Genomic DNA, 129,782 nt, shown 5'->3' on the forward strand with positions numbered 1-129,782 from the left:
ATTCAAATATAAACTAGTACAGACTACCACACAAGCTAATAATATAATACTAATAGAAAAGCACTTATGGTACCACTACTAGCAGCTTGCTAAATAACAAAAGAATGCTACTATACTCAACTACCAGGAGGTCAGGAGCTCTGTTCAGTTCAGATGTTGGTTACACTCAGCTGACCTACCCAGCAGGGCTGTGTGTAGGCTCCTGATCACAAACACTTCCTCTACTGTCTCTTTCTCCCCCCTCTGCAGTAGGATGTCTGTGGCCCCCAACACGTCCAGTGGGGCACCACCTGGACCCAGCAGGGATTTAGTTGCTTTGTGTAGGGAGGGTTTGTTACTGGTGTACACTGCATTGAACACATAGTCTGGAATGACAGTCACATCCGCACCTGTGTCAATTTTGAATTGAACCTTTTTATTTTTCAATAATAAATTAATTTCCCTGCTGTCACTGACCCTAGAAATAGGCTATCATCCTCAGTCTTCCTCAACCTCATTGACTGTTTTGGATGACAGGCACACACTGTTGGGTTTTTGCACTGAAAAACTGTAATACCTCTATTATATTTGTTTGATATTTGTGATGCGAGAGTGACCTCTAGCGGTTAGTGCGGGGCGCTCGCTAAACCCATTGTGCGCATGCGTTACTGTTCTGTTTTGTAGAGCCGAGAGTCAGTCGGAACCAAAACATTGTCGCGTGTAGATGTCTACTGGTAAGAGCTGGCGTCTATTGTGCATAAAAAAGTGTTTATATTGTATAATAAGCCCTGGCGGTTTATTTATGTATATCTCTTATTATATAGCAACGTTTTGTGTTATTGATGGTGTATTTGTGTTCTGTTTTCTTTATTACAGTTAAATTACCTACTGCTGCTACTGCTACTGCTGCTGCTAGCTCTGCGGAGCTCATGCTAACTTAAGCTACCTTAGCTCTTAAAGCCTACGGGACCTAACGGTTGTAGTGATCGCGGGCTGGCTATGTGAAGACCAATACTGTACTAAGTGTTAGTGTATTTAGCTCATGTGTGTTTATGTGTGAATGTGTGTGTGATAAATAAATTGACCTAAAAGTCAGTAACGGTGTGGCCTGCGTTAAGTGTGTCGCCTGCAGTCGAGTAGTTACACTGTAATCTACACGACGACTACCCTTGCAGAGGGAATTATTAGTGAATTGCTGAGTAATTTATTAATATCTGTACAGTAATTTAACACTGGCCAGCCCGTGCAGCGAGGGAAGCACGGCAGAACGGTGTTATCTTAGACCAAAACACGACGCCATTAGCTCCACAACAAAAGACGGTGGTTGGATCGTCTCGCTCGAGGACGACGCCACCAGCCCCGCATCGTGAAGCAAGGCAACGTCGTGTTTGTTTACTCGACGCCAAACCAACCCGCTGCAGGACGTGAGGGAGGTCGGTGTTGAAAGTACGGAGAAGCGACGCCACGGGAGGTGCGCCGCTGCCGTTAACGAGCTAACGTCGCAGCCCCATCCGAGCGGAGGACGAGCTCGGTTGGTCGACGGCGCTCGGGAGGAACCAAGCATTCATCAACAATAAATGTGCGGTTGTGTGATTTTGTTTGGAACCGTTTATCAGCGTTGGACACTATAGATGAGCCACGCTGTTGACTTTGACATTGTTATCAGCTAAAAAGACTATGCATAGACTTTGTTGACAAGCTAAGCTATCTTTGCTAAGAAGCTAATCCTAGCTACAGAACTGTTTGTTGTTGCTACAAGCTAACTTGCCCACGCTGTTTATAACAATTGCTACCAAGCTAAATGCTAAGCTAATGTGCTAAAACTACAACGGTGAACCGGAACCGGAAGACGCTCAGCCGCCATTTCCGGGTCAACACAGGTAAACCGGAAGTACAACCGCTAAATCAGTCCGACGGACAAAACCGGAAGTAGATCCGCAAAATCAGTCCGGTGGATAAAACCGGAAGTACGTCCGCTAAATCGTCGGTGGAAACGAAAATTGACTTTTTAGTTCCTAGTTCCGTTTCACTCCCTGTGTGTGTTAAAGCCAAACGTCATCATGTCTGGTGAGGCATTAGAGGACACTAAAAAGATGCATGAAACAGCACTTGCTGTGTTTTCCAAGCGGGTCAGAGCTGTTTCACACAAGTTGAAGATCCTAAGAGTGAGTGACTTACAGGCTGAACATGTCGCACTGAGGCTTGAGTATGATGAGGTTATGGACACCAGTTTTGCGTACTGTGCCATGATGGAAGATTCGGATCCTACTAATTTGGCAGAGGACATAAAAGAAGTGAGGGGGAAGTTGGATGACAGTACTTCGGAGTATGTTGACATTTGCAGCAGGATCAGTACCGCTTTGTGGGACAAATGGGTCGCTATTGACTTCTATGCTACCAGAGACGATGTAAAAAAGCTAATTGAACAACTCGAGAGCGAGAGTACCCAAGAGGAACGACAAGAGGAAGAAGTGCCGCTGAATGAGTACACAGTGATTCGTGATGCTTTGGATCGCAAGGTAGTAAGCCTGGGGGAGTGTATGCAAGAGTGGAAACCCTTTGTTAACGATGAGCACATGGCTGAAATGAAGAAATGTTTCAGGGAATATAAAGAGAGAAAAGACTTAACTTTGAAATTCTTAGCTACACGAGTGAGCGTCGCGCCCACCACACGACACTGGGGTGGTGGTGAAGAGGACGACGGGCTGGGCGGCGGCGACGAAGAGGAGAGAACCATCAACGTTACCGCACTCAGCACGCCCAGCAGAGTGAGCTCAACACGTGTTGTCAGTGAGCAACCTGACCCAGCCGGGGCAGCGACTGGAGGCGGTCCAGGTGGGGGTGAAAGCCTACCTGCAGCAACTGATGGAGTGAACGCATCGGTTCAGTCTTCCTTAGCGCCGTTGCAGGGTTTGTTTCCACGGTTAGCACCAGACTCTAGTACACCGCTGCAACCAAGATCGGTTGGCCTGCCACTGGGCTTCGGCGTTACACGTTCGCAGTCGCAGCGAGGAGCTTCGTCTTCGTCACAGGGCTATGGTGGCACGCGACCGAAGCAGCCGCATGGAGCGTTTGTTCTACCACCAGACAGTAACCTTTGCGGGTCGGGCGCTGCGTATGCGACGCCATCAGGAGGTGGTGGCGCGTGGCAGTCAAATGCTGCACCCATGAACATTTCGAACACTTCTGCCTATTCAATGGGGGCTGTAGCGCCGACATTAAAGCTCGCGCCCCTACGTCTACCGAAATTCAAGGGAGATAAAAGGAATTATTACCGGTGGAAGGAAAATTGGATTACTCTGCAGAACCTGGCTGAACCCTCTGGCTCACGTGAGTTGAGGTTGTTTCACTTGCTGGACAGCGTAGACGATGCAGTGAAAAACGAACTCAGACTTTTCTATTGCCGTGATGCAAACGAGGTTTTTCGAGCTCTGGAAGATCGTTATGGGGACGTGTCGCAGATCGCAGACGAAATCGTAATGGAATTACAGGAATTGCCAGTAGTGCGCAACAACCAGCCGAGGGAGGCATTACAGTTGATCCAAACGGTGGAAAGGGCACTGTATGACCTAACAGACTTGCGGTGCGAAGACGCAATAAGCAATCAGTTGGTGGTCCGGGCTCTCGAGGGAAAGCTACCGCACAGCATGCAGGAGAGGTGGCTTTTGTACCGGTGTGATGCAATGAACAATGTCAACCCACGTAACCGTTTTGATAAGCTGTGGCAGTTTCTGCGTGATCAGAAAACAGTCCTGACACAACAGGAGCAATTGCAGTCCAAAAGGCCTACCTCCGCCAGGGCGGGTGACCTGCCTTCCCGCAACAAGCCGAACGAGAGACCGGTGGACAGGGCGCAGGAGAAGCGTTCGTCTACCAGGGCTACGGTGAGCGAGTTTAAGGGCGACTCTCCGCGTGGTCCCTGCAGCGTGTGCGGCGAGGACGGGCATACTGGATTTCTGTACCGCTGTAAGACTTTCAGAAAGGCCAACGCATCGGAGCGGAGGGTCCAGGCTAAGAAGATGAAAGTTTGCCTGAAATGCCTGGATCTCCATGATGGACAATGCAAAAGGAACTTTTTGTGCCGTAACGAGGAGTGTAAAAGGGGGGAGACTCCCCCGGACCATCATTATTTCTTGTGCCTTAAAGCTCAATCCAGGAAGGACACTGACTCAAAAGACACTGCAAGAGGGGACACTGTGAGGGGAGGGGCCAAGGGGGACAGGAGAAGAGAACCCCGTGGTCCAACTGAGCAACAGGAAGCTGTGTTTGCCGGTCTAGGCCTATCTGAAGAGCAGCTGGCCGCTGTTCGCAAGGCCTGCACAAACAAAGTGTCTGCGACAGTGTGTACTGAGGCGGGTCTGTTGGACAATGCTGGGCAGAGGGAGGACCCGGTACTCATGATGTTGGTCGACGTCACGACCACAAGGGGGGACTGGGTCGGAGCTTTGATAGATTTAGCCTCAGACACCAACTACATCACTCACCGGGCAGCAGAGAGGCTGGGACTATTGGGTGAGCCCATCACACTGGTCGTGCATGGTGTGGGTGGGATGGAGGCTAAAGTCGACACAATGAGGTACCTAGTGAACATTAAAGTGGCAACATTGAAGGGGACTTTACGTGGCCATGAGATGATCTGCTATGGTCTGGAGGAGATTGCCAGGATAGACCAGGTAGTGGACTCAGAGCGCCTGGAAAAGTTCTTCCCGGGTTTTGTCAAGCCAGGGGAACTGTTCCGCCCGGAAGAAGTGGAGCTACTCATTAGTGCCCGGGAGGGCCGCCTCGTCCCTCAACGGATGATGAGGTGCGGCGACCTGGTCCTGTGGGACGGCCCGTTGGGCAAGACAGTCAGCGGAGTGCACCCAGAACTGTTCGAGGGAGTTGAAGTAACGGCACGTAACTCTTTAACCCATTTTGCATGCTCTATGAGAGCGGAGGCCGTGAAAGTCAGGGCTCTCCAAAGTCACCCAGAGCAGCGAAGCAGAGTGGAAGTTAAAGCCACGGCTGCGTGCAATGCAGAGGTCGTCAAGTGGCTGCAGTGGGACAGTATTGGTGCTGCCTGCGATCCCTTATGCGGTGGTTGTCGGTGCGGGAAGTGCGCACCTGGAAGGAAAGAAATGTCTCTTGCTGACGAGAGGGAGCTCGAGATTGTCAGAGGAGGACTGACCTTCAAAACAAGTGACACTCACAGCGACAGGTCTCACTGGGACGCCAGGTACCCCTGGAAGGAGGACCCTGCTACTCTGCCCAACAACCGCAAAGCAGTTATGGCAGCGTTCCTGAAGTCGGAGAAGCGCCTCGAAAGGGATCCGGCCTGGAAGGAGGCCTATACGAGGCAAATACATGACATGCTCAGCAGAGGGGCTGCGGTCAAACTATCACAGACTGTGCTGGACAATTGGAACGGAGCTGTGTGGTGGGTTAACCACTTAACAGCACCCAACCCGCACTCTGTTTCCACCCCGGTAAGAATAGTCTGGGACAGCAGCCAGGAGTTTAGGGGTGTGAGCCTAAACGGAATTCTACTGAAGGGACCGGATGTCTTGAACCCCATACGGGCGGTGCTGCTACGTTTCAGAGAGGGGGAGCATGCTGCCATTGGAGACGTCTCCAAAATGTACAATTCGGTATGGCTGGAGGACCGTGAGGTGCACGTCCACCGTTTCCTGTGGAGAGACTGCCCAACCGATGACATTGAGGATTACGCTGTGGTGCGTGTGAACATGGGCGATAAACCAGCCGGGTGCATCGCTCAGGTGGCCATGCGTGAGACCGCCAACCTGCCACAGTTCGTCGACAAGGTGGAAGAGAGGAGCGTCATTGTGGACAATGCCTACGTAGATGACATTTTGGTGTCCCACAACGACCCCCAGAGACTGGGTGAAATTCTAGAAGGGGTCGATGCTATACTCGCAACCGGAGGGTTTTACCTCAAACCTTGGGTGCGGTCTGGCCAGAGTGGGAGGGAAGGCATTGCGTCAACCAAGCCAGAGACCATAGTGTTGCCCAACCAACTGCGGGAGGAGGACAACAAGGCCCTGGGGGTTGGCTACCGTGTGAGAGAAGACAGTCTCTTCCTCATGGTGGCCATAAACTTTTCCATGAGGAAGAAGAAGATGCGCATGGAGCTGGATCTCACTGAAGGGGACATCGAGGAGAAGATGCCAAATCCCCTGACCCGCCGGCAGTTACTGAGTCAGGTAGCTGGTCTGTATGACCCCATTGGTCTGGTGACGCCCCTAAAGCAAAAGGGCGTCATTCTTGTCAGGAGGGCCTTTCAGGAGGTTGGGACATTGACGAAGGATACATGGGACAGGCCGTTATCTACCGAGCTACGTGGGAAGGCAGTTGAGCTCTTCAAAGAGTATGCACGGCTGAAGACTGTCACTTTCCCTAGGAGTGTTACCCCGCCTGGCTGGGTGGGCAAACCCTGGGGGGTCACTTTTTCCGACGGGAGCTCTGACTCCTATGGAGCGGTGCTCTACCTGCGCTGGGTGACTATGAGTGGGGTTGTGATCCGGCTGGTGGAGTCAAAAGCTAAGTTGACTCCTCTCGACCAGAAGGGTGACGCCGTCAAAGCGGAGATCTGCGGGGCCGTCTTCGCCACCCGGCTAAAGGGCTATATGCTGAAGCATGGGCGGTTGGAGGTGGAGAGGTGGTATCACTTCGTTGACAGCCAGACGGTGTTGGGAGCCATCCAGAGGGAGAGTTACGGGTTCCAGACCTTCTTCGCAAATCGTGTTGGCGAGATCCAGAAGGCTGGGCCTGTGACCGACTGGTGGTGGGTTCCTGGGGACGTAAACGTGGCCGATCTGGTCACGAGAGGGTGTTCTCCCGAACAGCTGGACGGAGATTCCCGGTGGCAGAAAGGTCCGGAATTCCTGTCTCTACCAGTGGAGGAGTGGCCCATGAAGTCCGCTGCTGAGGTGGCGTCCGGGTCCAGGGAAACCGTGAGCGCATTGCAAAGGAAGGCTTTCTCTGCCGCGGTAACGAGAGCCCAAGCGAGGAAGTTGGCTGCTCCAGATGGGTCGCCACCAGTCAGTGTCCCAAAGTCTCTGCCAGGTACAACTGCAGGGTCTTCTTCAACGACCACTAACGTCGACAGTGTGAAGAGGCTGTGGGGGTCGGCTCTCGTGGACCAAGTGGACCTTTCGAGGTTCAGCAGCTTGACCAAACTCTGTGGGGCTGTGGGTTACATCCGCAGAGCGGTGCTCTCCTGGTTGTCCGGCGGGACCGGCAAGCGGGAACAGTGGGAGGCGGTGCTCACAGTCAGGGAGCGCGAGACTGCATTCCAGGACTTATGCCTCGCTGCTCAGTCAGGTGTGTCCTTCCCCACGACTACTCTGAACCGACTCGTCGTGAACAAGGACAATGCAACAGGCCTTTTGCTATGCTACGGCCGCTTTCAGTCTGTAGAGGAAGAGAGGTCTGGGGTTCCGTTGATCCCCTACGACAATCGGATCAGCACCCTTCTTGCCGAAGAGGCTCACCGTGTCAACCACGAAGGTGTCGCTGGTACCCTCCTTCGGGTGAGGACTAGAGCCTGGGTGGTGCAAGGTCCTAGAGTCGCTCGAAGAGTGATTGACTTGTGTATACATTGTCGGAAGGGCAGAGCCAAGTTAAACACCCAAGTGATGAGCGATCTTCCCCCTGTGCGCACCAGCCCAGCAGCTCCTTTTGAGTACACGACGCTGGACTTGTTCGGACCATACATGGTCAGAGACGTGGTGAAGCGGAGGACGAAGAAGAAGGTCTGGGGTGTAGTATTTAGTTGTATGGCCTCGAGAGCAATCCATGCAGACTTGGTGGAAGACTTGTCGACTGAAGGTTTTCTCAAAACATATCAACGGTTCACTGCACTAAGGGGCCATCCGAGGAGGCTTTGGTCAGACCAGGGAACTAATTTTGTGGGGGCCAGGCCCGCGTTGGAGGACCTCTACAGCTTCCTGACGGACATCAACAAGGAGGATGTCCAGAGAAAGGCAGCTGTGGCTGGAACTAACTGGGCGTGGGAATTCAGTCCTGCAGACTCACCACATAGAAATGGGGCAGCAGAAGCGGCTGTCCGAGTTCTGAAGAAAGCGTTGAGTAGCGTTGGAGAGGAGGGGAACTTAACTACTCTGGAGTTCCAGACCCTCCTCTATCTGGCTGCTAACCTGACCAATGAGAGACCAATCGGTGCGAGGGCTCAAGTCCAAGAGGAGTCTGTGGACGTCATTACGCCCAACTCACTACTGTTGGGGCGGGCTGGGCCCAGGGGTGACACCCAAGGCTTTGAATTCCCCGCTTACCCATTTAGTCGTCTGCGGGCAGTCCAAATCGAGGTGGACAGGTTCTGGAGGCGATGGAGCCAGTTGGCGGGTCCTCATCTATTTGTCCGGCAGAAGTGGCATGCTCCGGCCAGGAATGCTGCTGTCGGGGACCTGGTGTGGGTGGCGGACCAGAATGCTCTACGAGGTCGATTCCGGCTGGGTCGAGTCATCGAGGCGTTTCCAGATGGCAAGGGCGTTGTCCGTGACGTCAAGGTGCGGACTTGCCAGAGTCCTCCCATCTGCTGGTCCCGGGTGAAAAAGGACGAGGTGCCATGCTCATCTACCGTCCTTCACAGAGACGTAAGGAGGCTGGTGGTCTTACTTCCGGTGGAAGATCAACAGTAAAGCCCTTACCATGGGTACCCAAACACTTTAATGACTTTGTTTTTTCCATTTGATTTTGTAGTCTTAGCGGGTACTCTGGGAGGCGGCTGAGTGATCGTGGGTTTACCTACACTCAGTATGGAGGAAGGCGGTGGTGCCGACCTCCATAGCTAGTTAAAGATTAATGTGCCATCGTCACTTTGAAGGACTGTTTCTTATGTATCCTCCGTTCATAATTTTTTGAATGCCTACCTCAATTGAACTATTAACAATAGACTGAAGTGTTTTGTGTGTGACCTACTTGGATCTTTTGATCAGTAGCTCCCAAGTGGGAGGTGTTGGGTTTTTGCACTGAAAAACTGTAATACCTCTATTATATTTGTTTGATATTTGTGATGCGAGAGTGACCTCTAGCGGTTAGTGCGGGGCGCTCGCTAAACCCATTGTGCGCATGCGTTACTGTTCTGTTTTGTAGAGCCGAGAGTCAGTCGGAACCAAAACATTGTCGCGTGTAGATGTCTACTGGTAAGAGCTGGCGTCTATTGTGCATAAAAAAGTGTTTATATTGTATAATAAGCCCTGGCGGTTTATTTATGTATATCTCTTATTATATAGCAACGTTTTGTGTTATTGATGGTGTATTTGTGTTCTGTTTTCTTTATTACAGTTAAATTACCTACTGCTGCTACTGCTACTGCTGCTGCTAGCTCTGCGGAGCTCATGCTAACTTAAGCTACCTTAGCTCTTAAAGCCTACGGGACCTAACGGTTGTAGTGATCGCGGGCTGGCTATGTGAAGACCAATACTGTACTAAGTGTTAGTGTATTTAGCTCATGTGTGTTTATGTGTGAATGTGTGTGTGATAAATAAATTGACCTAAAAGTCAGTAACGGTGTGGCCTGCGTTAAGTGTGTCGCCTGCAGTCGAGTAGTTACACTGTAATCTACACGACGACTACCCTTGCAGAGGGAATTATTAGTGAATTGCTGAGTAATTTATTAATATCTGTACACACACGTTGGTAGTGTCCTTTCTTTCCACAGCCAAGACATGTGACTTCATTGGCAGGGCACTGGCTTGGAGGGTGTGATGGGCTTTTCCCACATTTGCGGCACTGTTTAAATTTGTCATATTTCTCTGCATTAGCATGACTGCCCCACTCTTTCTGGGCATTTGGCTTTTTCTGATACTGCTGCTTGCATTTGAACGCAACTCTATCCAAAGAGCGTGCTTCTTTAGCACATGTATCACCACGAAGACTTATTTGCTGCCGCTTTATCTCTTCACTCTGCCTTGCCATGCTGATTGCTTTGTCTAACTTGAGGTCTTTGTCAAGCTGCATACGTTCAGACAGTTTTAAGTCAGCTAGTCGTACCACTAGTCTGTCTCTAATCAATTCGTTGTGCAGAGCACCATAGTCACAATGTTCTGACAATGTGTACAAAGCAGTCACAAAAGAATCCACACTTTCACTTTCCTCTTGTTTTCTCATGTTAAAGCGTGCTCTCTCGTATATCACATTCTTTGAAACAATGAAAAACGCATGAAATGAATGATTTACCGCGTCATACTCCTGCTGACGTGCGTAAGACAGGTTCAGTCCTTTCAAGACATCATCCGCTTCGTCGCCCATACAGTACATCAGAGTGTTTACTTGATTTTGCTGGGTAGATGAGTGAAGATTGCTGGCTTGCCGAAACCGTTCGAACCTCCTAATCCATCTCTCCCAGTCCTGGGGTTTGCTGAAGTCAAACTGATCCGGAGGCTGAATGGTGAACGTCGCACCTGGTACCGGTACAGCCGCTTGTGTCCCCGACGTTGAACCGCTCTGGTTGCTCCGCAGACTGGGCTCCACTCGCGCACCGTCTCCGCCTTCTTCCATCGCGTTCACACGTCTTTTACTTTTATTTTTTAACTCGGTAAACTTAACTCAAAACACTCGCACGCAGTTTTCTGACACCATGTTGTGTTAGGTAATTATATGGTTGAAGGATGAGTTCTGCTACGACGAGGTGTAGTACTGTAGCTTTATTAACAGGTAGGAATCTGCCGGGAATGTTTGCCACACCGGCTCTCATAGGAATGTCATTCATTGAATAGCACGTTACATCCGTACACGCCACTTCCGGTGTCCCGGGCGATACCAACTCAAGGGGTGTCTAGGCTAAACCATTACACAGTGTATCTAATAGATTACACCACAGGAACCTGGCGGTCATCCAGAAGCTCCGCGACAAGGCCGATCACGGTAAGGACAATGACCTTTGACCTTAAAGCGGCACTATGTATCTTTATTTTAATTAATACATTTGTCCAATCTGTATGGTATGCTAATACAATATTACTTATATAATTGGGGTGGTTGTATTTTGTCTCCCCGCTCTTCTATTGAGACATTTAGATCGTGTCAAAGGTCATGTCTCACCTAGACACAGGATCTGACACGAATTGTTGTAAGGATAAGGATAATTCCTTTTAACAGGTCGTTCATGAAAGTCCTTGCTGTGCTGTGTTGTGTTGTGTTGTGTTGTGTTGTGTTGTGTTGTGTTGTGTTGTGTTGTGTTGTGCTGTGCTGTGCTGTGCTGTGCTGTGCTGTGCTGTGCTGTGCTGTGCTGTGCTGTGCTGTGCTGTGCTGTGCTGTGCTGTGTTGTGTTGTGTTGTGTTGTGTTGTGTTGTTGACATTGTGTTGAACAGAGGAGCTGGACCTGGAGGACGGTCAGTGGGAGGACGTTCACGTCGTCACTGGAGCTCTGAAGCTGTTCTTCAGAGAGCTGCCTGAGCCTCTGTTCCCGTACAACCACTTCAACCACTTCATCACAGCTATCAGTGAGTGATGTCGAGACCACCACACTCATGGATTAAAGGAGTAGACTTATTTTCTATCTATTACACAACCCATGAAGCCTTGAATTCATAGAGATATTTTATATATTCCCGCCAATAATTTGATTGATTGGATTGTCTCCGGTAGTAGACTCAGTAGGAGACTCTGCCGGTCATCAAATTATTGGCTTCGGAATGCGACAAAAAAATAAAAATCTGCATGAATTCAAGGCTTCATGGGGTTAGTGTGGGGTGTATTTGTAGGGTGTATTTGTAGGGTGTATTTGTAGGGTGTATTTGATAGAAAATAAGTGATGTTTTGGGTGAAGGATTCCGTAGAAGCCAGCATATCTCCTATGGAAGGATTGTTGCAGGCGCCGAAAAAAGCCAATCTATAAGCTCATTGCGACGTGTTGTGAGCTTATATTTTCGGCTATTTCGTTATTTTAAAATTAAAGAGTGTTTGAAGTCGTCTAACTACCAATAGTAATAATAATACATGTTTAGAAGCGTCTTCCATAAACATGTAGTTAAAGTCTCAATCTGTGATTACTTCAAGTGGTCGACTGTATGTAGAACAGCAAGAACGTAGGTTTATAATGATAACATACCTAAATATCACCATTAAGAACGTAGGTTTATAATGATAACATACCTAAACATCACCATTACATTTAGGTTATATATAATATAGGTTATATGTATAGGTTTATAATGATAACATACCTAAACATCACCATTACATTTTTCTGTCATGAGATTTAATTTTTGCTTTATTCAATGCATACTCCATAGTACAACAGACATGAAAAAAGGAAAGGGGGCTTAGTACTGTATATAGACCCCTGGGGGACTCCATTCAAATAAGTTTTATATAGACTGACTTTTAACCCATTAAGACCTGAGGCCGATTCTAAAATGGTCTTCTTAATCCTAACAGTTTTCTGAAAAACGTATATGTTGCTATATCATGGTGCTCAAACATTTTCATCTCAAGGACCCCCAAATTCATAATGTATTTTGGACCCCCATCTCAAAAATATTGTGTGGCCGGGACCTCCTCCAGAAGCAAAGATTTGAGTTAAAAAAAATTGCTTTAAAAATATATACATTCAGTGATTTGCACACATTTTCAAGATTTATCCAAAATAGCAGATCTACAAGCTCATAGTGCGGCATCTTTGAATGGCTAAGGTTTGCTGGGGACCCCCTGGTACCTCCCCAAGGATTCCTGGGGCTCCCCGGACCCCACTTTGAGAAACAATGGTATATAGACCCTTGGGGGACTTCGCCAAATGAAGTATATTGAAGTATACGATGTATAAGAAGTATAAGAAGTATAAGAAGTATAAGTATAAGATGATCAATAGAATGATCATCTCTAGCAATACATTTTAAAATAATAGTAGGCTAAAGCTACTGGCCAGTGAGAATTCTGGTAATAATGAAACAGAAGCTTTTTTTTGTATTATTACTATTATTCATTTGGGGGTCCTTGACATGAAAACGTTTGAGAACCACTAAGTTGTGTATACAGCCAACTACACAACTCTTATAGTGTAGAATCTGCTATAAGAGTTGTGTAGTTGAATTGAATTTACACTGTAGATTCAATTCCAGAGCCATATAGAGAAAAACATGTCATTACCACCCAGTCACTGGATTGTGACAACAATACAACACAATATGAAAGTTGTGTGTCAGTGAATATAATGTATTATTCATTTATATTGTATATTTACTATATTATTTGACAGCCAGTTAATATGAAGATGGATGCATATTATTTGTATACACGTGTGTCAACAAACAAACAAACAAAAAACTAACTAACTAACTAAATTAAAACAGAACATATTCATTAATTAATAAAAGTTCTAATATAGAACAACTAGTTTATTCACATCCATTCATAAAGTCACTTTCCACCACCGGTACATTGATTTATCCACTGTCGTATGACGGCGTCGCACGACTAAAACAGCAGATCTACAAGCCCACAACATGTGGCAGTGTGGTTCATCATTACATCATGTGGTTCATCATTACCTCCACACTCTGTGCTTTGAGTTGCGTTGTGATGCAAAATGCAATAAAAAGTGGATGATGGCGCCCTCTGGCGGTTGATTTACCAAGTCTATATAATATAAAGCGTTGGCTTTATTTATTGTTAGTGTTATTTTAGCTTCATAATAACTTGGGTTTTTATTCTTGTAGTACAAGATTGGCGATTATTTAACACAACTGTTGGATTTATTTAAATAAAGAACAGTTTTATAACAAATGCAGAACGTTTTTACTTCATTTTTGAAGCTAGCAGGCTAACAGGCTACCGGATGTAAACACAATGAGTCAAATGTTCTGTCAAAAGCGAGCAGTCCTCTAGCCACTTCCGGTGGAGGGTTTTCAAAATAAAAGATTGACGCGCAGAGCATAATTTTATTTTGAAAACCTTCCACCGGAAATGCCCAGAGGACTGCTTGCTTTTCACAGAACATTTGACTTGACTCATTGTGTTTACATCTGGTAGCCTGTTAGCCTGATAGCTTCTAAAATGAAGTAAACCGTCCTGCATTTATTATAAAACTGTTCTTTATTTCAATCGACAGTTGTGTTAAATAACCTTCTGTCCTTTAGTGCAACAATAAAACGCATAACACCTGCTAATAGATATGAAGATAAAATAAAGCTAACTGTAGCTAAAGCTAACGCATACTGCGCAAAAGCGGAAATGCTTGCGTGACGTTACACTTTGGACTCTTAACTTGACGCGCAGAGCATGTTTTTATTTTGAAAACCCTCCACCGGAAGTGACCGAAAGACTGCTCGCTTTTGACAGAACATTTGACTCATTGTGTTTACATCCGGTAGCCTGTTAGCCTGCTAGCTTCTAAAATGAAGTAAAAACGTCCTGGATTTGTTATAAAACTGTTCTTTATTTCAATAAATCCAATAGTTGTGTTAAATAATCGCCAATCTTGTACTATAAGAATAAAAACCCAAGTTATTATGAAGCTAAAATAACACTAACAATAAATAAAGCCAACGCTTTATATTATATAGACTTGGTAGATCAACCGCCAGAGGGCGCTATCATCCACATTTTAATGCATTTTGCATCACAACGCAATGAGTGTGGAGGTAATGATGAACCACATGATGTAATGATGATGTAATGATGATGTAATGATGATGTAATGATGAGGGTAATGATGAACCACAGGAGAGCAGCCGTCTTTTGTAGATCTGCTATTTTTTGGCGCGCGACACCATCATACTACAGTGGATAAATCAATGTACTGGTGGTGGAAAGTGACTTTATGAATGGATGTGAATAAACTAGTTGTTCTATATTAGAACTTCTATTAATGAATAGCATTAGAATAGATTATTTTTAATGAATATGTTCTGTGTTTTCATTTAGTTAGTTAGTTAGTTAGTTAGTTAGTTAGTTAGTTGACACAAGTGTATAAAAATAATATGCATCCATCTTCATATTAACTGGCTGTCACCAGTTAATATATTAATTAATATAGTAAATATACAGTATGAATGCACAATACATTATATTCACTGACACACAACTTTCAATTATAACATAAAAAAGCCCAGGGGACTTGTTTCCATTGTGGTCCTATTATATGTATTCAATTCATCAATATAATAGAAAATAGCGTGCGTGCGTGCATGCGTGCGTGCGTGTGTATGGGGGAGGGGTGTATTCAATGATCACACACTATGCAGGTTGTCTGAGGCCCAGGGGATCTGACCCTAGAATGCGACCCCCTCATCCAATGAGAACAAAGCAAAATTGACTAAATTACTAAAGCAGGATCATCAATGTGTCTGTTCTGTACACTGATAAATGTGTCCTTGACAAATCTTTGATTAAAACATGATAACTTAAATATGAAAACCCAGTTTCCATTACAATGTTCTTATATTTTGTTCATATAATGAAAGCACTGACTGTACTGATACCATGATACCTGGGGCGGCCATAGCTGAGTGGTTAGTGAGCCCGCCTAGGGAGCCAGAGGCCCGGGTTGCCCCATGTACGATTCCAGGCCAGGCCAGCGAATGGACCATGTTGCATTGATGCATGTATACAGTCAGTATACAGTGAATAGAATGGACCATGTTGTATTGATGCATGTATACAGTTAGTATACAGTGAATAGAATGGACCATGTTGCATTGATGTATGTATACAGTTAGTATACAGTGAATAGAATGGACCATGTTGCATTGATGTATGTATACAGTTAGTATACAATGAATAGAATGGACCATGTTGCATTGATGCATGTATACAGTTAGTATACAATGAATAGAATGGACCATGTTGCATTGATGTATGTATACAGTTAGTATACAGTGAATAGAATGGACCATGTTGTATTGATGTATGTATACAGTCAGTATACAGTGAATAGAATGGACCATGTTGTATTGATGTATGTATACAGTCAGTATACAGTAAATAGAATGGACCATGTTGCATTGATACATGTATACAGTCAGTATACAGTAAATAGAATGGACCATGTTGCATTGATGTATGTATACAGTCAGTATACAGTGAATAGAATGGACCATGTTGCATTGATGTATGTATACAGTCAGTATACAGTGAATAGAATGGACCATGTTGTATTGATGTATGTATACAGTCAGTATACAGTGAATAGAATGGACCATGTTGCATTGATGTATGTATACAGTCAGTATACAGTAAATAGAATGGACCATGTTGCATTGATGTATGTATACAGTCAGTATACAGTGAATAGAATGGACCATGTTGTATTGATGTATATATACAGTCAGTATACAGTAAATAGAATGGACCATGTTGTATTGATGTATGTATACAGTCAGTATACAGTGAATAGAATGGACCATGTTGTATTGATGTATGTATACAGTTAGTATACAGTGAATAGAATGGACCATGTTGCATTGATGTATGTATACAGTCAGTATACAGTGAATAGAATGGACCATGTTGTATTGATGCATGTATACAGTCAGTATACAGTAAATAGAATGGACCATGTTGCATTGATGTATGTATACAGTCAGTATACAGTGAATAGAATGGACCATGTTGTATTGATGTATGTATACAGTCAGTATACAGTGAATAGAATGGACCATGTTGTATTGATGTATGTATACAGTCAGTATACAGTGAATAGAATGGACCATGTTGTATTGATGTATGTATACAGTCAGTATACAGTGAATAGAATGGACCATGTTGCATTGATGTATGTATACAGTCAGTATACAGTGAATAGAATGGACCATGTTGTATTGATGCATGTATACAGTCAGTATACAGTAAATAGAATGGACCATGTTGCATTGATGTATGTATACAGTCAGTATACAGTGAATAGAATGGACCATGTTGTATTGATGTATGTATACAGTCAGTATACAGTGAATAGAATGGACCATGTTGCATTGATACATGTATACAGTCAGTATACAGTGAATAGAATGGACCATGTTGCATTGATGCATGTCAGTCAGTATACAGTAAATAGAATGGACCATGTTGCATTGATACATGTATACAGTCAGTATACAGTGAATAGAATGGACCATGTTGCATTGATGTATGTATACAGTCAGTATACAGTGAATAGAATGGACCATGTTGCATTGATGTATGTATACAGTCAGTATACAGTGAATAGAATGGACCATGTTGCATTGATGCATGTATACAGTCAGTATACAGTGAATAGAATGGACCATGTTGCATTGATGCATGTATACAGTCAGTATACAGTGAATAGAATGGACCATGTTGCATTGATGTATGTATACAGTCAGTATACAGTAAATAGAATGGACCATGCTGCATTGATGTATGTATACAGTCAGTATACAGTGAATAGAATGGACCATGTTGCATTGATGTATGTATACAGTCAGTATACAGTAAATAGAATGGACCATGCTGCATTGATGTATGTATACAGTCAGTATACAGTAAATAGAATGGACCATGCTGCATTGATGTATGTATACAGTCAGTATACAGTGAATAGAATGGACCATGTTGTATTGATGTATGTATACAGTCAGTATACAGTAAATAGAATGGACCATGTTGCATTGATGTATGTATACAGTCAGTATACAGTGAATAGAATGGACCATGTTGTATTGATGTATGTATACAGTCAGTATACAGTGAATAGAATGGACCATGTTGTATTGATGTATGTATACAGTCAGTATACAGTGAATAGAATGGACCATGTTGTATTGATGTATGTATACAGTCAGTATACAGTGAATAGAATGGACCATGTTGTATTGATGTATGTATACAGTCAGTATACAGTGAATAGAATGGACCATGTTGTATTGATGTATGTATACAGTCAGTATACAGTGAATAGAATGGACCATGCTGCATTGATACATGTCAGTCAGTATACAGTAAATAGAATGGACCATGTTGCATTGATGCATGTATACAGTCAGTATACAGTGAATAGAATGGACCATGTTGCATTGATGTATGTATACAGTCAGTATACAGTGAATAGAATGGACCATGCTGCATTGATACATGTCAGTCAGTATACAGTAAATAGAATGGACCATGTTGCATTGATGTATGTATACAGTCAGTATACAGTGAATAGAATGGACCATGTTGTATTGATGTATGTATACAGTTAGTATACAGTGAATAGAATGGACCATGTTGCATTGATGTATGTATACAGTCAGTATACAGTGAATAGAATGGACCATGTTGTATTGATGCATGTATACAGTCAGTATACAGTAAATAGAATGGACCATGTTGCATTGATGTATGTATACAGTCAGTATACAGTGAATAGAATGGACCATGTTGTATTGATGTATGTATACAGTCAGTATACAGTGAATAGAATGGACCATGTTGTATTGATGTATGTATACAGTCAGTATACAGTGAATAGAATGGACCATGTTGTATTGATGTATGTATACAGTCAGTATACAGTGAATAGAATGGACCATGTTGCATTGATGTATGTATACAGTCAGTATACAGTGAATAGAATGGACCATGTTGTATTGATGTATGTATACAGTCAGTATACAGTGAATAGAATGGACCATGTTGCATTGATACATGTATACAGTCAGTATACAGTGAATAGAATGGACCATGTTGCATTGATGTATGTATACAGTCAGTATACAGTGAATAGAATGGACCATGTTGCATTGATGCATGTCAGTCAGTATACAGTAAATAGAATGGACCATGTTGCATTGATACATGTATACAGTCAGTATACAGTGAATAGAATGGACCATGTTGCATTGATGTATGTATACAGTCAGTATACAGTGAATAGAATGGACCATGTTGCATTGATGTATGTATACAGTCAGTATACAGTGAATAGAATGGACCATGTTGCATTGATGCATGTATACAGTCAGTATACAGTGAATAGAATGGACCATGTTGCATTGATGCATGTATACAGTCAGTATACAGTGAATAGAATGGACCATGTTGCATTGATGTATGTATACAGTCAGTATACAGTAAATAGAATGGACCATGCTGCATTGATGTATGTATACAGTCAGTATACAGTGAATAGAATGGACCATGTTGCATTGATGTATGTATACAGTCAGTATACAGTAAATAGAATGGACCATGCTGCATTGATGTATGTATACAGTCAGTATACAGTAAATAGAATGGACCATGCTGCATTGATGTATGTATACAGTCAGTATACAGTGAATAGAATGGACCATGTTGCATTGATGTATGTATACAGTCAGTATACAGTGAATAGAATGGACCATGTTGCATTGATGTATGTATACAGTCAGTATACAGTAAATAGAATGGACCATGCTGCATTGATGTATGTATACAGTCAGTATACAGTAAATAGAATGGACCATGTTGCATTGATGCATGTATACAGTCAGTATACAGTGAATAGAATGGACCATGTTGCATTGATGTATGTATACAGTCAGTATACAGTGAATAGAATGGACCATGTTGCATTGATGTATGTATACAGTCAGTATACAGTAAATAGAATGGACCATGCTGCATTGATGTATGTATACAGTCAGTATACAGTGAATAGAATGGACCATGTTGTATTGATGTATGTATACAGTCAGTATACAGTGAATAGAATGGACCATGTTGTATTGATGTATGTATACAGTCAGTATACAGTAAATAGAATGGACCATGTTGCATTGATGTATGTATACAGTCAGTATACAGTGAATAGAATGGACCATGTTGTATTGATGTATGTATACAGTCAGTATACAGTGAATAGAATGGACCATGTTGTATTGATGTATGTATACAGTCAGTATACAGTGAATAGAATGGACCATGTTGTATTGATGTATGTATACAGTCAGTATACAGTGAATAGAATGGACCATGTTGTATTGATGTATGTATACAGTCAGTATACAGTGAATAGAATGGACCATGTTGTATTGATGTATGTATACAGTCAGTATACAGTGAATAGAATGGACCATGCTGCATTGATACATGTCAGTCAGTATACAGTAAATAGAATGGACCATGTTGCATTGATGCATGTATACAGTCAGTATACAGTGAATAGAATGGACCATGTTGCATTGATGTATGTATACAGTCAGTATACAGTGAATAGAATGGACCATGCTGCATTGATACATGTCAGTCAGTATACAGTAAATAGAATGGACCATGTTGCATTGATGTATGTATACAGTCAGTATACAGTGAATAGAATGGACCATGTTGTATTGATGTATGTATACAGTCAGTATACAGTGAATAGAATGGACCATGCTGCATTGATACATGTATACAGTCAGTATACAGTGAATAGAATGGACCATGTTGCATTGATGCATGTATACAGTCAGTATACAGTGAATAGAATGGACCATGCTGCATTGATGCATGTATACAGTCAGTATACAGTGAATAGAATGGACCATGCTGCATTGATACATGTCAGTCAGTATACAGTAAATAGAATGGACCATGTTGCATTGATGTATGTATACAGTCAGTATACAGTGAATAGAATGGACCATGTTGCATTGATGTATGTATACAGTCAGTATACAGTGAATAGAATGGACCATGTTGTATTGATGTATGTATACAGTCAGTATACAGTGAATAGAATGGACCATGTTGCATTGATGTATGTATACAGTCAGTATACAGTAAATAGAATGGACCATGTTGCATAGCTGAATCTGGCCAGCAATCTGCTGGGTGAAGCTGAAAACTGAATTTCCCCCACGGCATCATATAGGTCAAATTTTTAGGTTGTTCAGACTAACAGTATCTTTACTGGTGATTTTTAACAAAAGAATGACCCTGATTGGCTGCTGAGTGAATGAGGATGTGACATTAAAGTTTGGGAATGGAAACCTGAACCTCAACTTACCACTGCAACTTCTTACTGGAAACTCGCTCGTGCACACACACACACACACACACACACACACACACACACACACACACACACACACACACACACACACACACACACACACACACACACACACACACACACACACACACACACACACACACACACACACACACACATCTCTGAGGTTTCACAGCATTGTTGACACTGATACTGCTGACTGTTGTTGAACTGAATATGTGACGATAAATCTGATGATTCGTGCATTTGTCATGCTGACTGCTTATTCAATTAAGTCGTCCAAAAATATATACAATACAATTTATATACAAGTCCATATAATTCAGTTAAGCTTAGACATGAGGAGTGTATAGTGAATATTGGAATTATCGCCTACTCTACAATGCGATAGCCTATATAAGCCAAGCATGCAATGTAGAGATTACATGGAATCCATCTATTTATATATCTGCAGTGCCGTCCACGGGGGTCCCGGTGGAGATAACGGGGGCGGCGGTATAACGATAACGAATTGAATAAGTGTGGGGAAACTCATTGGTTTGTGATCAGATTTACTGCTTAAAGGGCAAGACCACTTTGGTAGAGGTTTGGGGTGTGTAGTTACCTTGCCATCATGATGCAACTCCAAAGGTGGACAAGAAATCTGTACGTCAGACATATTTTATAAGATAAAAAAGAAATCCGTAATATATTATCAAACATCTAACAACAATATGAACTATAGTGTTAACAGAGTGACAATGACATATCACATGAGCCATTGTGGAACAATTATGATTCATGGTCACACACTATTTCAGTAATATAATTAAACTGATTATATCTTATTGTATTTATTTCATTTTATTTGAATGCAGGGTCATTAAAATGAGTCCATATACAAACACATGTGTTGAATTAACTGTGGAAAAACTTGAAGAACAAGGCACTGGATTAAATAAGCTTGGCTGTTAGCCTTCTCCTGACCAGCTAACTTCACAGCTAAATTGCCATGGTAACTAAGGTAGGATTGCTTCAATTCTCTTTCGTGAAATCTAGTCACGGATAAACTTAGCCAGGGTGAACTGGCTAAACTAATCTGGCAAGATAATTCAGCTTTCATGAAACCGATTCATCCCTAATCCTGGCTAAATTAAGCCAGGGGCCTGTTCCTCAAAAGGTGAATTAGAGCTAAAGCCTGGCTTTACCACCTATCCTGGCTTAATTTAGCCAGGATTAGAGCTGAATCGGTTCCACAAAAGCTGAATTATCTTGAAGATTAGTTTAGCCAGTTCACCCTGGCTAAGTGTAGCCTTATCCGATTCCACAAAAGAGAATTGAAGCAAGCCTACCTTAGTTACCATGGCAATTTAGCTGTGAAGTTAGCCTGGTCAGGAGCAGGCTAACAGCCAAGCTTACTTAATCCAGTGTCTTTGTTCTTCAAGTTTTTCCACAGTTAATTCAACACATGTGTTTGTATATGGACTCATTTGAATGACCCTGCATTCAAATAAAATAAAATCAATACAATAAGATATAATCAATGTAATTATATTACTGAAATAGTGTGTGACCATGAATCATAATTGTTTCAAAATGACTCATGTGATATGTCATTGTCACTCTGTTAACACTATACTTCATATTGTTGTTAGATGTTTGATAATATATTACCAATTTTTTTTATATTATAAAAAAATGTCTAACACATACATATACATATATACATACATACATACATACATACATATATATATATATATATATATATATATACATACATATATATACATACATATATATATATATATATATATATATATATATATATATATATATATATATATATGTATGTGTTAGACATTTTTTATAATATTAAAAAAAAAAATATATATATATATATATATATATATATATATATATATATATATATAAATATAATTAAATATATATATAAATTATTAGTTACGGGTTTAAAGGAGCCTCTTTGTAAGTCAATAGAGAACGGGCAAAAGGCGTGGCCAAGCTTAGGCGGAAGTAGTTCCGGTGGCCATATAAGGTGAGCTCCATAACAACAGCTCGTATCAACAACACTGACAGTTACTCACGAGTCACGACCGTGTCCTGAACTACAGCGAATTTATTGGTAAAGGACAGAAGATGGACCGGGCAATGCGTGACAGAGAGATACCATATAGAGAGAAGCTGAAAGCAGACGCAAAGGCACGCTACCTGGAAAAAAGTCATTACATCTGTGCCCTAGATCAGATGTAATGACAGTGCCCAGTCAGTCATTCATTTTACCTGAAAAGAACAACGTTTTGTTGCTTAGTTGTGTAACCGAAATAAAATATAGTCATCTTGAGTACTGATTATTTATATATATATTTATAATATTATTATAGCGAAGTATTATTATTCATTTTATATTGTTCATTGATCATTGAGAAAGTGCACAACGGACCTGTTGCGATCAGTGTTGCCATATTTTGCGAGAGAAATAAGCAACCAGGGGCCTGTTCCTCAAAAGGTGAATTAAAAAAGCCTGGCCTTAAGCCAAATCTAGGCTTGACAAAGTCGGGTCCGAAAAGCCTCGTTTATTCCGTTCCTCAGACGCCAAGCCAGGCTGAAAAGGAGCAACTTTGTCGAGCTAGACTATGTCAAGCCAGGCTGTGTCCAGCCAGGATAATGAAGCCAGGCTAAATGGGCGGCGATTCGCCGACGACGTATTTCTATAAAAAACCATGAACTCGAGCGCAGATTCCTTGAACTTGACCAATCATGGCAGCGGGGAACAAAACTCGTGCGGCGTTTTTCTCTGTGGCCGAACAGCAGCATCTCATGCAAGCTTATGAGGAAGTGAGACATATTATCAACAGAAAAGGAAACACGGCCGCTGTTAACAAAACCAGGGAGAAAGCATGGCAAAGTATTGCCGACAAATTAAATGCGTAAGTCGTCAAAATAAAATACAATTTCAAGTCCCTAAATATATAATTCAGTTGCCATGCAATGTTTACATTACATGGAATCCATCTATCTAGGAATCCATCTATCTATCTATCTATATACTGTACTGTTCAGCTTAATATGGTTGTAAGGTAGGCCTATTCTAGTTCAGGGGTCTTCAACAGGGGCTCCGGGACCCCTAAGGGGTCCTAAGAGTTACTACAGCAGGGCCGCCAAATCTGTGTGTGATGTTTTTTTTTGTTTTACCTTAACCACTTGAACCCATAGCATCCCCATTCTGAGGAGAACTTCGGCCAAAAAATAGCAGATCTACAGGCCCCCAATGCATTGTATAATTGTATAATTAATTATCTTAACTTATTAATGTCCATGAAGCTCAAACAGGACTGGCACAGTGAGGACATGGGGCCAAATTAAAATAAAATACAAGAACATCTTGCAGAGTGGTAAGTGCGTTAATACATTGAATACAATATACAAATGAAGGTGGATAAATTACGTATGTGCCTGCTGACATGTTTTATTTGCTTGCTGGTTTTAGCTATAAAAAAAAAGAACTATGTCTGTGGCACTGGTGGTGGTCCTCCCACTGAGGACTACACACCAGCCGAAGACTTAGCCCTGGCGTTGAACAAGGGAAGGCCTGTTGTGGAGGGGATCCCGGGGGGGACATCGACAGAGTCGGTGTCCAGCCAAATGTCTGCCCCCTTCATTACGGGTCGGTCTACATTAATTTAATTTGTTCAATAGCCTATACTGCACATAGAACACAATCAACCATTCATGGTTGTTGGAGCCAAAATGCCTTTATGTTTATTTTGTTTTTTGTTTTCTTTAATTGAATGGTGTGGCCTTGGTAATGACTGACGTCATGTCAATCAGTCAGTGATTGACACGAGTGGTTGCTATGGGAACCATGATATACCCGTCAGTGGGTGATTGTGGGCAGGTGTGCAACAGGGGAAGCCACACAGTTTTCGACCGTGCTATGTCAAGCCGTACCAGGACGGCGTTCGTGTCTGTGTATGAGTTTGTGTGTCATGCTATGGATAATTTGTGTAAATAAATGGATTGACATATCCAAAGATAAAGGCACTCTCTGGACATTGAATGATTTTGCACGCGTCAAACTAAACGTCAACCAGTTGCCCCTCGCAGGAGTACCTAAAGGTAAAGGGCTCTACATTGTCGAAAACTACGTCTTCATTTGAAATGGACATTTTAAGTTTGAAATGTGGTCTAAAGGAGGAAGAGGATCAGCGTGCTTAAGAGCCAACGGCTGAATTGTTTGGACAGGAGTCAGGACAGCGTTGGATCTCTGTGCTGAAAGACATTATTCATTTTCACTATTTATTGGGCACTGTTCACTGTTTCGCTGGGCATTGTGGAACGTGGGCAAGTGGACCAGGACACGCCGGTGTTTGTAACACGGCGTTTGGACAATCACCCGATCGGGCGGCCTCGCGCGGCTCGCAGCGCATGGACCAGGACAGACGACATGACACGGTGCTGCTCATGGCATTAGGACAGCTTCGCTGCCGGCGACTCGCACCGTTTGGACAGACAAGGAGCTACACCGTTGGAGTTGATCGAGCAGACGGACAAGGAGCTGCTCAGCCTGCATCGTTGGGAGGTGGTCGAGCAGCGCTCGGACGAGCGGCCTGCACCGAAGGAGTTGATCGCGGAGACCCCGTTCGTATGGACGGACAAAGAGCTGCTCTGCACGCAAGGAGTTGATCGAGCAGCGCTCGGACGAGCGGCCTGCACCGAAGGAGTTGATCGCGGCGAGCCGCACCGTTCGTTGGGACGGGGAAAGAGCGGCCCTGCACGCAAGGAGTTGATTGAATAGCGCTCGGACAAGGAGCGCTGTTTGAAGACTTTTCGAAGTTTGAACAAAGACAGATTGGACCCGCAGTGCATGGACTACAAGGTATGTAGCGCGCTACCAGGTGTTACCATATATGGCCATATAACAAACAATTGTGTGCACACAGGGGTCATTTGAGGGAGAGAAAAAAAAAAGACAAAAAATCCAATGCATTGGTTCATGAATCATGATTGCAACCCGTTCGTGGGTGTGTTCTATTGAGTGTGTTCTATTAAGGTTTTGTGATGAATAACTGTGGGTTTTGGTGTTTACTGTGATTCAACCGAAGGTACTGTTTTATATTTGATCCATTGGTATTGTATTGTTGATGATGGCTTCAGATAAAGGTGTTCTGAGTCAAACTGAATCAAGCGTATTGGTTGAACAGCCCCCCGTGGTTGAAACGCACTCAAATGGTGATGACGCAATGCATCCAATGGTTGAACCTGAACCTGAACCTTCACTGACTGAAAAGCAGTCACAGCCCACAGCGGCTGAAAGTGAAAAACAGTCCGAGGTGGACACAGGTCAAATCACTGACAAGGTTGGAAACGAAACACAGGTTGTCAAAAAACGCACAGTCAAATTAACACCAAAAGCCCTAATGGAAAAACTGGACACACTACAAAAAGAAAGAAAATCGAAACTAAACAGGGCATCCAACTTGCAGAAAACTATGCTGGAGTTGATGCAAGTAGAAGGATGCAAACAGGAGGTGCAATATGCCTTTATGAACTATCTGCATATAATCAGGGAAGCAACAGCAGCACACAAATCCCTTATGCCAATACTACCTCCTGAGGAACAAGGGAAACATGACACCTGGTTCAAAGCAAAAATGATCAATGTAAATGAATTTATTGAGCAAGTCAATGTTTGGTCAAAGGGTACAAATGTGGAAAATGTTGATGATGATTATTTGGAAATTGAAATAACTCCAAATGACAGCATTTCCAATGTTGAAAGTAAAAAATCAACCCGTGAAAGTTACACAAGGTCTGGAACCAGCAGGTCCAGCAGGTCCTCCACCTCATCAGCTCGCAGGCAGGCAGAGGCAGAAAGAGCTGCACTTGCTGTTCGCTCCAAAGCATTACAGGAGAAGCATGCACTGGAGGAGGAGGAAGAAATTCTGCGAAAGAAAAAGGAAACGATGGAGCTGAACACAGAGCTGGCAGCTGCTGATGCAAAAATAGCAGTTTTAAAATCCCCCAGTCACCAAGCTCCTTCACATACACAATCTGATGGAATGGACTCGTACTTCAGAAAAGGAACAAGGTTAAAGGAACCCTCAGTCACATTCAATCCTCATGCCAAAGAATTTAAACCACTACCACAGCAACAATCACCACTACCACAGCAGCTGTCTGCACAACAACCATTGCTACAGCAACTACCACCACTATGGCAACCACAGTCCATACAACGACCACCCTTTTTGCAACAAACACCCATTCCACAACCACCACACTGGCAAGTACAACAACCAATGCACCTGGTGCAACCACCACCCATTCAACAAACCCCATTTTGGCAAGAACAACAATCCATGCTGTTACAACCACAACTCATTCAAACACAACCACCACCTTGGCAAGAACGACAACAACCACCATCTGTACAACGACAACAGGTATCTTGGAATGCAGCACAGGACAATAGAACTCACTTGGACCCTCCTGTGCAGCCAACAAGAAAACCTGACATTTCTCCTCAAAGCAGTAATGAAACCTCAACTGTACACAACCTGTTAAAAAGACAAAATGAGATAACCGCATTGTTAATGGAAATGCAAACCTCTCACTTACTGCCTCCAAGAGAGATTCCCTGTTTTGATGGGGATCCTCTACAATACAGAACCTTTGTCAGGGCCTTTGTACACTGTGTAGAAAAGAACACAAGCAACAGAGGGGACTGCTTGTACTTCTTGGAAAGGTACACCAAGGGTCAGCCCAAAGAGCTTGTGCGCAGCTGTCAACACATGGCTCCAGACAGAGGCTATGATATGGCAATATATTTACTTGAGCAACACTTCGGAGATGAGTTCAAGATCACTGCAGCATACATGGACAAGGTGCTCAGCTGGCCGCAGCTGAAGTCAGAAGATGTAAAGTCTCTTCAAGCATATTCACTTTTCCTGCGTGAGTGTTGTAATGCAATGGAAAATGTACAGTATATGAGTGAACTGAATATGTCAGCAAACATGAAAACCGTGATTTTGAAGCTTCCTTACAAGCTAAGAGAAAGATGGAGAGGCTCTGCTTTGGACATAATGGAAAGACACCGTCGCAGGCCACAATTCATGGACATTGTCACATTCATCGAGCGTCAGGTCAAAATCATCTCAGATCCAGTCTTTGGAGACATTCAAGATACACCACTGACTGCAGGAAATAGAACTTTGAACAGGATGAAATCACAAATCCAACCCAGATTCAAAGGAGACAGTTTTGCAACCACTGTCATTGACACCCCTACTTTGGAAGACGAAACAAGTAGTGCATTCACTCACACCATTTGTGTATGTTGCTCTCAATCCCACACACTGGATCAATGTTCTCAGTTTGAGAAGAAGACACACAGGGACAAGATTGATTTCATAAGAAGGAAAGGAATCTGTTTTGGCTGCCTTTGCATAGGGCATCTGAGCAAGGACTGCGAGAAGCGCTTGACCTGCTCAGTGTGCAACCAAAACCACCCCAGTGTTATTCACATTGACCGCGAGGACGGGGTAAGCAACACAGACCAGCAAAGGAAACCATCAGTGAGCAATGCACGTGTCTCTTTACAAACATGTGGACAAACAGGGGCCGGTAGCAGCAATGGGATTCTGTCAATCTTGCCGGTACAGGTTAAGTCCAGCAAAGGAGACCAAATCGTACAAACATATGCATTTTTGGATCCAGGCAGCACCGACACATTCTGTTCAGAAACCCTCATGAGAAAGCTGAACCTTACAGGGAGGAGAGCACAAATCAGTTTACTAACCATGGGCCCAAAGACATCAGTGTCCAGCTACATGCTGACAGACTTAAAGATTTCAAGCCTCACTGGGAAACGGTTTTATGACCTACCCAAAGTCTACACACAGAAGAGGATGCCTGTAAGCACAAGCAACCTCATCACAGAAAAGGAGCTGGCTAAGTGGCCATACTTGGATGGTGTAGCCGTTCCTCGCATTCAGGCTGAGGTGGAGTTGTTAATAGGTACCAACGCCACCAACTTGCTTGAACCGTGGCATGTTGTAAACAGTCATGGCAATGGGCCATATGCCATTAAGACCCTATTGGGGTGGGTTATTAATGGTCCCCTTCCAGAATACAGTGAGGAGCGGAGTGAGAGTGGCTGCCCCGCTGCCACTGTAAATAATAATCGGATCTCCATAACAAAGTTGGAGTTGCCAAACAAACATCGTGTTGATAGGCAACACAGTGTTAAATTGAAAAGGAAGTTTGAAAGAAACGAGACCTTCCACAGAGAAGGTATTGGAACTGCCTTGGAGAAACAAAACTCCTGAATTCATATTGAATGAAATTATTGGCTCCATGTTATTTATGTTTAATTGTTCACGGCCTCCTGCCATTCTCAATTAGGGGCCGGTGTGTTGGAGCCAAAATGCCTTTATGTTTATTTTGTTTTTTGTTTTCTTTAATTGAATGGTGTGGCCTTGGTAATGACTGACGTCATGTCAATCAGTCAGTGATTGACACGAGTGGTTGCTATGGGAACCATGATATACCCGTCAGTGGGTGATTGTGGGCAGGTGTGCAACAGGGGAAGCCACACAGTTTTCGACCGTGCTATGTCAAGCCGTACCAGGACGGCGTTCGTGTCTGTGTATGAGTTTGTGTGTCATGCTATGGATAATTTGTGTAAATAAATGGATTGACATATCCAAAGATAAAGGCACTCTCTGGACATTGAATGATTTTGCACGCGTCAAACTAAACGTCAACCAGTTGCCCCTCGCAGGAGTACCTAAAGGTAAAGGGCTCTACAATGGTGTTATTGGACTGTCTGATTAATTATTAAAGGTCTGACATTGTCTTGCAGTGTCAGGTGGCACCATCCTTCTTGTGGAGCCAGTGGAGGATGAGGATCCAGTGAGTATTATAATTTAATGACACCTGTCAGCACTAGGTCAATACACTCTAAATTCCACTGATCTATTGAATGTGCAGGTGCAGAGCTTTTACGAAGAGGAGGCAGAGGCAGATATGGCGGAGGAGGAGGAGGAGGTATCATGTCAATCGCGTGTCAAACAAAAATAGGCCTATACTTATTTAGTCCATATTGGCTATGAAGTCAGTGATGTGTGTCAAAGAAAATATAATTTCCTAACAGGACCAAACAGATGCAGAAACTGCTGGACAGAGCCAGGAGTCTGCGAGCCAGCCTGGCAATGCAGTGAGTATTAACTTAAGGACATTCACCCCAATGCACAATTCCTGCTGCTGTGCTAATTGATATGTGTTTAACAGACTGCAGAGGTGGTGAAAAACCTCTATGCCACTCATTTGCGGCGCCAAATTGAGTTGGCAGAGGTGGATTTAGAATTAAAGACAATTAAGATTGCAAAAGAGAAGATCCTCCTAGAAAAGGAGAAAATCCTCCTAGAAAAGGAAAAAATCCTGCTGGAGAAGGAGAGGATTCTTTTGGAGAGGGAGAAAAAAACCCTGCCATTTGATTTAGAGATTCAAAGAAGGACGATGGTGAAGCTGGGATTAGAAGTCCGCATACTGAAAGAACAAGTATGGTCATCATTTTAATTCACAATGTAAGCATGACTTATAGCACAATGTAGTAATCATATTTTCCCCTCTCTCTCCCAAGCTTCCAGCTGATAAATAGCCGGCCCGTCCCACTCCTGACGGTGAAGAAATAGCTGGTGTTTTTTTGTTGTTTTTACATTTGGAGATTTTTTTTAGTTATCAAGGCTCCTGGGAATTATTTAATATAGGCCTATAGTTTTTGTTCGTTGATTTTCTTCCTAATGACCTCCCTGGATCTATTTATTGCGGCCGTGTTTCATTTATTTTTTATAGGCCTACAAATACTTTCCATGAGCTGAGAATTATGATTTAGGAACCCTGGCCTGTCAATAAATAATTGAATGTTAAAAAAAAAACACATGCCTCTCTCATTAATGTACAGTAGGCTACATAGTTATTCTTCCACTGAAATCGTAATGCGACCAATTATAGTTGTACATTTTTCCCGTGGTTTTACTTGGTTCTTCATTTTCAGGTCAGTTTAATATTAGCCTACTTCTGAATGTGGTTTCTTCTTAAAGCTATTTATTTGAATGTATTTGTCCTTTTCTACAATGTATTTGGCAGGTGTATTTGTGTTGTAATTTAGAGCTTATTATAGTTATTAGAGTAGTTTATTAGAGTTTGAGTTAATTTTAATTTAGTTAGTGGTCAGCGTTAATTTCGTTAGTTGTGAAGGATTATACAAAAATGAAACCTAAATGGTGTGCTTCAATGGCAAATAAAATCGACACACACACAAAGAGTAACATAAATGATGCTTTACTGCATGCTTTACTGCACACCAGGCAGGTTTTTTTTAACGGGGAAAAAAAAGGAGAACAAATTTACAATTTAACAAAATAATTTGTGGCATAGCGCTCCCTTACGGCCGTGCCTTCAGGGTTGTCCGTATATTGTTGTGGGATGTCGTCCCACTCCCTGTCCACCACCACTGTGGGAGCCCTCTCTTTCCTTATCACTGCAATATTGTGGAGGACAGAGCATGCGACTATTATGTCGCATGCCCTGTCTGGGGTCACTCTCATGCGCTGGAGGCAATGGAACCGGGCCTTTAAATGGCCAAACGCCATTTCAATCCTGGCCCTTGTCCGGGCATGCGCGTAATTATAATGACGCTCTGTTGGGGTCTGTGGGTCTGGGTATGGGGTGAGGAGGTAGGGCTCACAGGGGTACCCCTTGTCTCCCAGTATCAGGCCTGGGAATTCACCTGACAAAAAAAACGCAATAGTTAGGGCTGCATAAATAGCAGGGTAAAACGTTGGAAACTATCATGATAATAATAATAAACTTTCTTTGGATAGCACCTCTCATGACATGAAATGCAGCTGAAAGTGCTTTACAGAGCAAGAATACAATTACAACCAATTTAACAATAAAGCAAAAGCATAAAACAACATTAAGATAATGTTATACAAATAATGATGAACAAATTGGTGAGACTATACCTTGTTCCAGTCTCTGTGCAATACAGCAGGATCTAAAGATCCTTGCGTCATGCGCTGATCCTGGCCATAATGCCACGACGTTGGACATGTAGAGGTCCGCATCACAGATCATCTAAAACAGTAAAATAAGATGTGTTAATTTAATGTAGTCTATGTAGGTGAATTAATGCCTATATTTTACATTAAAGATTAGTCATTCTTACTTGCACGTTAATGCTGTGGAACCACTTCCTATTGAGGAAGTCGGCTTCATGGTCACCCGAGGGTCTTATTATTTTAATGTGGGTGCAGTCCACACAACCTAGGACATTAGGGAAGCCTGCAAACATAATTGAAATTAATAGTCTAATTTACTGTTCAAAAGTTACACATCATTATTATTATATCTAATAATATAATATAACTTAAATTCATGTTACCGGCAATTTGATAGAAATCCTCCTTGATGTAGTTCAGTTCTCTGTGCCCAGGGAAAGAAATGAAAACTGGTGCTAATGACTTTAGGGCAAGGCTTACTTTGCGAATCGTCCTGCACACAGCGGCTTTGCTGAGATTCTCAGCATCGCCAACTGTGTACAGGAACGTGCCACACGCAAAGTATCTCATCGCGATACAGACCATTTGTGGGACCGTCAAGGCGTGGCTCCTTTCGGTCGTGGTAGAAATTCGGGGGCCAAGCAGTCTACAGATGTAGCGTATGCCTGCCCCCGAAAATCGGTATCGCTCATATAACCAAGCATCATTGAAGTTAAAGGGGTCAGACCTGTCTCTAAACACCTTTTCACTTCTCAGTGCCCTACGCAAGATCTGCGCCTCTACGTCCTCCACTGCAAATACAAAGGGGCATGCCATCATGTAGCTCGAGAATAATGATTCCCACAGGCTTTTATATACTCTAACTTCATTGAAAACACCCTTGCAAAGTTGTCAGCCATTTTTTTTACATCTCAAGAACTTCAGTAATATATATTATCAAACATCTAACAACAAGATGAACTATTTCAGTCATATAATTAATTTGATTATATCTTATTGTATTGATTTCATTTTATTTGAATGCAGGGTCATTAAAATGAGTCCATATACAAACACATGTTTTGAATTAACTGTGGAAAAACTTGAAGAACAAGGCACTGGCTTAAGTAAGCTTGGCTGTTAGCCTGCTCCTGACCAGGCTAACTTCACAGCTAAATTGCCATGGTAACTAAGCTAGAATTGCTTCAATTCTCTTTTGAGGAATCGGATGAGGCTAAACTTAGCCAGGGTGAACTGGCTAAACTAATCTTCAAGATAATTCACCTTTTGAGGAACCGAGTCAGCTCTAATCCTGGCTAAATTAAGCCAGGATAGGTGGAAAAGCCAGGCTTTAGCTCTAATTCACCTTTTGAGGAACAGGCCCCTGGTCTTATAGAACCCAGGACTACAATACTAAAGTGTCTCACATGTTAATGCTTGTCTCCTGGTCTTATAGAACTCAGGACGACAATACTAAAGTGTCTCACATGTTAATGCTTGTCTCCTGGTCTTATAGAACTCAGGACGACAATACTAAAGTGTCTCACATGTTAATGCTTGTCTCCTGGGGACTGTTCCTCAAAAGGTGAATTAGAGCTAAAGCCTGGCTTTACCACCTATCCTGGCTTAATTTAGCCAGGATTAGAGCTGAGTCGGTTCCTCAAAATGTGAATTATCTTGAAGATTAGTTTAGCCAGTTCACCCTGGCTAAGTTTAGCCTTATCCGATTCCTCAAAAGAGAATTGAAGCAAGCCTAGCTTAGTTACCATGGCAATTTAGCTGTGAAGTTAGCCTGGTCAGGAGCAGGCTAACAGCCAAGCTTACTTAATCCAGTGTCTTTGTTCTTCAAGTTTTTCCACAGTTAATTCAACACATGTGTTTGTATATGGACTCATTTGAATGACCCTGCATTCAAATAAAATGAAATAAATACAATAAGATATAATCGATTTAATTATATTACTGAAATAGTGTGTGACCATGAATCATAATTGTTTCACAATGACTCATGTGATATGTCATTGTCACTCTGTTAACACTATACTTCATATTGTTGTTAGATGTTTGATAATATATTACCTTTTTTTTATAAAAACATGTCTAACACATACATTTACATATATATATATATATATATATATATATATATATATATATATATATATATATATATATATATATATATATAAATTATTAGTTACAGGTTTAAAGGAGCCTCTTTGTAAGTCAATGAGGAGCATATTTTAAATTATCAATTTCTAGTCAATGGAGAAATTATTTTTTATTTCTTGTCCACCTTTGAAGTTACATCATGATGGCAATGTAACTACACAACCCAAATCTCTACCAAAGTGGTCTTGCAAATGTGGGGTTATTGTGTGTCTCGTCCCGTCCCCCGCTCATCCCGTTGCGGTCAACCCCCCCGTCCCCGTCCCCGTCCGTCCCGTGCGTCCCGCTGCGGCCCCCGTCGCAGTACACCGCCCCCGTCCCGTCCGTCCCGTCCCGTCCGTCCGTCCTGTTGCCCGTCCGTCGCAAACACACACACACACACACACACACACACACACACACACACACACACACACACACACACACACACACACTCTCTCTCTCTGTGTGTGCTTGCAATACTTTGCCACGCTTTCTCCCTGGATTTATTAATAACGGCCGTGTTTCCTTTTCTGTTGATAACACTAGAAGTTCGGGCCGCTGCGCGGCCCTCACATCTAGCGTGACGCGTCGTACACTTCGCATCGCAGATCCACCTTACAGCCACCTCACAGTGTGAGCGAGAGTATTGCGTGAAAGTAGGGCAAAGTCGTTTATAATTGTGGGACATGGCAACACTGTGGTGAAAAGTAAGGCAAATTCGCTTATAATCAGAGGACATGGCAACACTGAGTGTCCTGTGCTCCCCTCTGTCTCTGTCCCTGTGTGTTTGTCCCCCTGTCTGTCCAATAAGGTTCGGTCCCACATAAAATAGCCTAGTTGGGTTCCACCTAGGGCCCAGGTAGAACCCACCTAAAGCCCACATGGGCAACCCAGTTGGGACCCACCTCGGTCCCACATATAATTTCCTAGGTGGGGCCCACCTAAGGCCCAGGTAGAAGCCACGTATAGCCCACACGGGAAAGCCCAAGTGGGCCCATATAGTTCAGCCCACCTTGAAACCATATGGGTCCCATGTCAGCTTACAGCCAGGGCTTTGCTTAGCCCCACATAAATTGCCAAATTGGGGCCCACCTAGGGCCCAGGTAGTACCCAATTAAAGGCCACATGGGCAAACCCAGTTAGGACCCACCTCAGTCCCACATAGAGTTGCCTAGTTGGGGCCCACCTAGTGCCCAGGTAGGACCCACCTATAGCCCACATGGGCAACCCAGTTAGGACCCACCTTGGTCCCACATAGAATTGCCTAGGTGGGACCCACCTAAGGCCCAGATAGAACCCACTTATATCCCACATGGGCATCCCAGTTGGGACCCAAGTGGATCCCGCTGACATTGCCGACATGGGGCCCATATGGTTTAGCCCACCTTGAAACCATATGGGACGCAATGGGCGTGCTGGCTGGGTAGGCTGGCGTGAAAGTGTATAATATTTAGAGAAATTGAAAGTTTCAAATAGGGAAGTAGTAGTAGAAGTAGTGAATTAGCAAACTGGAGATTTAGTGATTTAGACAGAATGTTTCCTTTAGCCTCATTGTGTGCTAATGCACGCAACTGTTAAGGCCGGTTACATTTTTGTTGTCTCATAACATCCTTTGTCCGTAAACAACATAGGCGACCCGTCTGTGCCTTGACTTCACCCGGCCCCCCGCCCCTTTGCCTGCAGTGTGTGTGTCTCTCTCTCTCTCACACACACACACACACACACACACACACACACACACACACACACACACACACACACACACACACACACACACAACACGGAGAAGTTCTACAGAGTTCGAATGAATTAATAAGATAATATAACAGCGTATCCGCGCGCCTGGTGTAGCCGGTATCATTGATAATCACTTGGATCTAAACAAACGCGCTGTGCGCACCACGCATACGCTCGCTATGAAAAGTCTGGTGTAGATCGATCGGCCGTGTTGTGCCCCCCCCCCACCCCCCGAGTATTTTTTTCTCTCTGTGTCTGTGTCTCTCTCTTTTGTAAATCGAATGCTAAAATTGCCATTTGAATGTAGTTTTAAAAAAAAGTAATGTAATTTTAATTTTGTTATAGTATTATAATTTTTTTCCTGACCTACCAATGCGAAAACAAATGCTTTCATCATGTTTCCCCCATAAACGTCACTTGAAAGTTACGTTTTAGAAACTTTAATAGTTATCACAACAGCGAACGCTGAAAATCAGCTGTGCAGCCTGTGCTTCTCCTGTCTGTCTGTCTGTGCAGTCATTGCGCACAGCTGTGTGTGTTCCTTCATCATCTCTCTCTCCCCCTCCTTCCCTCCCTCCCTCCCTCTCTCTCTCTCGCGCTCTCACACACACACACACACACACACACACACGCTCTCCTTGTCTCTCTCTCTCCCCCTCCCCCTCCCTCCCTCCCTCCCTCCCTCTCTCTCTCGCGCTCTCTCTCTCACACACACACACACACACACACACACACACACACACACACACACACACACACACACACACACACACACACACACACACACACACATGCTCTCCTTGTCTCTCCCTCCCCCCCCTCCCCCTCCCTCCCTCCCTCCCTCCCTCACTCTCTCTCTCTCACTCTCTCTCTCTCTCACCCCTCTCTCTCTCTCTCCCTCTCTCTCCCTCTCTGTCTGTGTCGCTGTCTTGCACGTCCCTCTTTCTGTCGCGCTCTCTCTCTCACCCCTCTCTCTCTCTCTCTCTCTCTCTCCCTCTCCGTGCTCACTATCTCGCAGATGATTGGCTGTTCAAAACGGAACTCTCGCAGATGATTGGCTGTTCAAAACGGAACACCCGGAAGTAAATTGCGAAATGAAATATAGAGCACTTTATGATTATTATAAAAGGAGACACATGTGAAGGTGGAAAATAAAATAGAAGTACTTCTATGCTTTTGCATGAGCGATTTTTGTAGCAAGTTGGGAGAGAAGTGGAGCAGTGCTTTGGCCGTGAGTAGTACCTAAGAGGTTGAGGTTCCAAAAGGGACACCTCTTCTATTGTGTTGTGAGATGTTTCACTTCCTCATACTGTATGCTTGCATGAGCTGCTGCTGTTCGGCCACAGAGAAAAACGCTGCTCGAGTTTTGTTCCCCGCTGCCATGATTGGTCAAGTTCAAGGAATCTGCGCTTGAGTTCATGGTCTTTTATAGAAATACGTCGCCGGCGAATCGCCGCCCATTCAGCCTGGCTTCATTATCCTGGCTGGACACAGCCTGGCTTGACATAGCCTAGCTCGACAAAGTTGCTCCTTTTCAGCCTGGCTTGGCGTCTGAGGAACGGAATAAACGAGGCTTTTCGGACCCGACTTTGTCAAGCCTGGATTTGGCTTAAGGCCAGGCTTTTTTAATTCACCTTTTGAGGAACAGGCCCCTGGTCTTATAGACCATATTCACACGGCGGCCATATTGGAATTTAACATTGAAAGTGCCGCCACCCGGGGTGGCAACTTTCATTGACTTCATAGAAACATGGCCGCCGTGTGAATATGGTCTATAGAACTCAGGACTACAATATTAAAGTGTCTTACTTTCATCAGCTGGTCCGGTCTCTGCCTCCACCAAACTTCCATACCATGGAGCTCCTGTTTGGACATCTACGCAAGTATGTGTGTCTGTGTTACTGTGTGACTTTTGTTTACATGACACCAGTTTGTGCTTGTTCTTATTGCTGTGAAACGTCATGATAATTATACATAACTTTATTTATATAGTACTTTTCAAACATTGGAATGCAAGCTGTACTGTACAGATTAAAAACAAAAAAGACATCAGCAAATGCTGTACAATACAATGCAAAATAATAATTAACAACTGAGCAATAAAGTAAAAACTAAAACATAATTGTTCAATATAATTCAATCATCTTAGAAAAGATACTAATTACAAGCTAGATTGAAGGAATGTGTTTTCAACTGGCATTTAAAAATAAAGTCATTTGTTGTTGGTGGTTGAAGTTTATGTGAAGCAATGTTGACCAGCACAGTGTACCTGCAAAACAGGCTAGTCAGAAACTTACCTAGTATACTATAGTATGCACCTCAAAAAAGTAATATTTCCCTGAACCGGTTATTTTCCAAAGGTTGCAATCATTCAAAGATAGTGTTTTTTTAATCCACACACTTGGCTCTCATTGACTTCAATGCGTTCTATTGAAAGTTTGAGTCCAGTTTGCCTCCCAGTGCCAATTAGGGCGGATTCAGACTATGGTCCCGGGTGCGCACCCCGGACCACTTGTGATAGTGTGAACGTTGCGTACCGTTCCCCAGAACGGATCACCGTACCGTACCCGGGACCGCGTGGGGAGGTAGTCTCGGGTCGGATTGCTGCGTACTCGGGTACGGAACAAATAAAAAAAAGTTTAAGAAGTATTGAAAATTACAGATCTACAAGCTCACAACGTGGCGCAAAGCAACGCGTTGTCAGCTTGTAGATCTGCTATTTTTCACTAGTTAGGGTCCTGGGCAAACGTCTTAAGTTCTCTTTTGGGTCTAAAAGGTTTGGGAACCACACTGACCTACAGGGTTATTGAATGTGGAGAAGATAACATAATGACATGTAGAACTCATACAGTATCTCCTCTCTTCTCTGTTTTCAGGGTTATTGAGTGTGGAGAAGACAACTGTATGACGGTGCAGAACGTGGCCGTCGTGTTCGGTCCCACTCTGCTTCGTCGATGGAGTCGGCCAACACCACCATGCACATGGTGTTCCAAAACCAGATCGTGGAGTTCATTCTCAACGAATACGAGCACATCTTCCATTCCAGCTGAACACGCCATGAAACTCCTCTGTAAAAATAAAATAAAATGACGTGTCTTTCAGACGGTCAGATAAGACGACCTGCTTCATAGAGCTTCTCATGCACTTTCAACAGCCTCAGAGTGGATAACACCTGTTACAAATACACATGAAACAATTATTTTTATTTTCCCCCACAATATTTTATCCAGTTAAACCCTTTGTATTTTAGTTGTGCGTCAAATAGCAAAAGCAGCCGATCTACTAGCTCATTGCGATGTGTTGTGACCTTGTAGATCTGCTTTTTTCACCGAATGTAAATGATAAATGGTGCATTTATATAGCATGTTGATCCAATTAAAGCACTTTACAATCAATGTGCGTTACATTCACCCATTCACACCGATGGAAGGCGGAGGAAACCATGCGAGGCACCAACCTGCTCGTCGGGAGCAGTTAGGGGTTCAGCGTCTTGCTCAAGGACACGTCGACAGTAACACAACCTGCTACAGTAACACAGGGGGAGCCGGAGATTGAACCAGCGGAACCATCCGATTCCCAAGCGGCCCAAGCCCTTACCTCCTGAGCCAGAGCCACTGCTGCCGACCCTCTTTTATGTTGGCGAAAAGTGCGTCTATTTTCTCAGAATGTTCACCTATTCTGACTCAGAATAAGTACGCTAGGGTTCATGTGGTTAGAACATGTTTTAATCATTTGTAAAAGCACATTATTAGACATATATGTGACTGTATTGTGGTATTGGAAACCAAGTCACCTTTGGGTTTCTGTCTTCTGAATTATAAAGCGTAGTGGAGAAATAACTAGCTCTGATTCTTCTTGCTCCTTAAGCCATTTAGACCGGGAACTCATCTGTGTCATTTTTTACATCTCTTTGGCTATTCAAAAATAGCAGATTTACAAGCTCATAGCGCGGCACCGAGTGCCGCGCTATGAGCTTGTAGATCTGCTATTTAAAAAAAGAATCGTGAACATTTGTGCAAATCTTTGAATATATATGTTTTTTTTACATTTTTAACTGAAATCTTTGCTTTTGGGGGATTCTACAAATGTCTTCTGTCTTTTCATGTCAAGGACCCCCAAAATGATGTATTTGTCCACCGACCCCCATCTCAAAATATGTAGTTCCAGGGACCTACAGAGAGAAGCAAAGATTTGAGTTACAAATGTTCGCGCACAAAATGTTTATTATTTATATACACTTGTGTCAACAAACAAACAAAAAACGAACTAACTAACTAAATTAAAACAGAACATTCATTAATATTCATTAATAAAAGTTCTAATATAGAACAACTAGTTTATTCACATCCATTCATAAAGTCACTTTCCACCACCAGTACATTGATTTATCCACTGTCGTATGATGGCTTCGCACGACTAAAATAGCAGATCTACAAGCCCACAACGTGTGGCAGTGTGGTTCATCATTACCTCCACACTCTGTGCTTTGAGTTGCGTTGTGATGCAAAATGCATTAAAATGTGGATGATAGCGCCCTCTGGCGGTTGATCTATCAAGTCTATATAATATAAAGCTTTGGCTTCATTTATTGTTATTTTAGCTTCATAATAACTTGGGTTTTTATTCTTGTACAAGACTGGCGATTATTTAACACAACTATTGGATTTATTGAAATAAAGAACAGTTTTATAACAAATGCAGAACGTTTTTACTTCATTTTAGAAGCTAGCAGGCTAACAGGCTACCGGATGTAAACACAATGAGTCAAGTCAAATGTTCTGTCAAAAGCGAGTAGTACTCCGGCCACTTCCGGTGGAAGGTTTTTGAGAATAAAATATTGATGCACAGAGCATGATTTTATTTTGAAAACCCTCCGCCGGAAGTGACCAAAGGACTGCTCACTTTTGACAGAACATTTGACTCATTGTGTTTACATCCGGTAGCCTGTTAGCCTGTTAGCCTGCTAGCTTCTAAAATGAAGTAAAAACGTCCTGCATTTGTTATAAAACTGTTCTTTATTTCAACAAATCCAACAGTTGTGTTAAATAATCGCCAATCTTGTACTACAAGAATAAAAACCCAAGTTATTATGAAGCTAAAATAACACAATAAATAAAGCCAACGCTTTATATTATATAGACTTGGTAGATCAACCGCCAGAGGGCGCCATCATCCACTTTTTAATGCATTTTGCATCACAACGCAACTCAAAGCACAGAGTGTGGAGGTAATGATGAACCACATGATGTAATGATGATGTAATGATGATGTAATGATGAGGGTAATGATGAACCACAGGAGAGCAGCCGTCTTTTGTAGATCTGCTATTTTTGGGCGTGCGACACCATCATACTACAGTGGATAAATCAATGTACTGGTGGTGGAAAGTGACTTTATGAATGGATGTGAATAAACTAGTTGTTCTATATTAGAACTTCTATTAATGAATAGCATTAGAATAGATTATTTTTAATGAATATGTTCTGTGTTTTCATTTAGTTAGTTGGTTAGTTAGTTAGTTGACACAAGTGTATAAAAATGATATGCATCCATCTTCATATTAACTGGCTGTCACCAGTTAATATATTAATTAATATAGTAAATATACAGTATGAATGCACAATACATTATATTCACTGACACACTTTCAATTATAACATAAAAAAAGCCCAGGGGACTTGTTTCCATTGTGGTCCTATTATATGTATTCAATTCATCAATATAATAGAAAAATAGCATGCGTGCGTGCGTGCGTGCGTGCGTGCGTGCATGCGTGCGTGCGTGTGTATGGGGGGGGGGGTGTATTCAATGATCACACACTATGCAGGTTGTCTGAGGCCCAGGGGATCTGACCCTAGAATGCGGACCTCCTCATCCAATGAGAAAAAAGCAAAATTGACTAAATTACTAAAGCAGGATCATCAATGTGTCTGTTCTGTACACTGATAAATGTGTCCTTGACAAATCTTTGATTAAAACATGATAACTTAAATATGAAAACCCAGTTTCCATTACAATGTTCTTATATTTTGTTCATATAATGAAAGCACTGACTGTACTGATACCATGATACCTGGGGCGGCCTTAGCTGAGTGGTTAGTGAGCCCGCCTAGGGAGCCAGAGGCCCGGGTTGCCCCATGTACGATTCCAGGCCAGGCCAGCGAATGTTGCATTGATGCATGTATACAGTCAGTATACAGTGAATAGAATGGACCATGTTGTATTGATACATGTATACAGTCAGTATACAGTAAATAGAATGGACCATGCTGCATTGATGCATGTATACAGTCAGTATACAGTGAATAGAATGGACCATGCTGCATTGATGCATGTATACAGTCAGTATACAGTGAATAGAATGGACCATGTTGCATTGATACATGTATACAGTCAGTATACAGTAAATAGAATGGACCATGTTGCATTGATGCATGTATACAGTCAGTATACAGTGAATAGAATGGACCATGTTGCATTGATGCATGTATACAGTCAGTATACAGTGAATAGAATGGACCATGCTGCATTGATGCATGTATACAGTCAGTATACAGTGAATAGAATGGACCATGCTGCATTGATACATGTCAGTCAGTATACAGTGAATAGAATGGACCATGTTGTATTAATGCATGTATACAGTCAGTATACAGTGAATAGAATGGACCATGTTGTATTAATGCATGTATACAGTCAGTATACAGTGAATAGAATGGACCATGTTGCATTGATGCATGTATACAGTCAGTATACAGTAAATAGAATGGACCATGTTGCATTGATGCATGTATACAGTCAGTATACAGTGAATAGAATGGACCATGCTGCATTGATGCATGTATACAGTCAGTATACAGTGAATAGAATGGACCATGCTGCATTGATGCATGTATACAGTCAGTATACAGTGAATAGAATGGACCATGTTGCATTGATGCATGTATACAGTCAGTATACAGTAAATAGAATGGACCTTGTTGCATTGATGCATGTATACAGTCAGTATACAGTGAATAGAATGGACCATGCTGCATTGATGCATGTATACAGTCAGTATACAGTGAATAGAATGGACCATGCTGCATTGATGCATGTATACAGTCAGTATACAGTGAATAGAATGGACCATGTTGCATTGATGCATGTATACAGTCAGTATACAGTGAATAGAATGGACCATGCTGCATTGATGCATGTATACAGTCAGTATACAGTGAATAGAATGGACCATGCTGCATTGATGCATGTATACAGTCAGTATACAGTGAATAGAATGGACCATGCTGCATTGATACATGTATACAGTCAGTATACAGTGAATAGAATGGACCATGCTGCATTGATGCATGTATACAGTCAGTATACAGTGAATAGAATGGACCATGCTGCATTGATGCATGTATACAGTCAGTATACAGTGAATAGAATGGACCATGCTGCATTGATGCATGTATACAGTCAGTATACAGTGAATAGAATGGACCATGCTGCATTGATACATGTATACAGTCAGTATACAGTGAATAGAATGGACCATGCTGCATTGATACATGTCAGTCAGTATACAGTAAATAGAATGGACCATGTTGCATTGATGTATGTATACAGTCAGTATACAGTGAATAGAATGGACCATGTTGTATTGATGTATGTATACAGTCAGTATACAGTGAATAGAATGGACCATGTTGCATAGCTGAATCTGGCCAGCAATCTGCTGGGTGAAGCTGAAAACTGAATTTCCCCCACGGCATCATATAGGTCAAATTTTTAGGTTGTTCAGACTAACAGTATCTTTACTGGTGATTTTTAACAAAAGAATGACCCTGATTGGCTGCTGAGTGAATGAGGATGTGACATTAAAGTTTGGGAATGGAAACCTGAACCTCAACTTACCACTGCAACTTCTTACTGGAAACTCGCTCGTGCACACACACACACACACACACACACACACACACACACACACACACACACACACACACACACACACACACACACACACACACACACACACACACACACACACACACACACACACACACACACACACACACACACACACACACACACACACACACACACACACATCTCTGAGGTTTCACAGCATTGTTGACACTGATACTGCTGACTGTTGTTGAACTGAATATGTGACGATAAATCTGATGATTCGTGCATTTGTCATGCTGACTGCTTATTCAATTAAGTCGTCCAAAAATATATACAATACAATTTATATACAAGTCTATACATATATAATTCAGTTAGGCTTAAACATGAGGAGTGTATAGTGAATATTGGAATTATCGCCTACTAATCTACAATGCGATAGCCTATATGCGCCAAGCATGCAATGTAGAGATTACATGGAATCCATCTATTTATATATCTGCAGTGCCGTCCACGGGGGTCCCGGTGGAGATAACGGGGGCGGCGGTATAACGATAACGAATTGAATAAGTGTGGGGAAACTCATTGGTTTGTGATCAGATTTACTGCTTAAAGGGCAAGACCACTTTGGTAGAGGTTTGGGTTGTGTAGTTACCTTGCCATCATGATGCAACTCCAAAGGTGGACAAGAAATCTGTACGTCAGACATATTTTATAAGATAAAAAAGAAATCTGTTATATATTATCAAACATCTAACAACAATATGAACTATAGTGTTAACAGAGTGACAATGACATATCACATGAGCCATTGTGAAACAATTATGATTCATAGTCACACACTATTTCAGTAATATAATTAAACTGATTATATCTTATTATATTTATTTCATTTTATTTGAATGCAGGGTCATTAAAATGAGTCCATATACAAACACATGTGTTGAATTAACTGTGGAAAAACTTGAAGAACAAGGCACTGGATTAAGTAAACTTGGCTGTTAGCCTGCTCCTGACCAGCTAACTTCACAGCTAAATTGCCATGGTAACTAAACTAGGATTGCTTCAATTCTCTTTCGTGAAATCTAGTCACGGATAAACTTAGCCAGGGTGAACTGGCTAAACTAATCTGGCAAGATAATTCAGCTTTCATGAAACCTATTCATCCCTAATCCTGGCTAAATTAAGCCAGGGGCCTGTTCCTCAAAAGGTGAATTAGAGCTAAAGCCTGGCTTTACCACCTATCCTGGCTTAATTTAGAATGCAGGGTCATTAAAATGAGTCCATATACAAACACATGTGTTGAATTAACTGTGGAAAAACTTGAAGAACAAGTCACTGGATTAAGTAAACTTGGCTGTTAGCCTGCTCCTGACCAGCTAACTTCACAGCTAAATTGCCATGGTAACTAAACTAGGATTGCTTCAATTCTCTTTCGTGAAATCTAGTCACGGATAAACTTAGCCAGGGTGAACTGGCTAAACTAATCTGGCAAGATAATTCAGCTTTCATGAAACCTATTCATCCCTAATCCTGGCTAAATTAAGCCAGGGGCCTGTTCCTCAAAAGGTGAATTAGAGCTAAAGCCTGGCTTTACCACCTATCCTGGCTTAATTTAGCCAGGATTAGAGCTGAATCGGTTCCACAAAAGCTGAATTATCTTGAAGATTAGTTTAGCCAGTTCACCCTGGCTAAGTTTAGCCTTATCCGATTCCACAAAAGAGAATTGAAGCAAGCCTACCTTAGTTACCATGGCAATTTAGCAGTGAAGTTAGCCTGGTCAGGAGCAGGCTAACAGCCAAGCTTACTTAATCCAGTGTCTTTGTTCTTCAAGTTTTTCCACAGTTAATTCAACACATGTGTTTGTATATGGACTCATTTGAATGACCCTGCATTCAAATAAAATGAAATCAATACAATAAGATATAATCAATGTAATTATATGACTGAAATAGTGTGTGACCATGAATCATAATTGTTTCAAAATGACTCATGTGATATGTCATTGTCACTCTGTTAACACTAAACTTCATATTGTTGTTAGATGTTTGATAATATATTACCTTTTTTTTTATATTATAAAAAATGTCTAACACATACATATACATATATACATACATACATACATATATATATATATATATATATATATATATATATATATATATATATATATATATATATATATATATATATATATATATATATATATATAATTAGTTACGGTGTTAGACATTAGTTATGTGTTAGACATTTTTTATAATATTAAAAATATATATATATATATATATAAATATGTTTAAATATATATATAAATTATTAGTTACGGGTTTAAAGGAGCCTCTTTGTAAGTCAATAGAGAACGGGCAAAAGGCGTGGCCAAGCTTAGGCGGAAGTAGTTCCGGTGGCCATATAAGGTGAGCTCCATAACAACAGCTCGCATCAACAACATTGACAGTTACTCACGAGTCACGACCGTGTCCTGAACTACAGCGAATTTATTGGTAAAGGACAGAAGATGGACCAATGGGCAATGCGTGACAGAGAGATACCATATAGAGAGAAGCTGAAAGCAGACGCAAAGGCACGCTACCTGGAAAAAAGTCATTACATCTGTGCCCTAGATCAGATGTAATGACAGTGCCCAGTCAGTCATTCATTTTACCTGAAAAGAACAACGTTTTGTTGCTTAGTTGTGTAACCGAAATAAAATATAGTCATCTTGAGTACTGATTATTTATATATATATTTATAATATTATTATAGCGAAGTATTGTTATTCATTTTATATTGTTCATTGTCTCCGCCAGGCCGTAAGGCATGGCGAGAGAGTATGTTTTACCCCCTGTCTGTCCGTCCGTCCGTCCGTGTGTCCGTGTGTGTGTCCGTCCGTCCGTCTGTCACCAGCTAATCTCCGGCACCGTTGGCCCGGTCGCTCCCAAACTGTGCACACACACTCCCTGGATGCCAATTCAGAACCTCTGCCCCAAAATTTTCACATGGGCCTGTTATAGCGCCACCAGGAGGCTGCTTTTTGAAAAACACATTTATTTACTGTACTCCTACAGATTTGGTCCAAACGTCACGCGAATCGGTACACAGTATCTCTATAGTCATTAAACGAAACGGGTCTTTCAGATTTTTCATATTCCATTCTGATTGGCTTCCAAAGTTTGCAGGTGTGCTCCATTTTGAACAAAATGCCTCAAATCATGAGCACAGCGTGCAATTTCCATGAAATTTTGCATGTATATTCCCACTAGGCTGAGGAAGAAATGCCACTCGATTTTTTCAAAACAGCCTCATGGTGGCGCTATAACAGGCCGATTCGTGTTTTTAACTATAACTGCACCGATCTGTGTAAAACTTTGTATGCACACTCCCTAGAGGTCAAGGAAAAACCTTTGCCCTGCATTTTTCACATCTGCCTTTTATAGCGCCACCAGGAGGCCGACTTATGTAAAACACATTATTTTATACTACTCCTTCCAATTTTATCCAAATTTCACGCAAATCGGTACACATGATCTCTATAGTCATGTGATCACGACGGATGTGTTTGATTTTTCATATTCCATACTGATTGGCTAAGATTGACATCTAAAGTTTGCATTATTGGCTTGTTTTGAACAACATTCCGCAAATCATGAACGCAGCGTCCAATTGCGCTCAAACTTTGCACGCACATTCACACTATGTTGAGGAACAAATGCCACCCTTTTAACATTGGCCTGTTATAGCGCCACCAACCGGTCTAATTTAGCGAAACAAATGTTTTTAACAAAATGCCTCAAATCATGAATGCAGTCCGTGTCCGATTGTCGTGCAAGGCCTAAGAAGAAATGGCACCCTTTTCACGTTGGCCTATTATAGCGCCACCAGGAGGCCACAATAGCCTACCTGACCTGGCGGAGACCTGTGCTCCGAGGAGCACTTTTTCTAGTTGATCATTGAGAAAGTGCACAACGGACCTGCTGCGATCAGTGTTGCCATATTTTGCGAGAGAAATAAGCAACCAGGTCTATGAAAACAAGCCCAAAAGAAGTGGCTTAGTGACATCGGCTACTTGAAAATAGCCGATCTACAAGCTCACGTGAGCTTGTAGATCGGCTATTAAAAAAAACTATAGAATATTTGGAATATTTTTAAAAACATTCTAACAACACAAATGCTCCCTGGCACAAAACATTTTCATCAAAAGATTTGAGAACCACTGGTTTAAATGTATTTATTTATTTTTTAAAGCCTAAATAAGCAAGTACCTAAATAAGCCTAAATAAGCAAGTACACTTTATAAATAAGACACACAAAATAACGCAATCCGCAACTACCAATTTTACAAGCAACTTTACAGAAAAAGAAGCCCAAGTTGCTTATAATAAGCCGACATGGCAACGCTGATGCTCGCCTCGCCTCGTTTATATGTTTGATTGTTGTCATGCTCGTTTGAGCTTATATGTGTTTGGGAATGTTGTTGAAGGTTATGTTATTTCGTCAGCTGACACCCAAGCCATACTACATTTATTTGATATCTCCGACGTCTGAACACTTGCTGACAGACAGACAAGAGTCCCTGGCTGTTTCCTCAGCCACCGTGACCGTGAGCCACCCACGTTAGACAACGTTTCTCAGACTGGACACATAGAGAAACACAATTTAGCTGTTAGCTCAATCTCATTGTATTTAAGATACCCAAGCCAAGTCATACGACGTTTCTTTGATATCTCCGACATCTGATCTCCAAAGCTTTTCTTCCAGGTTGGAAATGTGTGCAATTTAACTTTTTTAATTTAACGTCTGAAACCTTGGCATTGCATCCGATAATGCAGCACTGTCGTACCATTGCTAAATTAGAGCAACAGACAAGTTAAGAGATAGATAATAATGTACACCGTCTACTTGCTGGACAACAAACACAGGACTACAGACTACACTACACTACTCTACACTTGTGGCAGCTGTCAATCTACTCACTCACTATGGCGGCGAAAGTGGGCTGATTTAACGGCGTCTCGACCCTGTGACGTCGCTATGCCCGCCCCCTATAAGGAGCATATTTTAAATTATCAATTTCTAGTCAATGGAGAAATTATTTTTTATTTCTTGTCCACCTTTGGAGTTACATCATGATGGCAAGGTATAACTACACAACCCAAACCTCTACCAAAGTGGTCTTGCAGATGTGGGGTTATTGCGTGTCTCGTCCCGTCCCGTCCCCCCCGCTCATCCCGTCGTGGTCAACCCCCCCGTCCTGTTGCCCGTCCGAGTACACCGCCCCCCCCCCCCCCCCCCCCCCCCCGTCCCCCGTCCCATCCGTCCGTCCTGTTGCCCGTCCGTCTCTCTCTCCGTCCTCTCTCTCTCTCTCTCTCTCTCTCTCTCTCTCTCTCTCTCTCTCTCTCTCTCTCTCTCTCTCTCTCTCTCTCTCTCTCTCTCTCTCTCTCTCTCTCTCTCTCTCTCTCTCTCTCTCTCTCTCTCTCTCTCTCTCTCTCTCTCTCTCTCCTCTCTCTCTCTCTCTCTCTCTCTCTTCTCTCTCTCTCTCTCTCAGCCTAGCTCGACAAAGTCGCTCCTTTTCAGCCTGGCTTGGCGTCTGAGGAACGGAATAAACGAGGCTTTTCGGACCCGACTTTGTCAAGCCTGGATTTGGCTTAAGGCCAGGCTTATTTAATTCACCTTTCGAGGAACAGGCCCCAGGATAGGTGTTAAAGTGGGCCCTGGTGACCTAAGATGACACGTCAATGTTGTTGACAGCAGTTAATGGAACTTCCACAGAAAAGGGAACTAGAATCTGAAGAAGTGGAAGTGTGGCCTGGTTGAGTCATTATGAAATGTGCCCATATAATAGCATGTGTCTGTTCACTCATCAGTTAACATGAGTTTAATATAGAAGGCTGGAGGAAATAAGAGAACGCTCTGCTCACTTAGCATTATATTATTATTATTATATATAATTATATCAAACCCTTAACAGCCATTATTTATTTAAGAACAGAACATGTGTCTATGGACAGCTGGTTGAGAAACAGTTATAAAGGGTTATGAGTATTATAGTTCTTATAACTCTAATCATACAGAGTTATAAGCTGATCATAATATATTATAGACCTGGAATGCATAGTGTTAGTGTCACCAAAAACACTAATCTGAGCCCATATCCTCTCCAACACTACAGTAGTCCCCAGGTTGAGTCTTAGTCAGGGGTGGTGGTCCCTAGTGGTCCCCAGCTTCCACACTGTGAAGCCACAGCCAATAGAATCAACAGTGGGCGTGTCAGACCCAGACACAGCCAATAGAATCAACAGTGGGCGTGTCAGACTCAGACATATACCTCTGAGGTTCAGTCATAGCTGAGTGGTTAGAGAGCCTGTCTGGGAAGCAGACATTCCCAGGTTTGATTCCCAGCCCCGGCAATGTGCCGAGGTGTCCCTGAGCAACACAATTAACCCTCAAACCACTCTGCTCTATGAGCAGCCATCAGCTGGGTGAAGCTGAGAACTGAAGTTCCCCTTCAGGAGCAAACAGGTCTAATTATTATTATTATTATTATTATTTATTTTTTTCCCATCTGGGATTCGCAAGCACAGGATCACTCCACATGCCTCCAAGACCTATCACAGACTGTTGATCAGAGCTCTGGCTATTATTTAGGCATCTTACAGTGATCAGACTCTCGGCTTGATTGATTTTCTGATTTGCCTATCAGACCCTCAGCCTGCTGGCAGGTTGCCATAGCAACCAGATACAGGAAGAAATACAGAAAGGCTTTCTATTTGACAGCAGGTGGGTCGTGAGTTTGGGAGGTTGGGAGGTTGGGACTAGAGGTTAGGGCCGCGAAGTGGCCCAAACCTCTAGTTATTATTATTATTATTAATATCATTATTATTACATTACATTACAGTCATTTAGCAGACACTTTTATCCAAAGCGAAGTACAATAAGTGTATTCAACATAGGTAGGGAAGAAAATTACTAATCACCAGAAGTCTTAGGTGCATTCTCTTCTAAAACAAGCAACTAAGAGTATACTAGCGCTAAGGTAAAAGTGTAATATATCAGCTTCCTACTTTCTTAAACAGATGAGACAAATAGGAAAATCAAATGAGCAAGAGCTAAAACAAATAAGTGTATCGAATAAACAAGATCCAATAAAACAAGAGCTCGTACAACTAGTTAACAACAAGTAAGCAAGGCGAAGAGGAAGGGTAGTGTTTCCTGAAGAGGTGGGTTTTCAGTGACTCTGCTGTCCTGACATCAGTGGGGAGTTCATTCCATCACTGTGGGAACAGAAAAAAAGCTGTGACCGTGTAGATCGGCCAGAAGGACCACTGAGTAACGGGGAAACCAGTCGCCCCGAGGCGGCAGACCGAAGTGGTCGGGGGTAGGGGTGTAAGCCTTGACCATAGCCCGGAGTTAAGAAGGAGCTGTTCCTTTCACTGCCCTATAGGCTAGCAGCAGGGTTTTAAACTGGATGCGAGCCGCTACGGGGAGCCAGTGTAGAGAACGGAGAAGGATGGTTGTGTGGGAGAACTTGGGGTGGTTGAACACCAGATGAGCCGCAGCTTTCTGAACAAGCTCCAGAGGTCTGATGGCAGACGCCAGGGCACCAGCAAGGAGGGAGTTGCAGTAGTCCAGGCGGGAGATGACAAGAGCCTGGATGAGCACCTGGGCTGCCTTCTCCGTGAGGAAGGGGCGAATCCTCCTGATGTTGTAGAGGAGGAATCTGCAGGACCGTGTCACTGATGCGATTATTATTACGGGGCCAGGCTGCCAGCATGGCTCCGTTTTGATATTGGCATTATTACGGGGCCAGAGCTCAGCTCTGGACCTGTTTTATTATTCGCTTTATTCTGTCACTTCTTCTGCCACTTTTCGCAGTTCTGTCGCTTTTTACGAAACTTGGCCATATGGTAGATGGTCATGAAAAACTATCAAGAAATAATTCTCACAATCTTTCGTCCAAAGGTGGCGCTATAGCACTCAATTGAAAAATGCCAACTTTGAACAGGTACAACTCATGCCCTGTTTGACCTACAGCCATGAAACTTGGATATACATATGCGTCTCTTCATGCTGAACAACTTTCACCCTCTGACTTTTGACCTCTGACCTTTAGATCCCCCACCATTTTGAATTATATGAAAAACAGTTAAATTTGAGAGTATGTTTTTTCAATGTATGACGTACTTCATTGTGAAAATAGCCGATCTACAATCTCACAACTTTTCAGATAGCAACGTTTTGTGAGCTTGTAAATCGGCTGCTTTCACTGGTTTCGGTTTCGAGGAGACATACAATTTCTCTATTGGTAAATGGTTTGTGAACGAGTGATCTTAGTGTTAGTGTTATTGTGAATTCTTTTTTCACTGGTTCTGGTCTGTTGGTCCAATGGCGTCTCGCTTCAGCATCAGCCTCTGGATCGCAGGGTCGCCAGTTCAAGCCCGCCTCTTGCTGGCTACTTTTCAATTGTATCGCACAAAACATGACAGTATCAATTAATGCATGTGCAACTGTTAAAGATAACATGAAATGCTTCTTGGAGAGAGTATGTTTTTGCAATGTATGACAAACTTCATTGTGAAAATAGCCGATCTACAATCTCACAACTTTTCAGATAGCAACGTTTTGTGAGCTTGTAGATCGGCTACTTTCACTAGTTTTCGTTCCGAGGAGACACAAAAATGCCTTTATTGGTAAATGGTTTGTGATCCAGTGATCTAGAGTAGTTCAGGACACAGAGGCTTGGTTCATAATGGACGGAAATACTTATATCAACAGACACTACCAGGGAGGCCATATATCTAGCTCAATGAGAAGAGAGGCAACCTCGGAGTCCGTAGATCGCTGGTTCGATCCCTGTCCGGGACAATGTATTGAGGTGATCATGATTTGGCATTATTAGGATAACACATAGTGTTTCTTGAGGATAGGCTTAGGCGTTGTTTTACTGAGGTTAAGGTTAGTAAGGGTTTAAAATGCTCGTTAATTGCATGGTCTTCTTTCTCTCAAGTTCAGTCTTCTATGTTTCTATGGCTTATTGTGCATATTACTTATCATTGCTTCTTTCTTTCTTCTCTCTGCAATGACTGGCCCCGTATTATCGCTGCTTGCAGCTATATTTGTTATTATTATTATTATTATGGTTAATGTCTGCACACAGACATCACTAATCCTCAGCAGACATGATGGACAGAGTTCAGCAGGACGATCAAATACGTGACTCAAGTCTCATAAATACAATTAAAAACTACAAATCAATAAATCAAACACTATTGATCGGCAAAGCCATTTTATTTTAACACATTTCAACAAGGCACTTTTTAAAAATACTATTAGACAGAAAATGTAAAACACCACAGAGGTACAGTCAGACATTAAGACTAAAAGGAAAACACAACAAAGTCTCCATTGTGGTCCTATGTATTCAATTCAGCAACATGGAAAAAATAATTACACAATAAACAAATACAAAACATTACATGTACATTATATTTACATGAAGCTTTAAGCATTTAAAAAAAATCTTTGGCCCTTTAGTCTAGCCTAGTTGGGTCCCTTGAAATTGTTTGGTTGCCTATAAGGTGTTTTTATGCCAGGCTTAACCTGTAGCACTTTGACCTGTAGCTCAGGTTTTTAATCTGTAGCACTTTGACCTGTAGCTCAGGTTTTTAACCTGTAGCACTTTGACCTGTAGCTCAGGTTTTTAACCTGTAGCACTTTGACCTGTAGCTCAGGTTTTTAACCTGTAGCACTTTGAGATTAATAAGAATGTAAAGTGCGTTATGAATAAAATGCATTATTAATATTATTATTAGCATTGAGACATTAAGGGTCCTTTCACACGGCAAGTGGCCCCGCTGATCCGATCGGTACCGCCCGCGTGGACCACTTGCCGTGTTACGACATTAAGGTCCTCATTTATCAAACTTGCATAGATCAGATCAGCATAGATCTGTACATTCATCTAATGTCATCTCAACTGTCAATCTATCATAATCATAATTCTTCTATTAGTGATTGATTTAACATATACCTGTAATCTAATATTATTAGGTTATAGAAGCTTAATGATAATGATAGATGTGACTGATATGCACATAGACATGAGAGGATTAATTTAGTAAAACAGTATATGGTATGTGACTATGTACACTATGTACAGTACTCTATGTACAGTACTCTATGTACAGTACTGTACATGTTTCCTGGACTCAATGCAGTCGATGCTGAAATTAATATTCAAAACATATTCCAATCATGACAACATGTTGGTGTGATATATGTACGCTACAAATTGACAAAGATAAATACCTGATAATCCCAGTGGTAAACACTACAAGTCAAGTTAAGTCCATTTGATTTATAAAGCACATTTAAAGACAACCAAAGTGCTGTACATCAAGGTTAAAACACAACAAAAAGCATCAAATACATACAACTGCAAACAAAACAAAAAGCATCAAATATATAAACCATAACAGGAAGGCAAATAGCTGAGGAAATAAAAAATGTGGGAGAACATAAACAATGTCCATCCATTTCTCCAAGGCATAACCCTTAGAGAGAGGCACTAGAAACACTAGTATAATGAATTGCATTAATCTAGGCGGGAGGAGATGAGGGCATGGATGACTTTTTCCAGGCCGTGGGTTGATAAAAAGGTTTTTATTTTGCTGATCTGTCTTAATTGGAAGAATTCTCCTTTGACAACGGCATTCATTTGTTTGTCAAATTTGAGGGCCGAGTCTAGCAGTACACGGTCACCACCATTCCAGTTGTGGAGAACATTTTCTCAAAATTAGATTTTTGCCACGGACATACAAAATAAGTGATCAATAATATGACCAGAAACCATAGGCAGAGAATGGGGAAGGCTAATAGTCTATTAGGATACAGGATAGGTGGGCACTAGGGACATCTGGGCACCTCCATGTAAAATTGGCTATTTTGTCCAAAATGTTTAAAAATGTAATATTTTAAAAATGTTGTTATATGTAAAGTATACATGATGTTAACATACACGGTACATCATTATTAGACTCAATTGTATCTTTCAACTTATTGTTTATGCCCCAAAAGGACTGGATATACAGGTTGTGTAGCAATTGCAGAGAAAATTGTCGAATGTTCTAATCCAACATTACATTACAGTCATTTAGCAGACTCTTTTATCCAAAGAGACTTACAATAAGTGCATTCAACATACAGTAGGTAGGGAACAAAACTATTAATCATCAGAAGTCTGAAGTGCATTATTTTCTAAAACAAGCAACTAAGAGTATACCTAGTGCTAAGATTACAACCAAGATTACCAAGGTAGTGTTTCCTGAAGAGGTGGGTTTCAGCCTGCAGTGAAAGATGGGCAGTGACTCATCTAATCATGTATACTTTACTTTATTTATTTTTAAAATATTTTTTGGGGGCTTTTTATGGCTTTATTTAGAGAGGGAAAGTAGGCTGACAGGAAATGAGGAGAGAGATGGGGGGGGGTGACACGCAGCAAGGTTGCCGGGATTGGGAGTCGAACCCGCGACACTGTCAGGCTGGCATTGCAGCCTGGACCGTCACGCTACGGCCCAGGCCTAAACTTTTCATTTTGGTGAAAATAGCCAATTTAACACCGAGGTGCCCACTCTTCCTTAATGCCCACCTATCCTGTTACCAACTATTGTAGGCTATTAGTTTTAAGGACCACATGGTCGGTCTCTCTCTCTCTCTCTCTCTCTCTCTCTCTCTGAGCATGAAGCAGTCGTGCTGAATTGCATAGCAATGTATTTGTAGTACTACTAGCCTGACATTGAGCAGCAGCGACAATAATAATACATATTACTGTATGTGTGCACAACGCTAACTTGTACTCACAACTCATCCAATAGTTAACTTGAGGTCAGCTAATTGACCTCTAGTTTCATATTCATTTGACATTTAATGTCAGTAAAATATCTCCACTTTTAAACTATTATTACTGAGATTACTGTTTCCAATTTGACGGGACAGGAGACACAGGAGTAGGGATGGGAGTCATGGGACGTTTAGACCGTTTAACCACAAAATAAAATAATAATCACTATATTTGTTTATGTCTAATTAACCGAAATGATGTCATAAATACATATTTGTGGAATAAATGAATATTAATGGAATAAATCACTTAAGTATAATCTATAATTGTTACTCGTACAATATTTTACAATACCTCATTTAATTCAGTAGAATATAAGGAATGATTTGTGCAGATGTAGACCAACCCAGTGTACCTGCCACACATACAGTACGACTGTAACTTTATGTATTGATATGACGTCATAGATGTTTAATCATGGTTAACGGACACATTCTAAAGGTTTACGTATATAAAAAGGTCCAAACGTCCAAATATGTATTTTGTCTCAATGTAGAACCTGGTTCCACATTGAGACAAAATACACACAACAAGGCTCTGTGGAATGTGTTGTTGGGCTCAGTGGGGGGGGGGGGGGCTCTACTGTACATGCATTATTCTGATCAGTGAGATGTGAACAATATTATGATAATATTACTGTAATAAAAGGATAACATTGGATGTTACTATGACAGGGAGATGTGGATATGACAGTGTCTATGAGACTCTACCACAGAGACCTCATTCATTGATTCTAAAGTTATGTTGGTCAGGTCAGCTTTTCATAGGCTATTCATAGACTGGGAAATATAAACAATAAAACATGTATTAAAGTAAAACAAAAATAACAGTGCAGAATAAAGTGCAGAATAAATCATTAAAACCCTCATTAGGGCGTCTGATAGCTACTCTGATGTCTCACAGCGAGTCCCCGGTTCGATTCCCGAGCCTAGTGGACAATTTGCTGAATGTCACTCCTCTATATACTCTAAAACATCTATGATGTCTAAGTGTGTCTGGAGACTAAAATGTCTCTTTAAATCATCTCTTCATGTTTACAACAGTGTAACAGACAGTCCAGAATACTGCTGCCAGCCAACTGACCAGATCCACAGGCCCGGCGCCACGGGGGTGCCTGAGGGGGCCTGGCACCCTCAGTTTCAAATTGTGCCCCCTCAGTTTGTTTTAAAATTATATATATATTCTTTTTTTTTTTTTTTTATAATTAATTTTTTGATTAAAAAAATCGGCAAAATTAGGCAAAAAATATGAATTAAATAACATAAGCCTAACCTAACCCTAACCCTAACCCTAAAACAGAAATAAAGTAACGAAAAAACGCCCCAAAACGCCCAACATCCACCCAATAACCACACATTTTCGGGTCGGGACGCATGCACACGCGCGAATGCGTCGCCACTGGTGTGCACCCTCACAATTTTCAACTGCACCCTTAGTCATTTCATCATATATGTATATTTCTGTGACCAGCAGATCTCTGACATGTCCTTCAACTCTTTTTGGTTGATGAGTTAAATGGCAATTGTTTTATTCTGCCTTTGAAGCACTTCCTGGTTTTCTACAAATACATGTTACTTACTTATCAATAAAGGTAGAATATAAAACATTATAAAGAAAGATCAAAATACAACCTGAGTAAAGAGTAAAGTGAAAGAGTATGTGATAATGCTGACAGGACACATACAGCTAAGAAAATGTCATTTCCAAAATAGTGATGTCAGGTTGACATAAGCCTCGGGAACCCATGCGTTCTTTTTTTGTTTCAAAAGAAAAAAAGCCTGCGGTAACGTTGCAGGAACTGTGGTGTAGGAGTGGGAGTGAACCTTGTATTTTCCTAACCAATCAGAGTGCAGAGGGGCCTCGCTCCAAATCTGGTGACGTAGGTTGGGGAAGCAATGGGGAGCCGGCGTTGAATTCCAGCGCTAGGTTTGGATCCTCCCCTCTAGACCTGTGTGGTTAAAGAGGTACAGTAATGTTATGAATTTGAATTGAAATTATATTTCTGCATCTTTCTTGAATCTCAAATAGTTCTAGATCACTATAGTGTCTGTTCTTCACTTCAGATCCACTAGATGAACGATTAAAGCACTGATCTGTAATATAATGTTCCTTTATGTTGTTCATATCCACTAGATGGACATACATCTACTGTATACAGTAGAATTAAAGAACTGATGTTCAGGATCTATAATGTTGAACAGTCTGAATCAGGATCAGGGATTACTTTGAAATACAAGAATATAATGTATCTGGATTGTCTAATTCTGGATCACAAAATATAGGATTTAAAATGGAAAATGGTGCATTTATAGAGCATATTTATATAGCATATTTACTGTACTATATAGCACATTTACAATGTGCATTACATTCACCCATTCACATTCACGTTTAAGAATTTAAAATACACCAGAATTAACCTCTTACAACCTGACATCCCTGATCTGGGCATGTCATTATACAGGGTTCCTGCACCATTTTGAAAGTAAAATTTAAGACTTTTTAAGACCCTTTTAAGACCTCAACAAATGTAATTTGAGACCCAAATAAATGTCTTAAATCACAATTGATGTTTTTATCAAAGGCTGTGAGTGTGTTGTTTACTGTATAAGCCTATTACAGATTGATTCTCATCTTATCTCTGGCTGGTAATATAAAATAAATATCACCCTTTTTAAAATAGACATTCGCATTTTTCTAGATCAGGCCTTTAAAAATCTATAAAATGAGTGTCTCTCAAGCATTAGGGTGCTTGAGTGTGTGTGTGTGTGTGTGTGTGTGTGTGTGTGTGTGTGTGTGTGTGTGTGTGTGTGTGTGTGTGTGTGTGTGTGTGTGTGTGTGTGTGTCAAGGACCCCCAAATTCACACGTATTAGCCCGCAGATCCCCATTTGAAAAGATATGCCAAGGACCCCCATAAGAGAAGATTTTTACAGCTCTAGCAGTGATTCTCAACTATTTTAATTTCAAGAATCCCCAGTTTGACATGCATTAGGCTACGGACCCCAAATGGCATTTATAGTGCTGGGACCCCAATTTATAATGTAAAATCAATGTTAATTTAACTCAAGAGTGTACAAATGGTTCCATTTGTACACTCTAGACAGTCTAGTGTTACAGACCCATAAAGGTCTATTTGGTTCCTAACTATCTATTATTTAGCTGGGGACCCCCTGGAACTCCCTCAAGATCCCCTGGGGGTCCCCTTACCCCACTGTGAGAACCACTGCACACTGTGTGTGTGTGTGTGTGTGTGTGTGTGTGTGTGTGTGTGTGTGTGTGTGTGTGTGTGTGTAAGCACAACAGCATCCAAGTTGATTTACTTCTGATCAGTCAAACATTGTTCCTATCACTTGAAACTGTTGCCTGATGACAGCTTAGGGGGAAGCGTTCCTCGTTTTTATTCCACATTGTAACCAGTGACATCCGTTATATAGCATACATTTTTCGTTAGCACTTAGCATTCATTAGCATGCTCTGTAGCAACAAGTACTGACAAACAGTGCTCAACTACAACTACTGCTATCTTTATCAACCAAAACGGTCACGGGGGCTCTGATTTGGCCCAATGCCCACTTAAATGAGCTTCTGAGCTTACACAGACACCTGGAGCAAATTAATTAACGAGCGACACTGCAGCGCTGACGGCTGAGCAACGAGACAAGCTCCAGCTGAGTGAATGAGAGAGAGAGGGGGAGAAGAGAGACAGGGGAGGGCGGGGCTATCAACCTATGGAACACACACTGACTGCTGTGTGTGCGTCTCTCAACCGCTCTCAACACAATGGGAGAGATGGAGGAGCGTACTGATAATATATCTTTATGGAAAACTCAACACTAGAATACGCACAAATGTTTATGGCTTTCATTTTCCCATGAGCCTTAAAAACATCATCTTCAAATTTAATACCTACGGTCAAATTTAAGACAAATTAAGACCTTAAATTCCCGATATTTCTTTAAGACAATTTAAGACTTTTTAAGGACCCGCGGGAACCCTGTTATAGGCAAAATAATGATCTACAAGCCCACAACTCATGGCATTGTGACATGTTTTGCACTTTTTTAGTTATTTGTCAAATGACTAAGTACAGCTCTTCAGTGGTTAACCCATTATGACCGGGGACGCATCTCTGTCATTTTAAGATTTATTTGGGCTATTCAAAAATAGCAGATCTACAAGCTCATAGCGCGCTATGAGCTTGTAGATCTGCTATTTTTGAAAAATCATGAAAATTCGTGGACATCTTTGAATATATATTTTTCGAAGCGAATCTCTACAATCTTCTAAATCCTACTACAACTTTGTAACTCAAATCTTGGCTTCTGGGGGGGGGGGGGGGGGGGGTACCTGGAACAATACATGTTGAGATGGGGGTCCGCGGCCAAATCTATCTAAACATGTTTTGTAAATCCTAAGAGTATGTTGTTACATCAGTGCTCCAACTTTTGTCAAGGACCCCCAACATGAGATGCATTTGGCCGCGGACCCCCATCTCAAAATGTTTTGTTCCAGGGACCAAGATTTAAAATAAATAGCAGATCTACAAGCTCATAGCGCAGCACTTGGTGCCGCGCTATGAGCTTGTAGATCTGAAATGTAGATTTGAAATGCCAAAGAAATGTTAAAATGACACAGATGCGTTCCCGGTCTTAATGGATTAAAGAGTGATAAATAATAACACTGACAATCCTCTTAACAGACCTTGTATTGAACTGTACTTTTCTGTACTTTTCTTTTGCAAACTGCTAATAAAGTATTCATTCAGTAACATGGTCTTCAAAGTCTCTTTTGACCTGAAAATGAATTCAAAAGATAATTACTTCAGATCAGCAAGAAGACTCTTCTCATGTTCCTCAAGACCTTTGTAGAAAACCTCTTTGGCTCTTGTGGTTTGCAGGAGACGATAGAGTTCCTTCATCTTGTCCTGAAGGTTGGCCTTTGACCTCACCACACTGTAACCCTCACTACTGATGACACCCTTCTCAAGGAGCAGATCCAGGATGTGGTCGACCCTGGTCACTCTCTGAATCAGCTCACGCCGGTGTTGGTCGACAAACTGACTCACTGCAGCAGGGGAATGAAAAGTAAGCTAGAGCGAGACTCTGTAGGCGACACACATTTAAACATGTTTATGAACATTCTATGTTTTAAAATAGAAACACTTTGCATCTCTCATTTGCTGTAATATTATCTCCTGTTTGTATAGTCCATCACAGTTTTGGTAATTTGATAAAGCTAGAGTTACAGCTACAGTATATTGTAGCCTACTGGTTGTTGGTTCCTAAAAGTTTCATAATCACTAGAATAGAGAGCAAGCCTTCTAGCATAACAATTATATGGACTAGAAGTTCGAGCCACTGCACGGCTTTCACATCTAGCGTGACGTAGCGCCCACTTCGCATCACAGATCCACCTGACAGCCACCTCACAGTGTTAGAGAAACCATTTTGTTAAAGTTGGCCAAAGGCGCTTATAATATTCGGACATGGCAACACTGCTGAGAGCGCTGTGAAAAGTAGGGCAAAGTCGCTTATAATTAGTGTACATGGCAACACTGGCGTGCACGCTTGTTTCTGCAAGTCTCTCTCTCCCCCTCCCTCTCTCTCTCTCACCTTGCCCTGTGTGTGTGTCTCTCTCCGCGTTTGCACAGACGTTCTGAGAAAAGTTTTGTCTCTCTGTCTGTCTGTCTTTTTCTCCGTCCCCCTCTCTCTCTCTCTCTCTCTCTCTCTCGTGGCTTTGCGTGTGCGTTTGGCCAAGCGTGTTTTTTTGTCTCACACTCTCTCTCCACCTCTCTGTCTGTGTGTCTGTGTGTCTGTCTGTCTGTCTGTCTGTCTGTCTGTCTGTCTGTACCTGTCTGTCTGTCTGTCTATCCCTCACTCGCGAGTGAGGGAGAGTTTTTTTGTGTCTGTCTGTCTGTGTCTGTCTGTGTCTGTCTGTGTCTGTCTGTGTCAGTCTGTCTGTCTGTCTGTGTGTCTGTGTGTCTGTGTGTCTGTCTGTGTGTCTGTGTGTCTGTCTGTCTCTGTCTGTGTCTGTCTGTGTCTGTCTGTGTCTGTCTGTGTCTGTCTGTGTCTGTCTGTCTGTCTGTGTGTCTGTGTGTCTGTCTGTCTGTGTGTCTGTCTGTGTCTGTCTGTCTGTCTGTGTCTGTCTGTCAGTCTGTCTGTCTGTCTGTGTCTGTCTGTGTCTGTCTGTGTCTGTCTGTGTCTGTCTGTGTCTGTCTGTCTGTCTGTGTCTGTCTGTCTGTCTGTCTGTCTGTCTGTGTCTGTCTGTGTCTGTCTGTGTCTGTCTGTGTCTGTCTGTCTGTGTGTCTGTCTGTCTGTGTGTCTGTGTGTCTGTGTGTCTGTCTGTCTGTGTGTCTGTCTGTCTGTGTGTCTGTCTGTGTCTGTCTGTCTGTGTGTCTGTCTGTCAGTCTGTGTCTGTCTGTCTGTCTGTCAGTCTGTGTCTGTCTGTCTGTCTGTGTCTGTCTGTCTGTGTGTCTGTCTGTGTGTCTGTCTGTCTGTGTGTCTGTGTGTGTCTGTCTGTGTGTGTCTGTGTGTGTCTGTGTGTGTGTCTGTCTGTGTCTGTCTGTGTCTGTCTGTCAGTCTGTGTCTGTCTGTCTGTCTGTCTGTCTGTCTGTCTGTCTGTGTCTGTGTGTCAGTCTGTGTCTGTGTGTCTGTGTGTCTGTGTGTCTGTCTGTGTCTGTGTGTCAGTCTGTGTCTGTCTGTCTGTCAGTCTGTGTCTGTGTGTCTGTGTGTCAGTCTGTGTCTGTCTGTCAGTCTGTGTCTGTCTGTCAGTCTGTGTCTGTCTGTCTGTGTGTCTGTGTGTCTGTCTGTCAGTCTGTGTCTGTCTGTGTGTCTGTCTGTCTGTCTGTGTGTCTGTCTGTCTGTCTGTGTCTGTCTGTGTGTCTGTGTGTCTGTCTGTCAGTCTGTGTCTGTCTGTGTGTCTGTCTGTCTGTCTGTGTCTGTCTGTGTGTCTGTCTGTCTGTCTGTGTCTGTCTGTGTGTCTGTCTGTCTGTCTGTGTCTGTCTGTCTGTCTGTGTCTGTCTGTCTGTGTGTCTGTGTGTCTGTGTGTCTGTCTGTGTCTGTCTGTCTGTGTGTCTGTCTGTCAGTCTGTGTCTGTCTGTCTGTGTCTGTGTCTCTGTCTGTCAGTCTGTGTCTGTCTGTCTGTCTGTGTCTGTCTGTCTGTGTGTCTGTGTGTCTGTGTGTCTGTCTGTGTCTGTCTGTCTGTGTGTCTGTCTGTCAGTCTGTGTCTGTCTGTCTGTGTCTGTGTCTGTCTGTCTGTCTGTCTGTGTCTGTCTGTCTGTGTGTCTGTCTGTGTGTCTGTGTGTCTGTGTGTCTGTCTGTGTGTCTGTGTGTCTGTCTGTCTGTCTGTGTGTCTGTGTGTCTGTCTGTGTCTGTCTGTGTCTGTCTGTGTCTGTCTGTCTGTCTGTGTCTGTCTGTGTCTGTCTGTCTGTCTGTGTGTCTGTGTGTCTGTGTGTCTGTCTGTCTGTGTGTCTGTCTGTGTGTCTGTGTGTCTGTGTGTCTGTCTGTGTGTCTGTGTGTCTGTCTGTCTGTCTGTGTGTCTGTGTGTCTGTCTGTGTCTGTCTGTGTCTGTCTGTGTCTGTCTGTCTGTCTGTGTCTGTCTGTGTCTGTCTGTCTGTCTGTCTCTCCCTCACTCGCGACTCTGACCAAAAAGTTTTGTGTTGTCTCTCTGCCTTTCTCTCTCTCCTCCCTCTCTCCCTCTCTCCCTCTCTCCATCTCCCTGTGTCGTTATCTGTGCTGTGTGCTCTACAGGGGGAGGGGCTACTGGCAGTAGATTTGCAAGGCAACAACACGTCGACGCGTGAGGCGTTGTTAGCTTGTAGATCTGTTGTCCAAAAGACGTGACCATTTTGACGTTGCACTACCCGCGGAAGTGATTTGCATAAGTATTGGGTCATAATGGGTTTGATATTAATTGTACATCGTGCAAGTACAGTAACAGTATGGGAAGCTGCTGGTGTTACAGGCAGAATATTGAGGATTTTTAATGGAAATTGTGGAGTTAGTTGGGCCATGTGTGTGCTGGAGAGACAGGTAGACCCTAGTGACTGAAAACACTCTATATCAATGATTACTATAACAATATAGAGCTTTAACCTTTAAACAATAAAACATAAACCTAACAACACGATAAAGCACTTATTAAGCAGGCATTAGTACCTTTTAACTTTTTTTGTATCTGACTGCATGTATTAACTGTTGTAAAAGTATCCGTGTGCCTTAAAGTGTCACTACGTAACTTTAATTAATACAATTTTGTTCTACAGTATCTGTATGGTAGAGTATGTTGTTACAACTTATATAATCAGGGTGGTTGTATTGTGTCTCCCTGCTCTTCTATTGAGACATTTAGATCATGTCAAAGGTCTCAAAGGATCTGACACGTATTTTGATTTTGATTAAATTCATCCTCTGCAAGCAGGCAGGCTCTAGTAGCTCAATGGTGTCAGCACTTGCGTGGGAAACCGGGTTCAAATCCGGGGTAGAAGAGGAAAGTTACGTAGTGCAGCTTTAATATAGAACATTTAGATCATAGAATCAAATTAAATTGTTACCAGACAAATATTAACCCATTAAGACCGGGAACGCATCGGTGTCATTTTTAGGTTTCTTTGGCTATTCAAAAATAGCAGATCTATATATCTATAGATGGATAGATGGATGGATGGATGGATGGATGGATGGATGGATGGATGGATAGATAGATAGATAGATATAATTTTAATGCAAACATTTTTAACTCAAATCTTTGCTTCTGGGGGATTCTACAAATGTCTTCTAAACCCTAACAGTTTTTATTTTATTTTATTTTTTACATAATTGTAGTGTTGCTATAATATCAGTGGTTCTCAAACTTTTTCACGTCAAGGACCCCAAAATGATGTGTATTTGGCGGTGGACCCCCATCTGAGAATATTCTGTTCCAAGGACCCCCAGAAGCAAAGATTTGAGTTAAAAATGTATAAATATTCAAAGATTTGCACACATTTTCAACTTCTTTTTTCAAAAATAGCAGATCTACAAGCTCATAGTGCAGCACTCGGTGCCGCGCTATGAGCTTGTAGATCTGCTATTTTTGAATAGCCAAAGAAATCTTAAGTGACACAGATGCGTTCCCGGTCTTAATGGGTTAATCAAATCAAATCAAATCATGAGGCCCACCCTGTATGACAAGACCCCCCCCCCCAGTTACTCTCCTTTAATGAGTTAATGACTGGTTTCTCTCACCTTGTCTCCTTGCTTCTTCTTGGAACATCTCGTTGGTGTAGTGGCTTCCACCGTTCTGCTGCACCATCCGGTTGATTTTCACCATCAGCTCAGAGACCTGAGAGGAGGGATCCTTGCTTTCGTTGTTAAAGACATGATAAAAACCTCTATATTTGCTGATTAATTCTTGTAGTTCTGGAGAATCATTCACAATGTCTTCAAATGAACCTTTAAGCCCGTCACCATGAGTGAAGAGAATCATGGTGTATTTATCTGAACTTTGTCCAAATGCTTTCTGAAGTAAAAAAAAAGCATTTGAACTTTGTCCAAATGCTTTCTGAATCTTTGCCCCAACGTTCCTCTCCTCCTCTCTGAATGTCTCTAGTCTGATCACAGCCAGGAACACATGAGGACCAGGAGCAGCACAAGTAATACACTTATACACCTCTTCCAGGGTTTGTTTCATGGTGAACGTAGTGTTAAACAAGCCTGGAGTGTTAATAACAGAAACCTTTCTACCAGCCACTGCACCACTGGCCTTACTGCAGGTAGATGTCACAGAATAGGGTGAAAACGTGGATATAAATGCTTCATAACCCAGGATGGTGTTTCCTGAGGAACTCTTTCCAGATCCAGTCTTCCCCACCATCACAATACGAATGTCTTCATCATTTGTTATGAGATCTGATAAATGAGGAAGGAAAGAAAGAAAGAAAGAAAGAAAGAAAGAATAGAAAGAAAGAAAGAAAGAAAGAAAGAAAGAAAGAAAGAAAGAAAGAAAGAAAGAAAGAAAGAAAGAAAGAAAGAAAGAACAATAGGTAATTTGTAAATGAATCATTTGAAGAAAAAAATCACTCTCACTAGAAGTATTATTGTATGTTGTACTCATTTAGATAAGTACTGCTGTAACAACAGGCCTAGTCAGCAATGTTTTTACTATCATTCAAATTATTAAAGGTACAGTAGGGTAAGCAGTGGTGGGAAAAGTACTCAAATGTTTTACCTGAGTAAAAGTATCAATACTGCAATGTAGAAATACTCTGTTACAAGTAAAAGTCAGAAATTCTGAATTTACTTGAGTAAAAGTAAAAAAGTATTGGTATTTATGGGCGGCCATAGCTGAGTGGTTAGTGAGCCCGCCTAGGGAGCCAGAGGCCCTGGTTGCCCCAGGTACGATTCCAGGCCAGGCCAGCAAATGTGTCGATGAAATGAAATTTGTCCCTGAGCAAGACTCTTAACCCCTCATTGCTCACAGGCCCTCATTGGAAACAAGACCGCAAGGACTTTCATGAACGGACCTGTTAAAGGAATTATCCTTATCCTTATCAAAATGTACTTAAAGTACCAAGGTAGAAAGTACTCATTATGCAGAATATCTCATTTCACAAGTTTTAAAATGTATAACAATCTTTTGAAAATAGCAGATCTACAATGCGTCACGATGTGACGCATTGTGAGCATTTCAAATGGCTGAAATGTATATAGGGCTAAAGTGGTTAATGTATGTTTTGTAATAATAATCAAAATCTACAAAGTAACTAGTAACTAAAGTTTTCAAATAATTGTAGTGGAGTAGAAGTACAATATTTGCTTCTGAGATGTAGTAGAGTAGAAGTAAAAGTACTGCAATTTGGAAATACTCCTGTAAAGTAAAAATACCTCAAAATTGTATTTAAGTACAGTACTTGAGTAAATGTACTTAGTTACTTTACACCACTGAGGGTAAGTGATATTGTTTTGGTTGAAATAACATGTTTTGTTAAAAGGTTAAAGCTCTATAATCATTACTATAGAGTGTTTGTTCAGTAACAGTGTTAAATAGCTCTATATTGTGATAGTAATCATTACCATAGAGCCATTGGGGCCATTTTAATTTCCAGCATAACCACATTCTATATTTTGCATCATATCTCCTGAAATAAAACCTCAAGCTGTCACGCTGTAGGTCTGCTGTAGCGTTCCCTGAACCTGGGGTAGATGTCACCAGGATGGCTTCATAGTTGGACTGAATGTAGTTATGTGCCTCTTATATACATGTCCATCATACTGCCACCTCGACTCCTTCTCACTTGACCTGATATGGAGCTTACGTAATACCTAATATACTGTATCTCTGTATCTGTCTCTCCTCGTCCCTTTTATGCCCATATGGATATCTCTGATATATGTCCATATAAGGGCATGCCCATTAATGGGCATATGGGTTGGATCTGCGGTTCTGGACAGATGGATCTCCATATATGAGGACCTCAGACTACAGAGTGAGAGACAAAACAGAGAACCTACCTGAAGACGTCAGAGGCTGGTTGGATAAATCCATCAATGCTTTCATCTCTGAAACACATTAGAATAAAATCATGTGTTGATCTGGCATTTTGAACTCTTAACCTGTTGACTATAGCTTACAGTATGTGTAATGACACTTTGAGTATTACATTTTATTATGTCAATGTTTAAATATAAATAAATATATGATTTATTATTGACACTTAATTTAATTTAATTTAATCATATTACAATGACAGATGCAGTACAGTAGTTGGAACTCAGTACGTCATGGATTTGAACTTACCTTCATCTTCTTCCTCTGTATGGGAGAAAGATTACAGGTATGTTACACATTATGTTAACTCTTATAAACACTATAATTATATACATTTACTACATGAACATCATCTAAGAACATCATGGATTTGATCTTACGTTCATACTGAGGAGTCTGAGGATGCGCTGTATGGGAGAAAGATTACAGGTATGTTAAAGATCATGTTAACTCTTATAAACACTATAATTATATACATTTACTACATGAACATCATCTAAGTACATCATGGATTTGATCTTACCTTCTAACAGAACCGCTGTATGGGAGAAAGATTACAGTATGTTACACATCATGTTAACTCTTATAAACACTATAATTATATACATTTACTACATGAACACATGTTTGATCAATATAATCAATATATTGAAGAAGGTTTGACATGATCTGTAAAAAATAAGAGGCAAAAATATCCATCGCCGAGGCTACACCATAGCGCTGGGTGTCAGAAAGACAGACTATAGAGCGTGCCAAAAATCCTGAAAGGGGCGTCAACAAGTGTCTTTTGGTAGCAGTGGACATCTTTGAGGGGTATAAACCAGGTTGACTTAAGGGAGCATTTCACCACTGGAAGAAACTGCAATCACTCAATGGTAATAGTATTTGTAGTAGATAACAGTAGCACAATTTAAAATGTGCACCCTATGGCCAGAAAAATTATGAAATCTGTGTGTTTGACTAGGGTTTGACTGGACTGCTGCATTACTACAATGACCATAATGCTTTGGTGCACTGCACCTCCTTGTGGCAGGGGAGGTTGCATGTGGGTGTGATCTCCAACAACAACATCCAAACAGCATGCCAGTGTTGCCATGTCTGCTTATTATAAGCGGCTTCTTTCTAAAATGTAGTTGATATTTGGGCTTGTTTCCAAATGTTTTGATTTAAACCAGTGGTTCTCAAACATGTTCATGTATTTTTCCACAGACCCCCATCTGAAATTATAATTTGTGCCAGGGAGCCCCTAACAAATATGTGTCAAAAATATTCCACATTTTGCACTTTTTCCCCCTCAAGATTTTTTTGTAAATAGCAGATCTACAAGCTCACAATGGGTCGCGAAGCGTTGTGAGCTTGTAGATCGGCAATTTTCAAATATATAATATCCCATGTCAAGATAAAGTGCTCTTGGCCTAGTTATCTTCTTTTGGGCTTGTTTTCATAGACCTGGTTGCTTATTTCTCTCACAATATCTGGCAACACTGGCTGAAGAAAGTGTACCTCGCACACGTTCATCTAGTTACATATATGTCCAAGGATTCGTTAGTGATGTCATATCACTGACAAATCCTTGATATCTTTATGCAGTTCTACTTCCGTGTCGCATAGTAGTGACATCACTGTCGAATCCTTGGTATTATGATCCTAGCCTTTCGCGACGGTGTTTGTTTACCAGCGCTGCCACTCCACGCTGTATTTTTTTTTCACGCTTGCGCTTATGAAACACTACACAGGATTAATATTTCATGTCAACATTCAAGTACAACTATCAGAAGATAACTCAGGTAAAGTAATGCCTCACTCTGCAAGGGGGGTTGCCTGCTGGCCGCAGCTAATGGGAGTGGCCGAGTGGGGAAAGAAGGTTGAACAAAGTGTTACGGACACCCCATTGGGGCTGTCTTTGGAGCTGGTCTGACTGAGACGCGCCGAGGCATGTAGTGCGGAAAGGAATGACGTAACATCTCGTGACGTAAATAACGTCACGATGTATTCGAAGATTACTAGATATCTAAAAACACAGATTATACACAAAAAAAAAACAGGATCTTGTTTCTTGAGTCCTAAACTTCATTAAAATAAGATCTGGTTGCAACATCGGCGAAGTGTCCCTTTAACATTGCCCAAAACAAACATGTCTGCACTACTATGCCGCGCCCCCCCGTGGTGATGACGCGTTGGCACGCTCTATAGGCTATATCACCACAATAACATATTATATCTGGTTGTGTTTTCATCATGTACGTGACACCAGCTCATCATACATGTCCAGTGCTCCTCACAGGAGAGCATGCTGCGTTCACCGAGGCTTTAAAGGTTTAATGACATTCACTTTTACACCACATTCAAAGTCTTTGTCCTGGTCCTTCAAAAGTGTACAAAAAGTTTTAAGTGAAAATTCCATTCCAGTGATCAATGGTAGGTGTTTTTCTCTCACATTTCTAAAGCCTTTTCAACTGCAATGAAAAAAGAAATCTTTGCCTGCGGGTGTCGCTGGTGAGGGATTTTGCCTGTCAATCATCGCCTCTGCTCCGCCCCCCCCCCAAAGGAAAGGATAGTGGGAGGAGAGGGGCAGATTACTTTTCAGCCTAATTATTCAGAAAACCCCAGACCACAGAAAATCCACTGAATGTTCTAAGTTCAGGTTTTTTGGGTGTAATTGAGGTCATAAAACCCCAAATAAAACATTGAAAATAAAAAAAGTGAAAATGAATGTCATGATACCTTTAAAGTCAATAACACATCATTATGAACGTGCAAGGTTTTAACTACGTGGCTAAATGTAACGATATACTGTAGATAGACACTGCATGTACTTGACTTAATCCTCTTTACCCTGTAGGGCTCTCCATCTCACTCTCTGGGTTTTTGCTTCCTGCATATAGGCTTCAGCTAAAGGCAGCCAGAGCCATGTACCTCACCTTTCAAGTTAATAGGTTGTTTTCAGCCTTCGTTACCCATGAGTCACATAGAAAAACTTCCAAAACTATTTAACTCCAGCACGGGCGGCGTGTGCATGAGATGAGCACGACTACGTCTGTGCGTTAGTTTCACAGGACAGTGTCTGTCCCGCTGACAGCCTCACTGTCTCACTGATGTGTCTCTCACTGCAAATTAATTACTAATCAACATGTGAAAACAAGAGTGCTGCAAATAGCCGTGCCAGTACGCTACCAACGATGTTTAGTTTATTGAAGGATCAGTGGTCAGCAAAGCTTAGCCTGTTCATCAACGGAAACATTTTACTTCCAGTCAATTGAGTACTTTTGTCAAATTATAGGAGCAACAGTGTTTGACTTCCGGTCAATGGGCTTCAAAACTAAATAAGACTTTGTCAAGTATTGGAAAGTAAGTTCTGGTCGGTGGAATTTGAAATAAGAGCACAGTTGACCTGTAATATGATGATTTTGAAGAATGCTCTGTGTGTGTGTGTGTGTGTGTGTGTGTGTGTGTATGTGTATGTTTATGTGTGTGTGTGTATGCGCGCGCGCGTGCGTGTGTGGGGATGTGTGTGTGTGTGTGTGTGTGTGTGTGTGTGTGTGTGTGTGTGTGTGTGTGTGTGTGTGTGTGTGAACCCGTAGTCATATATAATATAGATCAGTGGTTCTAAAACTTTTTCATGTCAAGGACCCCCAAATGAAGTATTTGACCAGGGACCCCCATCTGAAAATATGTAGTGTCAACTGACCCCCATAAAGGATTTGTGTTTTAAAAACTGTCAAAACTTTCACATTTATTTCAAGATAAAAATATAAACAAATAGCGTTTTGCAGTGTTCGACGTTGTGAGCTTGTAGATCGGCTATTTTCAAATATCCGATGTACAGGGATAAAGTAGTTCAATCGGTTTTGATGCCATATTAATAGAGATGCTCCGATCGATCGGTCACCCATCGCGATCGGCCGATAATGCCTCTATCGGCTTTGGTCGATCTACATTCGATCACAGGTAAATTCACCGATCTGATCGCCATTGTATGGAGGAGTATTGTCTCTCGGTAAAACACCATTGAATGCAGAAGTGTTCTGTCTCTGTAACGCACAGTATCTCAGGCTGCAGCTCTAACCCCCCTCCCCCCCTACACACACACACACACACACACACACACACACACACACACACACACACACACACACACACACACACACACACACACACACACACACACACACACACACACACACACACACACACACACACACAGTGCTGACACAGAGAGAGGGAGACGCACACTGTCGCGCAGGAGGAGAACTAGCCCTGGTCTCAAAAGTGAAGTTGTTCACGTTGTAAAACATCTTGGATAGAGGACTGGAATAATAACTGATCATCATACATCTCAAATATAGGTCTACTACTAACCTTTGTTGCTGTTGTCATCTCAAATTGACCAGCCAATCTAAAATCCACCATTTTAGATTGTAATTCCTTGGATTAGATCAGAGTAGTATACTCGGTGGAATGCGTTCTCAACACAAATGCACATATTGCCAGTCAGCTGTAACACTAGCAGGCTAACGATGGCTCGTTGAGCCTGTGCATTTGACCACATGTCATAGCAGGCAATCAACAGCACTAATTAATGGCAGCTGTAAATGCTTGTCTTTGATGTCTTGTGTCTGTGTCTTGTGTGTTTGTGTGTATAATATCCAACTGAATGTTTTCTAGCCTAGATATAAAGTAAGTCCCTATAGAGCGTGCCAAAAATCCTGAAGGGGGCGTCAACAAGTGTCTTTTGGTAGCAGCGGACATCTTTGAGGGGTATAAACCAGGTTGACTTAACATTGCCCAAAACAAACATGTCTGCGCTACTATGCCACGCCCCCCCCCCCCGTGGTGACGACGTGTTGGCACGCTCTATAGACCAATTATTTGTTTACTAACATTGAGACTGGACGCACAGGTGATTGTTTCACGCAATCAATTCCCAACCTGTTGTTTTGGGGTGCGCTGCTTTCAGCACACCCCAACCCCCTCTTGTGTGTTGGCTGGTGAGGCACGTCCTAGCGAGACCTGACAGAATGGGTTTTATTGCGCGCAAACTGGTTCTCATCAGTGTGACGTCATCTGTTAAGGGGTCTGTAGAGCAGGGGTCTTCAACGTGGGGTGCGGGACCCCTAGGGGGTCCTCAGAGTTACTACAGGGGGGTCTCCAAATCTTTGTGTGATGGGACCTTTTTCTTTTATTTACATGAACCACTAGAGGTAGAGTTTAGAGGGAAAAAGAGCAGACCAAGTACGGAGCCTAGGGTCAAGTTTACTAAGTATTGAGAGTTTTAAATGTCTGATAAATACACTGATCACAGTGCTGTCAAACAAGTCTATGTTGTTAGTCTAAGTGCCTATTGAAAAGCGTCAGATTCAAAACAACAGTGCACAAGTGGACGGACAGGGGGCAAAACATACTCTCTCGCCAGGCTTTTCGGCCTCGCGGAGACAATAAGAGGCTTAAGTAATACGTGACTTCTGGTCTGTGGAGTTTAAAATAAGAGCACAGACAGCTGACCTAAAACATGCTGTTTTTGAAGAATGACAAGTTTTCACTGTTGCTACACTTAATAATATAAAATAACAAGTGTGAACCTGAACCATAGTCATATTGTATAGCTATTGAGATATTTGGCTTACATATTGAGGTATGATATTTTGTCTATCGTGCAGCCCCAGAATTTGCAAGTAGAAAGTAAAGTGTTAAAATTGTACCTATCATTTTATAATGCCAATTTACTTTTCGGGCAAGTAGAACATGACCTGTAATTGCCAGATGGCAATAACAATCATTAAATATATAAATACTGCTACAGTAGCACAATAAATAGAAGAATTTATGGATTTGACGCTGTGATCGGTAATATCGGGATCGGCAGATACTGCTTCCAGTGATCGGCCCCAAAAATTGTAATCGGAGCATCTCTACATATTAACACATTTAGCTGGGGACCCCCCTGGAACCCCTTCAAGGGCCCCACTTTTAGAACCACTGGTATAGGTATTGAGATATTATTTTTAGATTTTTTCCATATCGCCCCAGTGCACGCGCCCGTGAACCCCCCCCCCCCCCCCCCCCCCCCCACGTGCACCCTCCCCTAGGCTACGTTTTGTCCTGCAGGAAACCCTGAATCATTTAACATCTATGATGTTATAATCATAGATGGATGATTTATAAAATATAGACTCACTCTGATGCTTTTGCCAGTAGATGTATCCCACTGCTGCCACTAAGATGATGATGATCAGTATAACAATCCCTGCAATCCATCCTCCAGTTGATCCTCTCTCTGTGTGAATCACATCCTCTGAAACACAGTGAGCACAGAGTAAACATTATAACATGAATCAATAAATCCACAGTGGTGTTAACATGGTAGAGGTCTAATCCTAACCCTGTTCTAAAGCTCAGGTCTGTAGTTTATATGTTATTATGTGTTGGTGAGAGAGCTACGTAGGTTCAATGTACAAAGCTTTATAAATGGTTTAATAGTTGACAATCATGGATAAAATTTGCAAATGTTTCCATGTTAGATCATGACAACATAATACAGAATGTGATAAGATACATAACTGACCTATAAATGTAGTAAGTGTGTAATAATATCAGGTAGAAATACAAAAGTAAAGAAGTAGAACTACAAACAATACTTTATAAATGCTTTAAAGACTAATATTGTTCTGAATCAAAGTAGTAATACTTCCTGCTGTCATTATATATATATATATATATATATATATATATATATATATATATATATATATATATATATATATATATATATATATATATATATATATATATCAGGCATGCAAACAGCCCCAAGGTGAAAAAGGTGACATGTTGATTTCTTTCGGGTCAGGTGTCACACAATTGCCCTATTTGGGTTCAAGTGACTGTAGCTGAAAAGTGACACTTTTGCATGTCTGATATATGTATATATATATATATATATATATATATATATATACTATATATATACAAGCAAGCTGTGCTGCTGGAGCTGACAGTCCCGTGGGAAGATCGCTTGGAAGAAGCCTTTGAAAGGAAGCTCTCCAAGTACGCAGGACTGGTCAGTGACTGTCAGCAGGCTGGATGGAGAGCAAGGTGTTTCCCTGTGGAAGTTGGGTGCAGAGGATTTGCAGCCCGTTCCTTGGTCAGAGCCTTCAGTAGTTTAGGCATCGAGGGAGAGAGAAAGAGGAGAGCCATCCGCAGTACCACCGATGCGGCAGAGAGGGCCTCAAGATGGCTGTGGCTCAAAAGAGGGGAGCCATGGAGTCATGGTAGCTAGCTAGCCATCTGGACACAAGCTGGGGTCTGATCAGCCCCGGCTGGGTCACCTGGAGGAGGTCGTATGATGTTGTGAGACCCGAAACGTCCTATGATTCCAGGAACATCACTGAAGATGTGTCCAGATTAGGCATCAGTAGATGTATGTACACAGCAGAGGTGGGACAAAGTCCCTATGTTGCAAGTCCAAGTCGAGTCTCAAGTCTTTGCTCTCAAGTCCAGAGTCAAGTCCAAGTCAACACAGGCAAGTCCCAAGTCAAGTCCAAGTCCTGAACTTTTTGTTTCGAGTCCCAACCAAGTCCTTGCCTTTTGTTTCGAGTCCCAAACAAGTCCCACCAAGACATAATACTAATGAATGATAATGTAAAGATTTACATAAATCATGAGCATTTTCCACAATTTGCATTTATTATTAAACTAGGGTTCTGGAGTCCACCAACATAATGCAGATACTGTACTTTTCAATTTCCTCCGTGAGGACAGGGTTTAAAGGCAGATCTACAAGCTTATTGTGAGCTTGTAGATCTGCTATTCGGCTAATTTCAAATGGCCGAATGTATAGCTAAAAATTGAGTAAATGTACTTACGTGGAAAGTTACTTTGTTTCCACCACTGGTTATTATAGTTTGCACTTAGCACACACAGTAATGTTAATGTGAAGTAGGTCTTCTCTCTCTCTCTCTCTCCCCAGTTACAATAATGTTTTCCCTAAAACCATAAGCTATAACTGCTGGAGTCGTCATTTTCTTCCACCCAGACCTCCAGCAGCAGCGACGGCAGGAGTGAAGCCGGTATGTGTTTGTTTACGTGCAACACGTGGAACACAGGCGACGCTAGTACACGCTACTACATGATTAAGGTTACCAGTTTAAATTAACAGAAATTAAAAGATGTGTCCTGTATTGAACTGATACTTTAATGTCGGGGAATCAATACGAATTACAAGGCGATTTATGTGCTGTCCTCCTGTCTCGTTGTTGTTGTGTTACTGTCAATGGGACTGTGAGTTTGTCAGCGGTGCCATGTATCGTGAGAGAAATAAGCAAACCGACCCAAAAAAAACAAGCCAAAAACAAGCCATTTTTTTCTCCAAAATGTTGCGGAAAATAAGCGGACTTGGCAACACTATGCTAGGCGTCACTGACGGCCGGTTAGTTGATGCAACACTTTTTAAACATTTTAATATTATTTGGGCTTGCTGTAAGGTATTAAGTGACTTGAAAATGTTCAAGTCAAGAGGGCTCAAGTCAAGTCAAGTCTCAAGTCCTTGGCGTTCAAGTCAAGTCAAGTCTCAAGTCTTTGGCATTCAAGTCCCAAGCAAGTCCAAGTCTATTTTTGTCCCCACCTCTGGTACACAGTATATATATATATATATATATATATATATATATATATATATATATATATATATATATATATATAAACTAAGCGAGCCCTACAAGCAACAAGGTTTATGAAAAGAAGGCCAAACGCCTGCGCACTTCACCGGGTATGGTCTAGTAGTTAATAAGAATGCAGATCTACAAGCTCACATCTGCTATTTTTTGGGGGAAAAAAAAAAAAAAATCATGAAAGTTTGAGAACTATTGATTCAGAAGGCATTTATAGAATCGTCCTCAGGTCTTAAAGGGTTAAAACAAGTTTTTAGTCAACCTGTAACTCTATGTTGAATATAAACACATGATCATGAACCCTGCACTACATGTTCTTCAACATGGAGGTGTGTTTCCTTCTGCTCCAGTCTAAAGCCAAGCAGTTTTCATCATAGTGATTGAAAATACATGTAAGATGAGTTGTCATCTTGTGCTTCAGTAACATGCAAATGTATACATTTTGAAGCATGATAAATACAACGCAAAAGTAACTATAACTAGAAAAAGTGCTCCTCGGAGCACAGGTCTCCGCCAGGTCAGGTAGGCTATTGTGGCCTCCTGGTGGCGCTATGATAGGCCAACGTGAAAAGGGTGCCATGTCTTCTTAGGCCTTGCACGACAATCGGACACTGACTGCATTCATGATTTGAGGCATTTTGTTAAAAACATTTGTTTCGCTAAATTAGACCTGTTGGTGGCGCTATAACAGGCCAATGTTAAAAGGGTGGCATTTGTTCCTCAACATAGTGTGAATGTGTGTGCACAGTTTGAGCGCAATTGGACGCTGCGTTCATGATTTGCGGAATGTTGTTCAAAACAAGCCAATAATGAAAACTTTAGATGTCAATCTTAGCCAATCAGTATGGAATATGAAAAATCAAACACATCCGTCGTGATCACATGACTATAGAGATCATGTGTACCGATTTGCGTGAAATTTGGATAAAATTGGAAGGAGTAGTATAAAATAATGTGTTTTACATAAGTCGGCCTCCTGGTGGCGCTATAAAAGGCAGATGTGAAAAATGCAGGGCAAAGGTTTTTCCTTGACTTCTAGGGAGTGTGCATACAAAGTTTTACACGGATCGGTGCAGTTATAGGTAAAAACACGAATCGGCCTATTATAGCGCCACCATGAGGCTGATTTGACTAAATTCAAATGGTAGTTCTTCCTCGGCCTAATGGGACTGTGCGTGCAAAATTTCACGGAAATTGCATGCTGTGTTCATGATTTGAGGCATTTTGTTCAAAACGGAGCACTCCTGCAAACTTTGGAAGACATTTTTAGCCAATCAGGATGGAATATGAGAAATCTGAAAGACCCGTTTCGTTTAATGACTATAGAGATACTTTGTACCGATTTGCGTGACTTTTGGACAAAATCTGTAGGAGTAGTGTCAAAAAATGTGTTTTGCACAAATCGGCCTCCTGGTGGCACTATAAAAGGCCCATGAGAAGAATTTGGGGCAAAGGTTCTGAATTGGCATCCAGGGAATGTGTGTGCACAGTTTCGCTGCGATCAAGACAACGGTGCCAGAGATTAGCTGGTCACAGACGGACGGACACACGGACACACGGACACAAGGACGGACGGACGGACGGGGTGTAAAACATACTCTCTCGCCATGCCTTTCGGCCTGGCGGAGACAATAACGTAACTAGTTACTTTTGTAATGCAGTAACTAGTAAATTGACTAGTTACTTTTTGAGAGCAGTAACTATTAAGTAACTAGTTATAGACTCTTTCTCTCAGACATGGTGGATGGTCAGTGTTGTCAGATGTTTCACAAATATTGCTCAGTGGTCTGGCTGTTGGAATGTCTTCTTTCATCATGTTTAATGTACTTAGACATTGTTGTACAGGTTAGATTTCTATTGTTTTTCCCCCCATCTTTTTGGCCAGTAGGTGGCCTGTTGCACCATATTTGGTTACCTATCGAAATCTGTTACCTGCCCCACATTTTGTATATACAGGCATGCATAATAATGCATTACAGATGAGTCTGTTAACCCTGTTAATGAATGAACTGATACAAATGAAATGTTGTGAGCTTGTAGATCTGCTATTTCCACTATTTTGTAACACATTTGGTGTATAAAATATTAAATATGGTGTATTTTGGCCATACTCCATGTTGCTATAATGTCAGTGGTTCTCAAACTTTTTCATAGACCCCCAAAATGATATGTATTTGGCTGTGGACCCCCATCTCAAAATATTTTGTTCCAGGGACCCCCAGGAGCAAAGATTTGAGTTAAAATATATATGATATACTCAAATCTTTGTATATATATATGTGTATGTATATATATATATATATATATATATATATATATATATATATATATATATACACATATACATATACATATATACACATATATATATATATGTATATGTATATATATATATATATGTGTATATATATATATATGTATATGTATATATATATATATGTGTATATATATATACATATATATATATATATATATATATATATATATATATATATATATATATATATATATATATACATATACATATATACACATATATATATATGTATATATATATATATATATATATATATATATATATATGTATATATATATATATGTGATATATATACATATATATGTATATATATATATATATATATATATATATATATATATATATATATATATATATAGTGTGTGTATATATAAAGATTTGAGTTAAAAATGTTCGCTTTAAAAAATATATATATATATAAATATATATATTCAAAGAAGTGTCAGAAATGTTCACTGTTTTTCTAAAATAGCAGATGTACAAGCTCATAGCGCGGCATGAAGTGACGTGCTATGAGCTTGTAGATCTGCTATTTTTGAATAGCCAACCAAAGTGCTAATATATTATACAGCTAAAATAACAGATGCTTTCCTAGTTTGAATGGGTTAAATAGCAGGACCTGTCTCAGTCATGCTGAAAGACACATGCAGTAAAATAGATACTGTCTATAATTCTATTTATAGAATGTATATAGAATGTTACAGTGAATACAGTGTGTAGTATTTATAGAATGTATATATAATGTTACAGTGAATACAGTGTGTATTATTTATAGAATGTATATAGAATGTTACAGTGAATACAGTGTGTATTATTTATAGAATGTATATAGAATGTTACAGTGAATACAGTGTGGTATGTATAGAATGTATATAGAATGTTACAGTGAATACAGTGTGTAGTATTTATAGAATGTATATAGAATGTTACAGTGAATACAGTGTGTATTATTTATAGAATGTATATAGAATGTTACAGTGAATACAGTGTGTATTATTTATAGAATGTATATAGAATGTTACAGTGAATACAGTGTGGTATGTATAGAATGTATATAGAATGTTACAGTGAATACAGTGTGTAGTATTTATAGAATGTTACAGTGAATACAGTGTGTAGTATTTATAGAATGTATATAGAATGTTACAGTGAATACAGTGTGGTATGTATAGAATGTATATAGAATGTTACAGTGAATACAGTGTGTAGTATTTATAGAATGTATATAGAATGTTACAGTGAATACAGTGTGTAGTATTTATAGAATGTATATATAATGTTACAGTGAATACAGTGTGTGTAGTATTTATAGAATGTATATAGAATGTTACAGTGAATACAGTGTGTAGTATTTATAGAATGTATATAGAATGTTACAGTGAATACAGTGTGGTATGTATAGAATGTATATAGAATGTTACAGTGAGACAGAGGTTCTTCAAGGTGTTAAACAGTGATGTAAATATCCATTACCTGAGATGTAATGTTGTGTCTCAACAGTGTGGTTGAAGCGTGGCAGGTGAACTCTACAGGTCACAAGACCTGCTGTCCTCACTGTCACATTCCTCTGGACATCATAACAGTGTTGAGAAGGTGTGTCTGTCACTGAGGGTCCAGCAGTGATGTTGTTTCCATCACCGTCCAGCCAAGACATCTCAGGTTGTGGATACCAGCACCCAGAGTCACATGACAAAGATACACCACCGTCTGTTGGTCCATTTGAAGAGATCACTGGCTGAGACCCTGACCCTGTAAACACACATAAACATGATTATCTATCCATCCATCCCATAGAAACAGTTCAGGAGTTTATTTTGAGAAGTCTTGTTCAAAAAACAAAACAAAATGTAATGAAAGCTATTTTGTCTTGCTCTTTTCTTGCTTGTCATTTGAAGGTTAATTTATCATGCTTACACATGAAATGAAAATCGTACTCAGGACCAGCACTGTACAATACGTCTAAAATAAACTAAAAACAGTGATAAGCATATATTTTAAAACATACTGGAGTACAGTTGATAAAACACTGAACATCCTATTAAAACAGCAGTGTCCAGCATGTGTCCATTCATGTGTAAGACACTGAAACTTACCAACAAGGAGCTGGATCAAAGTGCTGCTGTACACGTGTGGAGCAAAACATCTGTACTTCCCCTCGTCTGAGAGCTTCACCCTGGACAGTTTCAGTGACATGTTACCATTACGCAGCGGATCATGAAACAGAGACGTTCTGTCTGTGTACAACGGGTTCAGTTCTATGTCATGTGTGAAATGTCCATCTTTGAGGAGATTAATGAGCTTCGGCTTCAGGTCAGGTCTGGACCACTCCACCGTCTTCGTCTCCATGTTGAACGGTGGTTTAATGAGACATGGAAGGATCACATCATCTCCCTCTTTGACCAGGATGTCCTGAGAAGACCCGATCACCTGATATTGTCCTTAAAACAAAACCAAATGAAGCACTAAGTTAGTTCATGATGCTCACTGGACTCATACTGTAATCAGCTGTCAGTCAGCTGGTTGTTTACAAACAGCCACACTAACTTTTCTACATGTCAATCACAAGCTCTGTTCTGTGATCAACCATTAGACATCCGGTTCTGGAGCTATAATAGAAATATAAGGTTTCCGGATGTCTTCAAAGTCAGATCATCACATTTAATGTTTTTTTTAAAGACATACATTTATTTTAAAAATACACTTATGCAGGGTTGAAAAGTAACTAAGTACATGTACTCAACTCAAGTACTGTAGGCCTACTTAAGTACAATTTGAGGTACCTTTACTGTACTGGAGATTTCCAATTTGCAATACTTTTACTTCTACTACATCTCCACAATTATTTGAAAACTTTAGTTACTATGTAGATTTTGATTATTATCACAAGACCACTTCAGCCCTATTTAAACTTTGGCAATTTAAAATAGCATATCTACAAGCTCACAACACCATGCGTTGTGAGCTTGTAGATCTGCTATATTCAAAGGATTTTTATACATTTTATACAATTGAAAAGCTCTGGTCCACAGCATTAGAAGGAGAGCAGAGCTAACTAAACCGTGTTATCTTACCTGTGACAGATGTGTAACAGCTGCTCCACGTCATCAACAACATGTAGAAATAAATACATGATTTAGCAGTTAAAACGCTGAGTGAGAAGAACAATGAGACGGACTGAACCGCCATCTTGTCTTGTTGTTCAATTCTAACTTTCGTTTTCATTCATGAGTTTGTAACCATAGTAACCGCGCTGTGTTCCGTCATCAGATATAAGACTTCCGGTGGACGATCTCTTCAGAATAAGAGTATCCTCTAAAGTAAAAAAGAAGCAAAAAACAATTCATTTGCACATTAAAACTATACATTAAGCATTTAAACGAATGCACTTAATTTATAATAGAAAATGAACTTACCAAACCATTATTATACCAAAAGAAACGAAACGATTATACCAAACTAAACAAGTTTTAAACCAGGGGAATCATTTAGGAGATGCACGGCGCCAGTGGTTCCGGTTGCTGCTTCCGGCCACATGATGACGTACGTTATTTCCGCTCATTAGCCTGGGATCAGGCAAGCCCCCAGAGTTGCTGAGAAACATTGAAGCTGCCACCCCAGTGGCCAAAGCTGGAACTGCAGGCGGGGAGAAATACATGCACGCGCAAAACATACTGAGATATATTTATATTTATACAAATAAATATGTAAACATATTATACAAACATACATATGCATTTACATATAAATATGCATCTCGAGTGTATTTAATAAATATCTCGCGTTCAATCCTTGACACACGGGCTGCCGTAGAACGCAAAAAGGACACTAGTGCGCATGCTCATAACTCTACGGGTGGTCAAAATCGAACCAATAATTCTACTTCCGGCAGGTTTCCGGGTGCTTCAAAACGCCACTGAGCACATTCATTGAAATGATAGCTGGGGGCGGGGCAATCCGCCCTCTAGTTATATTATACCTCTATGGGATCAGGTCCCAGGCTAATGAGTTTGTGTTGCTTTGTGTACAGTAGTCAGTAGATGTCGCTGTTGCTCTTGTAACAAGGTTACAATTATAGTTTTATTTTCATGGTTGAAAGTCCACCAACTACTGAATGGTCTTTATTTTATTACATTAGGTCCATGTTTATTTTTCATTACAACAGTTGATACCTGTACAGAATACTGTCTCTTTAAGACTTCACTGCAGTCGATAGTTAATGGCGTCACAGCTGCGCGTCCCTCTCAGGACCATAGAGGTATAATATAACTAGAGGGCGGATTGCCCCGCCCCCAGCTATCATTTCAATTGATTGATTGATTGATGTAGTTTATTTAGTAAGACATGAGAATAGTACATGACAGTACATAACAGTACATGGAAGTACAAATTCACAATACAAGGTCTACTAAACTGGAACTCTCATTAAGCACTAAGCTTGTTTAAGATGAGACCCCCATGCACACAAATCATGATGAAATATAAGGCAGATAGATATACAGACTACTATACAGAATGTCATACAATCAGCTTTCAGGTTATGGTATGAAGAATATATATATATATATATATATATACAAAAGAGGAAAATGAAGGAGGGGGGGGGTAGGGGGGGTAGGTTAAGACTTAGACAGGGGTCATTTTCGAATTGCAGCCTCCTGAAGGTGTATCTTTAGGGCAGTTTTGAAAGTGAGTAGGGTTTTACACTCCTTTACTCCTTTTGGTAGGGCATTCCACATTTTCGATGAATAGCATGAGAACGAGTTCATTCCCTTAGTTGAGCCAAATCTGGGTTGAACATGATTTGTGGAGCTGCCTCTGGTGTTATGATCATGGACTTCATTAACATTTTGGAAGTATCTTCTACTACTCAATCAGAGAGCCGTCCCTTTTGCTCTTAGGAACAACTCACGGCCAAAGCACTGCTCCACCCATAGAGGCCCGCTTTGCGGCGAGATCAAAGCGTGACGCTACTCTCTCTTCTACACTCTGGCAGAGACCCATGTGCCATACACCTTATCTTAGCAACAACGAAAGCGCTCACTCTCATTGGTCGTGTCATCCTGAGGACCGTTTTTTCAAGGGGGGGGGGGGGGCTGCGCGGTCCATGGCTCGGTGCCCCCCGGGAGCGTTTTGTCAAGGGGGGGGGGGGGAAGCCCTGCTTCTAAATTTCGCAGATTTTCGCCGTTCTTTTTTCCCCACGCCATTTGGTGCCCCCCCCCCCCAGGTTGGTGCACTGTGCTTCAGCACCTAAAGCCCGTTGGATAAGCCACCACTGTGAGCTGGCTATGTTAAACATCTTATCAACAACCTGTATGAACGTTAGTGTGGTCAATGTCATCAATGCAATCTAATTAGCCCGTTGAACAGTGTTATTTTGGTGTATTTTGTGGGTTTTTGTCACACAATGTCACGTCCAAATGATCACCAGCCTTGGAGAGACACAGTGCGGCTGCAGAGTTCATGTGCAACCTCTAATAAGTCAACATGTTGAAAAATCTTTAGAAAACAGCTGATCTACAAGCTCACAACAACTCGCAAAGCCACGCGTTGTGAGCGTGTACACTGGCTATTTTAAAATAGCCAAAGTATATAGGGATACAGTGGTTAATGCAGGTTGTGTAATAATTTATGTATATCATTTATATACATCTACAGTTTACAACAGGACAATTTTTGCCTCTGAGATGTAGTCGAGTAGAAGTACAAGTACTGAAAATTGAAGATAACCCAGTAAAGTTAAAACCCCTCACATTTGTACAGTACTTGAGTACAAACAAATGTACATTATCTATCTATCTATCTATCCATCAGCATAAAACGAATATTCTATCTATCTATCTATCTATCTAACTATATATCTATCTATATCTAGCCTGTCTGTCTCTCTGTGAACACATTACTTAATAAGATGTATGATGATTCATTATATTATATGATTATTAGATAATGATTATACGTGCCCCATGATTATTATAAGATCATATATCTTAATCAAATATAATAATCATATGATATAGAGCTTCGGCCGCGCTAGTTCTAGTTTTGACAAATACAGGGGGATCCCAATGTTGTGGTGTATCTTGAAGACCAGGCCCATAGCAAGTTGCTGTACTCTGTCCTCAACCCTAAGCCATCCAATCCTAGCAAAATGAGCAGGGGTTAGATGGGTTTTGTGATTGAGGCCAAGAAGTAGCCTTACAAGTTTGTTTTGGGATGTTTGGAGCCTTGTTTTTAAGGCCTTGGAGGTGTTGTGATACCATGAAGTGCATGCATAATCATAATGACCTTGAATGAGGGCCCCTGCAAGAATCTTTAGAGTATTCTTACTGACTAGACGATCAATCCTCCACAAATAGCGTGTTGTTTGGTTGACATTTTTGATCACTTTTTCGGCGTTTTTGTTACCAGAGAGGTTTGCCTCCAAGATGGAGCCCAGGTAGGTAATTTCATCCTTTCTTTTGATGACATCATCACCCACTTTGATCGTGAAACTCTCTGCCTTGCTAAGGTTAGGACTGGACCCGAAGAGGATGGATTCAGTTTTACCCAGGTGTAATGAAAGTTTGTTGTCAGAGAGCCAGATGCAGATCTTGTTGAGTTCGGAGCTGAGAGTTTTCTCAACCTGCAGCCTGTCCCTGTCCGAGACTAGCAGGGCCGAGTCATCTGCGAACAGGAACAGTTTGCAGTCGCAGGCTGATGACATATCATTCACATACAGGAACAGTAAAGGTTCTAGTATACTTCCTTGTGGGACACCACAAGTCACAGGGAGGGGGGGGGGGGACTGGGTGCCGTTTACTTCCACCACTTGCTCCCTCCCTTCCAGGTAGGATCTCATCCAGTTCACTGACGTATCATCAAAACCTATTGCTTTGAGCTTATTGATCATAATTGGGTGATTAACGGTGTCAAAGGCCTTCTGGAGGTCCAGCATGACCATGCCGCAATATTTGCCCTTGTCGACATCTTGTTTGATAGAGTCGTTCAAATAGAGAAAGCATGTGTCAGTGGAGTGGTTTGTTCTGAAACCAGATTGGAATTTGTAGATTAGATTTTTCTCGGCAAGATACTTATCGACCTGTTCATAGACTATTTTTTCCATGACTTTCGAGATGGAGCTAAGAATAGAAATAGGGCGGTAGTTGCCAGGGTCTAATTTGTTTCCTTTTTTGTACAGAGGGGTCACCCTTGCTTTTTTTAGATCGTTAGGGACCCGTCCCTGTATGATGGAGAGGTTTATTATGTGGGTAATGATTGGAGCAATGGAGGCGGCTGAGTCTTTTAGAAATTTGGCGGGGATATTGTCGAGGCCTGTGGCTTCGTGTTGATGAAGAGCACTCAATTTTTTAAACACCTCTTCTGTTTTCACAGGGGAGAGTTTAAAATCATCTGTTTTTCGTAAAATGAGTCAACATACTCTTCACCATAGCACCCAGAGTGAGGGGGTAGTTTTTCAACCAAGTTATGGTCGTGAAGAATATGTTGAGGATTTTACTCACTTCATGTTTGGATGTGATGAGAGTGTCATTCACCTTGAGGCTTATGTTTGTAAACCTGGTTTTCAATTTCTTGCTGCAGCCTAGTAGGTTGTTGAATAGCTTCCAAAGCTCTCGTGGTTTGCTTTGATTTTCCTCAATTTTGTCATCGAGGAAGCTTTTTTCTGCTAATAGGAGCATGCCATTAACCTTGTTTCTTAGCTTGTTTTTTTCTTTTTCAAGTTTAGCTACGTGGGATTCGAGGACTTTGTTAAAACATTTGGCGAGTTTGATCCAACTTTTATGAAACTCAGAACACTTTTTGTTTCTGACTTTCATGCCAGTAAGGATGTCCGAATTCATCCATGGTACCGAGCAGGTTTTGACCCTGATGGTTTTCATGGGAGCCACACTGTCCAAAATTTTAATGAATTTGGTTTTGAAACCAAGCCAAGATTCGTCTACCTGTGTGCTGTTTAGTACGTCGGACCAGTCCAGTTCCTCTAGCCTGTGATCTAAGTCCTCACTCTTATAGTTTTTGAGGTCTCTGATCGTGACTGATTTGTGGTAACCGGTCTTAGGTTTACGTTTCTTTCTGGTGCAGAAGATCATGTTATGATCACATGCCACAGGTAGAAACACCACTATTGAGGATTTTGTCCTTGTCCATTTTTAGAATGAGATCTATGGTAGTTTGAGTGGAAACACACAGCCTTGTGGGCTGAGTGATCAACTGGTGGAATGAGTGCCGATGACAAAACCCCTTGAATGACTTATACACTGACGCTTCCTTACGGAGCATGTCTGTGTTAAAGTCACCAAGAAGTATCGTCTCCGCATATTCCACCTTAGCTAAACACTCCTCAAGTCTTTCATAGAAATCAGTCTGGTTAGGAGGTCTGTATATGGTACCGACTAGCACAGGTTTGGCATTTTTAAAAATGATCTCGACCCACACAGCTTCAATGGCTGCATCCTTCAGGTCTTCGCGAAGGATGCAGTCATTGTCATTATGTACATACATGCATACACCACCCCATTTCTCCCATTAATGCTCCTATCATTTCTGAAGAGTTTGTAGTTTTCAATCTCAATCTCAGAGTCCTTTATCGTATGATCAAGTTTAGTTTCAGAGAAAGTTAAAATGTCAACCTTACCATCATAAAACATCTGCTTGATTTGTGTTAGCTTGTCTCCTACAAGGGAATTCACATTGAGGTGGATCATGTGCAAGCCTACACTGAACGATTTGATCATTTGATCAATGGAGAGATGTTTGTCCACTGATAGATCAAGTTGAGGAGCAGTATCGGGGGGGGAGGGGGGTGTTGTGGTGTTAGCGTCCATCAAAGCATCTGTTCCGTCGTAGGCAACCAGCTGTGGGGGTTGGGGGGAGGGTGGGGGGTTGGCGGGGGATGAGTCGCGGGGGACCCAGCACGGCCTCTGCTCGGACGCTGGCCGTGGAAGGAACCGTAGGTTGAAAACGGTGCTTCAGGGCCTCTGCTCCCGTAAAAACAGCTAGGTGACTCCTTGGCTCCGCGTCCTCGGCTACGCTGCGTCTCCCGGTTGATCGCCGTGGTACGTCGGTGCAAGCGTCCTCGTCGACGGCTGCGGTGGAATCAACGTGGGTGTTTCGGTTGATCATCGGGGTTGATTCGCCTAGTTGAGTTGGCGGGGAGCCATCGGTGTTGTCGACGTAGCTAGCTTTGGTAGCAACGTTAGCTCCAGTGATCCGGAAGTTCTTTGTTGCAGTTTGGCTTTGTTGTTCCCCGTTGCTAATGGCAACGTTAGCCACAGCTGCTAGCCTGTTAGCTTCAGCCGTAATCAGAGTGGATTGCCTTGTGGTTACTGGGCCAGGGTTTGTGGCAACGTCTCCGGAAAGTAGTACTATTATGCAGAAACAAGTCTTGCGATTAAATCTACCATTCAGGGGTTTGTTTCTTCGCTTCGGGTTGGCTGTGAGGATCGAGTGAATCGATGCAGTGCCGTAGCCTGGATGTTTCTTCTCGGATCCAGTAGCTAGGTAGAAGTCACTGTGTGATTCCACCTTTTCTTTCTCGTACAATTCCTTATCCCTCTGGTGTACAATCCATGCGGAGTTGAGGTAGGAATCCATAATCCACAGGATGAGAATAAGGAAAATGACGGGGGGACGCAGTTGGGTTCTCCTCAGAAAGACTAGCCTTTTTGTTTTGATTTTTCTGGAGAGCTTGCGGGAGCTCGCGAGAGAGCGATTGTCCATGCGACTGTTCATGTCGGCTGCCGGAAGCAAGTCCTAAGGAGATACTGAGATACTGTATGTGAAGTACAGATAGACAGCTCTGACAGACAGACAGACAACAACATGTAGAATGCCCTTCCAACAGACATATAAAGTGTGACTCCTCACCCTCCATAAGAGCACCTGTCTGCTGCTCTGCAATTTGTAACTGGTCCTAGAAAAGTCCTCCCTTGACACCAGAAATGACCCCCCATGAAATAAAGTATAATACACTTTATTTGGAGTGATGTGTTTCATCACCCATAAGTCATGAGCCGAGCGTGCGTGTGTGTGTGTGTGTGTGTGTGTGTGTGTGTGTGTGTGTGTGTGTGTGTGTGTGTGTGTGTGTGTGTGTGTGTGTGTGTGTGTGTGTGTGTGTGTGTGTGTGTGTGTGTGTGTGTGTGTGTGTGGTTGAGCATCTTACCACAAAGGAAATGGACTGTTCATCCAGCAGCAGCAGAGGGTTTATATATATGAAACCACACAGCTCTGCTCTCAGTCAGCGTCAGTCAGTCAGTTTGACAAGATGAAATCTGCATCAACCTGTATAACAGCATGTGAGTATTTACTCTCTTACTCTTATGTTACTGCTTAGCACTCATTTGCATTTACATGTACTGTAATGACACATACTGTAAATGTCTTTTGTTACCAATGAGGTTATTTAAGTGCTGGAAGGATGGTTTAGTGTTTTTAATCAGAGCAAATTGGAAGTCCAGGCTGCAAATGACTGCGTCTGAGGTTTAGATGTAACATTATTTATTTGTTTAAAGATATTTTTGGGATCTTTTTTACCTTTATTTATAGTTTACAGTAGAGATAGACAGGAAACAGGGAGAGAGACATGCAGTAAAGATCGTTGTGAACGTGACTCGAACCCGCGATGCACTGTCAGGTTACATTGCAGCCTAGGTGCCCGCACCGCTACGCCTTGTATGACCTCAATCTTCTCTCTGTTTTCACATCACAGCTTTAAAGGTGTAAAAAAGTGGGTGAAATTATTTTCTGTGAAACAAGCTCCATTGTTTTGTTCTTTTCAGAGAGAGAAAAGAAAAGAAGGGGTGGTATACGGTATATCAGTGTATAAACATAGCAGCAGTATGTATATGAGGTTAGAGATAAGGTGCATGATATGTGTGTGTGTGTGTGTGTGTGTGTGTGTGTGTGTGTGTGTGTGTGTGTGTGTGTGCGTGTGCGTGTGCGTGTGCGTGTGCGTGTGCGTGTGGGGGGTAGCACTAAATTCTGGGCCCTGGGACAAGGATTCACTGTGGGCCCACTGTGTTGTTTTGTTGGGGGGGGGGGGGGGGTTCAGTAGACTGTTCTGCTGGTAAATTTTTCACTCTTATTTACAATTAGCAACAAGCATCAATATAAGGACACAAGAGTGGGTCAAGGTACCTCAATGTAACATTTGCTATTTTGTCCAAGCTGTTAAAAGAATAAAAAAATAACTTAAGTAATGTAAAGTAGGCTATACATGCACAGTACATCATTATCAGACTTAAACTGACCCTTCAACTTCTTGTTTATGGCCAAAATGATTGGATATAAAGGTTTTGTTGCTATTTGTAGCGACTGCAGAAATATTAGACCTTAATTGTGAAATGCTCAATCATGTTCTAATCATGTATACATTCCACTTAAAGGGATATTTCACTTTCAAACATGTTTGGGGTCATTTCAGGCTTCTGTGATTCACCCCAGACAGTTTTTAAGTTGCTTGATTCAGTATTTAGATATTTGATATTCATTTTAGCAGACACGCCCCCTTCCTATACAAACCCATTGTAACTTCAAACTCCATTTTAACATGACAGATTCATCTAAAACACCCGTCCTTGGTTACAATGGGTTTGTATAGGAAGGGGGCGTGTCTGATAAAATGAATATATATGACCCCAAACATGTTTCTCTCTTTCAATGTTTTTATTGATTTTTAACACTTAAGTGCACAACACATGAGACAACATACTCAAAGAAATAAAAAAGAAAAGAAATACAAGAACAAGAAATAATAAATAAGAACAAGACAGAATCAACATGCCAGCAGCCAACAATTAAATGAACATTATAATAAAGTTAGAATTAATAGTAGTAGTCGTATTTACTCAGTTAATACATTTAGGTTTCTCATATATTGGTCACTCCCATACAAATTACACTTTTCCATTCATCTTTCAAAAACCTTGCTATTGGTGACCAGTCTCTAACAAAGTCAGCAAGAGTGCCTCTTAATACATGTGATAATCTCTCCATTGGTAATATGGACATAATTTTCTCATACCATAATTTCATGTCAGGGGGATCCTCATCTAACCATTTTTGCAAGATTGAAAGCCGTGCGGCATACAGCGCTATTCCTAAAATATATCTCCGCTTTCGTACTCTGCTTCCAAATCCAGTATACAGTTCATTGGGTTTAGGTGTATCTGTTTCCCAAAGACTTTCATTATCTCCCAAACATGTTTGAAAGTGAAATATCCCTTTAAGAATCATCATATTTTTTAAACATTTGATGAAATAGCCAAATTTACATTAGTTTTTTAGTTGTGCTCACTGCTCACTAGTGGTGGAGGAAAAAGTAAAAGTATCAATACTGCAGTGTAGAAATACTCTGTTACAATTAAAAGTCCGGTAATCAAAATTTACTTGAGTAAAAGTACTAGTATTGGCTTCAAAATATACTTAAAGGACAACTTTGGTTTTTTACAACCAAGGTTTATATTTTAGCTTGTAATTAAAGTACATAAAATATGAGTGTTAATTGTCTCCGCCAGGCCGAAAGGCATGGCGAGAGTATGTTTTGCCCCCTGTCCGTCCGTCCGTGTGTGTGTGTCCGTCCGTCCGTCCGTCCGTCCGTCCGTCCGTCCGTCCGTCCGTGTGTGTGTCCGTCTGTGAACAGCTAATCTCCCGCACCGTTGGCTTGATCGCAGTGAAACTGTGCACACACACTCCCTGGATGCCAGAGCAGAACCTCTGCCCCAAAATGTTCACATGGGCCTGTTATAGCGCCACCAGGAGGCCGCTTTTTGCAAAACACATTTTTTGACAGTACTCCTACAGATTTTGTCCAAACATCATGCAAATCGGTACACAGTATCTCTATAGTCATTAAACAAATTTTCTCTTTCCGATTTTTTATACTCCATCCTGATTGGCTAAAAATGGCTTCCAAAGTTTAAAGGAATGCTCCGTTTTCAACAAAATGCCTCAAATCGTGAACACAGCATGCAATTTCCGTGAAACTTTGCACGCACATTCCCACTATGCAGAGGGAGAAATGCCACTTGAAATTTTTCAAATCGCCCTCATGGTGGCGCTATAACAGGCCGATTCATGTTTTTACCTATAACTGCACCGATCTGTGTAAAACTCTGTATGCGCACTCCCTAGAGGTCAAGGAAAAACCTTTGCCCTGCATTTTTCACATTTGCCTTTTATAGCGCCACCTACCGCCGACTTATGTAAAACACATTTCTTTATATTACTATATATAGTAATAAATAGTAATAAATTCACGCAAATCGGTATACATGATCTCTATAGTCATGTGATCAAGGTGAATCTGTTTGATTTTTCATATTCCATCCTGAAAGGCTAAGATTCACATCTAAAGTTTGCAGTAGTGGCTCGTTTTGAACAAAATGCCGCAAATCATGAACGCAGCGCCCGATTGCGGTCAAACTTTGCACGTTGCGGAAGTTGCGGAACAAATGCCACCCTTTTAAGATTGGCTTGTTATAGCGCCACCAGCAGGTCTAATTTATCAAAACATATTTTTTTAACAAAATGCATCAAATGAATGAATGCAGTGTCAGATTGCCGTGCAAGGCCTAAGAAGAAATGGCACCCTTTTCACATTGGCCTATTATAGCGCCACCAGGAGGCCACAATAACCTACCTGACCTGGCGGAGACCTGTGCTCCGAGGAGCACTTTTTCTAGTTTTTTTTCATTTACTGCTTTCTATAGTTTTAGCAATTTTCGCGATATTTTTTACAGTGGGCGGGGGCATTCTGTCTGGTGGCTAAATATGCCTTTTTTACACAATAAAAAAGGTCCTGTGGTCTTTGATGGCCAGATTTGAGTTTTTGGGGGCTAGAAGAGCTACTGTAAATAATAATAAAGAAAACACAGGGTTATTGTGTAAAAAAATACATATTTAGCCACCGGACAGAACCGGACATTTCTAAAACTATAGAATTTTTTTTAACACTCATCTTTTATTTACTTTAATTACAATCTAAAACATAAACCTTGGTTGTAAAAAACCAAAGTTGTCCTTTAAATTACCAAAAGTAAAACATTAACATTATGCAGAATGTCCCATTTCACAATGTATGTGCTTCCCATTTACTGATCAGTGTCCATATCCGGTCTAGTATTATTATCTATTTATTTCACACACACATAGGGTGCATCCACACGTAACAAGATGCAAGTTGACGCTAGGGTCCCAAGCCCTTGTTCCGGTTCCGGCCATTTCTGGCCGTTACTCAATGAAAAGCGGAACCCGGATATGCGCTTCACACGCGCATCGGGACGGTATATCCGTTTTTTCCCAGATCCGTTTTTTTTTTTTGGTTTAAGTAGACTACATAATAATAAAATAATAACTTTATTTATATAGCACTAATAAAAAATAATAAAAAAAAGATCTACGTCCTTGGCAGGCAATGTGTTAATAAACTATAAAATTAACTGAACCAAATGAATTGATTACATTCAAAAGAACTTGAATAATCCTGGATTTGATTAAAAATATTTAACTGTAGTTACTGGCTGGGCACATCTGGTTTTCACCACATAAAGTCTCTCTCTCTCTCTCTCTCTCTCTCTCTCTCTCTCTCTCTCTAGTGGTGTATCTCCTCATCTGTTGTGGACCTGTTCAACCAAAAGGTGAGACAACTGCATTGCATTGCATTATGGGTAGTGTAGTGTGAGACAATAGTTTACAGAACTACAACAATTAAGCCCATAGAACAGCTGTACCAGAGAGCCATGAAGATCATTGACAAAAAGACACATTTGGACCATCTCTTTTTTTTGGGGACAACTTTAAGGTTATGAAACAAGCATGTGTCCTGTATAAAGAACTACATGGTCCTCTATGTCCACCTCCTCTGGAGCTATTTATAAAACAAGAAGATCACAGGATCATTTGTATGATATTGGGTCATTAAGAATGAGAAATGTAAATGTTTAAGGTATTAAAAAAATAAACATGGATCTGCAATCGTGTTCTTGTGTAGCTACAATCATATTGATACAATTAGTGATTCTTTCTGTGTGATTCATTTAATGCATTATTTTAGCTTTACACATGTTGAGAACCATTCAGCAGTCTGTGTAGCTATGTATCTTATGTACCACAAATCAAAAGTTAATTTATCATGATGATCTCATGATGAAAAAAAACATGAGAAAGATTATGTATTGTGACGGCCTGAAATGGTCCCCGAGCCGTCTGTCACCCCGCTGTCTTTTAAATGCCTCTGTAATTGCACCTGGTGTGTGGGAGAGTGAGCGTGGGAACTGTGTAAACCAAGGAACCTAGATAAGGTCAAGTCACACATATGCGTGGTCAGAAAAACCGTCCTGATGCGTTGAGTTGACGGAACCGTTTAAGACCTGAGGCGATTCTTTAAAAAAATATAAATCCTAACAGTTTTTGGAAAAAAATCAAAAAAAATAAATTTCACGATTTTTCAAAAATAGCAGATCTACAAGCTCATAGCGCGGCACTCGGTGCCGCGCTATGAGCTTGTATATCTGCTATTTTTGAATAGCCAAAGACATCTAAAGTGACACGGATGCGTTCCAGGTATCAATGGGTTAAAATAATGGAGAATTTTCCCCCCAGAATTGGCATGCTGGGTTCATTTGGTTAATGCTATTCATAATGACGTAGGCCTAATTTTCATTTTGTCAAGGTGTGCTAATGTTTTATTGCTGGATAATATGGATAATATTAACTAGTCCATATGTGCGCACTGAAAGTATTTGCAGACTTTTAGTTATGTATGTGCAAGGCCTGTGTTCCTATGAGTCGATGAGTGTACCTAGCTGTGACAGTTACAACACACACTTACACATGCTGTGTGTGTCTATTCCAACAGAGGGATCGGTTGACATTAGGACCGGGAACGGACTATTAAAGCCTGCTATACGGGATTTGTTTTATTATTTAAGGGAATTTGTATTGAATGGTGAGGAATTGTAATGTGTGTTGCAAACACTGTGTTGTGTTATGAAATGGTTTGAATGAATCTGGTTGTTTTGGGTTGAAACTTACTTTGATTTTCCGAATGATATCTTATTTCATTTTGCTTATTTTGAATGTTGATTTCTGTCGTGATTATTCAATGCATGTTGACATATAAGTTAATCTGGATATTTGTGTCTTGTGATCAGTTGGCTGACTATAATTTTTCTGACTGAAGTGCATACTAACTGACTATTAAATACTTTGTTGTGTTCTGGATATAGAGCTGACCGGGGGTCATCCCTATGTTCCGCGGGTTCTATGTTCCCCCACTAAGGTTAGGGTTAGGGTTAACCGCCCAAGTTTTCTCCCATTAAAGAGGATGACACCAAGAAGCAAGTTTACTGATTTATTTCTCCAGTTCCATGATTTCTGACAACAAAGCAAACAAATGGAGCTAATTAAGAGCAAGCAGTTAAACGGTGCAACTAAAATTAGATATAGTAAAGTAAATCAAGTATATAACTCAGAATATAATAGACGAAGTAAACACAGATAAACAAAAGCTTACACAGCCATGGGTCATGAACACATGGCTGCTTGGGCTGGAGGAGTGAACACTGTGTACTGAGTGAGGGCTTGTATGGTGACACACCCGGACTGTCATTAGTGGTGATGACAGACACCTGTCATTGACAATGATCAGTGAACTGTCCATCAGAGGCTGCCACTAGATCAATCTGGGAACCCATCGCCAATTAAAAAAGGAAAAACAGCGCCCTCTGCTGTTTTTTATTGTTTTACTTGGCTCTGGGCGGAGCTCGATGGAGCGCCCGTGTGCAGGGAAACCGGGGCTTTGGTCTGCTTTCAGCGCATCACTTCCGGTGGTGCGACTTTGTTTTCATTCCCACTAACAATATTTCTACACGGAACACTAACACCACTTCTCCCAGAGAACATGGATCGTTTTGGTTATAAGCCCACTTGTTTCTATGATGAAAGAGCAAGTTAAAATGTGAATATCTTTCCGTGGTTTTGTCTGCTCCGCGGACGCTATTGTTAAATGACTTTCGGTTTGCTTCTAGTGGGGAAGGATCGACACACACGTAAATCCCGCCCACTACATTTGATTGGGTAAAGCGTGGCCTGCTTCCTGATCTGAAGGCACGCCCACTTGTATGCCAGTGCGTACGCGATATGACGAACCCCCCCGACAGATTCAAGAGGAGAGCAGAATCTGTTCTTGAGAGATTATCACCAGATAGCACAGAGGAAATTCTCATCACTGACAGTGTTTTGTGTGTTAACAATAAATAAGGGTTTGAGCTTTATTGTCATAAGTCCTTTGTGTGGTTTCACTGGTGGTTAAAAATCCAGATGAGGAAGAGCTCACTATAAAATAAAATGAAAAGAGAAATAATTATGCTTTCTCAGGTACACAGAGTGTACCTAACACCAGTGATACAAATAAATAACCAATTCAGTGGAAACATTACATTGTTATTTTCTTTCTTTCTTTCTTTCCAGTGTCTCTGAGAGTCAGTCCTGACAGATCAAACTTCTTTCAAAGTGAGTCCATCTCACTGAGCTGTGAGGAAGAGCAGAAGTCTGTACTGGGGTGGAATGTGAGAACACAGAGGAGTAAGACTGGGAAGAATACAACCTGTGGCCGTGGATGGGGAGAAACTGAAGGTATGGAGGGAGGACTGAAAAAAGTTCTGAGAATTCTCATCCGAACCTCTGAATGACATCATATTGTAGTTTATAGAATCTCTGAATGACATCATATTGTAGTTTATAGAATCTCTGAATGACATCATATTGTAGTTTATAGAATCTCTGAATAGTCTATAGAACCTCTGAATGACATCATATTGTAGTTTATAGAACCTCTGAATGACATCATATTGTAGTTTATAGAACCTCTGAATGACATCATATTGTAGTCTATAGAACCTCTGAATGACATCATATTGTAGTTTATAGAACCTCTGAATGACATCATATTGTAGTCTATAGAACCTCTGAATGACATCATATTGTAGTCTATAGAACCTCTGAATTACATCATATTGTAGTTTATAGAACCTCTGAATGACATCATATTGTAGTCTATAGAGCATCGCAGTTCCCGCCCCTTCCGGGTTCCACCGCAAAATACTCAATGCATTTTTCCCATTGATATTTCCAAAAATATTTATATCAATTAATGTAAGCCTAGAATCAAGCCATCCAGGGTCCTGGTGAATCATGACCTTAAAACGTTTGATTCTGTGATTATTATTTTTTTTAAACGGCAAAACAAAGGGTATTTATTAAATATAGTATATCATAAAATTAAATATAAAATAAAATAAATCACAGAAAAAAAACGTTTTATGGTCATGATTCACCAGGACCATGGATGGCTTGATTCTAGGCTTAAATTAATTAATATAAATATTTTTGGAAATGTCAATGGGAAAAATGCATTGAGTTTTTCCTTCCGGCACCAGGAAAAACCAGGAAGTGGGCGGGAACTGCGATGCTCTAGAGACACACGGCCGGAAGCGGAAGGCCTACAAATCCACGCCCACTTTTGACACTCGGGGTCCGTTAGAACGATGAACTGCAGCTCTCAATGCAATCTCTATGAGAGGCATTGTAAAATACCGTCATTTCACTGGTTAACTACTGAGGCTGTAGCGATTTTTTTTGTGTTCTAATAATCTGTCCCATTTGTTTAATTTGTCCTTTTTAATGTCCCATATCTTTCATCTCGATATACTACCCACAATATACTATAATATACTCCATCAGTATGTCAAAACCGCTAGCATCGGAGATCCAGAGTTTAAGTGGTCGCATGGTATATACGTCACGGACGCATCCCTTGAGGTTTTCAATACCCAGAAAACTGGCGAAAGTGGCCGTTTTCAATAGGTTTTGGTCATTATCTCTGGAACAGAAGGTCCAATCTGCTCAGTTCAAAGCTTGTTGGATGCGTGACTTTGACACATTTTCGGGTTTTTTCTTTTTTTTTTAGGAGAGGCGAGGTCTTAGTTGGGCAGGCGACCGCCTCTCCTGCCTCTACAGTGGGTACGCCACTGGTCGGCGCTCGGCGCTCGTAAAGACAGTGATGTCACTGAAATGCGACAACTTGTCTGTCTGCTGTCTACCCTCTGCTGTGTTAACATTATGGGTAACTCGTTAAAGTGGCAAATTAAATGTGAAACACATCAACTATTAAGAAAACAAGAAGATATGTTGACAAAGACACTCCACTCCATACATTTGGAAACATATTTTTATTTAAATCAATATCGTCTTCAGTTAATGCAGGATCATTTTAAAAGTAGGCTAACTTTCATATCCTCTCATAGGGAATGCATTGGCAGCTGCAGTTCATCGTTCTAACGGACCTCGAGTAGCGGCGCTGTCTCAAAAGTGGGCGTGAAATTTGTAGTCCCCGTGTGTAGAACCTCTGAATGACATCATATTGTAGTTTATAGAACCTCTGAATGACATCATATTGTAGTTTATAGAACCTCTGAATGACATCATATTGCAGTTTATAGAACCTCTGAATGACATCATATTGTAGTTTGTAGAACCTCTGAATGACATCATATTGCAGTTTATAGAACCTCTGAATGACATCATATTGTAGTTTGTAGAACCTCTGAATGACATCATATTGCAGTTTATAGAACCTCTGAATGACATCATATTGTAGTCTATAGAATCTCTGAATGACATCATATTGTAGTTTATAGAACCTCTGAATGACATCATATTGTAGTTTATAGAACCTCTGAATGACATCATATTGTAGTTTATAGAACCTCTGAATGACATCATATTGTAGTCTGTAGAACCTCTGAATGACATCATATTGTAGTCTGTAAAACCTCTGAATGACATCATATTGTAGTCTGTAGAACCTCTGAATGACATCATATTGTAGTCTGTAGAACCTCTGAATGACATCATATTGTAGTTTATAGAACCTCTGAATGACATCATATTGTAGTCTGTAGAACCTCTGAATGACATCATATTGTAGTCTGTAAAACCTCTGAATGACATCATATTGTAGTCTGTAGAACCTCTGAATGACATCATATTGTAGTCTGTAGAACCTCTGATAGGGTTAGCCTCTGATTATACAGAACGATTCATCGTAATTTGATTTGGTGTGATTTGATACAATCGATAACCTTTCACTGACCCTCTTTCTTTTCATTGTGATTGTGTAGGAGGTTCCTGTACCAACACCCTGTATAAGGGTGATGGTGGAGTTTACTGGTGTGAGTCTCAGTCCACGTCAGAAGTCAGCCGGTCCATCACCATTAAGATCTCTGGTACAATAAATATAATTACATAAATATAGTGAAGTGTATAGACAGACATAATTCATATTATTGTTAACACATACTGTATATAGGTTTAGGTCCAGTCAATGTGTTACATTTTGTCTATGCCTAACAGTATTGTGTTGTTGTGTGTATGTATAAGTGGATAATAAGAATGTTTTAAGTTTAAAAATTAAATTCTCTGAGATTATCTGCCAGTTTATCCTCCTCAGACACATCTGATATGACAGGCAAACATTATTTTTATTATTTATTTATTCACAAAGACAATGAGATTATAGCATTTAATCACCATTTTAATTTAAATGTTCCTAAATATAAGTCCTATAGTGTCACCATTGATCTATGGGTATTACTGACCGATGAAAAGGATGAAAGACGTGTATATTAGGATCCTGAATCAGGTAGGTGCTGAGAGAAAAATGGTACTAAAGGAACAGATGCTCACACACTGCTGAAGAAAAAATGTCCAAAAGGTCACTCAGCACTTTCAGGGTGCAATAGATACAAAATGTATTGCACCCTGCAAAATATAGCAGTGTGTGAAGTCTGTGAACACCGCCGTTTTACGCATAATCGGCGTATTATCTCTACTGTGCGGCAGCTTTTTACGAAACTCGGCTATATGGTAGAGGGCTATGTCAAAGGTCAGTGACATGAAAGCCACAACCATTGGCCAAACGGTGGAGCTGTAGCAATCAATTGAATGCAAAACTTTGAACAGGTATAACTCATGCCCTGTTTGACCTACAGCCATGAAACTTCGATACACACATGCGTCTCCTCATGCCTAACAACTTTTGTGGTCTGACTTTTGAGCTCTGACCTTTAGATCTCCCACCATTTAGAATGATATGAAAAACTGTTAAAATCAATCTCCTCCTGGGATTTTTGAGCAATCTGCACGAAACGTTTTACATAATGAACTTTGGAAAATAACTGCTCCCTGACATTGACAAGTTGGTTAAAGCAAAGAGATGTCAGGTGTCTGGAAGCAGCAAGTGATTTAGATGAAATTTCATGCTGGCTACACCATGTAAATTTGCCATTTTGGATATTTTTGAAAATATAATAATGGTAATAGGTATTATTAATGATTATTAATCATGTGTTAAAAACGTATAAATGTATCAGAGCTGCTTATTTTATTTCTTAGGAGCTTGCCCAGTGAAATCCTCAGTGTTAATTGAACTCAGAGCGTATTTAACATTCAATCCGGGAACGCATCTGTGTCATTTTAAGATTTATTTGGCTATTCAAAAATAGCAGATCTACAAGCTCATAGTGCGGCATGAGTGCTGCACTATGAGCTTGTAGATCTGCTATTTTTTTAAAATCATGGAAATTTCTCTTTACAAATGTCTTTTAAATAACAGTTTTCTGAAACACTTATGTTGCTATAATATGTGGTTCTCTAACTTTGTTAGGGGGGGGGGCTGCAGCCCCCCTTGTGGTGGGAAGCAAAAAAAAAAAATACTTTTTTTTGTAAATTAAAAATATATATATAATTTTTAAAGTCTATATACACACATATATATTAAAACAATGATGTATTTAACTTTGGGGAATTAAATATTTGTTGAAAAAGGTGAAAAAAAGTGAAAAAGGTGAAAAAAATCGCGAAAAATGTGGGGGGGAAATCGCGCGCGTGCGCAGTCCCCCGCCCAGCCCAGCCCCCCTTGGAATAAATGACTTCCAGCGCCCCTGAATTTGCGTGTGTCATCTGTGTGAGCTCCTTTTTTCACGAGTTCAGGTCTGTTGGTCCAATGGCTTAGTCGCTACAGCATCTGCCTCTCAATCACATGGTCCCCAGTTGCACAAAACATGACTGTATCAATTAATGCATGTGCAATTGTTAAAGATAACATGAAATGCTTATTTGAGAGTGTTATTTTCAATGTATGACGTACTTCATTGTGAAAATAGCCAACTTTTTGGATAGCATGTTTTGTGAGCTTGTAGATCGGCTACTTTCACTAGTTTTGGTACCGAAGAGACATCACATTTCTCTATTGGTAAATGGTTTGTGAACCACTGATGTTAGTGTTAGTGAAACAGGGGCTTGGTTCATGGCAGAAGGCAAGAGTCTGTGATCTTCAACAGACACCATCATGCTGGATGAAGCCTTAGCTCAATCACTAGTGTGACAGCCTGTGAGTCCAAAGGTAGAGGGTTCGATTCCTGTCTATGCCATGGGTTGAGGTGTCCATGAGTGAGTTTCCTACGTGTTACATATGACCACCTCAGCTGAGTCGAGCTGAAAAGTAGTTTCCCCTGTTGGAATCATTTACGGTCTTTATTGTGGGCTTGCTAAAGGAGCAGTGACCACACTATTATATCTTCTCCTCAAAACATTAGCACCCTACTCCTCCTGCATAATTTAACTTAGAAACTCCATTCAAACTTTAAAACATCCAGCTTACTGTGGACACCCATGCTTTTTCTTTGAAATAATGTTTAGTTTTTCAAATATTTAACTTTAAGCGCCCAATGGCACGTTAATGGCCATGGCCATTTAAAGGGTAGCAACATTAACAAACACATGAGTCTATACTTATTACAATGCTCTATACCCCAGGGAACCAGATTGCTCATATGCTGTGTTGCTACTGCCAGGATTCGATCCCATGACCTTGTGCTTCAGAATCTAGAGCTCTTCCAACTGAGCTACCCAGACTCAGGAAAAATTACTCATTGACATTTTATCAATGTGCAATTTTTACACTACAGATTCTTAAAAAATATATATATATTATCTTATTTGTTCTGCATTATAAGCAACACAATACAGAGATACATTACAATATCCACAATCCCTCAGCAGAGTGCTGAGGGATTGTGGATATTGTAATGTATCTCTGCATCTGTATGCATCCTGATTTTAGCTATGTATGTATTTATTTATTTAGTTAGTTAGTATATATTTAAGCGTATTTATTAAAAAAACACTTAAGAAAGTCGACACATAATTTTAATAACAGAAAAGGTCCTAAAAGCATGGCACTAAGGTCTTCTACTGTCGATGGGGATTAAATGGTGGTTCTGGACAAATGTATTCCATGTTTGACATGTTGAGTTAATTTACAGTAGAATTGTATAAACTTAACATCACACTGGAAGTCATTGTGTTATACTGTATATCAGCACGACTGAATGACAGCTGTGTAGGTGGAAATATTAATATTTACCTCCGTTGTTATATATTTTCACCCTATGCTGATAGATACAGATATATAGATAGTAGTAGATACATAGTACATTAATGATTTTGATTGGATAATGACAACTGCTGTTGGTTCTATAGATGTTCATAACTCAACATGTTGGTTCTATAGATGTTCATAACTCAACATGTTGGTTCTATAGATGTTCATAACTCACTGCTGTTGGTTCTATAGATGTTCATAATTCAACATGTTGGTTCTATAGATGTTCATAACTCAACATGTTGGTTCTATAGATGTTCATAACTCACTGCTGTTGGTTCTATAGATGTTCATAACTCAACATGTTGGTTCTATAGATGTTCATAACTCAACATGTTGGTTCTATAGATGTTCATAACTCAACATGTTGGTTCTATAGATGTTCATAACTCAACATGTTGGTTCTATAGATGTTCATAACTCAACATGTTGGTTCTATTGATGTTCATAACTCAACATGTTGGTTCTATAGATGTTCATAACTCACTGCTGTTGGTTCTATAGATGTTCATAACTCAACATGTTGGTTCTATAGATGTTCATAACTCAACATGTTGGTTCTATAGATGTTCATAACTCAACATGTTGGTAATATAGATGTTCATAACTCAACATGTTGGTTCTATAGATGTTCATAACTCAACATGTTGGTTCTATAGATGTTCATAACTCAACATATTGGTTCTATAGATGTTCATAACTCAACATGTTGTTTCTATAGATGTTCATAACTCAACATGTTGTTTCTAGGTGGAGATGTGATCCTGGAGAGTCCGGTACTTCCTGTGACAGAGGGAAGTGATGTCACACTGCGCTGCCTGTCCAAAGACAAGACAACTGGTAAACCATCCTCTGACCTCCCAGCTGGTTTCTATATAAACGGATCCCTCATCAGCACAGAGTCTACAGTAACAGGACAGATGACCATCCACCATGTCGACAAGTCTGATGAAGGATTCTACAAGTGTAACATCTCTGGCCATGGAGACTCACCAGGGGACTGGATGGAAGTGAGAGGTGAGTTTTTGTCAGATTATTTGACCATTATCACCATGAGAAGATAAGCCATTGTTTGGAAACTGAAAACCATTGTTCTCTTTATAGATTCATCTTCCAGCGCTGACCCAACAGCCGAGTCTGAACCCCCCCTCATCACTCGGAACCAACTGATCATTAAGATACTGGTGGCCACGCCTTATGTGATTTCAACCTTCCTCTACTTCTCTATACTGAGAGACAGAGCTAGAGCTAGAGGTGAGTTATGTAAACACACCTTAACATGTGTCCATCATACTGATATGTACAGAGACAGAGCTAGAGGTGAGTTATATAAACACACCTTAACATGTGTCCATCATACTGATACTCATATAGACATATTAACATCATACTCATGCAGAGACATACATTTCCTGCCAGAATTATTTCAGATTTTTTGCTGTAGACTGCCAGAGATTTTTCATTGAAAAAAAAAATTCTCAGGAGCCGAGATACAGATTTTTAAATTTTTAAGTTAACAATGAAGTGGATAGGAGTTTAAATCTTTGATATATCATATCTCCTTGGTCTTTGGGTTTTTTTTTTTTTAAATAGAACGCAGATCTGCGTCTTTGGCAGCCAGGCGAGAAATTAAATAGAACGCAGATATGCGTCTTTGGCAGCCAATGTGTTAACCTGTGTCCATCATACACAGGTCCTACATTCTAGGGTCCTATCTTACACCCTGTGCTGAACGACTCTAAGAGCAGTGCAAGTATCATTGCTAGTTTGCAACCGACTCAATAGTACTTGACTCATCTGTGTGCTGATGGCTGTTGTTCTTATAATGAGGTGAGGTCTGATGCATTGATATCTTATAGGTGACATGAGGAAAGTCAAAAAGGGATTAACATAATCTTATGTCTTAGACATAAGCTGGTCTTACATCCAGTCATACAGCTGGTCTTACATCACTTCATTGATGCTTCTTCTTCTCATAAACATCAAACTTTTTTTTTTTTTAGTGATTGTAGACTTTAGTTTGAACTTCATTTAGACAGATCTTAAAAGAGAACATGCTTAGATGAGGAAACCCTGTCCTATCAGTTACTCCTTAGATCAAATGGATCCTAACTTTAAACTATAATAAGTTTTACCAAGAAATAATAATAATAATAAGACATTAAATTGTAGCTTTGTGTGTGAGCCTTGAGTGTGTCTGTCATAGACTAGCAGCTTCTCAAGGAAGGAACTAGGAAGGAACATTGATATGATAATGAACTCAGAGAGAACAATGCTCTCAGCCTTGATCAATACCTGATCAAGGCTTCTGCAGAATGCCTTAACAAAAGATCCTCCAACACTCTTTTTACTGTTCTACTGCAAACAGACACCGTCTTTGAGTAACAGGTTTAAGACCCAGGGCGCCAACCAAACCTTTGTTGATGGAGTCCATCCCTGAGCCAGATGCTAATCAGGTCAAAGAACAGTGCCTTTTGTCTCTTCTGTTAGGCTAGGAGCAATCTGGGAACCCATCGTCAAATAAAAAGGAAAAACAGCGCCCTCTGCTGTTTTTCACTCATTCATTTGGCTCTGGGCGGAGCTGAACGGACGACCTGTGCGCAGGGAAACCAGGGTTTTGGTCTGCCTTCAGCCTTTCACTTCCGGTGGTGCGACTATGTTTTCATTCCCACTAACAATATTTCTCCACGGAACACTAACACCATTTCTCCCAGAGAACATGGATGGTTTTGGTTATAAGCCCACTTGTTTCTATGATGAAAGAGCAATGTAAAATGTTACTAACTTTCCGTGGTCTTGTCGGCTTCGAGGACGCTATTGTTAAATGAGTTTCGGTTTGTTTCCAGAGGGGAAGGAAGGGCACACACGTAAATCCCGCCCACTACATTTGATTGGGTGAAGCACGGCCTGCTTCCCAATCTGATAGCACGCCCACTTGTAACCAATGCCCACGGGATGTCAACACGGCTACCGACAGATTCAAGCGCAGCGTTGGATCTGTTCTTGAGAGATTAGGCTATAGGAGAGACTTCCTGACTACACCTTTAGGAGACCTCGTAAAATGTATGACCTATTGAAGGTTCTAGAGAAACTGCTATAAAATGAGATTGGTGACCAATGACCCACAATATAGTACATTTAGGGAGATATGGTTTTGAATATTCCATATACCCAAAGGACAGCCGTGAGTCAAAATGTGTTCTGAAACCGAACTAACCGAATTAGAGTAACAAAACCCCCCCAAAAAAGTAACCAACCCGGAAAAAAACGCAAATTTCCACGTGCGCAGGAGCTAGGCCCGCATACACGCGTGCGCATACGATTTATGTTGGGGGGTCATGCATTTTCCTCCAGGCAGTCGGGGGGGGGGGGGGGGGGGGGGGTCACCTAAAATATTTGGAGGTTGGGGGGTAACTACATAACGACCAGTCCCTAACCACCAGTATAGCTGATAATATGAACCCCTCTCTCTCTCTCTCTCTCTCTCTCTCTCTCTCTCTCTCTCTCTCTCTCTCTCTCTCTCTCTCTCTCTCTCTCTCTCTCTCAGCTGCAGCAGCCAATGCGAGGAACAGAAGAGACAATGATGTCATCATGGAGGTTGCTGTGTAGCCAATCAGAAGTCTACTGCCTGTCACACACGTCTGACAGGTAGAAGTGACACACACACACACACACGCACGCACACACACACACACACACACACACACACACACACACACACACACACACACACACACACACACACACACACACACACACACACACACACACACACACACACACACACACACACACACACACACACACACACACATACATGCTGTATTAGGGTAAAGTGATGATAATATAAAGACACATTCAAGTATCTGACAATGTATAAAGTCACCAACTTTGATGAGACACTGTTGTGTTGTTTTAAAAACATGTTTTTTCATTTCCTGAAAAGTTTTGGACATAGCTGGTTTCTGCCCGACAACAGAGATATAGCTATATAACTGGTGACGGCTTTTAACTAAAGATTGAGGGTTCACTCATCAGCCTGATTTACATAAAGGAGAACAGTATTCAAGCTAATGCTTTACAAACTAATAATAACAGTTTAAATTAAGTGTATTTAACAGGTAGTCAGTGCAGAGAGGTCAGAGGTCAGAATAGAGGAAACATGCTTCCTGTTCATAGCATCAGTTAGTTAGTTAGTTTTATTGTCATAATTTTTTTAAACAAAACAGTTGAACATATGTAACACCCGTCCCAGGTAGCTATGAGGATTCTTGTGTAGTAGTACTCTGGGCGGGGCCTGGGTTCGTTTTAATAAAATGGCGCGACTACCTGTAGTCTAACTTTTTAACTATTTTAATTTGTACTTATTTAATTTTAATTCAACTGGCTGGTGCCTCCAAATAAAGTTAGAATATAATGAAATTATACTCCTTTAAAGTATGTTTTTAACTTGTTTCCTGCTTTTAACTACTTTTCTAAACAAGCATTAATCAACATGAATTATATTATTACCATACATGAATTCTCTGGGAGCTATGACACAACAAGGTTACTTTACCTTTAACTACCTAATGTAGGTAGGGGTATTTATTACACCAAAAAACAATAGTCTCTCAATGCAGCATAAAATAAAAGCATACAAGAATTGTGAATAAATGTGGATAAACAAATAACAGGTCACACACAGTAATGGGCCCCACTCGCACTCACACACACACACACACACCTGACTGCAACTCAATGTCCTTTTTAGTGACCCTAAATGAACGCTCGTTGCCGGCCTGAGTTGTAGCTTGGGTGCGTTGAGGCCTACAAACGGTGGTGGCCGCTTCACTTGTTCACCAAGCAGAAAATAAAATTGCACGTGCACAGTACAGTACTCACTCACAAGTCCAGGTATAGGGTTAGAAGGGGAATGGTGAGGGGTTACCGCATGATGGGGGAAATGCAGAAAAGGGAACAGTGGCGATGACACACGATGAAACACTCCAGAAGAAACAGCAGGACAGTCACTCTTCAGCAGGGCAAAGTCTTGAAGCTCACACTTGTCAGTATCCTAAAGCAAATATATCAGCTAAGTAACAAGTCCAGTATGCTATATCATGAAGAGATAGTTGTAGCTTGTACTTAACCAATCATATATAATGCCAAGCTATTGCATTTACAATACAATACATAGCCATGTGAATGTTGTGAAGGTGCTAATTGCTTATGGCGATTAACATGCACATTAACTGTTACACTCCAACACTTTAGTTACAGTACAGAAACACTACAGGCATATATTTACCTCTTGTAGATTAACACAGTTCACACCACAGGATAACTTGTCGTCAACCAAGGTTACAAACTGGCATTTTCTTCACACAGGTTACACTGCACAAAACTGTTAGCCTGACACTCAGCCTGAATTTTCATTTCGTTTCACTCCATTATTCAGTCTGAAAGCCCTCTCAATGCAGCGGAGTTCTGAGATGGGGGCGTGGCCAAAGTGGGACTCCACTATGAGCCAACGCGATTGGTTCATACTGGATTGTCCCGATCCCGATTCGTCGGTCAGATTTTCAACCGAGCAACACCCGCCTTTGAAAGCGTCACCAGACCCTGAATGCTAGGCAAAGGATTCAGGGGGTGGAGCCAGGCTACAAAACTGTGACTTCTCACTCTGTCTGTCTCTGGTAGAATGACTGATTGTCTGATTTAGAAAACCTGTTCCCTAGCAGGCTGATTAGCTCATTTGAAACACCTGTTCCCTAGCAGGCTTGGAGAACCCACCCCTCCACCTGGGACTGGACTCTGATTGGCTGTCAATTAAGCACGAACAAATCAAAACAAAGGAAACTCAAGATTGACACATGCTGCTAACAAGATAGGTTGTGAGCCTACAGACATGTGCTGGGCCATGTACATTTCAAACAAACTATGCCCTTTTGCACTGATTACAGGGTTTTAACTCAAAGGACTGGGAATTAGGTTCCTATTTGAATACATGGCATTCTTCCATATATATTTTACCCTATTTAAACCATATGACGTTAGACTTTTTAGAATAATGTTTTAAATGCTTTAACCTATTTATTAATAGCATGAATTTAAGCCTATAGTCTAAATGAATAATGAGATTAGTTTTTAGACTGGGCTACACATACATTGCAACTTAGTCAACATGATGACTATTTGGCCGAAAAGGTATGGGCTGAAGCCAAAGCTATTTTGCCCACCTTAATACCATTTAAAATAAATGATCATACTGTAGTAGCATAAAGAAAACGTAAGCTCAAGAAAATGAACTAACACAAATCTTTAAATATTACAGTTCAGAACAGACGAAACAAAAAAGAAACAACATTTCGGGTTACATTGTCTCTTCAGACGTAGATGCATTCAAATACACATCCACAAACATGTACATGTGCATATGAAAGTACGTACACACACATATATGGATACACACTTTCATCTTTTTACTTATTCACTGCATTGATGCTATATATCTATCAATTACCTTTGCTTTATATAATTTCTTAAATGTTTTTTTTAGTTGGACATTTTAATGTCGTTATCCAATGAGTTCCACAGATTTACCCCTATAACTGATAAGCATCTCCCTTTGGAGTCGGTTCTTGCTTGAGCTCGTATTTGCATTCTCTGGGTTTGAACAGCTCCCATGCAGCTTGGAAGTAACCTATTGTGAGCCTTGTACATTGTTGCAGTGGAGTTGAGTTTGACCAGATCTTCTAATTTCAGTGTGCGGTTTTCGATGAACAGTGGGTTAGTTGGTGCGTAGTAGTCAGACAGATTACTATTGTTTTGTTTTTGTAACATAAAGATGGGATGAATTATTGTTTTATATGTATTCCCCCATACTTCCACACAGTATGTTAAATATGGCAATAGTAAGGAGCAGTACAGTGTCTGGAGTGATTTTTGAAACATTTCATTCTATGTAAAATTGCTATTGTTTTGGATAATTTTCTTTTTAAGGTTTCAATATGTGGCTTCCAAGTAAGTTTATTATCAATAATGACTCCTAGGAATTTGGTATTATCAACTTGCTCTAATTCAATATCATTAATGGTTAGATGAATTGGAAAATCAATTTTTTTTATTGCCAAAGATAATGAAATTAGTTTTACTGATATTTAATGACAATTTATTTATGTCAAACCATTTTTTAAGTCATTTTCCACTGCATGCAAGAGCTGCCCAAGGTCTGCACCTGAGGAGTACAAGCTGGTGTCATCTGCAAACAGAACACAGCGCATATCCTGCAAGGCTTCACATATATCATTAATGTAAAGAATACATAATTTAGGGCCCAGAACGGAGCCTTGAGGTACTCCAAACGTAGCTTGTAGGGTATCTGAATCAACTCCATTTAGATTAACAAATTGTTTTCTGTCTTTGAGGTAACCCTCAAGCCACAGTCAGTCAGTCAGTCACTCTATCAGCTGCTTTATGAACTAACTGCTGCTATCCACATGTACACTTAAATAACTGTGTGTGTGCGAGCGCCTGATCATGTCTGTGTAAATTACGTTGTCTGTTTTATAGTTTCAAGGTTAGACTATAGTCTGAACTGTAACATTGTTACAGTTGTAGTTTGTTTGTATGAAACAGGCAGAACTTATAGTTAGAGCACACAAGGGCAACAGACGTTCCGGGGGCCGGACCCGGTAGCCTGGTAAACACCCCCTCCCTCCGGAAATCTCATGCATTGCATTGCATTTGGTTTCAGGAAGGAGGGTCTGGGATTGCTCACAGAGTAAAGCTGCCCGAACCGCTGCGCATACGAACCAATCAGCGGCTGCTAGGGGCGGGATCATCCAATCACCTGCCTAGTAGCTTGAAAAAATGAAACTCCGTCTGTCATCGATTCTGCGCCCGGAGTCTCAGATGCAAGTACGCTGTGAAACAAAATGTGTGTCGCAAGCTTCTTCCATTTGACGGAGTGAGGTTACGGACCCGGCCCTTCACCATCTCAATCCGGCCCGCCAAGTCATAAAAAAATAAAATAATGACCCCCCCAAAAAAATCTACATTTTAAAAGGCTGCCATATGTTAATGGTAGGCCTACATACGTATAGTAATTAATATTTGCCATTGGAGTACATACCTGCATTCCTCCATCATGTATTCAAATGTTTTATGTTTATAATGTAACAGTGAAACAGTCTGCCGTGACTCGTGAGTCCATATTTATTAACATAATGCATTGTGTTTTATCAGTGACCTATGGAGTGGTGCATATCAGATAAGATAAAACTTGATACTGCATTGACGTGGATTGTTTTATGTAATCTTTTTATTAAAACCACCCCTGAGTTAGACAGTTAAATAGATGACAGCAACAATGTGTTGATAATAATATCATTTCAAATACAAACATAATCGTATAGACACACAATTAATGCAATGCTTCCTGCTCTAAGTAGATGTTGCTTTGTGGGTTTAATGTGTGAAAAAAACACTACTTTTGTGAAGCAGAACAATAGGATGGAGATGCAACATTAATACAGCATTTTATGAGGCTCTAGTATGATAGATAGATAGATAGATAGATTTTTATTATAGTGTCTTGCACCACAAGATGCCCAGGCCGCACGGCCTTATAAGACACTCACACAATGTACATACACCAAGATACACCACAAACACAATACATAAACATATTGATTTTTCAAGCTATGGGTTACGGATACATCGTCCTCCTCCGCAACTGCCATGCTTTCTCTATGAATTTTCCTAAAACAAAAACTTCCTTATTGAACAGGCAACTTAACAAATCTGGATTCTTATCCTGCATTTTTTCAAATAAAGAATTTCTTACATCACTGTAAAGTGAAAAACAAAATGAAACTCATCCTCCACAACTCCCAGCCTAGGTCACAAAGAACACGCAATCGCTGCTCCTCAGGAATGCCAGTATATCTACCCACCTCAACTGCCAGAGGTAATGCACCAGATCTTAACTGAGCACAGAGAGACCTCTGTCCTCTCTTTAGATTGAATGCAACATAAGGTTCAGTGACATAATTATCTTTAAATTGAACATAATTTCTTAACTTTGCTTTTTTCCAAATGTCCTCCATTGCTCCTGATATACATTTGAATCAGAAAGTGAAAATATTGAAGAGACCTCTCTTATCCATGGATGATTACATCTTCTATTCCAATTAAATATACTTTCCGTAAGCCTCTCTTCTGGCAGTTGGGTAAGGCGGTTCCACAGTCTAATAATTTCACATCTCTGCCTTGTAAGGTAGCTTTCCCAACCTGTGTCACCTTCAATGGCCAACTTAGTGGTATACTTGTGCACCCCGTGAAAACACCTTAGAGCTCTACTCTGAATATATTTATATTCGGTATGAGTGTTTATCAGTGAGAGGGAGGGACAGACAGACAGACAGACAGACAGACAGACAGACAGACAGACAGACAGGCAGGCAGACAGACAGACAGACAGACAGACAGACAGACAGACAGACAGGCAGTCAGACATTACACAGTATGCAGCTGTACTGGCAAACATGCAGAGGAACCTAATTCAGCTCTATACGTGTCAACTAAAAAATCTTTTTGTTTTTGCATCATGTCTATAATATGCATCCAAGCAATAGATTGTTTTTAAACATCTTTTTATTTTATATGTGATGACACGTGTTGGGCATTTTTTTTTAGGTTTGCCCACTATTGTAATTGATTTTGCAAGAAGAATAAGGCATTCTAATAATTTGAAGCATGTAGTCTGCCTCCAAGCAGACATGAGTTTGAGTGTATGTCAACCACAACCCAGAGACAAAAAAAAAAATAATAATAATCAGTCTCTGTTCGAGGAAATGCGTGTATAAACTCTCTGTCCCCAAGCTTAGAGAATCAGGATCATTGTACACAACTATACTGTATTATGCTGGTGACGGCTTAAAGATTCAGGGTTCACTCATCAGACTGGTACAGTTGTATTCAGCTTAATGCTTTAAAAACTAATAATACAAGTTTAAATTAAGTTGTGTATTTAACAGATAGTCAGTGCAGAGAGGAAACATGCTTCCTGTTCATAGCATCAGATAGTCTATCAGCTGCTTTATGAACTAACTGCTGCTGTCCATGTACAGTTAAATAGCTGTGTGTGTGTGTGTGTGTGTGTGTGTGTGTGTGTGTGTGTGTGTGTGTGTGTGTGTGTGTGTGTGTGTGTGTGTGTGTGTGTGTGTGTGTGTGTGTGCCTGCCTGCCTGGCATCTATGTAGCTTATGCTTTCTGTTTAACAATAAACTGTAACATTGTTACAGTAACAGTTGTGTTGTTGTCTGAAGCAGCAGAACTTACAGCTAGACGACAGATCAATGTGTTGATATTAACTTCACTTCAAATACAGAAATACTACAATTAATCTACAAATAAACTGTAAATATAGTTTTTAATACAGAGTAGTTATTCTAACTGGCAGAGTCCCTTCATAACTGGCTCTGTAGCCCAGGACACATACCCCCCCCCCCCCCCCCAATAAGAGCAACATGCACAGCGGCAATTTTTCTATGTAAGGAAACCACAGATGTTCATGTGTTCCGTGAAAACAAGGTCTCACTGCCAGTAAGTTGTCTGTCTCTACGTAGGTGGTGCATTGTGGGTTTAATGTGTTAAAAAACATTGTTTCTGTTCTCTGCTGCACAACTCACCATGTTAACTGTTTAATGTCTGGAAGTACATACAGGACATAATGAAAGACCTTACATTACATTATATTACATTATCTTATATGAACTTCATTAAGTATTAGTTTAGTCTGATCACAGATTGATCAAGTTGAATGTGTGATCAGACTCATTGGAGAAACAAAGCATTTCACTCACTTTAGTCCAGAGTGAAGCAGAACAATAGAATAGATGGAGATGCAACATTAATACAGCATTGTCATTTTATGAGGCTCTGGTATGAGTGTTTATCAGTTAGAGCAGGGGTAACCAACCAGTCGATTACGATCTACAGGTAGATCATCAAAGCCTTCTAAGTCGATCGCGGGGTGGGCCCGGTGGCAGACGGGCAGCCATCTCCAACGCAGTGTTGCCAAGTCTGCTTATTATAAGCTCCTTTGGGCTTGTTTTTCTGTAAAGTCGCTTGACTATATTGGGGGTCCTTAACATGAAAATGTTTGTGAACCAGTGCTCTAAAACAACATTCGACAATAAAGTTTGACTGAACTGCCCTAGTTGCTTATTTTGGACTTCTTTTCATAGACCTGGTTGCTTGTTTCTCTCACAAAATCTGGCAACGCTGGTCCAAGGGAAGCCATGCGTTGTTGTTTTCCTGTACATTCCGCGCACACATAATTCAACTAGCGGGTCGCGCTCAAGAAATAACGACGAGTGCAGTCTCGTGACATGCAAGCCTTTTCAGTGGTGGAGAACGCTGGATTTAAATCTTCAAACAGTGTTCTAGAACCGACGTTACAAAGTGCCATGGCAGCAGATCGTATTTGAGCACAAGCAGTGGTGGAAGAAGTACTCAGATATTTTACTTAAGTAAAAGTAGCAATACCACAAAGTAGAAATACTCTGTTTTTAAGTAAACGGCCTGTGTTCAAAATGTTACTTGAGTAAAAGTACAAAAGTATTGAAAATAGCAGATCTACAAGCTCACACCGCGTTGTGATGCGACATGTTGTGAGCTTGTAGATCAGCTATTTTCAGATAGCCTAGGTATAAAATAGGGCTAAAGTGGTTTATGTACGATTTATAATATAATACATGTAAATGTATGTATCTGCAAAGTAACTAGTAAACAAAGTTCTGAAATAATCGTAGTGGAGTAAAAAATATTGAATATTGGATATACTCCAGTTAAGTAAAAATACCTCAAAAGTGTACTAAAGTACAGTACTTGAGTAAATGTACTTAATTACTTTACACCACTGAGCACAAGTGTGTTGCCTGCGATGTGTGAGAAGTTAAAGCAAGAGTTACTAAAGGGCTGAGCCATGTAGAATTGATGGACTGCCTTAACTAGAACGGTCCTCCTCAGAACACAGATCTCAGCCAATCTCCGCCAGGCCGGGTTGTCTACCCAAGGCCCGCAAACTTTGGAAGTCAGTCATAGCCACTTGGAATGGGAAAAAATCTTGTGTCATGTCAATGAGCACTGGCACTGACTCTGCATATGGAGATTTGATACTTAAAGCAGACGCCTCATTAAAGGTGGGCTGATCCTGAGAGTGTTGTATCTGTCACCATATCTGTGCAAACATATGGTCATGTATACATTTTTGTCATTTGAACAGAATATCTGTAAATGTGGAAAATTCATCGAACTGAGAAACAAAATATTGTGCATTGAAGACCTCTGTAAAAGCAATTAATTTCATGTCCTTTGTGGACATGGGAAAAAAACTGAAGAAGTTTATTTGTATTTTTGTCCTAATATTTATATTTCTAATATTTATATATTTATTTTTCTTAATATTTAGGCATTGATTATATAACTATCATGTTTATTCGTATTTAAACTACTAGTCTTTGGGTGGATGTATGCACATAAATTGAGCCTGTCAGAAATTGCAATCGTGACAAGTGTTTTTTTTTAACATATTTTAGTGGTAGATCATGGCTTACATTTGGAAATAAAATGTGCTCTTGGGCTTGAAAAGGTTGGTTACCACTGAGTTAGAGGGACAGGCAGGCAGGCAGGCAGGCAGGCAGACAGACAGACAGACAGACAGACAGACAGACAGACAGACAGACAGGCAGGCAGACAGGCAGACAGACAGACAGACAGGCAGGCAGGCAGACAGATCACTACATTAATGCAGATTACACCACATAATAAACACGTGTGTGTGTGTGTATGTGTGGCTTTTGGTATGTGTGCTGCTGTGCTGTGTGTGTGTGTGTGTGTGTGTGTGTGTGTGTGTGTGTGTGTGTGTGTGTGTGTGTGTGGCTTTTGGTGTGTGCGCTGCTGTGCTGTGTGTGTGTGTGTGGTGGTCTTGTCACGTGACTACTACTAGGCAGCGTGCAGCAGCTGCAGGCTAGGAGGCTAGGAGGCTAGGAGGCTAGCACACATGCTGAGACAATAGGGTGAAATTCACTGAGCAAAATGTTTACCTTATTATAATATAATATAATGTTATTATTAATAATATTATTAATATAATGTTATTATTAATAATATTATTAATATAATGTTATTATTATGAATATAATGGGGTCTGTGAGCCCGAGCCCGGCCGTGGCTCAAATACAGAAACGGCCCAGCCCGGCCCGTATAAGTGGGCCGGGCTGGGCCTTGGTCAGGGTTCTACACCACATTAGCCTGGGAAGCAAAGCTTTTCGGGTCTATGATCCGGTCGGGAGCGGAAGTAGCCCTAGGTCACCAGGCGCGTCATCCGCGTCATCAGGCGACCGGATCGCAACAATCCGGAAAGACTTCACCCCAAAATAGGTCCGTCCTAATAAGATCCTTGATGCGGCGTAGTTTAGCTTATTTTTATATAATATAAAGTAAATGTGAGTGTACTTTACGGAGACTATTTAGCGTCTGTATTATCCCACGGGGAAATTCTATTCCATTTAAATAGGGATTGGGGAACCAAAACAAAGCGGCACCGCAAAACCGGATCGCGACAATCCGGAAAGAGAATTCCTTTTTCAGTAGGCGTGGCCTAGACCGGATCACACGGGTCTTTAGTAACGCATACCAGGCTATCCTCCGAGGTGGAAAGACTGGTGACGCGAGGTTAACACCACATTACTTTAAGTTCAAATAAAGATTTTAGGCCAACAATTAATATAAAAATAAACTAGATAAAGAGTCTGTGTGTTTGAAACACACTCGCTGGTTCTTCTGTCATCAGAGTAAACCTAACTGTCCCTTCATATGCTCTGCTTTAGATCAGGACATGAACCCTCAACCCCCCCCCCCCACACACACACACACACACACACACACACACCCACCCCCCACCACCACCCAGACATCGTGCAACATATAAGTGCAACATGCAAAGGTTGTTTTTCTATGTAAGGAAACTAACATTGACCACAGACACAGATGTTCATGTGTTTCTGAGAACAAGGTCTCACTGCCAGTAAGTCTGTTCTCTACGTAGGTGTTGCATTGTGGGTTAAATGTGTTAAAACACATTGTTTCTGTTCTCTCCTGCAGAACTCACCATGTTACATGTTTAATTAATTTAATGTTTAATGTCTGGAAGTACATACAGGACATAATGAAAGAGCTTATATTATTATCTTATTATATGAACCTAACTTTATCCAAGTGTGTGTGTGTGTGTGTGTGTGTGTGTGTGTGTGTGTGTGTGTGTGTGTGTGTGTGTGTGTGTGTGTGTGTGTGTGTGTGTGTGTGTGTGTGTGTGTGTGTGGGTGTGTGTGTGTCAAACCTTCTGGTACGTTTTATTTAATAGCATTTTGGCATCAAGCCTTCCTCAGCTTTTTAAGAGGGTTAGGGTTAACCCTTTTTTAAGATAGTGGTCAGTGGTTTGTGTGAACCAGGAGGGACTGATAGACAGACTGACAGACATGACAAGGACTTCAGCTGCTGTCTGTACGGGGGGCGTGCGCCCCCCGTACAGACACAGCCCCCCCCCAACCGTTGTCGGCTAGCACCGGGTGTGTGTGTGTGTGTGTGTGTGTGTGTGTGTGTGTGTGTGTGTGTGTGTGTGTGTGTGTGTGTGTGTGTGTGTGTGTGTGTGTGTGTGTGTGTGTGTGTGTGTGTGAGATACACAGACTGCATCACTGTTTAAACATCTATCAATCTGATGATGTCATCTTTAGTCATGAGATGTCAGACTGACAGCTTGCTGGACAGCCCTTAAAGGAGTAGTTCACCTATCAATTTACAAAATTGAGAAAGAGAAGGGGTGGGGGGGCATGGGGGAAAAAAAGACAAATCAACTGAATACATAATGTATAAACACAGAAATTCAATCTGGTATAATAGGACTTTAATTTTATATATCAAGCCGATATGAATAATAGTTGTTGGTGTAACAATGCATGACTGTGTGGCCTTGAGACATGTAGGCAACACACACACACACACACACACACACACACACACACACACACACACACACACACACACACACACACACACACACACACACACACACACACGTGCATCTAGTTTCTCATAGCCCGCCCGCCACCCCCCATGTGCGTGTCAGAACAACACAGTGTAACCACAGCTCTTCAACACTTCTATGAAAACAACCACCAACCAAATGTCCTGCAGCCAATCAGATCACTGCTCTGTGTGGACATTGTGTTGCATGCACACACACTGTGTGTAGATGTTGTGTTGCATGCAAACTAGTGGTGGAAAGTAACGAAGTACATTTACTCAAGTACTGTACTTAAGTACAATTTTGAGGTATTTTTACTTTACTGGAGCATTTCCAATTTTCAATACTTTTACTTCTACTCCACTACATCTCAGAGGCAAATATTATACTTTTACTCCATTACAATTATTTGAAAACTTTAGTTACTAGTTACTTTGTAGATTTTGATTATTATTACAAAACATACATTAACCAATTCAGCCGTATATACATTTTGGCCATTTGAAAATAGCAGATATACAAGCTCACAATGCGTCGCGATGCGACGTATTGTGAGCTTGTAGATCTGCTATTTTCAAAAGATTTGAAAACTAGTGAACTGGGGCATTCGGCATAATAAGTACTTTTACTTTTGGAACTTTAAGTATATTTTGATGCCAATACTTTCGTCATAGAGCTCCTGTCAGAGAGCATGTACTCAAAGATGACACGTCATGGTAGTTTGATGTGTTTTTATGTAAAGATGTAGTCGACAGATGTAGTATTTCATAAGTTCATATGTTTGTGTGTCGCTGCATATAGAAAGCATAACAACTGGGGTCCTCTTTTACTGGGAGTGTCCAAACAGGAGCCTCAACTAAAGTGCACATTGGGTCCTCAGAATAACTACAGGGTGCCTGAAGCACTCCTGCACTAGATTAATTATTTAATAGGGAATTTAGTACAAATAATTTCATGAGTTACTCTTCACAATGCTTTTAATACATCACATTGTGTGTTATGTGTTTTATTGTGTTAAATTGTGTGTTGTGTGTTTTATTGTGTTAAATTGTGTGTTGTGTGTTTTATTGTGTTAAATTGTGTGTTGTGTGTTTTATTGTGTTACAGATGGAGATATTTGAGTGAAGAAGAGAAGAACCAGGTCACTCCATGCAGACACACATCTACAGGACTGAGGAATCTGTAAATGATTTAAAAACTATTTTTTAAAGGGATATTTCACTTTAAAACATGTTTGGGGTCATTTTAAAGTCTTCTCAGGCTTTAGTGTTTCACCTCAGACCGTTTTTAAGTTGCTTGATACAGTATTTAGATATTTGATATTCATTTTTATCAGACACGCCCCCTTCCTATATATTTAGATATTTGATATTCATTTTATTAGACACGCCCCCTTCCTAGATATTTAGATATTCATGTTATCAGACACGCCCCCTTCCTATATATTTACATATTTGATATTCATGTTATCAGAAACGCCCCCTTCCTATATATTTAGATATTTAATATTCATGTTATCAGACACGCCCCCTTCCTATATATTTAGATATTTGATATTCATGTTATCAGACACGCCCCCTTCCTATATATTTAGATATTTGATATTCATGTTATCAGACACGCCCCCTTCCTATATATTTAGATATTTGATATTCATTTTATTAGACACGCCCCCTTCCTATATATTTAGATATTTAATATTCATGTTATCAGACACGCCCCCTTCCTATATATTTAGATATTTGATATTCATGTTATCAGACACGCCCCATTCCTATACAAACCCATTGTAACTTTATACTCCATTTTAACCATGATAGATTCATTTAAAACACCGTCCTTGGTTCTGGTGATATTATCCTTCTGATACATGATAGGGGGTGTTTTTACAATTACTTTTTTCATTACAGATCATGTAATGTTTGTGTGTGTGTGTGTGTGTGTGTGTGTGTGTGTGTGTGTGTGTGTGTGTGTGTGTGTGTGTGTGTGTGTGTGTGTGTGTGTGTGAAATACATTGTAAAGCGCTGTGGAGAAAAGCGTCGTATAAATACAGTCCATTTACAACCCTTCTATGGAACACCAACATTGATGAGACAATATTGTGTTATTTAAAAAAAAAAAAAATCATTGCATGAAAAGTTGATATTTTGGACATAGTTGGTTTTTGCAACAGAGATATAAACATTATATTGTGAAGGTTTTCTCCATTTTTTTTTAAAGAATTTTTTTGGGCCTTTTTCTGCCTTTATTGATAGGATAGTAGGCTGACAGGAAATGGGGAGAGAGATGGGGGGGGGGGGTGACACACAGCAAAGGTCGTCGGGATCGGGAGTCGAACCCAGTATATGTAGTATGTGCCTGGACCGCTAGGCCAGCGGGCGCCCCACCAAGGTTTCCTCCATTTGAATGTAAATATAACTAGAAAAAGTGCTCCTCGGAGCACAGGTCTCCGCCAGGTCAGGTAGGTTATTATGGGCCAGCAATGTAAATGGGACGGACGGACGGACGGACAGGGGGTAAAACATACTCTCTCGCCATGCCTTTCGGCCTGGCGGAGACAATAATGAAAAACAAGGCAGGAGCACAGACAGCGAGACCTTGAGGCCACAGTGAACCACCAACTGTCCATGATGGATACACATGTTGACAGTATGTTGTAGTTGTGAAGGAGGACATTGTACTATATGTTTATGTATTTACCACAAAACATTTCAATATCAAATTTAGTGGTGCACGATAAGTATCGGCCCGATAATTATCGGTCAGATATCAGGAATTATGACGTCATCCCGATAAAACCGATATTAATAATAGCTCCGATAATATATAATATTTGTCAGCTGTGATCTGCATGGACTCTCTCGGTTAGATATCGTTGTGTGGAGAAGTATAACTCGGTTAGACACCGTTGTGTGGAGAAGTATAACTCGGTTAGACAACGTTGTACTGGAGAAGTATAACTCTCGGTTAGACACCGTTGTACTGGAGAAGTATAACTCTCGGTTAGACACCATTGTACTGGAGAAGTATAACTCTCGGTTAGACACCATTGTACTGGAGAAGTATAACTCTCGGTTAGACACCGTTGTGTGGAGAAGTATAACTCTCGGTTAGACACAGTTGTACTGGAGAAGTATAACTCTCGGTTAGACACCGTTGTACTGGAGAAGTATAACTCTCGGTTAGACACCATTGTACTGGAGAAGTATAACTCTCGGTTAGACACCGTTGTGTGGAGAAGTATAACTCTCGGTTAGACACAGTTGTACTGGAGAAGTATAACTCTCGGTTAGACACCGTTGTGTGGAGAAGTATAACTCTCGGTTAGACACCGTTGTACTGGAGAAGTATAACTCTCGGTTAGACACCGTTGTACTGGAGAAGTATAACTCTCGATTAGACACCGTTGTGTGGAGAAGTATAACTCTCGGTTAGACACCGTTGTACTGGAGAAGTATAACTCTCGGTTAGACACCGTTGTACTGGAGAAGTATAACTCTCGATTAGACACCGTTGTGTGGAGAAGTATAACTCTCGGTTAGACACCATTGTACTGGAGAAGTATAACTCTCGGTTAGACACCGTTGTACTGGAGAAGTATAACTCTCGATTAGACACCGTTGTGTGGAGAAGTATAACTCACGATTAGACACCGTTGTGTGGAGACTCTCGCACACGTTGTAGTAGCAGCAGCACAGCCCCTCTGCAAGCCAATGTTAATAGGCATTGTCAGTATTTGTCTTAATTATTTCTTGAATTCCTATTTCTTTAGTTGCCAATAATTCAACTGTAAGCCAGTGTTTTCAGTCTTTTATTGCTACACAATAAATAGTAAAAAGAAATTCTACATTCATAAATAATACAAAATAAAATAAAATAATAATAATTAAAAAAGGTTCTATGATTCAATGTATTCTATTGGTCAAAGCTATGTTAAATCCACCTTTGCCCACTACTAGTATTTCTTACCATAAGATGTGCTAATACTATAGATTCATATACATTTGAAAAAATATATTTATGATTTTTTAATATATGTATATATATTTGTATCGGTCTTGAGAAGCAGGAAGTTATCGATATCGGTATCGGTTTAAAAAAACAATATCGTGCATCCCTAATCAAATTCAACAATAGCTTTTGTTTGAAATGAAATGAAACATAACAGACCGTACCAGACCGGACCGTACCGGACAGTACCGGTCCACTTTCAGCCCCGCTTAAAACCAAATGATTATAACTTGCTTCTTCTTAACTTTAATGATTATTGTGTTTATATTATTATCAGTGTTTATACAGTATTGTTACTATTATAGGGCATAGCAGTGCGGACATTTTTCTGGTTCCACCTATCCAAACCCCATAAATTTTTTTCCCAGGGAGATTTCCAAAAATTATTTATATCAATATTTTAAGCCTAGAATCAAGCCATCCAGCAGGTTCCTGGTGAATCATGATCATAAAACATTAGATTCTGTGAAAATAAATCATTGCAAAACAAAGGATATTAATTACATATTATTTGTAATCATATAATTATATATAAACTTGTTTTTTCTCTCACAGAATCAGTTTTATGGTCATAATTCACCAGGAGCCTGGATGGCTTGATTCTAGGCTTAAAATAATATTTAAATATTTCTATTAATATTAATTACATTTTATTTAATTATGGGAAGAATGAATGGGGTCTGGATCGGTGGAACCAGTAAATAATGTTTTATATTTTATATCCTGTAGTTTATATTGTGTTTAATAATGTTGTAAAATATTGTAGTTGACTAGCTGTGATTTTCACCTTTTGGGCTATGGGATCTAGTGAAGCAGAAAGTCATGTGACATTCCCAGGGGCATTAACGTTTCCATGGCAACACAGCTTCACCAACCACTCTAGGATTGTGGGTAATGTAGTACAGGGTTTCTCAAAGCGTGTGCCGTGGGGGCGCTGCAGAATACTTTGATAATATTTGTATTCATCAATATCACTTCAGTTAAACCTCTTAGACCCTCTATGCTTAGTACAACAGACCTGAGTTACACTGTACTTCATTAGTTCTTTTTCCATCTACCCCAACTGTCTCCACCAAAAATAGCAGATCTACAAGCTACAAGTTGTGAGCTTGTAGATCTGCTATTTTTGGTGAACGTTCCCCCCAGACTAGGGATGCTGGGGTTTAAGTGGTTAAACGTCAAGTATAAATATATGTTCAGTCTGTTCTAATGGAAACGGATATTCCTCTGTGACATACTGTATCGTAGAGGGAGATATTTGCATATTTACGTAGCGTAATATGACCATAAGATTAAAAAAATAACAGTGTAATTTCAGGGGTGCCGTGGATGAAAACGTTATTTACAGCCTGGTGCCCTGAGTCAAAACAGTTTGAGAACCACTGATGTAGTATTTCTACATGACGTTGCAAATTAATCTTGTTTTTCTTATGTGTGCTTATTGCATGAAGTAGTTTAATTATAGAGTTGATAGTACTTTTAATACAATGGAATGTGATTTACTGTACATAGGCCTACAACAGTTTATTTTCATATCATGTGCAGGTATTTTTGAATAAAGACATTGCTGTCAATGAAGTTTGTGATCCATCATTTAATCTGATATCTTTTTCTCCTTTAATTTACAGAATCAAATGATCCTTTTACCATTTCCTCCTATTGTTGTCATTATACCAATTCATTCTGTTTGGAGGTCTAACATAAACTCATCATTATCATTGAGGAGTCATTTATATGGTCATAAATAATGTATTTATATGGTCATAAATAATGTATTTATATGGTCATAAATAATGTATTTATATGGTCATAAATAATGTATTTATATGGTCATAAATAATGTATTTATATGGTCATATAAATAATAATTTAGTCTAACATTTTCAAGACTTTTCTAAAAGTTTTAAAAATAGATCATGCAACATTACTTAACACACACCCACTGACCTACATACTGCTACAAACTAAAGCCTGTTTTCCTCTTCCTCATATGAGTCTCACACACACACACACACACACACACACGCACACGCACACGCACACGCACACGCACACGCACAGCGTGTTTTCCTCATATGATGATCAGGTGAAAACAAGCTGAAACTGGTCACAGTGACACGTTGTTAGAACAAAGGAGGGTTGAGCTCTATTCATACAGTAACAGTGTTACACCCTGACTAACAGAACTAATCTCACAACACCATGCAACACATTGTGAGCTTGTAAATCTGATATTCTCAGCGTGCAACACTGTGGTGCAACAGAGCATAAATGAGGTTCTAGTGTCTTATAGCCTGGTGTGTAAAGATTAGAGTTCAGACGTGTTTCCCTGACAGACGGGCAGAGTTTCCTCTTTAGGTTTCATTGGCATGGTGCCAGTTTCCCCTGGCATGGTGCCTTGGCACGGTGCCAGTGTTGGTGGAGAGGACGTTTAACTGTTTAACTGCCTCTTTCTCTGCTCTCTAACATCCTATGTGAGATGAACACAGACTGGAACAGAGGTACAAAGTCTCGTGAGACTTGGGACGGGAGTACAGTATGTGAATGTGAGATCCAAGATGGCCGAATAATTACAGTGCTGAGACAATACGGTCTTTGTTTATTATATTTGATCAGAGTTATACAGTAACATAGAGTTAAATAATACATATTTATTATAATTATTTGCTGCTGCAAATAAACAATATAATAATGATAATAATAATAATGTTATAATAATAAAAACAATACACATAACACACACAAATGAACACAGTATCAAGTTAAAGTGCAAAACAGGATCAGAAACTGTGCACATTTATGGGGATCAATAGCCAATTTAAATCTGGAACAACCTGGCAGTGAAATACATAAATCATAAATGTATGTTTTTCCAATAAATGTATGTCTTTTAAAAATCATTAAATACGATAATCTTATTTTCAAGGCAACCGGAATCCTTATATTTGAACTTATATTAGCTCAAGAACCTGATGTCTGAAAATGTGTTCGGAGGTTCGCTGTGCAGAGGATCATATAACTATAACTGCACCGATCTGTGTAAAACTTTGTATGTGCACTCCCTAGAGGCCAAGGAAAAACCTTTGCCCTGCATTTTTCACATCTGCCATTTATAGCGCCACCAGGAGGTCGACTTATGTAAAACAAATTTCACACAAAATGTACATGATCTCTATAGTCATGGGATCAAGGCGGATCTGTTTGATTTGATGTTTGTTTCTGATTGCTGTGAAACTTTGCACGCAGATTCGTACTACGTTGAGGAACAAATGCCACGCTTTTTGCTTAACACTTTTTATTTATATTACTGTTACGGCTCAGTCCTCCTCACCTTCACATTCACGGCTCCTCCCCCCTCTCTGACTACTCCCTGGCTCAACTCAGCGCACCTGCTCTCCCTCACCAATCTCCACACCTGTCTTCCATTCTACAATCAACTGCTGCCACTATAAAAGCCCAGTCTGCACTTCACTCCTCGCCAGAGCTTCACCAGTCTACCCGTACGGTAAAGTACAGGCCAGCCTACAGTAGTTTATTTACTCTAGTTGTTGTGCTTTTTCCAGTTTAGCTTCACACAGCTACTTCAACAGCCTGTTTAACTCCATGCAGTTGCAGTGCCAGCTTTCTCTCGCTGAGTTGTGCCGACCTGCGGAGCCACTGATCCACACCAACTCCGCTTTCCACCTGAAAATACTCTTTTCAATAAAAACGGCCACGGCCCTCACCCTACCTACGTCTCCTCCTTGCTGTGGGCTTGGGTCACACACACTAGCCATAACAGTAAGCTCTGGCCATCTGGACCCAGCCAGCATGGAAGGAAAACCACCGCCTCTCAATCCGCTTCAGGCCCAGGGACAGGTTTTAGCGCAGCACTCCCGCCTGCTACAGGAAGCATCTGCTGTCGTTTCTAATGTGCAACAGGAGCTCCGGGGGGTTTCAACTCTGCAGCAGTCCCAGGCCACTCAGCAGCAAGCCCAGATTAACCGACTCTCTGACCTGGTCGCCGCGCTCTGCGCTCGACTCACTCCTCCTCCAGGCCCTCCAGCCCAACAGCGCAGCACACTCAGTTGACTCACCGTGTCCCCTCCTGCCCTCCAGACCCTCCTCAGCCCGGCTGCCAAAAGACAGGGCTCACCCTTTCGGGGGTTCAGAGTGAGCCGCCTATCTAACCCCCAGTCCCATTCCAACAAGGCCAGGTTTATTGTCACTCTTGCCTGGTCAGGACAGACGCTCACCATACCTGCACTTATCGACTCCGGGGCTGATGAGAGCTTTGTGGACCAGGGTTACGCCCGGGAGGTGGGCCTTCCCATTACGCCTCTGGAGAAGTCTCTCTCAGCTTTCGCTTTGGATGGCCATCCCATGGGTTCCATCACCCACCGGTGCGAGGCTCTCACCCTCACGGCCTCTGGAAACCATGTGGAGAGCATCCGCCCCTATACGTTATCACCTCCCCTGACACGCCGTTCATCTTAGGCAGACCTTGGCTGGAGCTTCACACCCCTCATGTCTGTTGGAGCTCAGGACGCATTCTCAGCTGGAGTATTCCTTGCCACGCCCGCTGCCTCCGGTCCGCCCAGACGCCCTCCTGTGTTGAACGACCCAGTCCTACTCCCCCCGACCTCACCAAGGTTCCATCCGAGTACCAAGACTTGGGTGAGGCATTCAGGAAGGAGCGCGCTTGTACCCTGCCCCCCCACCGACCCTATGACTGCGCCATTGAGCTCCGTCTGGATGCTCTGCTTCCAGCCAGTCGCCTCTACAATCTCTCTCTGCCTGAGAAGGGGGCTATGGACAGTTATATTAATGGTTGTCTGGCTGAGGGTCTTATTCGCCCATCCACGTCCCCGGTGGCTGCAGGGTTCTTCTTCGTCAAGAAGAAGGGTGGGGATTCTGAGGCCGTGCATAGACTACAGGCAGCTCAACAACATAACAGTCAAGAACAAATACCCTCTCCCCCTCATGAGCTCCAACTTTGAACCCCTCGTCGGTGCTACCATCTTCACCAAGTTGGACCTCTGGAACGCGTACCACCTTGTGCGTATCCGTAAGGGGGATGAATGGAAGACCGCTTTCAAGACCCCCCGTGGACACTACGAATACCTGGTCATGCCCTTCGGCCTCACCAACGCCCCCTCAGTCTTTCAGGCTCTCATGAACGACATCCTCAGGGACATGCTAGAGGTATTCGTGGTCCTGTACCTGGACGACATCCTGGTGTTCTCCCGGGGCCTCGAGGAGCATATCCAGCACGTCCGCATGGTCATCCAGCGCCTCTTGGAGAACCGGCTTTTCATTAAGGCTGAGAAGTGTGTCTTTCACTCGCCTTCTGTGGAGTTCCTTGGACTGATTGTGGAGGATGGCTGTATCCGTCCTGACCCCCGCAAGGTCCAAGCCGTCGTCGACTGGCCTCAACCCACCACCCGCAGACAGCTCCAAGGATTCCTCGGTTTGCAAATTTCTACCGCCGTTTCATTCGGAACTACAGCCGCATAGCGGCCCCCCTTACGCAACTCACCTCCACCTTACGTCCCTACGTCTGGACACCTGCTGCCTGTACCGCCTTTGCTACCCTCAAGGAGCACTTCACCACAGCCCCAGTCCTTCTCCACCCTGACCCCTCCAGGCCTTTCATAGTGGAGGTAGATGCCTCTGATATAGGTCTAGGGGCTGTCTTGTCCCAGCGATCAGTGGAGGACCAGAAGCTACACCCCTGCGCCTTTCTCTCTCGCCGGTTTGACTCTGCAGAGGAGAACTACGATATCGGGAATAGGGGGCTGCTAACTGTGGTGGCGGCCTTTGAGGAGTGGCACCACTGGCTGGAGGGCGCTGAAGAGCCCACACTTGTCTGGTCTGACCATAAAAACCTAACCTTTATCCGTGCGGCCAAGCGCGTCAACTCTCGCCAGGCACGGTGGGCTCAGTTCTTGGATAGGTTCAACTATACCCTTACCTACAGGCCTGGCTCCAGTAACACCAAGGCTGATGCTTTGTCCCGACTCCATGCACCTGAGAAGTCCTCGGCCGAGCCTGAGCCCATTATTCCTGCTTCTCGTATCATTGGGGTGGTCACCATGGACATCGAAGCGGAGGTTGAACGGGCCCAACACACCGAACCCGGTCCAGGCAATGGTCCTCATCACCGGCTCTTCCCACCGAATCGGCTCTTCGTACCCGATTTGCCTGTGCCAAGGCGTCACATCAGCCACCAGCTGGTCTTCTACGTCCTCTCCCTGTCACCACCCGCCCTTGGTCTCACATCGCCTTGGACTTCGTGTCCGGTCTTCCCCCTTCCCATGGTAACACCATCATCCTCACCGTGGTAGACCGGTTTTCCAAGGCGGTGCACCTGGTGGCGCTCCCTAAACTCCCGTCCTCGGCAGAGACGGCTGCACTCCTCACCCAGCATGTCTACCGACTCCATGGGCTTCCCTGCGACATTGTTTTGGACCGGGGACCCCAATTCACGTCCCAGGTCTGGCGGGCCTTCTGTAAGGAGATCGGCGCTACCATTAACCTCTTCTCGGGATACCACCCACAAACCAATGACCAGGCTGAACGGGCCAGCCAGAGCCTGGAGGCCTCTCTGGGTTACCAACCCCCGTTGTTCTCCCTCCAGGAGTCTGAGGCCTCTGTCCCCTCTGTCCAGGCCCACTTTTGTCGATGTTGGCGTGTGTGGAAGGAGGTCCGCACCGCCTTGCTCCGCTCCAACGAGCGCTCCTGCCGTGGGGCCAACCGTCGCCGCACGTCTGCTCCGGCGTACCAGTCTGGGCAGCGGGTCTACCTCTCCTCTGCTGATCTACCGCTCCAGGTATATTCCAGGTAGCTGGCCCCACGGTTCATCGGCCCATTTGAGATACCTCAAATATCTCAAGCTTATCAAGCATATCTCAAGCTCCCTGCCTCCATGCGGGTACATCCTCTCATGCCCTCTGCCCCGGCTCCTCCACCTCCTCAGATGGTCGACGGACATCCTCAGTGGACGGTTCGGCGGCTGCTGAAGGTGCGGTGCCAGGGTCGGGGATTCCAGTACCTGGCGGACTGGGAGGGTTACCCCCCTGAGGAACGCAGTTGGAACTCTAAGAAGCTCATCATGGATCCCTCTCTCCTTCAGGACTTATACCAAGCCAACCCTGACGCCCCCGGGCGGTCGCCAGGAGGCGCCCCTCGGAGGGGGGGTCCTGTTACGGCTCAGTCCTCCTCACCTTCACATTCACGGCTCCTCCCCCCTCTCTGACTACTCCCTGGCTCAACTCAGCGCACCTGCTCTCCCTCACCAATCTCCACACCTGTCTTCCATTCTACAATCAACTGCTGCCACTATAAAAGCCCAGTCTGCACTTCACTCCTCGCCAGAGCTTCACCAGTCTACCCGTACGGTAAAGTACAGGCCAGCCTACAGTAGTTTATTTACTCTAGTTGTAGTGCTTTTCCAGTTTAGCTTTACACAGCTACTTCAACAGCCTGTTTAACTCCATGCAGTTGCAGTGCCAGCTTTCTGTTACTTTTTGCCCTGTGATTATTTCCACTGATCCTGTGTCTCCTCTCCTCTCCAGTACCCCGGATTCCAACGCTGAGTTGTGCCGACCTACGGAGCCACCGATCCACACCAACTTCGCTTTCCACCTGAAAATACTCTTTTCAATAAATACGCCCACGGTAGGGGTGTGCCGATATATCGTCCCGCGATATATCGCGATACGTTTTCGCGACGATATGTATCGTTTTTTTTTTACAATAATAATAATCAGGCATGCAAACAGCCCCGAGGTGAAAAGGGTGACAACATGTTTTTTTTTTCGGGTCAGGTGTCACACTATTGCCCTATTTGGATTCAAAACGGCTATTGTAGCTGAAAAGCTACAAGTTTGCATGTCTGAATAATGCAAAACAGAAATATTTGTTTGCATTTGCCCCCCCCCCCCCCCCATATATTTTCATAATAAAAAAGTGCCATATATCGTGCGCTTGGGTCACACACACTAGCCATAACAATTACTCCTACAAATGTTGTCCAAACATCACACAAATGGGTACACATCATCTCTATAGTCATGTGATCAAGACGATCCTGTCCTATTTTTCATATTCCATCCTGAATTTTGAAAAAAATTACTGGCCCACACCTGACCTGGCAGAGATCTGTGCTCCGAGGAGCACTTTTTTATTTAGGTTTTCTTTTTGTTTCTTTTTTGAAAGCAGGTATTCAGTAAACAGGCTGAACATGTTATGGTGTATGTCGTATATGTGTTGTTGTATATGTTACATATATGTTACATGTTGTATATGTGCATGTCCCAGCCCACACCCAAAATCCAGTCCACAGTTTCCAAAGTACCAGTTCCACAGAGCACAATGTTCATCCAACATAATTGTGTTCTGTGGAACTGGTATTTTGGAAACTGTGGACTGGAGTATGGGTGTGGGCTCACTGGGCTGGGACAATTTCAATACACAGTTGATTTATTCTGTTTATTGAGTTGAAGGTTTGCTTTTTTGGGTATCCAATCCCTGGTTATATGGTTTTAAGTTTTTTTGAATTTATTATCTCACAGCAGGATCAAAAGTTTGCTATTTGTTCTGTTAAATCCTTTGTAAGATTCGCTTTTAAAAAGCGGTTTTGTCCAAACTGGACTTAAATCGTGTTAGACATTGTGTCCTATCTATCCTAACTGTCCTTCTGTCCTTACTGTCCTTCTGTCCTTCTGTCCTAACTGTCCTAACTGTCCTAACTGTCCTTAGGTCCTAGCTGTTCTTAACTGTCAAACATTACATCAAAGTCAAACGGTTACAAGTTGTCTAAAAGTCTATCAGTCTATGAAATGGTTTTCTGATGACACCTGCTGGATTTATTAAGCAACTGCAGCAATACAAGGAGTTGTATTATTTGTAGGCTATTTCAAGGACCCCGACATTATTCTCTGGACCCGCAATCTACACTGTAAAACCTCTGGACCCCCAATCTACACTGTAAAACCTCTGGACCCCCAATCTACACTGTAGTGTAAACCCCACTGTGTTAATGTAACTCTGAGAGTGTA

The 129,782-nt window shown here is 41.4% G+C and overlaps 3 protein-coding genes across 4 annotated transcripts; 1 reads left to right on the top strand and 2 right to left on the bottom strand.

The window, feature by feature from the left end:
* Positions 1 to 53,018: 53,018 nt before the first annotated feature.
* Positions 53,019 to 67,182, bottom strand: LOC308084112 (GTPase IMAP family member 9-like). Its single transcript, XM_080426623.1, has 4 exons — positions 67,139 to 67,182; positions 64,874 to 65,536; positions 60,470 to 60,713; positions 53,019 to 57,596 (listed from the first exon to the last, which is right to left on the bottom strand). Exons 1-4 carry the CDS (start codon positions 67,170 to 67,172, stop codon positions 57,491 to 57,493), a joined length of 1,047 nt encoding a protein of 348 aa, XP_080282749.1. The 5' UTR covers positions 67,173 to 67,182; the 3' UTR covers positions 53,019 to 57,490.
* A 216-nt stretch (positions 67,183 to 67,398) lies between these two features.
* LOC308084504 (uncharacterized protein) lies at positions 67,399 to 87,887 on the bottom strand (the record flags this gene model as incomplete). Its single annotated transcript, XM_080427168.1, has 8 exons — positions 67,399 to 67,439; positions 67,556 to 67,582; positions 67,699 to 67,713; positions 73,351 to 73,467; positions 79,632 to 79,907; positions 80,252 to 80,596; positions 81,230 to 81,367; positions 87,065 to 87,887. 8 exons carry the CDS (start codon positions 87,885 to 87,887, stop codon positions 67,399 to 67,401), a joined length of 1,782 nt encoding a protein of 593 aa, XP_080283294.1.
* A 484-nt stretch (positions 87,888 to 88,371) lies between these two features.
* Positions 88,372 to 118,655, top strand: LOC308083366 (uncharacterized protein). 2 transcript variants are annotated; one of them, XM_080425667.1, is made up of 8 exons: positions 88,372 to 88,450; positions 92,750 to 92,791; positions 95,625 to 95,789; positions 98,336 to 98,440; positions 102,409 to 102,675; positions 102,763 to 102,912; positions 105,206 to 105,306; positions 117,838 to 118,655. In XM_080425667.1, exons 1-7 carry the CDS (start codon positions 88,420 to 88,422, stop codon positions 105,265 to 105,267), a joined length of 822 nt encoding a protein of 273 aa, XP_080281793.1. In that variant the 5' UTR covers positions 88,372 to 88,419; the 3' UTR covers positions 105,268 to 105,306; positions 117,838 to 118,655. The 2 variants fall into 2 exon arrangements, with proteins under 2 accessions (XP_080281793.1, XP_080281794.1); XM_080425668.1 differs by having other exon boundaries at positions 105,212 to 105,306.
* The last annotated feature ends 11,127 nt before the right edge of the window (positions 118,656 to 129,782 follow it).

Source organism: Gymnoscopelus braueri, assembly GCF_963280865.1.
Source record: "Gymnoscopelus braueri genome assembly, chromosome: 4".
Taxonomy (NCBI): Eukaryota; Metazoa; Chordata; class Actinopteri; order Myctophiformes; family Myctophidae; genus Gymnoscopelus; species Gymnoscopelus braueri.

Bases quoted from the DNA above. Each gene is read 5' to 3' on its own strand.
- LOC308084112 (XM_080426623.1), bottom strand. From the start codon at position 67,172: ATGGATTTATCCAACCAGCCTCTGACGTCTTCAG. The intron at 65,537-67,138 runs GTAGGTTCTCTG...CTCATTTATCAG, and splicing joins CCAGCCTCTGACGTCTTCAG to ATCTCATAACAAATGATGAA. The intron at 60,714-64,873 runs GTGAGAGAAACC...CCCCTGCTGCAG, and splicing joins AGAAGAAGCAAGGAGACAAG to TGAGTCAGTTTGTCGACCAA.
- LOC308083366 (XM_080425667.1), top strand. From the start codon at position 88,420: ATGAAATCTGCATCAACCTGTATAACAGCAT. The intron at 88,451-92,749 runs GTGAGTATTTAC...CTCTCTCTCTAG, and splicing joins ATCAACCTGTATAACAGCAT to TGGTGTATCTCCTCATCTGT. The intron at 102,676-102,762 runs GTGAGTTTTTGT...TTCTCTTTATAG, and splicing joins GGACTGGATGGAAGTGAGAG to ATTCATCTTCCAGCGCTGAC.